The 120362-nt window shown below is 39.2% G+C and overlaps 11 protein-coding genes across 17 annotated transcripts; 4 read left to right on the top strand and 7 right to left on the bottom strand.

Moving 5' to 3' along the window:
* Positions 1-4611: 4611 nt before the first annotated feature.
* LOC112434800 (protein-glutamine gamma-glutamyltransferase 5-like) lies at positions 4612-9790 on the bottom strand. Of its 2 annotated transcripts, none has more exons than XM_076884298.1 (14): positions 9710-9790; positions 9309-9491; positions 8970-9203; positions 8548-8666; positions 8061-8189; positions 7526-7703; positions 7189-7324; positions 6985-7088; positions 6652-6891; positions 6449-6511; positions 6145-6357; positions 5854-6011; positions 5305-5441; positions 4612-4948 (listed from the first exon to the last, which is right to left on the bottom strand). In XM_076884298.1, exons 1-14 carry the CDS (start codon positions 9714-9716, stop codon positions 4795-4797), a joined length of 2055 nt encoding a protein of 684 aa, XP_076740413.1. In that variant the 5' UTR covers positions 9717-9790; the 3' UTR covers positions 4612-4794. The 2 variants fall into 2 exon arrangements, with proteins under 2 accessions (XP_076740413.1, XP_076740414.1); XM_076884299.1 differs by having other exon boundaries at positions 6145-6354.
* A 7426-nt stretch (positions 9791-17216) lies between these two features.
* Positions 17217-22599, bottom strand: LOC143418670 (protein-glutamine gamma-glutamyltransferase 5-like). Of its 2 annotated transcripts, none has more exons than XM_076884296.1 (14): positions 22519-22599; positions 22118-22300; positions 21779-22012; positions 21357-21475; positions 20870-20998; positions 20335-20512; positions 19998-20133; positions 19794-19897; positions 19461-19700; positions 19258-19320; positions 18954-19166; positions 18663-18820; positions 18114-18250; positions 17217-17553 (listed from the first exon to the last, which is right to left on the bottom strand). In XM_076884296.1, exons 1-14 carry the CDS (start codon positions 22523-22525, stop codon positions 17400-17402), a joined length of 2055 nt encoding a protein of 684 aa, XP_076740411.1. In that variant the 5' UTR covers positions 22526-22599; the 3' UTR covers positions 17217-17399. The 2 variants fall into 2 exon arrangements, with proteins under 2 accessions (XP_076740411.1, XP_076740412.1); XM_076884297.1 differs by having other exon boundaries at positions 18954-19163.
* Positions 22600-30025: 7426 nt separating this feature from the next.
* On the bottom strand, positions 30026-35421 carry LOC143412423 (protein-glutamine gamma-glutamyltransferase 5-like). 2 transcript variants are annotated; one of them, XM_076884294.1, is made up of 14 exons: positions 35327-35421; positions 34926-35108; positions 34587-34820; positions 34165-34283; positions 33680-33808; positions 33145-33322; positions 32807-32942; positions 32603-32706; positions 32270-32509; positions 32067-32129; positions 31763-31975; positions 31472-31629; positions 30923-31059; positions 30026-30362 (listed from the first exon to the last, which is right to left on the bottom strand). In XM_076884294.1, the coding sequence occupies exons 1-14, from the start codon at positions 35331-35333 to the stop codon at positions 30209-30211; spliced, it is 2055 nt and encodes a 684-aa protein (XP_076740409.1). In that variant the 5' UTR covers positions 35334-35421; the 3' UTR covers positions 30026-30208. The 2 variants fall into 2 exon arrangements, with proteins under 2 accessions (XP_076740409.1, XP_076740410.1); XM_076884295.1 differs by having other exon boundaries at positions 31763-31972.
* Positions 35422-39911: 4490 nt separating this feature from the next.
* Positions 39912-41411, bottom strand: pxmp4 (peroxisomal membrane protein 4). The gene is made up of 4 exons (XM_004547630.3): positions 41222-41411; positions 40928-40990; positions 40610-40808; positions 39912-40514 (listed from the first exon to the last, which is right to left on the bottom strand). Exons 1-4 carry the CDS (start codon positions 41332-41334, stop codon positions 40245-40247), a joined length of 645 nt encoding a protein of 214 aa, XP_004547687.1. The 5' UTR covers positions 41335-41411; the 3' UTR covers positions 39912-40244.
* A 3859-nt stretch (positions 41412-45270) lies between these two features.
* Positions 45271-57084, bottom strand: itcha (itchy E3 ubiquitin protein ligase a). The gene is made up of 24 exons (XM_004547629.3): positions 56959-57084; positions 55948-55994; positions 55533-55674; positions 55125-55249; positions 54518-54649; positions 54080-54128; positions 53762-53940; positions 53296-53518; positions 53109-53204; positions 52724-52898; positions 52019-52088; positions 51846-51930; positions 51101-51229; positions 50414-50486; positions 50181-50252; positions 49993-50081; positions 49693-49852; positions 48678-48811; positions 48131-48271; positions 47785-47905; positions 47510-47614; positions 47221-47317; positions 47044-47116; positions 45271-46638 (listed from the first exon to the last, which is right to left on the bottom strand). The coding sequence occupies exons 2-24, from the start codon at positions 55970-55972 to the stop codon at positions 46539-46541; spliced, it is 2595 nt and encodes an 864-aa protein (XP_004547686.2). The 5' UTR covers positions 55973-55994; positions 56959-57084; the 3' UTR covers positions 45271-46538.
* Positions 57085-57488: 404 nt separating this feature from the next.
* Positions 57489-62564, top strand: bloc1s1 (biogenesis of lysosomal organelles complex-1, subunit 1). The gene is made up of 4 exons (XM_004547628.5): positions 57489-57771; positions 57920-57992; positions 59822-59954; positions 61541-62564. Exons 1-4 carry the CDS (start codon positions 57711-57713, stop codon positions 61649-61651), a joined length of 378 nt encoding a protein of 125 aa, XP_004547685.1. The 5' UTR covers positions 57489-57710; the 3' UTR covers positions 61652-62564.
* A 985-nt stretch (positions 62565-63549) lies between these two features.
* On the top strand, positions 63550-67727 carry rdh5 (retinol dehydrogenase 5 (11-cis/9-cis)). 2 transcript variants are annotated; one of them, XM_023155083.2, is made up of 6 exons: positions 63550-63661; positions 64874-64956; positions 65092-65414; positions 65539-65797; positions 66626-66789; positions 67165-67727. In XM_023155083.2, exons 2-6 carry the CDS (start codon positions 64925-64927, stop codon positions 67383-67385), a joined length of 999 nt encoding a protein of 332 aa, XP_023010851.1. In that variant the 5' UTR covers positions 63550-63661; positions 64874-64924; the 3' UTR covers positions 67386-67727. The 2 variants fall into 2 exon arrangements, with proteins under 2 accessions (XP_023010851.1, XP_004547683.1); XM_004547626.3 differs by having other exon boundaries at positions 64871-64956.
* A 2585-nt stretch (positions 67728-70312) lies between these two features.
* On the top strand, positions 70313-83828 carry gls2b (glutaminase 2b (liver, mitochondrial)). 2 transcript variants are annotated; one of them, XM_076884293.1, is made up of 18 exons: positions 70313-70628; positions 70974-71073; positions 71193-71314; positions 73956-74085; positions 74310-74389; positions 74921-75084; positions 76576-76634; positions 77125-77157; positions 77272-77330; positions 77786-77852; positions 78484-78534; positions 78625-78801; positions 78917-79048; positions 79534-79626; positions 79715-79776; positions 80160-80236; positions 81135-81198; positions 81406-83828. In XM_076884293.1, exons 1-18 carry the CDS (start codon positions 70456-70458, stop codon positions 81560-81562), a joined length of 1800 nt encoding a protein of 599 aa, XP_076740408.1. In that variant the 5' UTR covers positions 70313-70455; the 3' UTR covers positions 81563-83828. The 2 variants fall into 2 exon arrangements, with proteins under 2 accessions (XP_076740408.1, XP_012773552.1); XM_012918098.2 differs by having other exon boundaries at positions 70537-70628; positions 70952-71073.
* Positions 83829-90467: 6639 nt separating this feature from the next.
* On the bottom strand, positions 90468-93153 carry LOC101480856 (elastase-1). The gene is made up of 8 exons (XM_004547624.4): positions 93049-93153; positions 92839-92936; positions 92640-92740; positions 92320-92445; positions 91986-92122; positions 91664-91806; positions 90779-90928; positions 90468-90559 (listed from the first exon to the last, which is right to left on the bottom strand). Exons 1-8 carry the CDS (start codon positions 93131-93133, stop codon positions 90548-90550), a joined length of 852 nt encoding a protein of 283 aa, XP_004547681.1. The 5' UTR covers positions 93134-93153; the 3' UTR covers positions 90468-90547.
* A 2395-nt stretch (positions 93154-95548) lies between these two features.
* LOC112435716 (uncharacterized) lies at positions 95549-101778 on the top strand. 2 transcript variants are annotated; one of them, XM_076884291.1, is made up of 10 exons: positions 95549-95785; positions 97722-97821; positions 98121-98267; positions 98500-98681; positions 98925-99061; positions 99183-99276; positions 99541-99873; positions 100062-100236; positions 100326-100450; positions 100649-101778. In XM_076884291.1, exons 2-10 carry the CDS (start codon positions 97737-97739, stop codon positions 100973-100975), a joined length of 1605 nt encoding a protein of 534 aa, XP_076740406.1. In that variant the 5' UTR covers positions 95549-95785; positions 97722-97736; the 3' UTR covers positions 100976-101778. The 2 variants fall into 2 exon arrangements, with proteins under 2 accessions (XP_076740406.1, XP_076740407.1); XM_076884292.1 differs by having other exon boundaries at positions 95549-97821; positions 99186-99276.
* A 7180-nt stretch (positions 101779-108958) lies between these two features.
* LOC101480566 (elastase-1) lies at positions 108959-111930 on the bottom strand. Its single transcript, XM_004547623.3, has 8 exons — positions 111827-111930; positions 111521-111606; positions 111278-111378; positions 110083-110208; positions 109696-109832; positions 109460-109602; positions 109210-109359; positions 108959-109075 (listed from the first exon to the last, which is right to left on the bottom strand). Exons 1-8 carry the CDS (start codon positions 111864-111866, stop codon positions 109067-109069), a joined length of 792 nt encoding a protein of 263 aa, XP_004547680.3. The 5' UTR covers positions 111867-111930; the 3' UTR covers positions 108959-109066.
* Between the last annotated feature and the right edge of the window lie 8432 nt (positions 111931-120362).

The following is a 120362-nucleotide window of genomic DNA, read 5'->3' as shown; positions in this document are numbered from 1 at the left end:
CAATACTCGGATAGGTCGTGCATTTAAACAATGCTAAACTGGTACTAAGGAGTCTAAAATGTGCCAAGAAAATGTCCCCCAGAGCTGCGACAGCCTGAAACTTTGATACAAGGCAGGATCATTTCTTGCTCTTATTGTGTTTAACCCAAATACTGGCCCTGCCATCCAAATGACCAGGCAACATTTTTCCAGTTGTCTGTTGTCCAGTTTTTGATGAGCTCATGTGAACTGTATATTCAGTTTCCTGATTTAGGTGACAGGGATGGCTGTTGTGGTATTCTGCTGCTGTAGCCCATCTGCATTAACATGTTCAATATACTGTGCAATCAGTGATGTTCTTTTGCATACTTTGGTTGGAACAAGTGTTTAACCTTTCAGTATGAAGCAGTCTGGCCATTTTCCTCTGACTTTTGACATCAACAAGTGATTTTCACCCTGAGAGCTGCAGCTCACTAGATATTTTCTCTTTGTAGATGATTCTCTGTAATCCCAGAGATAGTTGTCCATCAGTTCAAGCACCAGTTTCTGAAAGACCAGTCTATTCACGCCCTCTGGATTAATAGTATTTATACATTTAGATTTTTTTATGCTTATATTTATAATACACATAGCATAATAGGAAAAGCTAAAAATAAAATTATGGCACAGTATTTTATTTTGAATTTATCATAATTATCACTTTAACACATTTTCTAATGGTTTTCGTAGTCTTCTTTTACATGGGCAGCCTCACTGCTTTGGGGTTGAGATAATAAAATATGAAAGATTTTATATCAAATGATTCCACTGAAAAAAATGTTCATCTAATTTAAAAAAAACTTTATGAATGAAACTCCCACACATGCTTTCATGCTTTGAATGAAAACACACACACACACCCCACTGTTTGCACATCATGTCCCAAAGATGACAAAACAGGTTTTAGCATTCCATAGATAATCACAGTGTTGCTGCATGTGACATTTTGTGATCAGAACTTTGAAGGAGGTGTCTCTTCGTCTTTTCAAACTGCAGAACACAGTGTCCCAATTCAAGAACATTTGAGCACATTCTGTTAAATGGGTGCTTTGAATTCAGATTCAAGGTCAAGATTTTAGTACGTGCACAGATTCTTTTAGATGTTTTATCTCTAATAAATAACATTTATCCTACAGAATTTGCTCATTTATTTATAAATTAACTCATTGAGATAAAGTGGGGATGAGGGGAATGACCCGCCAATTTCGGGGTCACCGGGGGCGAGGTCACTGAGGCAGTTAAACAACTCCTTGGTGGCAGAGCCCCTGGTGTTGATGAGGTCCGCCCCGAGTTCCTGAAGGCTCTGGACGTTGTAGGGCTGTCCTGGTTGACACGCCTCTGCAATGTTGCGTGGAGATCAGGGGCAGTACCTGTGGACTGGCAGACCGGGGTGGTGGTCCCCATCTTTAAGAAGGGGGACCGGAGGGTGTGTTCCAACTACAGGGGGATCACACTCCTCAGCCTCCCTGGGAAAGTCTATGCCAGGGTGTTGGAAAGGAGAGTTCGTCCGCTAGTCGAACCTCAGATACAGGAGGAACAATGCGGTTTTCGTCCTGGTCGTGGAACACTGGACCAGCTCTTTATCCTCTCGAGGATACTTGAGGGTGCATGGGAGTTTGCCCAACCAGTCTACATGTGTTTTGTGGACTTGGAGAAGGCATTCGACCGTGTCCCTCGGGGTGTCCTGTGGGAGGTGTTGCGGGAGTATGGGGTGTCTGGCCCATTGCTACGGGCCATTCGATCCCTATACAACCGTTGCAAGAGCTTGGTTCGCATTGCCGGCAATAAGTCGGACTCGTTCCCGGTGGGTGATGGGCTCCGCCAGGGCTGCCCTTTGTCTCCGGTTCTGTTCATAATTTTTATGGACAGGATTTCTAGGCGCAGCCAAGTGGCGGAGGGCTTTCGCTTTGGTGGCCTCAGAATCTCATCTCTGATTTTTGCGGATGATGTGGTTCTGTTGGCTTCATCGGGTGGGGGCCTCCAGCTCGCACTGGAACGGTTCGCAGCCGAGTGTGAAGCAGCGGGAATGAGGATCAGCACCTCCAAATCTGAGGCCATGGTTCTCAGCCGGAAAAGGGTGGAGTGCCCACTTCGGGTCGGGGATGAGTTCCTGCCCCAAGTGGAGGAGTTCAAGTATCTCGGGGTCTTGTTCGCGAGTGATGGGAGAAGGGAGCCGGAGATCGACAGACGGATTGGGGCTGCAGCTGCAGTGATGCGGATGCTGCTCCGGTCCGTCGTGGTGAAGAGGGAGCTGAGTGTAAAAGCGAAGCTCTCAATTTACCGGTCGATCTACGTCCCCTTTCTTTCTTTTTTTTTTTTTTTTTTTTTTTTTTTTTTGCCTGTCCCGTTTGGCTCTTTTGCCATCAGAATTGTTGTCTAAAGGCAAAGAAAGATGCCCAACGGATTTACTTTACCAAATTGACCATCCCAGCCTTGCCGTAATGGTCCATTTGATTCCCTTTTATTGTTCATTTTATTTTCACTTACTGAATACGGGACAGACTTGACTGGGGGAAAGAAGGGGAGAAAGAAAGAGGGAAAGAGAAACAGCTGAGAAGAGGGACGGGGGAGAAGGGCAAAAACCAACAGAATGAGCAGGAAAAAAAATAAGAAAAAAAATGCATATATCGATCACCTGGGTCACCTGCTGAGAAAGAAAAAAGAAAACAAGCAGAAGAGAACAAGAGTAATAGAATAAACAACATCACAATGATATATGGGAATATGACAGTAAATACTAAATATTAAACATTATTGTGCAGCACATAAGATCAACAGAACACAGTGTGCTTTGAGGTAGGAGCCAAAAAGGGTGTAGTTTGTGGGTGTGATCACCCGTGTGTACACCTGTGAGCATGGACGCGCTTGTTTGTTGTTGTTTTTTTAAAAGGTTCCTTCATGTAATGATCTGCTAGAGGGTGTGGGGGGGCCACAGCCCCGTCCTCCAGGGCATGAAGGAGGTATGGAGGAGATCAAAACTCCAGACATCCAGAGGCCCCCAGAACACAACAGACCAAGGAAGACCAACAGAGGGGCAGCCGCGCCACTGTCCCAGAAAGAGCTGAGGAGAGTCCCAGATGAGGGCTCACTCAGCAGCCGCGGAGCAGAAGCCAGGGGGAGTTGCAGTGACGCGCCCGTGAGCTCCGCCGGCAGCCAGCCGTGCCTGAGTGACCGAGCCCCAGGCCAAGAGGCCGGGGGCACCCCACCTCCGAAGTGGCCTCGCTCGGGACGATCTACGTCCCTACCCTCACCTATGGCCACGAGCTGTGGGTAGTGACCGAAAGAACGAGATCGCGGATACAAGCGGCAGAAATGAGCTTCCTCCGAAGGGTGGCTGGCCTCTCCCTTAGAGATAGGGTGAGAAGTTCGGTCATCCGGGAGGGGCTCAGAGTAGAGCCGCTGCTCCTCCACATCGAAAGGAGCCAGCTGAGGTGGTTCGGGCATCTGACAAGGATGCCACCTGGGCGCCTCCTGGGTGAGGTGTTCCAGGCATGTCCCACCGGGAGGAGGCCCCGGGGCAGACCCAGGACACGCTGGAGAGATTATATCTCTCGGTTGGCCTGGGAACGCCTTGGTATTCCCCTGGATAAGCTGGAGGAGGTGGCTGGGAAGAGGGAGGTCTGGGCCTCTTTGCTTAGGCTGCTGCCCCCGCGACCCGGCCTCGGATAAAGCGGATGACGATGGATGGATGGATGGATGGAGATAAAGTGGGGAGACCGTGGCTTAGGCGGTTGGGAAGCGTATCTGTAACCGGAAGGTCGCCAGTTCGATCCCCGGGCTCTCTATCCTGGTCATTGTGTCCTTGGGCACGACACTTTACCCTACCACCTACTGGTGTTGGCCAGAGGGGCCAATGGCGCAATATGGAAGCCTCGCTTCTGTCAGTGTGCCCCAGGGCAACTGTGGCTACAACCGTAGCTTGCCTCCACCAGTGTGTAAATGCGAGAGTGAATGAATAGTGGCATTGTAAAGCGCTTTGGGTGCCTTGAAAAGCGCTATATAAATCCAATCCATTATTATTAAGTGAAAGAATGTCTTTTAATGTATCCAGGATGACTTTGGCCCTCGGACTATCGGTCTTAGCGTTGAAGGGTCGCCCTTTCAGGTAAACACTGACTCTGAATGGGGCATGACAGATTTGATGTTTCTGATGCCATTTGTCCTATGACTCATTTACTGGTTTAGTTTTACAATACAGTACGGTAATAGTTTGGGAGCTCTGCATAAAACAATAATCACAGTTAAAGACCAAAAATCTGCTCAAAATGTTTTGATGAGTTGGCTTGAAGATTCTGTATTATAGGCTGGTGCTTGAATGAATCTTTACCTTTAATTATGGGTTGTATATTGTTTTCTTTACTGTCATTAAGTTCCTAATAACCTGTTTGTAATATAGTTGGACTGGTATGATTGTGCATGTGCCGATTACACTGAAAAACTTTAAAATTTTAAAGTTTTCCATGCACAAAATCACTCGAGGGACTTTTCTTTCTTTATGGGGAAAGATCACCATCTTCAGGCCAAGAAAAGTAGTAACATAAAGACACTGATAGACTCATACACTGTGTGGCTTTTAGAAGAAATGGGACAGAATTGAACATTTTATGATTTTATTTCTCAAATAAAGGTAAAAGTACAACAATAAATTAAAAAATATATATCTTTGGGTATCAATGTTAATTTTTATGACACATATACACAAATAAAAACAATAAATAGCTAAATAAATAATATTTACATTCTTCATTTACAGCATAGGAAACATGGCTGCAGGTGCTAAACACTGTTGACAGAGACCATCTTAAAGCCTCTGATGGTGACATTCATATTTGTGAGCCACAGGCTGGCTTGCAGCATCTTTTCTCCCACCATGTTGGGCATGAACGGGATTGGCTGATCCACTCTTCCTCCTGGAGGCAGTGGGGGCATCCTGCAGGAAAATGTAGAAAGCTTATTTTAAAAAAATGTTTGCAAAACGTAGAAATTTATTCCAGTAACTTAGAGTGGCTGACTACAATAAACGTCCTGTCACTTTGCATCACGCCTCTAAGCAAACATTCAGTGATTATCCTGCTATGCAGCCATGAACATATACATGCATAAAACAATGCAAACATACCACAGTGACAAGTCAACATTCTCTCAAGAAAGACAGTGTTCCTTTCTGCACTGCACAGTGACACTCCTCTATTTTAGAATTCCTGTCATTAGCAGGCATTTATGGCGTTCTAAAGTCCCTGTGGTGTCTATTAATTATTGCCCATGAGACAAAAAAATCATTCTTACCTGAACTGAACTTTGCCTTGGAGCAGCCCAGCCCCAGCTACAGTCAGTACTCCACTGACTGGGTGAGAATATGGGTTGATGAAGGTCACTAGGGCAGTCTGTTCGCTGTGTTGCTTGATGGACTTTTCATCTGCAACCTGAAGGACAAACACATTAGTAAACCCAGAACATTTCCTCAAGTTCTCCATTATATAACTTTAAGCTAATAAATATGACATAACATCTGCTGTCTGCAACTCATACTTGTAACTATATGATTACATTTTTATTCAAAAAGGAGAAATATTATAGAAATTTTCAAAACCACCGATGCATTTTTTTCACAGCTGGTGCATCATCAAATCAGATATGAAAATCCTGAATGCCCTTTAAATACTTTCTTATAATATTACATAGCAACCTGTACTTGGTATCAAAGCATTGGAATTTGTGCTCAAAGACATAAAGTTTAATTAATTAATTTGTTTAAAGAAGTTTAAGTTGATGGATGCAATAAGTCTGTATGTGAGAAACTTTAAGGAGGAAATATTGAGAATTTTTGTAAAGTACCTGTATGATGAGCTGTGGACTGGTGATGTTGAACTCCTCTGAGCTCAGGACTCTCTCCTGACTGGCAGTATCCTCCACAACAACTGCAAGGTTGATCAGGTTATCCCCCACCACGTCTTCATACTGTGCTAGGGGGATCTTCTGCCTCACTACCTTGACTGGATAGAGGAAGTGACACAGAAATTAGGTTGTGTTAAATAAATAGTCAAATCCAAATAGATTAAGTTCTGAAAACAACAACAGTCCTTCAAAGGTGAATATTTTAGTTGTAGATGAGAAAAGTAAATGTACCTTCCATAGGTGCAAGTTGTAAGACACCGTGGTTTTCCCAGAAGGTGTCCGAGGGACTGTGGTTGTATTCTTTTGCCTGGGCATTGAGGTGAATCTTCAACATCTTGGCTACATTCTGCTTGTTCATGATTTTCACGCTGAAGCTGACAGGCTCCCCAACAATGGGGGATTTGTCCAGGGTCAGGAAGACTAGCACTCCCTGGGATGAACCTGCTGAATAAACATGAAAAAGTCCTCATGAAGAGATATGTTTATAAAGAAATCGGTATAAACTCTGATGAATACATTCAAAACTACAAATTACCTCTTCTTAGTGTTGAGTCACCTGAACTTGAAGAGCTTCTTGATGAAAGTGTTGAAGTTGGGCCTGTGTTATAAAGACAGAAAGACAAATGTGAGTATGTGAGAGTGCTATTATTTCACTTTATCACTTTAGTTCAATATATCACTTCATTAAATTGCATAATGTGCAAATCAATGAGCAGAATTCTAGTTTTATGGTCATACTTTTGATGTATTTGTAATCTCCTGTGATCTTTTGCAATCTGGGGAACCCAACAGCCTTAGTGCAGATGAGGGAGCCAACTCTCTCAGTGTCTTTGCTGAACCCGAGCACCTGACCCTGGCCCAAGATGATTGTATGGATATCAGCATTCACACTGGCGTAGACAAATGGGACATCATAGAACAGGTCCACACGCTTGTTCTTTATTGCTTTGACTGGTGCGGGGCCACAGCAGTACACTCCTGTGATGATGGCAGAAACAAGACCGTTTTGAAGAAGTTCACAAAGAATTAAAGAGTGGAAGAAAAAGTTTAAGAACTTTTTTTAGCACACACCTCCACTTCTCTGCTGAGGAGTCGGGTCAAGAACTTGCCAGCCATCCATTCCAGATTCAAGATCCCGACGAGTCATCCAGCACTCCACCCAGACATGGAAGTTCCTGTTAAAGTCCAACAAAAGATAAAGTTAAGCATTAAAATGTCATTAAAGTCTTTAAAGTAGTTAAATAATACAGTTTATAAGCAAAATATAAAACTGACCAGATGCTGTCTTTGGTGCGGTTTAACTTCTGCCCTGTTGCGCTGTAGTATTCCTCAATCACCAGGTTGCCATCAGTGTCATGGGCAGAGTTGAAGTTTGTGATCACACGGCAAGGAATGCCAAGAACTCTCATAACTGAAGCACAATTGATTTAAAAAAAACACTGTTAAAATATTTGAACACTGTCATGGAAAAAATGACTCGGTGTTAAAAAAAAAGGAATGAAAACACTTTATTATGATAGCATCATTTAGAACAACTGATTATCAAAGACCAGAATTACATGATCTAAGTTACTTGCTTTTATAAGGTTTTAAAAGATGAAGATATAAGCACCTGTGCACATGACAGCTGCAAAAACCCAGCACTGTCCATACTTGACTGGGCTGTTACCAGACTGGTTCCACTTTCTCAAAATGTCCCCACTCCCAGTCCACATGGAGGGACTGACACCTTGTTTGAAGTCGCCTGTCCAGTTCCCCTTCAGCACCCCACGGTCATCCTCACTGTTGATCTAAACACAAAGCACAACTTAAGTATAGTTTTTACTGTTTGCACAGCACGTGCCAAAGATGCCAAAACAGGTTTGGGCATCCCATAATTTTCCATGTTGCCTTGGCAGTTTTACAGTAATAATTACAGTGTTGCTGCATGTGACATTTAGTGTTCAGAACATTGAAGGCTGTGTCTCTTCATCGTGTCAATGTGCAGAACATAGTGTCCCAGGTTAAGCCCAAGCTTGTTTAACAAGTAGAAATGATGCTCATGTAATAGATTGTAAACAAGATCCAAAAACTAATGTGATTCATACAATTTGTAAAGCTAGTTAATGTTGAATTTGTGTTGCTAGACAGAATCTGTTGACACTCACCATGGCAGACACAACCCGGCTGAGGTACACGGGGTTGTTTCGGTTCAGGTAGTCCATCTTTCTGTTCTTTTTGTGCTGAGGGCTGACTTGGAGCAAATTCAAGCATGCCTCCAGAACACCAGACTCATACTTTACAAGCAGAAAAAAGAAAAGAGAAAATTTGAGTACATCCTGTTAAGCAGGTGGTTTGAAGTCAGATTTAAGGTCAAGATTTTACTATGTGCACACATACTTTAAGATGTTTTATCTCATTGATCCTCCAAAATTTGCACATTTATTCATTTTCAACTATTGTTTTGAAGAATTATTAAAGTGAACTGAAAGTGAACACTGGGAATCTTTCAAAACAGTGTTACAGAGAATACGATCTTTATGCACTTTGATAAAGCATAATACACTCATACATAATACCTCATTTAAAAGGCACATCTTCTGGTAATACTTTTTTTTTTTGAGTTGCTTAGTGTTCAGTTTGCGACTTTCTTACCTGATCAAAAGACCACGGTCTTTCAACAATGTTTGTCCCTGATCCCATAAACAGCAACCCAAAGTCACTCTGGATATATTCTTCTCTCTGATCCTCAAATGGGATGTATACTGTATCCTCTGCAAGAAATACATCCTGCATTTAGAACCACACAGTGTACTAACATTTTCAAGTCATGCTCAATTCAACATTTTCAAAGAGATTTACAGATCATCCAGTCCACGGACCTATATAGTACTGTAGCAGATACTTAAAAATAAGTAATTAATAATTTATTATGTATTCTACAATAATGTAATTTTCAATATGGTTTGTGTGTTAGGCCACACAAACCATATATGTATTCTGATACATATATGGTTGCTGCAACAAGCTACCAAAATAAATCTGATTCTCCAGCACTGATACTTTGCTTCACTTACCAGAACACCAGGGGTTGCAGAGCAGGATGAAATTGCCATATGCAGAGCTTTTCTTGCCATCCTGAGTAAGCACACACAGCTGAAATCTGTAGGAGCCGACTGAGGCAGAGGCAGGAGAGTAGATGTAGATAGAAGGTTTCAGAGGGTTCCACTCCTCAGGGTCAATATAGGCATTCCAGCTGGACTTGGAAGAGCTCTTGGAGAAGGTTACAGGCATTACTGCGTACAGGTTACCTGATGGGAAAATTGAGGAATGTTAGAAACACAAGCAAAAGCCTTAAATTGTGGGTTAGACCACTTGTATACAAAAGCATCCATGCAATATACTCAGGAAAGTACCTAGCATGATTTTCACCCTCAGAGTATTGATCTTAGGGTTGAAGGGTCGCCCTTCCAGCTGAACGCTGACTTTAAATGGGGCTCCTCTCCGCACCACCAGAGATTTGGTGTTCCTGAAGCCATTCGTCCTATGACTCTCAAGGTTTTCTGATTGTTCCAGGTCAACATATTTTATCCTCAAGTCTGCAAGTTGAGAAAAAGAAACATTAAAGACTGTCAACATCATACATTGTCTGTAACAGTAAAAGGCAATCACGCACAGCAGTAATCATGGTAATAATCAAATCATAATCAAAGTCTTTATCAAGAGTGAATTTGCTCTGTATAACAAATGAATAGTAATGAATAGTAAGGAACAGAAAAGAGTGAAAGAGTTTGCATTTCTGAAGATGAAATCTCACCTTCCATCTCTTAGTCTCTCTTTCTCACAGCAACGTTGTATGACTCCACTATCGCCCACTAAAGCTATATAAGCATTTTGCCCAACCCTTCTTAAGCATTTCAGAAGGCAGGGAGAACGCAGTGTGACTTTCTTGAATTGTTACCAAGGCCCGAGGCCTTGGGCAAGAACAGTACCTTTCAGTGTTAACAGATGCTAGCAAACCTGATTTTCAATGATTAATATCTGTCGCATAGACCACAAACTTTGATATTCCACACAATAGAATCTGCATTCAGACGTCATGTTATGACACAGGATTCAACTGAAGGATGATTCTATTACGTAAGTCCTAGATTTTGTTTCACATACAGGTCTGTTATCCAAATATTATTGTTTACATTGTGTTCTAAGTTTATTTGCAGAGAGGCTTTTTTCTGACGATTTTGAATGAATGACACTTGTTAACGGCTAGTTTGATGCACCCACTATTTGAATATGTGACTAATACGATATTACAAAGTTCTGCATATACAGTATGAGGTGGTACTAACTATTTATTTTGTTGACTATAAGGTTGAGTTGGATGTTCAAAAACTTGTGTGAAATTATTTCAGTTTTGTGACATGGCACGTTATCCTGCTGGAAGCAGCCAGCTGAAAATGGGCACAATATTGTCATAAAGATAAGGACATGGTTAGCAACAATACTCGGATAGGTCGTGCATTTAAACAATGCTAAACTGGTACTAAGGAGTCTAAAATGTGCCAAGAAAATGTCCCCCAGAGCTGCGACAGCCTGAAACTTTGATACAAGGCAGGATCATTTCTTGCTCTTATTGTGTTTAACCCAAATACTGTCCCTGCCACCCAAATGACCAGGCAACATTTTTCCAGTTGTCTGTTGTCCAGTTTTTGATGAGCTCATGTGAACTGTATATTCAGTTTCCTGATTTAGGTGACAGGGATGGCTGTTGTGGTATTCTGCTGCTGTAGCCCATCTGCATTAACATGTTCAATATACTGTGCAATCAGTGATGTTCTTTTGCATACTTTGGTTGGAACAAGTGTTTAACCTTTCAGTATGAAGCAGTCTGGCCATTTTCCTCTGACTTTTGACATCAACAAGTGATTTTCACCCTGAGAGCTGCAGCTCACTAGCTATTTTCTCTTTTTAGATGATTCTCTGTAATCCCAGAGATAGTTGTCCATCAGTTCAAGCACCAGTTTCTGAAAGACCAGTCTATTCACGCCCTAATAGTATTTAGCTTTTTTTATGCTTATATTTATAATCAGAGGTGGGACCAAGTCATTGTTTTGCAAGTCTCAAGTAAGTCTCAAGTCTTTATCCTCAAGTCTCAAGTCAAGTCTCAAGTAATGTCAGGCAAGTCAGAGTCGAGTCTCAAGTCACTGGTGTAAAAGTCCGAGTAAAGTCACAAGTCTGAAATTTTGAATTTCAAGTCTTTTCGAGTCTTTAAAAAAAAACGAAAAAAGAAGGTTGCAGTTATGCTAAATGTAAATATTGGACCATGTAATTTTTAAATCTGTGTTTTTCTCAACACATGACAAAATAGTGAACTTGCAGCTCAATTAAACTTAGCTCCAAGAATAATTTTCACCGACAGTTCTGAGATAAGCTGCATGTTATTCTTGGATGCGGTTGTAGGACCGGTGTTGTGCCAAAAAGTGATTGTCTGCCAAAAACTGATTTCCGGTATTTGCCAAAATTGATTGCTTGTATTTAAACTGCTATAAGTAACTTGTTGGGCTATAATATATGAAACAGATGTCAATTGCATCCCTCATGGATGACATATAGTCATCTTGAGCCACAAACAACATCCGTGTAACAAGGTAGAAGCCACAATCAGTTTTTGGCAGTGACTTTTATATAACCTTTATTTTTGCAGTTAAAAACAATCTCATTAACATTAAAAATGTCTTTTGTAAGAGTAAGTTGGCCAAGAGGACAGCAGAAATGGCAGCAAATATTCCAATAGTTCTTTAAAAATATTTTAAGTAGGGATAAGGGACCGGATTGGTTATAATGTAAGTACAATAACACAGAGTTGTGAAGATACTTGAAAAACTGATAATTTTTTAATTCTATATATAACCCCTTTGTAAACCCTGTTCACCGAAGTCTATTTACGAACATACATAAAGATATTACACGGAAAAAAATACACGGAAACATTGGAAATCAGTTTTTGGCAGACAATCACTTTTTGGCACAACACCGGCTTTAAAATCGCATGACAAAAATATCATACACATTAAAAAAAACTGCATCACCAACGTAGCCTGGACAACATTTGCTAGTTAGATGAAGTCAGCTATCTCATCGTAGCATGTTTATTTGCATATTTATAATCATACGGTTCTTGGAGTGAGCGCATACACTCATGAAGTTTAGTAACTTCAGGTCACTGCAACAAGCCCAGGTACAGTTTACCGACGGATGGGTACAGGACCTTGAAATGCACCGTGTAGAACGAAAGACCATCGTACGTATCATAAGTTTACCAGTCTCACAAATCGTCTTCATAAATACACATTCGTTAACCGTTTATTAATAGGACCTTTGAGCTCAACGGTAATTAATTAGTAGTAGAAATAATTTCTGGTACGCGTTACAGAAATGTAGCAGTGACAATAATACTGTATGCTGTAATCGTACTGGGCAATTAGTGATACATAAAAACTGTTTTATCCTGTGAATAAAAGTATATGTTTTTGTCAATGTACCATGGTAATAACAGAAGCGAAACGCAACATTGTGTCAGGACAATTCACTATTTATGCACATTAAACAAAGGAGCATAGCGCGACAATTTCTGTTCAGCGCCAGACTTGCTTGTAACCTATATCACCAATTATGTTAAGAAAAATGACGCATTAACTACAACAGCAAACTGACCTTCGTGTAAATGCTTGGAGCAGACTAACCTGGGAGCTGGAGTGTTCTGGGACGTTATATTTGGTCTTGAATGGCTGCAATCCAGTCGCGTCTTTGTTACTTCGGAAACATGGCTCAAACAATTTCTCTTCAACGACGTAATCCGATAACAACCGATCTCTTTACCCGTCGGCTTTCCGTGGCTGTCATGTGACCGGCTATTGCAGTTAATAGTACAACGGCTTCTTGACATTTTTGTGTTTCTTTTTATCGCTGTATAACTGATTTTAATTGAAAGCCTGCGTGCGCTAGTACCTCTTGCCACGAGTTCCCAGAATCCTTTGCGGTTCTACCCCTGAATGACGTCACATTTTCAATCTACATGTACATCTAATATACATGTTAAATTTTATATTTGGGGTGAAATATCAAGTCTTTTCAAGTAAACCGGTTCAAGTCCAATTCAAGTCCCAGGTCATTGGTGTAAAAGTCCAAGTCAAGTCACAAGTCTTAGAACATTTTTTCAAGTCAAATCTAAAGTCATAAAATTAATGACTCGAGTCTGACTCGAGTCCAAGTCATGTGACTCGAGTCCACACCTCTGTTTATAATACACATAGCATAATAGGAAAAGCTAAAAATAAAATTATGGCACAGTATTTTATTTTGAATTTATCATAATTATCACTTTAACACATTTTCTAATGGTTTTCGTAGTCTTCTTTTACATGGGCAGCCTCACTGCTTTGGGGTTGAGATAATAAAATATGAAAGATTTTATATCAAATGATTCCACTGAAAAAAATGTTCATCTAATTTAAAAAAAACTTTATGAATGAAACTCCCACACATGCTTTCATGCTTTGAATGAAAACACACACACACACCCCACTGTTTGCACATCATGTCCCAAAGATGACAAAACAGGTTTTAGCATTCCATAGATAATCACAGTGTTGCTGCATGTGACATTTTGTGATCAGAACTTTGAAGGAGGTGTCTCTTCGTCTTTTCAAACTGCAGAACACAGTGTCCCAATTCAAGAACATTTGAGCACATTCTGTTAAATGGGTGCTTTGAATTCAGATTCAAGGTCAAGATTTTAGTACGTGCACAGATTCTTTTAGATGTTTTATCTCTAATAAATAACATTTATCCTACAGAATTTGCTCATTTATTTATAAATTAACTCATTGAGATAAAGTGGGGATGAGGGGAATGACCCGCCAATTTCGGGGTCACCGGGGGCGAGGTCACTGAGGCAGTTAAACAACTCCTTGGTGGCAGAGCCCCTGGTGTTGATGAGGTCCGCCCCGAGTTCCTGAAGGCTCTGGACGTTGTAGGGCTGTCCTGGTTGACACGCCTCTGCAATGTTGCGTGGAGATCAGGGGCAGTACCTGTGGACTGGCAGACCGGGGTGGTGGTCCCCATCTTTAAGAAGGGGGACCGGAGGGTGTGTTCCAACTACAGGGGGATCACACTCCTCAGCCTCCCTGGGAAAGTCTATGCCAGGGTGTTGGAAAGGAGAGTTCGTCCGCTAGTCGAACCTCGGATACAGGAGGAACAATGCGGTTTTCGTCCTGGTCGTGGAACACTGGACCAGCTCTTTATCCTCTCGAGGATACTTGAGGGTGCATGGGAGTTTGCCCAACCAGTCTACATGTGTTTTGTGGACTTGGAGAAGGCATTCGACCGTGTCCCTCGGGGTGTCCTGTGGGAGGTGTTGCGGGAGTATGGGGTGTCTGGCCCATTGCTACGGGCCATTCGATCCCTATACAACCGTTGCAAGAGCTTGGTTCGCATTGCCGGCAATAAGTCGGACTCGTTCCCAGTGGGTGATGGGCTCCGCCAGGGCTGCCCTTTGTCTCCGGTTCTGTTCATAATTTTTATGGACAGGATTTCTAGGCGCAGCCAAGTGGCGGAGGGCTTTCGCTTTGGTGGCCTCAGAATCTCATCTCTGATTTTTGCGGATGATGTGGTTCTGTTGGCTTCATCGGGTGAGGGCCTCCAGCTCGCACTGGAACGGTTCGCAGCCGAGTGTGAAGCAGCGGGAATGAGGATCAGCACCTCCAAATCTGAGGCCATGGTTCTCAGCCGGAAAAGGGTGGAGTGCCCACTCCGGGTCGGGGATGAGTTCCTGCCACAAGTGGAGGAGTTCAAGTATCTCGGGGTCTTGTTCGCGAGTGATGGGAGAAGGGAGCCGGAGATCGACAGACGGATTGGGGCTGCAGCTGCAGTAATGCGGACACTGCACCGGTCCGTCGTGGTGAAGAGGGAGCTGAGTGTAAAAGCGAAGCTCTCAATTTACCGGTCGATCTACGTCCCCTTTCTTTTTTTTTTTTCTTTTTTTTTTTCTTTTTTTTTGGCCTGTCCCGTTTGGCTCTTTTGCCATCAGAATTGTTGTCTAAAGGCAAAGAAAGATGCCCAACGGATTTACTTTACCAAATTGACCATCCCAGCCTTGCCGTAATGGTCCATTTGATTCCCTTTTATTGTTCATTTTATTTTCACTTACTGAATACGGGACAGACTTGACTGGGGGAAAGAAGGGGAGAAAGAAAGAGGGAAAGAGAAACAGCTGAGAAGAGGGATGGGGGAGAAGGGCAAAAGACAAAAACCAACAGAATGAGCAGGAAAAAAAAGAAGAAAAAAAATGCATATATCGATCACCTGGGTCACCTGCTGAGAAAGAAAAAAGAAAACAAGCAGAAGAGAACAAGAGTAATAGAATAAACAACATCACAATGATATATGGGAATATGACAGTAAATACTAAATATTAAACATTATTGTGCAGCACATAAGATCAACAGAACACAGTGTGCTTTGAGGTAGGAGCCAAAAAGGGTGTAGTTTGTGGGTGTGATCACCCGTGTGTACACCTGTGAGCATGGACGCGCTTGTTTGTTGTTTTTTTTTAAAAGGTTCCTTCATGTAATGATCTGCTAGAGGGTGTGGGGGGGCCACAGCCCCGTCCTCCAGGGCATGAAGGAGGTATGGAGGAGATCAAAACTCCAGACATCCAGAGGCCCCCAGAACACAACAGACCAAGGAAGACCAACAGAGGGGCAGCCGCGCCACTGTCCCAGAAAGAGCTGAGGAGAGTCCCAGATGAGGGCTCACTCAGCAGCCGCGGAGCAGAAGCCAGGGGGAGTTGCAGTGACGCGCCCGTGAGCTCCGCCGGCAGCCAGCCGTGCCTGAGTGACCGAGCCCCAGGCCAAGAGGCCGGGGGCACCCCACCTCCGAAGTGGCCTCGCTCGGGACGATCTACGTCCCTACCCTCACCTATGGCCACGAGCTGTGGGTAGTGACCGAAAGAACGAGATCGCGGATACAAGCGGCAGAAATGAGCTTCCTCCGAAGGGTGGCTGGCCTCTCCCTTAGAGATAGGGTGAGAAGTTCGGTCATCCGGGAGGGGCTCAGAGTAGAGCCGCTGCTCCTCCACATCGAAAGGAGCCAGCTGAGGTGGTTCGGGCATCTGACAAGGATGCCCCCTGGGCACCTCCTGGGTGAGGTGTTCCAGGCATGTCCCACCGGGAGGAGGCCCCGGGGCAGACCCAGGACACGCTGGAGAGATTATATCTCTCGGTTGGCCTGGGAACGCCTTGGTATTCCCCTGGATAAGCTGGAGGAGGTGGCTGGGGAGAGGGAGGTCTGGGCCTCTTTGCTTAGGCTGCTGCCCCCGCGACCCGGCCTCGGATAAAGCGGATGACGATGGATGGATGGATGGATGGATGGAGATAAAGTGGGGAGACCGTGGCTTAGGCGGTTGGGAAGCGTATCTGTAACCGGAAGGTCGCCAGTTCGATCCCCGGGCTCTCTATCCTGGTCATTGTGTCCTTGGGCACGACACTTTACCCTACCACCTACTGGTGTTGGCCAGAGGGGCCAATGGCGCAATATGGAAGCCTCACTTCTGTCAGTGTGCCCCAGGGCAACTGTGGCTACAACCGTAGCTTGCCTCCACCAATGTGTAAATGCGAGAGTGAATGAATAGTGGCATTGTAAAGCGCTTTGGGTGCCTTGAAAAGCGCTATATAAATCCAATCCATTATTATTAAGTGAAAGAATGTCTTTTAATGTATCCAGGATGACTTTGGCCCTCGGACTATCGGTCTTAGCGTTGAAGGGTCGCCCTTTCAGGTAAACACTGACTCTGAATGGGGCATGACAGATTTGATGTTTCTGATGCCATTTGTCCTATGACTCATTTACTGGTTTAGTTTTACAATACAGTACGGTAATAGTTTGGGAGCTCTGCATAAAACAATAATCACAGTTAAAGACCAAAAATCTGCTCAAAATGTTTTGATGAGTTGGCTTGAAGATGCTGTATTATAGGCTGGTGCTTGAATGAATCTTTACCTTTAATTATGGGTTGTATATTGTTTTCTTTACTGTCATTAAGTTCCTAATAACCTGTTTGTAATATAGTTGGACTGGTATGATTGTGCATGTGCCGATTACACTGAAAAACTTTAAAATTTTAAAGTTTTCCATGCACAAAATCACTCGAGGGACTTTTCTTTCTTTATGGGGAAAGATCACCATCTTCAGGCCAAGAAAAGTAGTAACATAAAGACACTGATAGACTCATACACTGTGTGGCTTTTAGAAGAAATGAGACAGAATTGAACATTTTATGATTTTATTTCTCAAATAAAGGTAAAAGTACAACAATAAATTAAAAAATATATATCTTTGGGTATCAATGTTAATTTTTATGACACATATACACAAATAAAAACAATAAATAGCTAAATAAATAATATTTACATTCTTCATTTACAGCATAGGAAACATGGCTGCAGGTGCTAAACACTGTTGACAGAGACCATCTTAAAGCCTCTGATGGTGACATTCATATTTGTGAGCCACAGGCTGGCTTGCAGCATCTTTTCTCCCACCATGTTGGGCATGAACGGGATTGGCTGATCCACTCTTCCTCCTGGAGGCAGTGGGGGCATCCTGCAGGAAAATGTAGAAAGCTTATTTTTAAAAAATGTTTGCAAAACGTAGAAATTTATTCCAGTAACTTAGAGTGGCTGACTACAATAAACGTCCTGTCACTTTGCATCACGCCTCTAAGCAAACATTCAGTGATTATCCTGCTATGCAGCCATGAACATATACATGCATAAAACAATGTAGATTAAACATTGGAGGGAAAAAAAAAAAAAAGGGAACAGGAAACAGGAAGCTGAGACGATATATGATCTGTATCAGAAGCTGTGACCGCGCTGCAGGACTACAGATGATACTGCTCCGTGTCACATCAACAAACATCCACAGGAAATGTAGTGAAGCACTCAGTGGTGAGATCATTATCCCCTCCTGTGTCCAGGGTCAGGAAGACTAGCACTCCCTGACAAGTCAACATTCTCTCAAGAAAGACAGTGTTCCTTTCTGCACTGCACAGTGACACTCCTCTATTTTAGAATTCCTGTCATTAGCAGGCATTTATGGCGTTCTAAAGTCCCTGTGGTGTCTATTAATTATTGCCCATGAGACAAAAAAATCATTCTTACCTGAACTGAACTTTGCCTTGGAGCAGCCCAGCCCCAGCTACAGTCAGTACTCCACTGACTGGGTGAGAATATGGGTTGATGAAGGTCACTAGGGCAGTCTGTTCGCTGTGTTGCTTGATGGACTTTTCATCTGCAACCTGAAGGACAAACACATTAGTAAACCCAGAACATTTCCTCAAGTTCTCCATTATATAACTTTAAGCTAATAAATATGACATAACATCTGCTGTCTGCAACTCATACTTGTAACTATATGATTACATTTTTATTCAAAAAGGAGAAATATTATAGAAATTTTCAAAACCACCGATGCATTTTTTTCACAGCTGGTGCATCATCAAATCAGATATGAAAATCCTGAATGCCCTTTAAATACTTTCTTATAATATTACATAGCAACCTGTACTTGGTATCAAAGCATTGGAATTTGTGCTCAAAGACATAAAGTTTAATTAATTAATTTGTTTAAAGAAGTTTAAGTTGATGGATGCAATAAGTCTGTATGTGAGAAACTTTAAGGAGGAAATATTGAGAATTTTTGTAAAGTACCTGTATGATGAGCTGTGGACTGGTGATGTTGAACTCCTCTGAGCTCAGGACTCTCTCCTGACTGGCAGTATCCTCCACAACAACTGCAAGGTTGATCAGGTTATCCCCTACCACGTCTTCATACTGTGCTAGGGGGATCTTCTGCCTCACTACCTTGACTGGATAGAGGAAGTGACACAGAAATTAGGTTGTGTTAAATAAATAGTCAAATCCAAATAGATTAAGATCTGAAAACAACAACAGTCCTTCAAAGGTGACTATTTTAGTTGTAGATGAGAAAAGTAAATGTACCTTCCATAGGTGCAAGTTGTAAGACACCGTGGTTTTCCCAGAAGGTGTCCGAGGGGCTGTGGTTGTATTCTTTTGCCTGGGCATTGAGGTGAACCTCCAACATCTTGGCTACATTCTGCTTGTTCATGATTTTCACGCTGAAGCTGACAGGCTCCCCAACAATGGGGAATTTGTCCAGGGTCAGGAAGACTAGCACTCCCTGGGATGAACCTGCTGAATAAACATGAAAAAGTCCTCATGAAGAGATATGTTTATAAAGAAATCGGTATAAACTCTGATGAATACATTCAAAACTACAAATTACCTCTTCTTAGTGTTGAGTCACCTGAACTTGAAGAGCTTCTTGATGAAAGTGTTGAAGTTGGGCCTGTGTTATAAAGACAGAAAGACAAATGTGAGTATGTGAGAGTGCTATTATTTCACTTTATCACTTTAGTTCAATATATCACTTCATTAAATTGCATAATGTGCAAATCAATGAGCAGAATTCTAGTTTTATGGTCATACTTTTGATGTATTTGTAATCTCCTGTGATCTTTTGCAATCTGGGGAACCCAACAGCCTTAGTGCAGATGAGGGAGCCAACTCTCTCAGTGTCTTTGCTGAACCCGAGCACCTGACCCTGGCCCAAGATGATTGTATGGATATCAGCATTCACACTGGCGTAGACAAATGGGACATCATAGAACAGGTCCACACGCTTGTTCTTTATTGCTTTGACTGGTGCGGGGCCACAGCAGTACACTCCTGTGATGATGGCAGAAACAAGACCGTTTTGAAGAAGTTCACAAAGAATTAAAGAGTGGAAGAAAAAGTTTAAGAACTTTTTTTAGCACACACCTCCACTTCTCTGCTGAGGAGTCGGGTCAAGAACTTGCCAGCCATCCATTCCAGATTCAAGATCCCGACGAGTCATCCAGCACTCCACCCAGACATGGAAGTTCCTGTTAAAGTCCAACAAAAGATAAAGTTAAGCATTAAAATGTCATTAAAGTCTTTAAAGTAGTTAAATAATACAGTTTATAAGCAAAATATAAAACTGACCAGATGCTGTCTTTGGTGCGGTTTAACTTCTGCCCTGTTGCGCTGTAGTATTCCTCAATCACCAGGTTGCCATCAGTGTCATGGGCAGAGTTGAAGTTTGTGATCACACGGCAAGGAATGCCAAGAACTCTCATAACTGAAGCACAATTGATTTAAAAAAAACACTGTTAAAATATTTGAACACTGTCATGGAAAAAATGACTCGGTGTTAAAAAAAAAGGAATGAAAACACTTTATTATGATAGCATCATTTAGAACAACTGATTATCAAAGACCAGAATTACATGATCTAAGTTACTTGCTTTTATAAGGTTTTAAAAGATGAAGATATAAGCACCTGTGCACATGACAGCTGCAAAAACCCAGCACTGTCCATACTTGACTGGGCTGTTACCAGACTGGTTCCACTTTCTCAAAATGTCCCCACTCCCAGTCCACATGGAGGGACTGACACCTTGTTTGAAGTCGCCTGTCCAGTTCCCCTTCAGCACCCCACGGTCATCCTCACTGTTGATCTAAACACAAAGCACAACTTAAGTATAGTTTTTACTGTTTGCACAGCACGTGCCAAAGATGCCAAAACAGGTTTGGGCATCCCATAATTTTCCATGTTGCCTTGGCAGTTTTACAGTAATAATTACAGTGTTGCTGCATGTGACATTTAGTGTTCAGAACATTGAAGGCTGTGTCTCTTCATCGTGTCAATGTGCAGAACATAGTGTCCCAGGTTAAGCCCAAGCTTGTTTAACAAGTAGAAATGATGCTCATGTAATAGATTGTAAACAAGATCCAAAAACTAATGTGATTCATACAATTTGTAAAGCTAGTTAATGTTGAATTTGTGTTGCTAGACAGAATCTGTTGACACTCACCATGGCAGACACAACCCGGCTGAGGTACACGGGGTTGTTTCGGTTCAGGTAGTCCATCTTTCTGTTCTTTTTGTGCTGAGGGCTGACTTGGAGCAAATTCAAGCATGCCTCCAGAACACCAGACTCATACTTTACAAGCAGAAAAAAGAAAAGAGAAAATTTGAGTACATCCTGTTAAGCAGGTGGTTTGAAGTCAGATTTAAGGTCAAGATTTTACTATGTGCACACATACTTTAAGATGTTTTATCTCATTGATCCTCCAAAATTTGCACATTTATTCATTTTCAACTATTGTTTTGAAGAATTATTAAAGTGAACTGAAAGTGAACACTGGGAATCTTTCAAAACAGTGTTACAGAGAATACGATCTTTATGCACTTTGATAAAGCATAATACACTCATACATAATACCTCATTTAAAAGGCACATCTTCTGGTAATACTTTTTTTTTTTGAGTTGCTTAGTGTTCAGTTTGCGACTTTCTTACCTGATCAAAAGACCACGGTCTTTCAACAATGTTTGTCCCTGATCCCATAAACAGCAACCCAAAGTCACTCTGGATATATTCTTCTCTCTGATCCTCAAATGGGATGTATACTGTATCCTCTGCAAGAAATACATCCTGCATTTAGAACCACACAGTGTACTAACATTTTCAAGTCATGCTCAATTCAACATTTTCAAAGAGATTTACAGATCATCCAGTCCACGGACCTATATAGTACTGTAGCAGATACTTAAAAATAAGTAATTAATAATTTATTATGTATTCTACAATAATGTAATTTTCAATATGGTTTGTGTGTTAGGCCACACAAACCATATATGTATTCTGATACATATATGGTTGCTGCAACAAGCTACCAAAATAAATCTGATTCTCCAGCACTGATACTTTGCTTCACTTACCAGAACACCAGGGGTTGCAGAGCAGGATGAAATTGCCATATGCAGAGCTTTTCTTGCCATCCTGAGTAAGCACACACAGCTGAAATCTGTAGGAGCCGACTGAGGCAGAGGCAGGAGAGTAGATGTAGATAGAAGGTTTCAGAGGGTTCCACTCCTCAGGGTCAATATAGGCATTCCAGCTGGACTTGGAAGAGCTCTTGGAGAAGGTTACAGGCATTACTGCGTACAGGTTACCTGATGGGAAAATTGAGGAATGTTAGAAACACAAGCAAAAGCCTTAAATTGTGGGTTAGACCACTTGTATACAAAAGCATCCATGCAATATACTCAGGAAAGTACCTAGCATGATTTTCACCCTCAGAGTATTGATCTTAGGGTTGAAGGGTCGCCCTTCCAGCTGAACGCTGACTTTAAATGGGGCTCCTCTCCGCACCACCAGAGATTTGGTGTTCCTGAAGCCATTCGTCCTATGACTCTCAAGGTTTTCTGATTGTTCCAGGTCAACATATTTTATCCTCAAGTCTGCAAGTTGAGAAAAAGAAACATTAAAGACTGTCAACATCATACATTGTCTGTAACAGTAAAAGGCAATCACGCACAGCAGTAATCATGGTAATAATCAAATCATAATCAAAGTCTTTATCAAGAGTGAATTTGCTCTGTATAACAAATGAATAGTAATGAATAGTAAGGAACAGAAAAGAGTGAAAGAGTTTGCATTTCTGAAGATGAAATCTCACCTTCCATCTCTTAGTCTCTCTTTCTCACAGCAACGTTGTATGACTCCACTATCGCCCACTAAAGCTATATAAGCATTTTGCCCAACCCTTCTTAAGCATTTCAGAAGGCAGGGAGAACGCAGTGTGACTTTCTTGAATTGTTACCAAGGCCCGAGGCCTTGGGCAAGAACAGTACCTTTCAGTGTTAACAGATGCTAGCAAACCTGATTTTCAATGATTAATATCTGTCGCATAGACCACAAACTTTGATATTCCACACAATAGAATCTGCATTCAGACGTCATGTTATGACACAGGATTCAACTGAAGGATGATTCTATTACGTAAGTCCTAGATTTTGTTTCACATACAGGTCTGTTATCCAAATATTATTGTTTACATTGTGTTCTAAGTTTATTTGCAGAGAGGCTTTTTTCTGACGATTTTGAATGAATGACACTTGTTAACGGCTAGTTTGATGCACCCACTATTTGAATATGTGACTAATACGATATTACAAAGTTCTGCATATACAGTATGAGGTGGTACTAACTATTTATTTTGTTGACTATAAGGTTGAGTTGGATGTTCAAAAACTTGTGTGAAATTATTTCAGTTTTGTGACATGGCACGTTATCCTGCTGGAAGCAGCCAGCTGAAAATGGGCACAATATTGTCATAAAGATAAGGACATGGTTAGCAACAATACTCGGATAGGTCGTGCATTTAAACAATGCTAAACTGGTACTAAGGAGTCTAAAATGTGCCAAGAAAATGTCCCCCAGAGCTGCGACAGCCTGAAACTTTGATACAAGGCAGGATCATTTCTTGCTCTTATTGTGTTTAACCCAAATACTGTCCCTGCCACCCAAATGACCAGGCAACATTTTTCCAGTTGTCTGTTGTCCAGTTTTTGATGAGCTCATGTGAACTGTATATTCAGTTTCCTGATTTAGGTGACAGGGATGGCTGTTGTGGTATTCTGCTGCTGTAGCCCATCTGCATTAACATGTTCAATATACTGTGCAATCAGTGATGTTCTTTTGCATACTTTGGTTGGAACAAGTGTTTAACCTTTCAGTATGAAGCAGTCTGGCCATTTTCCTCTGACTTTTGACATCAACAAGTGATTTTCACCCTGAGAGCTGCAGCTCACTAGCTATTTTCTCTTTTTAGATGATTCTCTGTAATCCCAGAGATAGTTGTCCATCAGTTCAAGCACCAGTTTCTGAAAGACCAGTCTATTCACGCCCTAATAGTATTTAGCTTTTTTTATGCTTATATTTATAATCAGAGGTGGGACCAAGTCATTGTTTTGCAAGTCTCAAGTAAGTCTCAAGTCTTTATCCTCAAGTCTCAAGTCAAGTCTCAAGTAATGTCAGGCAAGTCAGAGTCGAGTCTCAAGTCACTGGTGTAAAAGTCCGAGTAAAGTCACAAGTCTGAAATTTTGAATTTCAAGTCTTTTCGAGTCTTTAAAAAAAAACGAAAAAAGAAGGTTGCAGTTATGCTAAATGTAAATATTGGACCATGTAATTTTTAAATCTGTGTTTTTCTCAACACATGACAAAATAGTGAACTTGCAGCTCAATTAAACTTAGCTCCAAGAATAATTTTCACCGACAGTTCTGAGATAAGCTGCATGTTATTCTTGGATGCGGTTGTAGGACCGGTGTTGTGCCAAAAAGTGATTGTCTGCCAAAAACTGATTTCCGGTATTTGCCAAAATTGATTGCTTGTATTTAAACTGCTATAAGTAACTTGTTGGGCTATAATATATGAAACAGATGTCAATTGCATCCCTCATGGATGACATATAGTCATCTTGAGCCACAAACAACATCCGTGTAACAAGGTAGAAGCCACAATCAGTTTTTGGCAGTGACTTTTATATAACCTTTATTTTTGCAGTTAAAAACAATCTCATTAACATTAAAAATGTCTTTTGTAAGAGTAAGTTGGCCAAGAGGACAGCAGAAATGGCAGCAAATATTCCAATAGTTCTTTAAAAATATTTTAAGTAGGGATAAGGGACCGGATTGGTTATAATGTAAGTACAATAACACAGAGTTGTGAAGATACTTGAAAAACTGATAATTTTTTAATTCTATATATAACCCCTTTGTAAACCCTGTTCACCGAAGTCTATTTACGAACATACATAAAGATATTACACGGAAAAAAATACACGGAAACATTGGAAATCAGTTTTTGGCAGACAATCACTTTTTGGCACAACACCGGCTTTAAAATCGCATGACAAAAATATCATACACATTAAAAAAAACTGCATCACCAACGTAGCCTGGACAACATTTGCTAGTTAGATGAAGTCAGCTATCTCATCGTAGCATGTTTATTTGCATATTTATAATCATACGGTTCTTGGAGTGAGCGCATACACTCATGAAGTTTAGTAACTTCAGGTCACTGCAACAAGCCCAGGTACAGTTTACCGACGGATGGGTACAGGACCTTGAAATGCACCGTGTAGAACGAAAGACCATCGTACGTATCATAAGTTTACCAGTCTCACAAATCGTCTTCATAAATACACATTCGTTAACCGTTTATTAATAGGACCTTTGAGCTCAACGGTAATTAATTAGTAGTAGAAATAATTTCTGGTACGCGTTACAGAAATGTAGCAGTGACAATAATACTGTATGCTGTAATCGTACTGGGCAATTAGTGATACATAAAAACTGTTTTATCCTGTGAATAAAAGTATATGTTTTTGTCAATGTACCATGGTAATAACAGAAGCGAAACGCAACATTGTGTCAGGACAATTCACTATTTATGCACATTAAACAAAGGAGCATAGCGCGACAATTTCTGTTCAGCGCCAGACTTGCTTGTAACCTATATCACCAATTATGTTAAGAAAAATGACGCATTAACTACAACAGCAAACTGACCTTCGTGTAAATGCTTGGAGCAGACTAACCTGGGAGCTGGAGTGTTCTGGGACGTTATATTTGGTCTTGAATGGCTGCAATCCAGTCGCGTCTTTGTTACTTCGGAAACATGGCTCAAACAATTTCTCTTCAACGACGTAATCCGATAACAACCGATCTCTTTACCCGTCGGCTTTCCGTGGCTGTCATGTGACCGGCTATTGCAGTTAATAGTACAACGGCTTCTTGACATTTTTGTGTTTCTTTTTATCGCTGTATAACTGATTTTAATTGAAAGCCTGCGTGCGCTAGTACCTCTTGCCACGAGTTCCCAGAATCCTTTGCGGTTCTACCCCTGAATGACGTCACATTTTCAATCTACATGTACATCTAATATACATGTTAAATTTTATATTTGGGGTGAAATATCAAGTCTTTTCAAGTAAACCGGTTCAAGTCCAATTCAAGTCCCAGGTCATTGGTGTAAAAGTCCAAGTCAAGTCACAAGTCTTAGAACATTTTTTCAAGTCAAATCTAAAGTCATAAAATTAATGACTCGAGTCTGACTCGAGTCCAAGTCATGTGACTCGAGTCCACACCTCTGTTTATAATACACATAGCATAATAGGAAAAGCTAAAAATAAAATTATGGCACAGTATTTTATTTTGAATTTATCATAATTATCACTTTAACACATTTTCTAATGGTTTTCGTAGTCTTCTTTTACATGGGCAGCCTCACTGCTTTGGGGTTGAGATAATAAAATATGAAAGATTTTATATCAAATGATTCCACTGAAAAAAATGTTCATCTAATTTAAAAAAAACTTTATGAATGAAACTCCCACACATGCTTTCATGCTTTGAATGAAAACACACACACACACCCCACTGTTTGCACATCATGTCCCAAAGATGACAAAACAGGTTTTAGCATTCCATAGATAATCACAGTGTTGCTGCATGTGACATTTTGTGATCAGAACTTTGAAGGAGGTGTCTCTTCGTCTTTTCAAACTGCAGAACACAGTGTCCCAATTCAAGAACATTTGAGCACATTCTGTTAAATGGGTGCTTTGAATTCAGATTCAAGGTCAAGATTTTAGTACGTGCACAGATTCTTTTAGATGTTTTATCTCTAATAAATAACATTTATCCTACAGAATTTGCTCATTTATTTATAAATTAACTCATTGAGATAAAGTGGGGATGAGGGGAATGACCCGCCAATTTCGGGGTCACCGGGGGCGAGGTCACTGAGGCAGTTAAACAACTCCTTGGTGGCAGAGCCCCTGGTGTTGATGAGGTCCGCCCCGAGTTCCTGAAGGCTCTGGACGTTGTAGGGCTGTCCTGGTTGACACGCCTCTGCAATGTTGCGTGGAGATCAGGGGCAGTACCTGTGGACTGGCAGACCGGGGTGGTGGTCCCCATCTTTAAGAAGGGGGACCGGAGGGTGTGTTCCAACTACAGGGGGATCACACTCCTCAGCCTCCCTGGGAAAGTCTATGCCAGGGTGTTGGAAAGGAGAGTTCGTCCGCTAGTCGAACCTCGGATACAGGAGGAACAATGCGGTTTTCGTCCTGGTCGTGGAACACTGGACCAGCTCTTTATCCTCTCGAGGATACTTGAGGGTGCATGGGAGTTTGCCCAACCAGTCTACATGTGTTTTGTGGACTTGGAGAAGGCATTCGACCGTGTCCCTCGGGGTGTCCTGTGGGAGGTGTTGCGGGAGTATGGGGTGTCTGGCCCATTGCTACGGGCCATTCGATCCCTATACAACCGTTGCAAGAGCTTGGTTCGCATTGCCGGCAATAAGTCGGACTCGTTCCCAGTGGGTGATGGGCTCCGCCAGGGCTGCCCTTTGTCTCCGGTTCTGTTCATAATTTTTATGGACAGGATTTCTAGGCGCAGCCAAGTGGCGGAGGGCTTTCGCTTTGGTGGCCTCAGAATCTCATCTCTGATTTTTGCGGATGATGTGGTTCTGTTGGCTTCATCGGGTGAGGGCCTCCAGCTCGCACTGGAACGGTTCGCAGCCGAGTGTGAAGCAGCGGGAATGAGGATCAGCACCTCCAAATCTGAGGCCATGGTTCTCAGCCGGAAAAGGGTGGAGTGCCCACTCCGGGTCGGGGATGAGTTCCTGCCACAAGTGGAGGAGTTCAAGTATCTCGGGGTCTTGTTCGCGAGTGATGGGAGAAGGGAGCCGGAGATCGACAGACGGATTGGGGCTGCAGCTGCAGTAATGCGGACACTGCACCGGTCCGTCGTGGTGAAGAGGGAGCTGAGTGTAAAAGCGAAGCTCTCAATTTACCGGTCGATCTACGTCCCCTTTCTTTTTTTTTTTTCTTTTTTTTTTTCTTTTTTTTTGGCCTGTCCCGTTTGGCTCTTTTGCCATCAGAATTGTTGTCTAAAGGCAAAGAAAGATGCCCAACGGATTTACTTTACCAAATTGACCATCCCAGCCTTGCCGTAATGGTCCATTTGATTCCCTTTTATTGTTCATTTTATTTTCACTTACTGAATACGGGACAGACTTGACTGGGGGAAAGAAGGGGAGAAAGAAAGAGGGAAAGAGAAACAGCTGAGAAGAGGGATGGGGGAGAAGGGCAAAAGACAAAAACCAACAGAATGAGCAGGAAAAAAAAGAAGAAAAAAAATGCATATATCGATCACCTGGGTCACCTGCTGAGAAAGAAAAAAGAAAACAAGCAGAAGAGAACAAGAGTAATAGAATAAACAACATCACAATGATATATGGGAATATGACAGTAAATACTAAATATTAAACATTATTGTGCAGCACATAAGATCAACAGAACACAGTGTGCTTTGAGGTAGGAGCCAAAAAGGGTGTAGTTTGTGGGTGTGATCACCCGTGTGTACACCTGTGAGCATGGACGCGCTTGTTTGTTGTTTTTTTTTAAAAGGTTCCTTCATGTAATGATCTGCTAGAGGGTGTGGGGGGGCCACAGCCCCGTCCTCCAGGGCATGAAGGAGGTATGGAGGAGATCAAAACTCCAGACATCCAGAGGCCCCCAGAACACAACAGACCAAGGAAGACCAACAGAGGGGCAGCCGCGCCACTGTCCCAGAAAGAGCTGAGGAGAGTCCCAGATGAGGGCTCACTCAGCAGCCGCGGAGCAGAAGCCAGGGGGAGTTGCAGTGACGCGCCCGTGAGCTCCGCCGGCAGCCAGCCGTGCCTGAGTGACCGAGCCCCAGGCCAAGAGGCCGGGGGCACCCCACCTCCGAAGTGGCCTCGCTCGGGACGATCTACGTCCCTACCCTCACCTATGGCCACGAGCTGTGGGTAGTGACCGAAAGAACGAGATCGCGGATACAAGCGGCAGAAATGAGCTTCCTCCGAAGGGTGGCTGGCCTCTCCCTTAGAGATAGGGTGAGAAGTTCGGTCATCCGGGAGGGGCTCAGAGTAGAGCCGCTGCTCCTCCACATCGAAAGGAGCCAGCTGAGGTGGTTCGGGCATCTGACAAGGATGCCCCCTGGGCACCTCCTGGGTGAGGTGTTCCAGGCATGTCCCACCGGGAGGAGGCCCCGGGGCAGACCCAGGACACGCTGGAGAGATTATATCTCTCGGTTGGCCTGGGAACGCCTTGGTATTCCCCTGGATAAGCTGGAGGAGGTGGCTGGGGAGAGGGAGGTCTGGGCCTCTTTGCTTAGGCTGCTGCCCCCGCGACCCGGCCTCGGATAAAGCGGATGACGATGGATGGATGGATGGATGGATGGAGATAAAGTGGGGAGACCGTGGCTTAGGCGGTTGGGAAGCGTATCTGTAACCGGAAGGTCGCCAGTTCGATCCCCGGGCTCTCTATCCTGGTCATTGTGTCCTTGGGCACGACACTTTACCCTACCACCTACTGGTGTTGGCCAGAGGGGCCAATGGCGCAATATGGAAGCCTCACTTCTGTCAGTGTGCCCCAGGGCAACTGTGGCTACAACCGTAGCTTGCCTCCACCAATGTGTAAATGCGAGAGTGAATGAATAGTGGCATTGTAAAGCGCTTTGGGTGCCTTGAAAAGCGCTATATAAATCCAATCCATTATTATTAAGTGAAAGAATGTCTTTTAATGTATCCAGGATGACTTTGGCCCTCGGACTATCGGTCTTAGCGTTGAAGGGTCGCCCTTTCAGGTAAACACTGACTCTGAATGGGGCATGACAGATTTGATGTTTCTGATGCCATTTGTCCTATGACTCATTTACTGGTTTAGTTTTACAATACAGTACGGTAATAGTTTGGGAGCTCTGCATAAAACAATAATCACAGTTAAAGACCAAAAATCTGCTCAAAATGTTTTGATGAGTTGGCTTGAAGATGCTGTATTATAGGCTGGTGCTTGAATGAATCTTTACCTTTAATTATGGGTTGTATATTGTTTTCTTTACTGTCATTAAGTTCCTAATAACCTGTTTGTAATATAGTTGGACTGGTATGATTGTGCATGTGCCGATTACACTGAAAAACTTTAAAATTTTAAAGTTTTCCATGCACAAAATCACTCGAGGGACTTTTCTTTCTTTATGGGGAAAGATCACCATCTTCAGGCCAAGAAAAGTAGTAACATAAAGACACTGATAGACTCATACACTGTGTGGCTTTTAGAAGAAATGAGACAGAATTGAACATTTTATGATTTTATTTCTCAAATAAAGGTAAAAGTACAACAATAAATTAAAAAATATATATCTTTGGGTATCAATGTTAATTTTTATGACACATATACACAAATAAAAACAATAAATAGCTAAATAAATAATATTTACATTCTTCATTTACAGCATAGGAAACATGGCTGCAGGTGCTAAACACTGTTGACAGAGACCATCTTAAAGCCTCTGATGGTGACATTCATATTTGTGAGCCACAGGCTGGCTTGCAGCATCTTTTCTCCCACCATGTTGGGCATGAACGGGATTGGCTGATCCACTCTTCCTCCTGGAGGCAGTGGGGGCATCCTGCAGGAAAATGTAGAAAGCTTATTTTTAAAAAATGTTTGCAAAACGTAGAAATTTATTCCAGTAACTTAGAGTGGCTGACTACAATAAACGTCCTGTCACTTTGCATCACGCCTCTAAGCAAACATTCAGTGATTATCCTGCTATGCAGCCATGAACATATACATGCATAAAACAATGTAGATTAAACATTGGAGGGAAAAAAAAAAAAAAGGGAACAGGAAACAGGAAGCTGAGACGATATATGATCTGTATCAGAAGCTGTGACCGCGCTGCAGGACTACAGATGATACTGCTCCGTGTCACATCAACAAACATCCACAGGAAATGTAGTGAAGCACTCAGTGGTGAGATCATTATCCCCTCCTGTGTCCAGGGTCAGGAAGACTAGCACTCCCTGACAAGTCAACATTCTCTCAAGAAAGACAGTGTTCCTTTCTGCACTGCACAGTGACACTCCTCTATTTTAGAATTCCTGTCATTAGCAGGCATTTATGGCGTTCTAAAGTCCCTGTGGTGTCTATTAATTATTGCCCATGAGACAAAAAAATCATTCTTACCTGAACTGAACTTTGCCTTGGAGCAGCCCAGCCCCAGCTACAGTCAGTACTCCACTGACTGGGTGAGAATATGGGTTGATGAAGGTCACTAGGGCAGTCTGTTCGCTGTGTTGCTTGATGGACTTTTCATCTGCAACCTGAAGGACAAACACATTAGTAAACCCAGAACATTTCCTCAAGTTCTCCATTATATAACTTTAAGCTAATAAATATGACATAACATCTGCTGTCTGCAACTCATACTTGTAACTATATGATTACATTTTTATTCAAAAAGGAGAAATATTATAGAAATTTTCAAAACCACCGATGCATTTTTTTCACAGCTGGTGCATCATCAAATCAGATATGAAAATCCTGAATGCCCTTTAAATACTTTCTTATAATATTACATAGCAACCTGTACTTGGTATCAAAGCATTGGAATTTGTGCTCAAAGACATAAAGTTTAATTAATTAATTTGTTTAAAGAAGTTTAAGTTGATGGATGCAATAAGTCTGTATGTGAGAAACTTTAAGGAGGAAATATTGAGAATTTTTGTAAAGTACCTGTATGATGAGCTGTGGACTGGTGATGTTGAACTCCTCTGAGCTCAGGACTCTCTCCTGACTGGCAGTATCCTCCACAACAACTGCAAGGTTGATCAGGTTATCCCCTACCACGTCTTCATACTGTGCTAGGGGGATCTTCTGCCTCACTACCTTGACTGGATAGAGGAAGTGACACAGAAATTAGGTTGTGTTAAATAAATAGTCAAATCCAAATAGATTAAGATCTGAAAACAACAACAGTCCTTCAAAGGTGACTATTTTAGTTGTAGATGAGAAAAGTAAATGTACCTTCCATAGGTGCAAGTTGTAAGACACCGTGGTTTTCCCAGAAGGTGTCCGAGGGGCTGTGGTTGTATTCTTTTGCCTGGGCATTGAGGTGAACCTCCAACATCTTGGCTACATTCTGCTTGTTCATGATTTTCACGCTGAAGCTGACAGGCTCCCCAACAATGGGGAATTTGTCCAGGGTCAGGAAGACTAGCACTCCCTGGGATGAACCTGCTGAATAAACATGAAAAAGTCCTCATGAAGAGATATGTTTATAAAGAAATCGGTATAAACTCTGATGAATACATTCAAAACTACAAATTACCTCTTCTTAGTGTTGAGTCACCTGAACTTGAAGAGCTTCTTGATGAAAGTGTTGAAGTTGGGCCTGTGTTATAAAGACAGAAAGACAAATGTGAGTATGTGAGAGTGCTATTATTTCACTTTATCACTTTAGTTCAATATATCACTTCATTAAATTGCATAATGTGCAAATCAATGAGCAGAATTCTAGTTTTATGGTCATACTTTTGATGTATTTGTAATCTCCTGTGATCTTTTGCAATCTGGGGAACCCAACAGCCTTAGTGCAGATGAGGGAGCCAACTCTCTCAGTGTCTTTGCTGAACCCGAGCACCTGACCCTGGCCCAAGATGATTGTATGGATATCAGCATTCACACTGGCGTAGACAAATGGGACATCATAGAACAGGTCCACACGCTTGTTCTTTATTGCTTTGACTGGTGCGGGGCCACAGCAGTACACTCCTGTGATGATGGCAGAAACAAGACCGTTTTGAAGAAGTTCACAAAGAATTAAAGAGTGGAAGAAAAAGTTTAAGAACTTTTTTTAGCACACACCTCCACTTCTCTGCTGAGGAGTCGGGTCAAGAACTTGCCAGCCATCCATTCCAGATTCAAGATCCCGACGAGTCATCCAGCACTCCACCCAGACATGGAAGTTCCTGTTAAAGTCCAACAAAAGATAAAGTTAAGCATTAAAATGTCATTAAAGTCTTTAAAGTAGTTAAATAATACAGTTTATAAGCAAAATATAAAACTGACCAGATGCTGTCTTTGGTGCGGTTTAACTTCTGCCCTGTTGCGCTGTAGTATTCCTCAATCACCAGGTTGCCATCAGTGTCATGGGCAGAGTTGAAGTTTGTGATCACACGGCAAGGAATGCCAAGAACTCTCATAACTGAAGCACAATTGATTAAAAAAAAACACTGTTAAAATATTTGAACACTGTCATGGAAAAAATGACTCGGTGTTAAAAAAAAAAGGAATGAAAACACTTTATTATGATAGCATCATTTAGAACAACTGATTATCAAAGACCAGAATTACATGATCTAAGTTACTTGCTTTTATAAGGTTTTAAAAGATGAAGATATAAGCACCTGTGCACATGACAGCTGCAAAAACCCAGCACTGTCCATACTTGACTGGGCTGTTACCAGACTGGTTCCACTTTCTCAAAATGTCCCCACTCCCAGTCCACATGGAGGGACTGACACCTTGTTTGAAGTCGCCTGTCCAGTTCCCCTTCAGCACCCCACGGTCATCCTCACTGTTGATCTAAACACAAAGCACAACTTAAGTATAGTTTTTACTGTTTGCACAGCACGTGCCAAAGATGCCAAAACAGGTTTGGGCATCCCATAATTTTCCATGTTGCCTTGGCAGTTTTACAGTAATAATTACAGTGTTGCTGCATGTGACATTTAGTGTTCAGAACATTGAAGGCTGTGTCTCTTCATCGTGTCAATGTGCAGAACATAGTGTCCCAGGTTAAGCCCAAGCTTGTTTAACAAGTAGAAATGATGCTCATGTAATAGATTGTAAACAAGATCCAAAAACTAATGTGATTCATACAATTTGTAAAGCTAGTTAATGTTGAATTTGTGTTGCTAGACAGAATCTGTTGACACTCACCATGGCAGACACAACCCGGCTGAGGTACACGGGGTTGTTTCGGTTCAGGTAGTCCATCTTTCTGTTCTTTTTGTGCTGAGGGCTGACTTGGAGCAAATTCAAGCATGCCTCCAGAACACCAGACTCATACTTTACAAGCAGAAAAAAGAAAAGAGAAAATTTGAGTACATCCTGTTAAGCAGGTGGTTTGAAGTCAGATTTAAGGTCAAGATTTTACTATGTGCACACATACTTTAAGATGTTTTATCTCATTGATCCTCCAAAATTTGCACATTTATTCATTTTCAAATATTGTTTTGAAGAATTATTAAAGTGAACTGAAAGTGAACACTGGGAATCTTTCAAAACAGTGTTACAGAGAATACGATCTTTATGCACTTTGATAAAACATAATACACTCATACATAATACCTCATTTAAAAGGCACATCTTCTGGTAATACTTTTTTTTTGAGTTGCTTAGTGTTCAGTTTGCGACTTTCTTACCTGATCAAAAGACCACGGTCTTTCAACAATGTTTGTCCCTGATCCCATAAACAGCAACCCAAAGTCACTCTGGATATATTCTTCTCTCTGATCCTCAAATGGGATGTATACTGTATCCTCTGCAAGAAATACATCCTGCATTTAGAACCACACAGTGTACTAACATTTTCAAGTCATGCTCAATTCAACATTTTCAAAGAGATTTACAGATCATTCAGTCCACGGACCTATATAGTACTGTAGCAGATACTTAAAAATAAGTAATTAATAATTTATTATGTATTCTACAATAATGTAATTTTCAATATGGTTTGTGTGTTAGGCCACACAAACCATATATGTATTCTGATACATATATGGTTGCTGCAACAAGCTACCAAAATAAATCTGATTCTCCAGCACTGATACTTTGCTTCACTTACCAGAACACCAGGGGTTGCAGAGCAGGATGAAATTGCCATATGCAGAGCTTTTCTTGCCATCCTGAGTAAGCACACACAGCTGAAATCTGTAGGAGCCGACTGAGGCAGAGGCAGGAGAGTAGATGTAGATAGAAGGTTTCAGAGGGTTCCACTCCTCAGGGTCAATATAGGCATTCCAGCTGGACTTGGAAGAGCTCTTGGAGAAGGTTACAGGCATTACTGCGTACAGGTTACCTGATGGGAAAATTGAGGAATGTTAGAAACACAAGCAAAAGCCTTAAATTGTGGGTTAGACCACTTGTATACAAAAGCATCCATGCAATATACTCAGGAAAGTACCTAGCATGATTTTCACCCTCAGAGTATTGATCTTAGGGTTGAAGGGTCGCCCTTCCAGCTGAACGCTGACTTTAAATGGGGCTCCTCTCCGCACCACCAGAGATTTGGTGTTCCTGAAGCCATTCGTCCTATGACTCTCAAGGTTTTCTGATTGTTCCAGGTCAACATATTTTATCCTCAAGTCTGCAAGTTGAGAAAAAGAAACATTAAAGACTGTCAACATCATACATTGTCTGTAACAGTAAAAGGCAATCACGCACAGCAGTAATCATGGTAATAATCAAATCATAATCATAGTCTTTATCAAGAGTGAATTTGCTCTGTATAACAAATGAATAGTAATGAATAGTAAGGAACAGAAAAGAGTGAAAGAGTTTGCATTTCTGAAGATGAAATCTCACCTTCCATCTCTTAGTCTCTCTTTCTCACAGCAACGTTGTATGACTCCACTATCGCCCACTAAAGCTATATAAGCATTTTGCCCAACCCTTCTTAAGCATTTCAGAAGGCGGGGAGAACGCAGTGTGACTTTCTTGAATAGAATCTGCATTCAGACGTCATGTTATGACACAGGATTCAACTGAAGGATGATTCTATTACGTAAGTCCTAGATTTTGTTTCACATACAGGTCTGTTATCCAAATATTATTGTTTACATTGTGTTCTAAGTTTATTTGCAGAGAGGCTTTTTTCTGACGATTTTGAATGAATGACACTTGTTAACGGCTAGTTTGATGCACCCACTATTTGAATATGTGACTAATACGATATTACAAAGTTCTGCATATACAGTATGAGGTGGTACTAACTATTTATTTTGTTGACTATAAGGTTGAGTTGGATGTTCAAAAACTTGTGTGAAATTATTTCAGTTTTGTGACATGGCACGTTATCCTGCTGGAAGCAGCCAGCTGAAAATGGGCACAATATTGTCATAAAGATAAGGACATGGTTAGCAACAATACTCGGATAGGTCGTGCATTTAAACAATGCTAAACTGGTACTAAGGAGTCTAAAATGTGCCAAGAAAATGTCCCCCAGAGCTGCGACAGCCTGAAACTTTGATACAAGGCAGGATCATTTCTTGCTCTTATTGTGTTTAACCCAAATACTGTCCCTGCCATCCAAATGACCAGGCAACATTTTTCCAGTTGTCTGTTGTCCAGTTTTTGATGAGCTCATGTGAACTGTATATTCAGTTTCCTGATTTAGGTGACAGGGATGGCTGTTGTGGTATTCTGCTGCTGTAGCCCATCTGCATTAACATGTTCAATATACTGTGCAATCAGTGATGTTCTTTTGCATACTTTGGTTGGAACAAGTGTTTAACCTTTCAGTATGAAGCAGTCTGGCCATTTTCCTCTGACTTTTGACATCAACAAGTGATTTTCACCCTGAGAGCTGCAGCTCACTAGATATTTTCTCTTTTTAGATGATTCTCTGTAATCCCAGAGATAGTTGTCCATCAGTTCAAGCATCAGTTTCTGAAAGACCAGTCTATTCACGCCCTCTGGATGACGTATTATCCTTTTCACTATTACCACCTTTATATTTCAAAGTAAAATATCAATATCAATATTAACAGTTTGTTGCAAAACACTTGCCTATTTTGATAATCTCCACAGCTTTAAAATTTCAGGTATCTGGTGGTTTTCATAGTTGTCTTTTACATGGGCAGCCTCCCTGCCTGACATTGGAGATGAGATACTAAACTATGAAAGATTTTATCTTGTTTGAATCCACTGGAAAAAATGTCCATCTATTCTAAAAAATAAATTAGACTCCCACATGCTTTCACGCTTTGATTACATTAAAAAGAGTCACAAAAATATGCATACCAACCCACCTAGTCCACCCTGTTACTGTGGAAAACAGTAACTGGGTGGACAATAAGAAAGAGCATGTTTTATGCTTAAGTCAACTATTATTATTCGTATGATGCACAACAGGGTTGCGTGTGAATAGAAATTCTTTTTTAACATTTTTATAAGCCATATGATCAAATTTACAAAAATACTGGTTTATGTTGTAAATAAATGTAACCTGGTGGACATGTGATGATAAACCATCAGTGAACCACTGTGAAACATGAAAAAATGGCTGATGAAAGAGTATTTTCTCTTTGTCTAGTAGATGATTTTCCTTCAAAAATATATAACGAACTATAAGCAATAAAACTAGAGGACCAATGAAGAGTGTGTTTCTTTTTATACAATTTTAAAAGAAAATGTTAGCAGATAAACTGGAAACAATTTTTTTTCATGTTTCTTGTTTGACTTTATGAATTGTTGGGTTTCTTAGCAGGATAACACATGAGACCAGAGTTGGAGTCTATTTTCAGACAAATAGACCACTTTCACAGACTTCCCTCTGGGTTTTGCTTTATCTCTATGATTGTTTATTCTGTATACCTACTGCTGTAAAAACAACTTTTTCCCAGCAGACATTTTATCACGCACACAGATGACACTGCTTTAGTAAGCCCCTACATGATTTGTTAAGGTAAATCATCATGGTAACAATAACCAATAAGTTGTTAGGAACTGCGTTTCCTATTTTAGAAAGTGGCATCTTCTTTTTTGCCTCCTCTTTTCAACTCTTGCCATCCGCATGGCACTATTGCCCCCACTTGCTCACAAAAGAAAAGATCTTTAGCTCCATATTGGTGTATAGAAATATCATGATTTTCCCAGAGGGACAAATAAATATAGATGAGTGACAAAGGCCTTTTCTTCTTTTCTTTTCTTGTCTACATTTCTTAATGCAAAATGAAGACATTTAAAATGATGTCAAATGCAATGAGGCTACATGAATATTAAAATCACCCTCTGCAATTATTTTATCTGAGCTGAATACTAAAAAAAAAGCTGAGCACTTAAAAAAGAGAGATTAGACTTAAGGGGCAGGAGGAAAAATGGACAACAACAAATAACAACAACGCTTTCCAGTTAGGGTGGCTAAGAGTAAGGTTTTCAAATGAAAGACATGTGGTTTTTATTAATTATACATCTCCCTCAACTCTGTAAGGCAAAAGGTTAGAGCAGCTATCCATAAATGAGTAACAAAGCTAAACTATGAAGACAAAATTGGCCATTACATACATTCATACACACTCATGTGCAGCTTTCCCCCCTCTGTCACTTTATCTCTTTACACGAACATTCCTTAGGTTTTGTAATTCATTGATTAATCCACCTCAAATAAGTTGCTGCACAAGGATATGGAGTTTTGCCCCAGAATAGAAGCGTGGGAGGTTAGCTATTTGAAACTCATCATTGTTCACTCTGGTTTGCCTTTTAATGAAACTAGCATCATCATCATCATTGCGCAAATGTTTTTGTAGTGAAGGAGCGCTCACCCACTTATAATTACAAGCACGCACAATATCTTGGGTGGGAAGCATTTTTGGAGAATGAGTACTGACTCGCTCTCATGAATTTTAACTGTTGCTTTCTATGTTTCATATCTGCCTGGATTATACTTTTCTTGCTCAAATCGTAACATAAGCCATTTGTTGAAAAGTGTTAGTGTAAGAGTGAACAGTACTGTGTTGCATTATTTTACATCAACAGTGTTTTTAGTTGAAGTTGTTTGATATTTTATTTTTTAACATTTGACATTTAACAAGTAACACCAGTGCCTTTTAGTCGCAGCACATATATAATCTTTTTTTGTCTACACAGAACTGTTCATGAAGTACGGTGTAAGTGCACTTAGTCTATATTTACTTTTAACAGAGAGTATTATCTAAATTATAGAAATAAGCACTTTCGTTCAGAACAGCCCTTTTATGGTGTTATAATAATATGTACAGTATTATTACCACCAATGGGTAAGTAAAATTCTGATGCTCTAAAGCATGGATTGTCGTGGCCAAATTAAAGGTGTTTTTTATTTTTTATTTTATATATCGTTAGTGTTATTTACCAATGGAGAGCATAAAGTAACATTAAATTGAAACATTGAAAGTCATCATCCATGTCACTGTCACTTCTCATTTGAATTTTGCATCAAAAGTGATTCTGTAAGTTTGACACTAGGATGTAATTTCATAAGGAATGCATAAGCACAAGTACTATTATCATCAGTGAGCTGACAGTTCTAGCTGAAATACCTGGCCACCTGGGGGTGTTCTGTGTGGGGTTTGCATGTTCTCCCAGCGCATGCATGTACAACATGCCCAAAAGTCTGCATGTGAATGACTGTCTCTGTGTGATAGGCCTGTTATAGACTGCCCTGGGTGCAGGTCTCTCTCTGTGTAACAGTTGGGTTAGGCTCCAACACCGCTGTGACCCTGAATTGTCCAAGCAGTTAAAAATGGATGGATTCTTCTAGTAAATGTATACATTACCATTAATAGCATTTTTAAAGTAATTAATATTTCAATTCAAATAACAGACTGTAGAACATTTTTAACAAGTATACAGTAGAGAATGCACCTGCTTAATTCAACCAACTAAACTTGTTTTTTCTTGAAACTGGCCACGTTGGACCAATTTTGTGAATAAAACTAGAAAACCTATGCAACGTTGTTGAACAATATGCTATTGTTCAACAAAATGATGCAATCAAAAAGTGATGATTAACCCTTTGAAGATTTCACTCTACATTAAATATTATATAACAATGGCACACCTTGAGTCACTAAGACAACCTAACAAAATCTGCAACATGCAAATCCAGTATTTCTTCTGCATGCATTGCTGGGAGGAGTTCAGGCGTAAGCAGTATGAAGAAATCATTATTTCATAAAAAAAAAAACGCAAAGAAATACGTGTCATTATGCTTCATCATTCAAACTTGCAGAATGCATTGCAGAAAGAACATTAACAGTTCATATATAAGTTAAAAATAACAGCTGCCATTGCTTTGTTACTGAATGAATGTTAAAGAATGTTTTAATTTTTTTTAAATAAATCAGCTGACAACTTGAGGTGACACAAATATGTCAATGTGTAGCTACAGGTTTACAAGAGATAACAGAAATTTAATTTAGTTGTTTATTAATTCTTCAATTATACAGCAACTACATTTAGTGACATAGCTCTGGAAAATCAGAATCTCCAACAATCTGTACAATCAGATAAAATATGAACACAAAATCATAGGAAGTACTGCAACCATTGCCTTTCAGCAATGGTACTTAAATATGATGGTTGAGCACTTTAGCGAGAAACTTGGTTGATACTGACAAACAGAAAAGAATTAGGACATTCAAATACAAACTTCAGTGTCAAACATTTAAAAAGGCAAAATTCAATCATATTTAGAATAGTGATTAAAAAAAGATTATTTTACAAAAAATAAAACAATAAACCTTCAGTTTTGGGCAGCAGTCCTTGGCTTATTGTAAACTAGGAAGTCTGAGATGTCATGCCACACGTTGCTGTCATGATAGAGGTAGTTCATGGAGGACTGCAGTGATGGCTGGAGTGTATGTGGGTAATACTCAAACAACCACAAGACGATACCCCAAACTAGCGTGGCAAAGAGTGGGAAAGGGTCATGCTTAGGCTGTGGGATGAATCCTTTCTCTACAGCCAGCCGAGACAGGGCGAACAGGATTCTGGACAGCAGGTACATGTTGATCTAGAGTAGAAAGTAAAGAGTTGTATAATCGGAACACAGACAGATGCAACAGGCAAGTTTGAAGTTTGACACCCACAGGCTGCAGTTTGTCCTACCTGACTGTTAATGTTGTTGTTATCGCCAAACACTAACCATCCACCAACACAGGCAGCCAGAAATGAGTGAGACTGTAAACTCTTTCCTTGAAGTTTCTGCTGCAAAGCTTGCAGTCCTTTGTACGTGAACACAAAGCACGCCAGGTTTCTGGAGTGGGTGTATGTGGCCTTCAAAATGGCTTTGAACTTGTCGTTTAAACTAGAACACAGGAGGAAAACGGGATGTTTTAACACTTCAGAGGCACGCGAAGTGTAGCACAGGGTTTGTTTGGGTTTGTTTTTTTTAATATATATATAAGCTTGAGATTTATGCCTTACCTGCCACTTCTAAATAGAAATGTCATAACCAGGGCATGTGGTGCTCTGATTTTAGCCCCATATCTGAGAAATAAACAGAGTGTTATATAAGTGCTTCGCTACCGGCTAAAAATCTCCACTTATTGTTATTATCCTCAGCTGCTGCTAAATCCACCGCCAAGTTACCAGTCTGGCTCTCTGCCATGACAGAGAACAACAGCTAAAGGAACAAGTGCAATAGTCCAGCTGATAGCAGTGTAAGTGTAAATAAGTAAATAGCGTAGTTAAGCTCGCAGGGTGCTCCACTGAACTCACACAGCGCCGTTCCTGAATCCCTTCAAAACTGCCAACGCCGCTTTGTATTTCTCCTGCTGTAGAAGATTATTGACGGTATACAGAAGAGTTCTTATCAGATCAGGACCTGCCATGACTTTCAACGGAGCCGAGGGGAAACAGATACAGGTGGGACACAACAGTGCAGAATGCTGTGCCACATTAAAAACGCACCCTGTAGCCGAGTTCTATTAAAGGTTCCTATGCGTGCAGAAGCGCAGCTCAGTGAGATGAAACTAACACTGAAGGGGAAAGCTCTAAAACACCACAAAACAGTACAAGTATTGTGTGGTTACTGAAAGTAAATAAAATCGTACAGGACGTGTCTTTACTCTTAGTTTTTTTTTTTTCAACACAGTCAGGATATCTGCTTAAATCCAACAAAATCTGAAGTAAACTTTAACTCGATGAAAACTACACAAAAAACGAACAAACAAAAAAAATGGAAAAAAGAAAATAAGTAAATAATCAAAAAATACCGAAGTGTAGTAAAACTCTAATGTTATTTGAAACCGCTCCACCTGTTGAAAAACACACTTTAAAAAAGAAAAACAGAAAAATATATTTACAGGTAATTTAGCTGAAAACTCTTCAGTATTTTGCACAATGCCACAAATGACATGAGGAAAAGAGCCTACTGCACCTCATTATTATTGCACTGCAATTTATTGCTGACTGTAAATTAAATGCCTAATTTTTGATACATTACTGCACTAGTTATTCATCTTCTGCTTATTACATAATGCAAATGTGAATATCTCATATGAAAACTGACGTGTTTTTATGTCAACCTTCACTTTAAATGCAAGCCTAAGACCAAAGACCAGTTTTTGACTTTATCCTGCAAGAACGGTTACAAATTTTAGGATGTTAAAATAACAACAAGGAGAGGGCATAATTTGTTTAGAGGTATCAGCATGTACACATGCAGTATTCTAGCACATTTGCCAAGACACCACCCATGAAATTCAGGCAGACACTTTACTTATGTAATAGATTCATACAGTTCCCCATCATTTCTTGTTCTTATCTTTAGAAATGTCACCTTGATAACTATTAATAACTTATAGTAGATAACTCTAGTAGAAATAAAAAGTACCATATGCTTATAATTCAGAAGTCAAGTTTTAAAGAAACAATAATTAATATTATGTAACAGAACAATTAGCAGACAGCAGTTTCTGAGTCACAATGTTAAGTAATGGCTTATGACATGCACATACAGTGGTGTGGTGAGTACTATTAACGTTGTTCTTTGGGGTGGAAGAAAACCTATTCTAAAAACATGCTCATTTCTTATTTTAGTAGAATTTGTTCTGTCTATTAAACAAAACAACTAAATATGAAACTTTAAGGAAACTGTGTTAGTCATTTAATTATTGCATATTACATAATGTAAGAGTGGATGCTTCATACAAGTACTAATGTAAAATTATGCAATGAATTCTAATTGTTATTTTTGTGCTCTCCACTGTATATTTTGTGATTCTTATGTTTTTTGAAAGGCATCACCCTTTTAACCAGGATTTCAAGTAATACTTACATCCACACTATAAATGCTGTCTAGAAAATCATTCTGTACAATACAATTATACAACTGTTTATGACTTGTATAGTTCATATTTCATAATTCTGTATAGTTTCATATTTATATCCTGTTCATAGCTTGTACACTCACTACAGCCTGTACATACTTATAGTTATAACATATTCATAACATACCTTCATACCATGTACATTGTAACATACCCATAATAGACCCATGGTTTGTACCCTCTCTACAATAGACCCATTTTTGTAATATATCTATATAACTATATTATTGCTAATATATATATGTATTGCTAAAGCACTTTCTGGGTGGATGCAAACTGCATTTCGTTGCCTTGTACCTGTGACATGTGCAATGACAATAAAGTTGAATTCTAATTCTATTCTACAACATACAGTTGAAAGAAAGCAACACAACATTCTCAAAAGTACAAACAGCATAGTGAAACAGTGCTAGAACTTGGTAGTTCACTCACTGTTTCAGCTGTTACATAATGGAGTAAGCATCCTCCTGTTAAATGATGTTGCCAAGAGCCATCTTACATACCATCTGGTGTATTCTGGTACATTCTCTGTGTCAACACCCATCAACATACCCAGCATATGTAGTTTTGTAACAAAGAGAGTTCTCGTTTTCTTTCATGTATCTTCTGTGTGTTTTCAAAGACAGCAGTTCTTACATAATTTAGGTCACTTTGCTAAAAGTAAATGAAGACAGCACTCTGACAAAACTGTTGGAGACAGAGATAGATTTGTTTGGGAAATTTCAGCTCACAAAGGGCAACAATAAACCCAGCAAGATGAAGAGATCAATTCAAGTGGAAGACAACATAAAAAAAAAATTATTCAATTAGACTCGGAAGAAATATACTTACAAAATGAATGAGTTGTGTGTTGTAAGTTATTGTAATGTACGTGTACAAAGTACCCATCACACTTTCAGTGTTTTAATTGTTTTATTGCTCTTTTTTAAATCTACTAAATCCATTGATACAAGAAATTCATCTTCCTAATATTTATCCACAAACTTCCACTTGTGTATAAAAAATGTTAGTCTACTATTCGAATGACTGTGCAATCAGAACAAGTCAAACACCATTTTGCATATTTTTTTTAAATATATTCATCTGCCCCATGACCTGGACCACAGTGGTGGTTAAACACAGAAGTGGTTAATTCAACCACTCCGAGTGTCAATGTGCTGTAATATTGTTACCTGTTAAATATTCAACAGTCAACATACTTAAAAAAAAAAAAAAAAAAAAAGAAAAGAAAAAAGTTTTATGCATTTTTTTTACATTAATCTGCACAGGAGTAGCTACACTGCAAGTGTATGGGTGTACAACCAGTAAGGGAATAGAGGTGAAGTCAAGTGAAACATCCTACACAATTAAATGAAGAAAAACTGGTATGTGGCGGTGGAGGTGTGGCCTGAATGAATGTACTCATCAGGGCGACGAGGGATCACTTACATCAGACAAGTCTTTTTTTTTTTTCCTACCTGCGGTGCTGACGACATGAAATGGGAAAAACAGCCACATGGTTCACACATGAGTACATTAAAAATGACAGTATTTTGTCTGTTTACATTTCAATCTGTATCTTAAAGACACCATGTATAAAATCATTTTCTGGGCCACACACTGGAATTACTGCAGATAATTTACACCACGCTGCCAACATACACACTACCACAGGTTGAAGGCTGGACAGTGGGAAGAAAAATAAATAAATTAAAAAAAGAAATCATAATATGAGTTTTGGGTCTGTTTATTCAATCCTGTTTATAAAAAAATATTAAGACCTACTGACCTAATGATCTTTTAAAATGTGCTTACTTTCACTGGCTACGTCTTTGTTTCTGGTGTCATTCACTTGTAGAACTACATTCTAAGTAAAAGGGGGAAAAAGTAAAGTCTTTTTATAATGGCAACAAAATTATTAAAACGTGAATGTGAATATAATTCCTCAGCAAAGTAAATTTGTTTTAAATACAAAATATATTTTTAGTTTTCTTTTCTTTTTAGCAGAACAGAGCAGTTTTAATTTCTATACCTTACCACAAGTAAAATAAATAACAAACTCTTAGTACTGACCATTGATATCACGTGTGTAATTACTTTGGGACTGTTCGGAATTGATTACCTCTGTTAAGGGTTCTTTAATTAATTTAACTCATTTGTTAGACTGGTTCCAAAGATTTTATTTAAGTGATACTTTACCTAAAATAAACTATATCTGTCAGCAGACAACATTTTGAAAAGTCATGAAATACAATACAACTGTACAAATCTGAAAGCCATACGCCCTATAAAACTAGGGGCACTTGCTATCATAATTCAGATCTTATTTCACATCTTGCCAGCAACTTAAGAAGTTCTATTGCTAGAATAAGTCACTTTTCTTTTGATTAAACTTCGGAGTATATTTACATAAACTGCCTTAGCCACAGATAAATTTGTTAAGAATCAGAATAGTCATTAATCCTTTTTGTTGTATTGTGGTATCATAACATCAACACACACACAAAAATATACAATTTTTTAAAAACCTTTTTGTTTCCTAATAAATGTGCCACATTTTATCTATTTTGTGGGAGAGAAAACAAAAGGTGGTTGCCTCAGAAACCCAGCATCAGCACATGTAATACTTTGCTCTGGGCAATTAGCAGAGATCAGTTACCATCTCATGGAAATTGTTCATTGACATTCCACGTCATCAGTAACAAGTTAATTATCAGGAAAAGCCCGTCATGTTCCCTGACTGACAAAAGTGCTGAGCGTCCACACTTAAATCTGATTTCATACAGCACAGTATGGGAAGGTAATCTTTTCTCAAATCACAACCACATTAATTTCACCAAATATGTCACCAACTTCATATTGGAATTGAAATCAACACTAAATGGTAAATATTATCAAAGTGTTATAAAAATGATCAAACAGCTTTGACTCTTATCTGGAAAAATGTTTCCTACAAAACAATTGCACATAAAAATACCACATCTTTCAAGAACAATCAAAGCATCTTACTGCTCACACAACAATGTGCAAAGGTACTCAGCATCTTAACTCATTAAATTTTTAAGAAATAAACCTGTCAAAATAAGATAAAGCTATCATTATGTTTTGCAAAAAGTGTTAAAGAAACTGTATAAGTGCTACGGGAGTCTTTACAGTCTGTCAGTCAGCGATTTGGGGGGGGGATCCATTTCATTCATAAAAAATAGGAAAGATTCAAAGCCATGTGTGAACCTCTGATGTTGTTTTTAACATATCAACTTCCATCCTTTAAGACAAAATGCACAAATATGGTTCTTCATGCTCATGCATAGAACCAGAAAGTGTCTCATAAGTTTCTACTGCATATTCACACATGTAGATGTAGAAACTGCAGTCGGTCTTCATACAAGTGCAAACACGACAATGCAAGAAAGGCCCCGCCTCCATCGCCTGACAGTGGATTAGGAATGAACTGATCACCTCTTACTACAGGAAAGAGGTGAAACCAGGTTAAGAGGATTTTTAAGGTCTCGTTTGAAGCAAACTAATTTTTAACAATACAGCTTTTTCTTTATGAATATGCAATTGTGACAAACTATAAGAAGGAATAATAAGTTCTTCCACCAGATCATAAGCAGCTTCTGACTACAAAGACAATCTGCTGGAAAGTGCTCTTGTCTGAAATGGATATGGCTCCTCCAAGTCCACCGCCATCACCACCATCCTATACGTTTGCACTTATAGTTTTACTCCTGCCCGAATCCTTCTGTTTCCTCTATGGCAAACATGAGTTTCTCCTTCAGCTGTTCGTAGCTCTTATAAGGAGGGAGGTCCAGACGATTAAAGCTACATAAAACAAGAAGACAGAAACAGAGGGTGGCCAGAAGTGCTCTATTAGTATTAAGTTAACATTTTCTTTCTAGGTCATTCATAATGATGACAAGTGTGTTGTGTTTGCATTTATAAATGATAACATTTGTTCAGCTGCAGTAATGTCCCACGGTACTGCGCACAGCGAAGACATCTGCTAAATAAACACTTAACGAGCAACAATGTATTCTCACATAGCATTATATAACAACAAACACCAACATCTCAGGCTAAAAATAAAGGAACGCTTGCAACGGTTGAATCAGAAATGACTAATAGGGTTTGGTCATGAAAGTTTAATCCCACATTAAGCCGGATATGACACGAGGTTTAACACATGAACTGAAGAAACCTGTACAAATGTAGAATTACTGGTCTTACCATGTGTGGCTTCGTGGAAGCCAGTTTTCTTTTCCAACTTTCTCAATGCAAAACTTCTGTGGACCATTGCTTCCTATATTGATCAAAAATAAGGATAAAGAGATTAAATATGATTTTGATATCACATACTGGTTTATACTACTGTACAAATGTCATGTGTCTGTTCGCTGTTAATACCCATTAGATCAGCGAAGCCGCCCACGGGAAGACGACAGGTTCCTGTGACAAACTGCAGAAGTCTCATCCTTTTTTCGTTGTCCATCTCCTTCACAAACTGTTAACAGACAGTTTTGTGTTAACACCAGTATCAGGCTGATATCCGTACATTACAGTGATACTAATTTTCCATTTGTTGTTTTTCAGTTGGAAAAAGAAATATTCACACTGAATTAAGCAGCTACAGCTGATTCAAAAACATATATATATATATATATATATATATATATTTTTTTTTTAAAGTACCAACCTGCCAGAACCACATTATCTGCTTGCTAGTTCGGGCATAATGTCTATAGATTGCGTTTCTCTGCCAGTCCACCAAGTCTATCTCCTGCATACCGCACAGCATCACCTACAGACAAGAAGGGGACATTTTATAAATAAGCCCAACATTCATGTTAGTATTTATTTTCTCTAATTTTTTAAATCCATATTGTTACAGAATCCCTGTAGTATTTAAAGGACCAGTGCTACCTCAAACACTTGTAAAGGTTATAGAGAATCATCTATTGACTTCAGTACCTCTAATTCTCTAGCATCAAAGTACTGAAGGTATTGCTGTGGAAGAACTTCATTGAAGCCCTCAAAGAAAGCCTGTGTCTGCTCCTCCACACCTCTGGATAGCCTCCACTCTGCCACTAACCTGCATAGAGATGACATAATGAAATATTAATAAATTAATATTAACACACTTTAGAGATGTCAAGTGCTTCTTAAAAATGAATGTTTTCAAGGAAAACAGAATTATTTAGTTTAAACATGACATGTCCGAATTCAGTGTATTTAAATGTTACGCTTGTTTACCACATTATGTTATGGAGCATGTAAAAGTAGCAAATGAATATGGACGGTAGGTAAGAAGTTGTACCTGATGTATTCCTCTTTATTTTCTTCAGTTACTAGAATGTTCCCTCCATCTGGTTTAAGCTCATGTGTGGTGACCTCCCCAAGTATCTCCTTGTCAACGGAGAAGAACATTTCCAGACCGCACTCCTCTATATTATTGTCCCTACAAGCAAGACAATGACAGTTACCGTCATTACTGACAATGTTTAAAAAACAAAAGAAGTTAGCTATTATGTCTGCTCTAAAGGTCACTATAGAATCCTATACATTTCCACAGTGAGTGACAAATTACGGGAACATAAATCATTTACTCAAATAATGCACATGACCCAATTTGTCCTCTCAAACTCTTCATTTGTGTGCATAGGTTATCAAAACCTAGTATCTAACAATATGCAAACATATTTAGGAAATGAAAATATTTTTTTTTAAAGCAGCCAGAAGTCTATGTATATATCCACAAATTTTGGTCCACTTATAACAACCCAACAAATGTAAAATACATCAAAGTCTTCGACACCATCCACCACAAGTATAACTCAATTATCACATGTACATCAGAAACTTACTTGATCCAGATGAGTGAATTATAGAATTCTGGATCTATGGACTCCAGGTCTTTCAGACCCAGAGGTTTGTTCAGAATACGTTTGTAAAAGGGCAGCGAGAAACCTGTGTCGATAAATTTGCCATGGAACAAGGCCTGGAGAGACATAAAATGGAAAGGTTTTGTATGCAAATTAAAAAACAACAACAGATAAACAGAAGACATTTATCTCATATTTGAGATTTGTAATTTTATGGGAGAAAGTCAAACATATTATTCTGTAAGGCACTTCTATCTCTTTTTGAAATTTAATTCAATAATTAGATTTGAGATCTAATCATTGTGATTAAATTGCAATAAAAGACAAAAGCATAAAATATTGCATGATTCACATAAAGTAATTAATGTGTTACACAATGTAATAATATACAGGGTGGGCCATTTATATGGATACACCGTAATAACATGGGAATGGTTGGTGATATTAAAGTCCTGTTTGTGGCACATTAGTATATGTGAGGGGGCAAACTCCTCAAGATGGGTGGTGACCATGGTAGCCATGTAGAAGTCGGCCATCTTGGATACAACTTTTGCTTTTTCAATAGGAAGAGGGCCAAAACAATGGTGTGCTTGGTTTCAACGTAACTCACGAAATAATAAAGTTACGTTGAAACCAAGCACACCATTGTTTTTCTTGTGACATTACCAATAAGTCTGATGTGTCACATGGCCCTCTTCCTATTGGAAAAACAAAAGTTGTATCCAAGATGACCGACTTCTACATAGCCACCATGGTCACCACCCATCTTGAGGAGTTTGCCCCCTCACATATACTAATGTGCCACAAACAGGACTTTAATATCACCAACCATTCCCATTTTATTACGGCGTATCCATATAAATGGCCCACCCTGTAGTATGGCATAATAATATGGTAGGATATAGCAATGGCAGACCAGATTAATCATGCACATACATTTAGTTTCAAAACTAATGATTTAAACTTATTAGTAACAACTGAGAGATGGTGCGCATACCATAGCAATAAATCGCCCAATGAACTTGAAGTACTTAAGGTGATCCGGGTTGATGTAAGAGGCAGGGTTGATCTGAAGACAGTAGTTGTCCTTGCCAGCATACTCAAACAAACAGTACATTGGATTCAGCACCTCATGAGACAGCAAGAAGAACCATTCCCTGAAAATAAGCACAAGTGGTCAAACTAGTTGAGTGGGGTAGTTCTTTTTAAACTAGATTTTAATGACAAAATCACGAGTTTTTACTGTTTGTGTTGTTATTTTAGCAACAGGGTGGTGCAGCTTTTACTTTGAGATTACCTGGCCACACCTCCATAGTCCAAGCCTTCCTCACCAGGGAAAATTATCCAAAGTCTACGCCTAAGATCTTGTGGGTGGAAACTCATGATCTAAGAATGAATTAATTACACATCTCAAGCACTGAAAAGACAATGTTATTAAATATAGAAATGTGGTGAGAAGACAGTACAACCAATTAAAACAATTACCTGTTGAAATGAATCCTCAAACAAAGTTTTGCGTGAAACTGTAATTTTAATGTGCTGAGGCATCGACAGTTGCTAAGAGGAAACAAAAAATGTAAACGATGTAAATAATTGATTTTAAAAACTCTGTCCACTAGCAAAATCATTTACACTTTACTTTGCATTTACGTAATTAAAAACAAGAAGAACATAACAGCATATGTAGTAAAACAGTATGATATGCTGAAAGCACGTACCTGACACCAGAATCTGAAGTATTGCACTTTGGCTTTGAAGTCCCTGACATAAGTTATCTGTGGCCCATTCTCACTACAAAAAAGACCACATTAAATTATTGTCAAATAAAAGTATCAAAATACATTTTGATAACAAGTGCTTATATTCATCTCTGGACATTCTGAGCATCCTGTTTGTTTTCTTTAGCAACACCCAGGCTTTGTGGTCATGATCACTTGAGATTATAAGGCTCATTTGATTTTACACCAATCGCTGATTTAAATATATTCAGGCGTGCACTAATCAATATTCTCGACATTTGCAATTTAGTGTGGAAAGAGTTAGATAAGCAAACATATACAAATTTTGTAAAAATTAATGAGACACACCTGTCCCATTTAAATTGAACTCTGTTCATCCCCCCCTCCCCCCTTTCATGATGCTTGTTCATGCAAATGTAAGCACTGTAACACACCCAGGTACGGACCAGAACACAGAACAGAGACCATTGGAGTAGGTCTCAGTCAAACTCCCGAGTTGTTTGCTTATGTTGAGAATGACCTCAATTATAATTATAAATACGTATATAAAAACAACCAAAGACTTTTTTGATTCACAGGCTACAGAAGCTTTTAACGTGCAGTTGTGTCTGTCTCCATTAAATGAATCTGATCCCCCTCGTGTTAGCACAAGATACCAAAACTTACAGTGAGGATTTCCCTGTGCGAGGGTCAATGTAGGTTGTTGTTCGCCTATTGTGATCTACAAAGTAGGGAATACCATCCACAGTGAACCTCATCTCCCAACCCTCAGGCAGAGGCTTGTCATTCAGCAGCCTGGATAAAGTTAAGTAAGCACAGAGAAATGCAACCATTAAAAGAAATCATTTTAAAAGAAACATAAAATGTATATTTTAAGTTAAATGAATAAAAAATAATAAATGGAATCAAAGATTTAAAAACTCGTCCTTAAAAGCAGGGTTTCCTCCGTACTACTTAACTGTGATTAGCTGGTTACAAAAAAAGCATTTAGACAGAAACCCTTCCCTTTGTGTATCCATAAACCATAAATTTAAGAGCAGTTAGTGGTCAACAGCAAAGATTTTCTGAAGGAACTATCCAATTCCAAATCTGTCAAAGATGTCAGAATCCAGTCATTATGTTCTACACATTTAATCCAGTTTCACAGTTGCCAGATCATCTGCATGCAATTTCTGTGCCACTGTTGACCTGTTCCAAACTCCAAGCTCCTAAGAGGTTAGGACAGTTTTTCAGGGAGTCCTGCAATGGAAAGAATTAACCTTCTACATCAAATTGATGGCTGAAACACAGACCTAAAATGTGTCACTCAGAAATTTGGGCCTGCCAAAAACAAAGTGACATTCCTTTCACTTGTCATTTTATTCTAGACATATCAGCGCTCCCTACTGTCAAGAACACAAAATACACTCACCCTTGGGTCCTTGGGTCTTCCCACTGTGTCCTGCGAGTTGGGTGATGGACAAAATACACTCTACCATTGGTGTCAGTTCTCTTTTCTTGTGAAGGAGAAAATCAACACATTTCATTTATTTATCATGTCAGTAACATCAGCTAAAACATTTTTGTAATCTCACTGATACTTACCCCATCCGTGAGGCAGAGGTCCTAGTGGGTCAAACTCTTTACTGGCTGTGGCTGCAAACTGGTCTTGCAGCTGAGCCAGAAAGAAAACGTTACAAATGTCAAGTCTGCAAAAACATCTGTAAAAACTATTTTTGTCACGGTCTGTTTAAACACAGTTTAGACTTAAAATCAGAGAAGAAACTGACCCAAGAGCATTTGTATGTTTATTTCCATCGGGTGCTTAAAGCTTTTTAGTCACGAGACTTAAAACATGCTATCTGGACTTTACAAACTCATGCAACCTTACTTGAGCTCCTTTCACACTCGAGAGCTACATCAGACCTCAAAGTCTGCACTGTCACTTCATTTTAAAGAGAAAGATGTTCCAAAATGTTTCCAAGACACAATTATTGCAATATATTGTTCAGCATGAAATATGCAAATTACACAGTAGAAGTGGAAAGCTGAAACCTTAAGTGCTTATTCATTAGACTGCAGGTGTTTAGTACTTAAAAGTTAAAGTTTTTTTTTTATTTATAAATTTGAATTTAAGACGTAGAAGGACTGTGCAGTATAATTTTTGTATGTGGTAAAAGTACACCATATACAAATGATTTTATAGATCAAAAACCATGCGTAGATGGGCTCTTTAAGCAAATCAAAAGAAATACATCTTCAAACTGTTCTTCATGTGTAGTCTGAAGCACATTCAGTGACTGCTCTCACCCCATATATGAATCTCTGGTTAAATTGCTGCATGGCTCCCTGAAGCTGGCTACGCTGGTGCTGCCATTCCTCGTAGTTACGCACTGACTCCTGTGTGGGTCTTTGCCATGTAGTAGTTCGGGTTATGTGGTCAACATAATAAACTCTACCCATTGGATCCACTCTGCGCTCCCATCTGCATAAAAGGAGAGCAAAAAAAAAAAAAAAAGTTGTTTATTTTGCCAAGGATTTCTTTCTAGATATTAAAAACTCCCACAGAGAACACATTACCACATAGTAAAAGTGATTATAAACAGTGTGACATAGATAATTATATGCCACTGAATACACAATATTCAAACTACATATATATCTGTAGTATAAAAAAAATAAAGATGTTTGGCACCCTGAAGGCAAAGGCTCAGGCCTATCCCAGGTTGTTCTTTTCTCAATGTGATCCACATAGTATACCCGTCCATTCTGGTCAACTCTTTGCTCCCACCTGCAGAAGAAATACAAATTAAATAAACAGATTGAAAATAAGCTTAAATGAGGGGCCTATAAAACAAAATGCAGAAAGCATTGCTCTTTACCCTGGGGGCAAGGGACCATTGTTTATGGGAGCCACCCTGGGAATTGTTGCTGAGGCACTGGCCCCTTGTTTAGGAACACTTGCTGTCTGTGAGGAACTTGATGTTGCCGCCCTTGCATTTGATTCATTCTGCTGATCTGAACACCCACTAGCTGATGCCTGAGAGGAACCATCGGAAGCTGGGCCTTCGCTGAGTTCACTAGGAGAAGAACTGCTAGAAGAGGCTATGAAATGAGCAAGAACAAGAGCAGGGAACCTTTAAGTCTGTGAAAAAAAATGTTCTTTCTATTTTCAAAGGTGTATTTGTTTTCAAAAGCGTAGTGACTTTAATACTGACTGAAGTCAGTATTCAGTGCTTTAGCTAGTATATAAAAGAATAATGGTATATTAGACATGAGGGAGATTGAAATCACTCATGTGATGTATATGTAAGCCATTTAATCTTTGATGTCTTATAGTTTTCCTACATGGTGAAGCTGCTGGTTTCTGTCGCATAGGAGGGGGCGGTTGAGTAGGTCCAGAAGGAAGTGATGCAGTGGAGCCCCCTGGAGACCGTGAGGGAGAACTTGTACCATTGACAGCATGCACATTTGGTACAATGACCCATTCATCCAAGTCACTTGAAGGTGATGAGCCTCCGCTTGACCTACAAGTACAAAATACTTAATATTTGAGTAGTTTTCCAAGACCAAAGATTTAAAATGTTTATTTAATCTTACAAAACCAATGTCCAAATATTTTAATGCAATAGTATCTTAAGATCATTAATTAAAGATTTACTAGACCTGTCACCAGTATCTCCATTTTGCCGCGTATTTCCATTTGGAAGAGCAGCTAGCAAGCCATAAAAACAAAAATAAAAAATAAAAATCAAAGTAAAAGACAAATGTTTAATGTGACATTCAAAAATGTATGTGTAACTCCCAAGTTCTCAAATGCTTGGGTGCAAATGTAGTCACTAATGCAGGTAGATATAAAGGTTACAAGTAATGCCAAGGTCTTGTCAGGGCACAGAACACTGATAAGCATTTACAACCTGGCAGCAGTTTCCACCTTGTTACCTCATTGCTATCAAATTCATTAATAATGACCAACATGGTAACAAGCTAAATTTATTCTGCAATTCTATTCATTTTCAAATTACAGATTATGAACATTCCTGTTCTAAAATTGCAAATGTGTCCCACATAGTATACTGGGTTTGTGTGAGCGTGGTCTCTCACCTTGTTCTCTCTCTGCCAAGCCAAAGGTTTCTGGGTCTACCTGCATGCCATCCAGACAGACTGACAAGTCACCTACAAGATCCTGGGGGTCTCTGTCAGAGCACAGCTGCAGTGTCTGCACGACCTCACATACTTAAGGGGGACAGAATACATGTCAAGTTTTAAGCAGGCACTGTAATTACAAGACAAGAGAACACATACGATACCATAACACAAAAGAATAAAAGCAATTATTAACGATGTCCTGGTTTAATTAAAAACTGCTCCTACAAGCACATTGTTCTCCTAGTAACATTTATTACTAAAATAAACAAATACTGAAGAACAATTTCCTAAGGGGTCTCTGATTGTTATTAATCACCTGATTTTTAAAGCAACGTTTACTTTTTTAGCCCAAACTGTGACAGTGTGAAAAGAGCAGAGCTGAAAAACTCCAGTCACATGGAATGCCTCAAAAACCATGTGCAACAAGAATCTCATTCAGTGCTTTAAAAATCACAGACAAGTAGCTCTTACAGGGAATGTAGACCAGACTGTAATGTCACTGTAATGCTATGCACACTGACCAGGTCTGAGGTCCAATCACCACTTAGGAAAATGAACTTACATTTCATGTCATTGGCCTTAAGGGTCTTGCTGATTTCCAATGTAGCTAGACCCAATAGAATGTCTGACTTGAGTGTCTGATGGCTCCAAACACGAAATATCAGTTTGCTGAACGGCGTCACAATTCTGTAGAAAGGTGAGAAATTTTCAGCATACAGCACCAACCAATACGATACAACAGCAGAGAAATAACTGAGGTAATCTGTACAGCTTCTTAGCTTTTGTTTGAAACTCATCAAGCATTGATACTTTTTGTTTTGTTTTTCCCGCCTCCAAGTACAGAGGAAATCCAATTAATAAGTCTATGATGATTTTAATCCTCCATTATATCTTACATTACATTTACTGTCTACAATTGCAACATTCTGCTAAAATATGGACCTAAACAAATTTTCACAGTTGTACTCACACTGTGAGAGCCTGCTTCCATTTAGGGCTGTGTGTGTTGTTGCATTTCTCAGTCCTCTTTGACTGGCCATCCACTGCTATTTCAACATATGGACTTGGACCAAACCAGGTCTTTTTGTTTTCCTTCAGCTTAGCTGAAAGCACTGGAAAAATAAAAATTCTAGTCATGGAAAACCAAGATTTTAAAACCACTTCCTGTAGCCCCATGCATCCTGAGCTCAACAGCAGTCAGTTTATTTACAACCAGCTTTAAGGTATTTTTTAAGATCAAGGGATTCATCAAAATCTAGGTTTCCATGACAGATGTTAAGCATATTAATAATGATAAAAGAAAACCCCGTTAAGAATTTATCACAGTCCTCTACTGGTTTTTGTTAAATGATGAGCATACAAATTTTGCAAAAACAATAACTTACCAGTAACTTGCAACTGGGCCTTCATGGTTCATCCATAACATTAGAGCCTAAGTGGCAACAACAAATGAACCTCCAATCAATGTTATCACATATAACTTAATACTTAAAGAGTGAAAAATATAACCTGATTTATAGTCAACTGTGAGTAAGCAATCTAAATAAAACAAAGAGATACTTGAGACAGATTCTGGTATCTGGGATCATTTTTTGTTGACTCAAAGATAACATGTTATCTCAATTATCACTCTGGTTAAATATTTAAATTGACTGTGGTTTACAATACACAAATAAACAAATTGAGCTATACCCTCACTAGCTTCTTAGCACACAGGCCCAGGGAAATCATTCATAACTGCTGTCCAAATCTGTCACTCATCTGGTAGAGCTTGTAAATCAGCAAACCGCATTGCTATGTGTGCTAGACAGTCAATTTTAGTAATCGACAGTCAATTTTAGTAATCAAAACAGAGCCTGAACTAAATAATGGTTGGTCAGTATAAAAAAAAAATCTATTGGCATACATATTGTTCAATGTTGAGGTTTGAGATATTGGTACTGAGAAACTGAGGTTGTATGGAGTAAAATGATTTCTGCTTGTTAGTTTGTGAGGTTTTATATATATAAACAGAAGGGAAACGAGACGGAGGATATCAGTCAGTAAACTGATATCTGATCTCGTTGCGCATTAGGCTCAATTTTCTCACAGGTTAGCAGTAATGTTAGCCAACAGAAGATTAGTTATTAAGACAGCGTTAAACACTAGACTCTAGTAGAGTTTCCGTTTAAGCTGTCACATCACCATCACTAGCCAGCTTGTAAACTGTTTCATAACTGTAACGAAGGCGGACAAGTTCAAGAACCTGGAACTTTGCACACCGATATCCCGATCAAGGCTTTAGCTAACCATGCATTAAACCCACGCTCGAAATGCTAACACCACTTTCACTCATTCGACTATTTAGAGGAGGAATAATCAAAGCTGTTCCTTGGAAGAACTCTAAGTGACCATACCTGATTAAAGAAGAAGATAAAGAGTGACAAAAACTTTAGTTTCAGCTATGTCTGAATGATGACAGGTAAGATAACAACATCAGCTCAGACCAGTGATCCGCTAGCTTGAACAAGTCCAGGTTTTCCGGTACAAGTTTTTCATAATAAAGCATTGGAGAAAAAGGCTTATTATCTATATAATCTGATTATCTATATAAGTTATAAGCAACATTAGGCGTCAGACCATGTTAATTTTTATTATAACGTTATACACATTAAAAACAAAAAGACAAAAATAAAACAGCACGATGCACCAGACTATATTTGTCTTGGTATTTTTGTCCCCCAGCTTTCTGCTATTATAAGTCTGGACTAGAGTAGTTTTGTCATTTGATTTCTGTCTGCAGTATTAGTAGATGTAGCCTATAGGCAAGCTTTTATTTTGAAGGGATGTTGAAGCTGCTGACATCGCGATAAAAAAAGATAAAACAATCGTATAATTTAACAAGATACAAGATACGTTTATGTTCCTTTAAATTTTACATTGTTTGGCAGTACATACTAAAATATATGGTTTTATTTATGAAATTATTCAGACATTTACTCGATGGCCAAAGTGTGGACACGCCCACGTGTGACATCCGTCTTTTTAGTCCCGTGACACGGCTGTAATTGTTAGCAGTCAGCAAGAAACGCCGCGGTGTGGTAAATGATATGTTATTTGTTCTATGAGCAGTCACTTTCGCCATTAATATAACGTCTGCTGAAGCACGATGTTATCTCGTCTATTGAAGGAGCACCAGGCGAAGCAAAATGAGCGGAAGGAGCTGCAGGGTGTGTGATAACAAAAATCGATAGTGATAGCCGCCAGTGCTAACCATTGCTAAAAAACAAAGCTCTCTTTGACTTAGGATGTCCCAGCACCACACAGTGCTACAGTCCGGTGTTGATTGATTGTAGTAATGTCTTTTTTCTCTCACAGAGAAACGCAGACGTGAAGCAATTGCTGCAGCCACTTGTTTGACAGAAGCCCTGGTAGACCACCTCAACGTTGGGTATGACGGTGATTCCTTTCTTTTTTCTTTTTGCTTATTTCTTGCTGTTCATTTTGGTTTGGTAGTATTTAAGGAATGCTCAGTCATCCAGGTAAGTAAATCTCCAAAAGTTGATTCTGTTGATCTGGACGTAGCGTTTTTAGTGGGAGTAACGTTTCGCCACTCTTCCAAGTGACTTCTTCAGTCTCAGTTTACTGCAGGTTTCCCCAATCGTATAAACAGTACATTTGCATAATGATCGAAACTAACACCACTGAAGGAACAATGCGCTGGGAGGTCAGTTCCATTGATCAACAACCACTGATCAAAGCCCATTGATCAATGGCCATGAGTACCATTCACATAGAGTTGGGGAATGGCTGCAATCACAGCACTGTAAGATGCCAAGAGATGTACCCTTAGACCCCCTTCTCGATTCAGAGATGGTCTTTGCCTTTTCACGTAAATGGCCTCCTTGACTACGCGCTCAAACCAGCGTTCCTCCCTGTCCAGGATGTGTACATCCTCATCATTGACACTACAGGCCACTAGACTGTAGTGTCTAGTAAATAGACTGCGGAGGTAGCTTTTCTGTGTTGTGCCATCTGCTTCGCCTGAGGTTGTTTGGTTTCCCCGATGTATAAGTCCTGGCAATCCTCCTGGCACTTAACAGCGTACACTATGTTACTCTTGTTTGCGTCGGGCGACCTGATCCTTGGGGTGGACCAATTTTTGTCACATCGTGTTTTGGGGTTTAAAAGCCACAGGAGACACGGTGTTTAGCAAAAATGTGTCTTGATACTCCTGAAACATACAGAATCCCTACAGGTTTTTGCTTAGGCCAAAACGCGCTGCGCCAAAAATTGGTCCACCCCCAGGATCGGGTCCAAAACTCATCCAGGTTTCGTCACTTGGATGAGTGACAAAACGTTTCTCCCCCTGAAAATGCTATGTTCAGATGAACAGAATCAACCTTTGGAGGTCCCACAGAAAGGTACATTTCACGCAATCTCTCTGGAATATTGGACATCTGTGTCCTGCACCAATTGTATTATTTACTTTTAAGTGTTGCTCTGAAAGCTGTACTTGTTTCAGCACCAGTAATTATTGATTTTCTTTTTTACATTGCAAATTTAGTCAATGGAAAGTAAGCAAGTTGTGAAAAATCTCTGAGCCCAATATTAACTTTCCACATGTTGTGTTGTTTACAACCAGTATTCAAAATCTAAAGATATTTAATGTAAAATGACAATAAAGTTAGAGAATATGTTACATTAAATATTTTTTTGCTTATTTAAAGTCAAGTGTAAACAATTTTAAAAGTATCTTGATTTTAGTGTGATGTTAATAGCTAGTAATTATTTATTATTTGTATCCCACTAATTAATAATAATTTTTCGACTGATTACTTCGTATATGGTATGTCAGTGCCAGGCTGACAAAAGGCTTTCACACACATCAGATTTTAGTCATACTGTTTCTCCAGGCTTTCACATTACTGACACCTTCTTCGGACCAAATTAATCAAACAGTTTATTCTTAACAGGATGGACATCGCCTAATATTTAACACAGCCAAAAACAGTATGCTGAAATTATTAACAATGTATTGTGAAAGATGTGATGAAACCAGGACAATCAGCTTAAGAGACTCAGAGTGGGATGCAAAGACCATTATTGTTGTGCTGCTCCTGCATGAAAAAGATTAGCCACCAGACCAAAATCCTTCTGGGACAAAGAGAGATTTTTACTATATTGAGTAACAGTGTATGGTTTCAGTGTATTGAAATTGAAGCGGCTATATGTATTATAATGCCCTAAACCTCATTATTTTGTTCTGTTTCATTTTAGAGTTGCACAGGCATATGTAAACCAGCGAAAGCTTGACCATGAGGTTAAGACTCTCCAAGTGCAGGCAAGCCAGTTCTCCAAACAAACTGCTCAGTGGATCAGTATGGTGGAGGGTTTCAATCAAGCATTAAAGGTAGGTTAAAAGGAAATGGCTGTCGTCTGTCATCATCTCAAATCTACCATATCAGTCTTGAACACAGTCATGTTGCAAAGTGATTTTGCAGCAAACATCAGCATTTTTTCAAGGTCAGTTAGGATGAAAATGTTAAAAGAACGTTATGATATTTAATAATATTGTACTTGTAATGATAATTTGTTTGACATGTTTTTTTGTCAGTATAATTTTTATCCAAAAATTCCCTAAAAGACATCCCCTTAAGTGTGTCAGCAGGCTAACTTCTAGCTGCAGTTCTTTGTGCAAGTGTGAGGAGTAAAACACATTAAAACTGTAACACTAGACGCTGGAGCAAATAAAGTACTATTGTAACCTTGTGTTAAATAACGTCAGGAGTACATACAAACAAAACTGTTTATGCCCAGAAGACAGTGGAGATTATTGTGGACTTCAGGAAGCACACAGCCCCACTCCCCCCCATCATCCTGACTGACACCCCCATCACCTCTGTGGACTCATTCCGCTTCCTGGGTACCACCATCACCCAGGACCTGAAGTGGGAGCCCACCATCACCTCCGTCATCAAGAAAGCCCAGCAGAGGATGTACTTCCTGAGGCAGCTGAAGAAATTCAACCTGCCAACACGGACGATGATGCAGTTCTACACCGCAATCATCGAGTCCATCCTCACCTCCTCCATCACCGTGTGGTACACTGGAGCCACTATCAGGGACAAACAGAGACTGCAGCGTGTTGTGCGCTCTGCTGAGAAGGTGATTGGCTGCAGACTCCCATCTCTGCAGGACCTGTACACCTCCAGGACATTGCGGCGTGCAGCTCGGATCTCAGCTGACCCTTCTCACCCTGGACACAGTCTGTTTGACCTGCTCCCCTCAGGCAGGAGGCTCCGGTCCATTCGCACCAGAACCTCTCGCCATAAGAACAGTTTCTTCCCCTCTGCTGTTGGACACATGAACAATAACCATATGACTGTTCCCACCACTAACACATGACCCTACGCTGTGTTCACTGCATCATTCCATGTTTGGCACTGATCACCACCTGCACTCATGTATATATCTTTCAACGTAGCACTCTTAATTCTTATTCTCATGTATATATCTCATGTATAGCTCATGCACATATCTTTCTACGTAGCACTTTTAATTCTTATCCCTACTTTTATTTTTTCATGTCTATTTAAGTGCTATTTATGACACTGTTTGCACTGAAGCACCGCAGCAATTTCCTAATGTTGTAAACCTGCTCAACATTTGGCAATAAACCCCTTTCTGATTCTGATTCTGATCTTCCAAAGATCTGCGCTCTCTGTTGTGCACTGGCAGTTCCAGGTCAACACATCGCACTTGTGTAAAATACAAACTGGATCATGATTGGCTTAGGAGTTATTTGTGACATCACCAAGGAATTGCTTGTACAAACACATTTTAATTAGGGACTTAATCTGAGCTCAACACACTTTTCCCCTTTTGAAAAAGAATCCAAAAAACACATTTTGGGAATTAAAGACGGCTGATAGTGGGTTATATTTGTACATTAACAAGGTTGTGAATACTAATTTTTTCATGCTCTCATTTAAACAGGAAATTGGAGATGTAGAAAACTGGGCACGCAGTATTGAGATGGACATGAGGACAATAGCAACAGCGCTGGAGTATGTACACAAGGGTCAGCTTCAGTCTGCTTGCTCATAAACCATGAACATGTACGTGCTGGACATTTGCAAGTGAAACTGAATACACTGGAATAACATTTAAATCTACTTGAGTTGACCCCTATCAGCGAATATGTGTTTTGCCTTTGTCAGCAGTTTATTTGCATGTCTGCACTCCCCTCTAAGTTTGCCAGGGCAGCTCAGATGAACATCAGAATTCTGCTGCTTTAACAATTAAATGCACATGTGCAGAAATTGTTATGTTGTTGTGTTAGCAGCAGTGTTGGAGGTGCTTACAGATCAAGGTTGCAACAACCTAAATAACAGTAGATAAATATTTAGAATAGAATAGTTCATGTACAAATGGGGAGGGGGGGGTGCAAAGAGTCACCTGTGGCCCTACTTTTTCTGAAACAGGAGAATCTGGCGATGGCCTCCAGGGGTGGAAGAGGAATCATTTTTGGGGCAGTGTTAATTACCCTTTGCATAGCCTTCCTATTCTCAGTTGTGGTCCTTGCGTACCTGATGAGTGGTAGAAGGCCAGCAGCAGCTCCCGGTCCTGGTTATTCTTCCTCAGGACATAGTCGTGTGCACACGCCATACATACAGTAGGGGGCTAAGAACACAGCCCTGCAGGGATCCTGTCACTCCATGTGGTGAGTGACAGTAGGCGATAGAGGTGGGGGCCGAGTCAGACAAATTGGTTCACTACATTGCCTGATTTGTTGAATAAAAGAGGAAAAAGTAACATTGTTGTAAAGATTCAGTTTACCCCTTTGCAATAGGTTAAAGAAGCCACAGACATAATAAACACCGGTTACCTTTATTTAGTATATCCAAAAAAAGCATTTTGTTTTATGGCTTTCTTTTCTGTGGCTGATACCTGAACGATGGATGGATTTCAGATGTTGTTAATGATGGAAAAATATTTTAATAAAGTTTAAAAATCTTCACTTGTGTTTTCTTCTTATAAAAAATGTGTTAATTGAACAGTTGTTACATATAAAGAAATTGGGAACAAGGAAATGTGAATATTTGTATAAAGTACCTCATTTAAGAAAGAAAAGCCTGTAGGCTGCTTTTTAAGGAGATACGTTGTCAGGAGGTTCATATGCACAGCAGATGTCAGTGTTGGGTAAGCACAGATTAAATCTTTACAACACAACTGGAGAACAAGTGAGAGTTAAAGGCTGTGAGGGTTGCAAGTGGGCAGTTTCCTTCAAAATTACTTCAGGATCAAGAATTGTTTTTTTTTTTTTTTTGTTTTTTTGGCTTCCCAAAGAGACCTTAGCATTTATGGACTTGCAACTATTGCAACAAGTTTTGATATAAATATAGTAAGTGGATAAATACCTGCCTGGCTAAGGTGCTTGGACAGTTTGTGGAATGTGTGACGTGTCAGTGAGTGTGGCTTGTGAGTTCCCTAATCGTATTACAGGCAAGAAATTTACCACACGAGACTGCTCTTAATCTAATTTTAATGTAAAAAAAAAAAAAGGTTGGATGTATTTGTTCTTTTTCCACCGGCCCAAAAATTACGCAGGTCATAGAGACTGTTAAAAGAATACTGTATGAGCTTTATTACTGATATAACTGTCAGGTGAACTGAGGCAGTCACAGATTGTACTCATGCTTGGTCCTACAGGATTATCACAATTTGTATAAATACTCTTAAAACACAAAGTATTCATGCCGCTATAAACTAGGAACCTTCAGGCTTTGAAAATATATACTGTATACACTTTGTGGTGCACCATTTGAAAGGACCTGACGTAACATGTTAAAATGTCTTTAAGAAGATCTTGAAATCCAAGTGCACGTCACAGAAAAGGGTTTTTGTTTGTTTCGTTCCCACCACCTTTTTTTTAAACACACCAACCAAATGGTTACGCGTTGCTGGATTACCAGTAGCGGGCTAGTCTAAAGGGATAAACAACAGGGATAAAGCTTCTGTCCAACCAGCTGAACTAAGACAGGAGAATAACCAGAAAGGGAACGGGAAGAGGAGCGACAACGTGTGGAGCGCCATCACTTCCCAAAAGATAAAAAGGTAGGACAACACAGTTTTGTGTTTTACTCACCACTTCAGTTTAATCAAAGAAAGTAATTAGTTTAAATGTGAATATTAAAAACTCAAGATATGCAGAAATGGACTTTTGAGTTTTATCTGATTATAAATTTACACTGATTGAGATTTAAACAGTTATTAGCAAATTTAGTAAACCACATGTCATAAAAAACAAGAAAACATTTTAGAAATCTGTCAAAAACCAGTTAAAAACAAAAAAGATATGTTGTCATTTGCTATTAGGCTAATAGCAAACTGATTTCATGGTTTTGTACCCAAATTTGAAATGGAACACTAGAGAAGTCCCTGAGAAGTCACAAAATTAATCAAGCATTTAGTATTCAGTTGGAAAATTACTGTAATTTGGCATCAAAAATAATAATGTGGTTTATTTTTTTTTTCTGCTTTTTTTGTAAAACAGCAAATTTGAACATTTGTGGTTAACCAAAATAATTATATTCTAGCATTAAAAATATTACGGTGAAAGAGCTTGTACACACTGGTGGAATAACGATTACAGAAACATAAGAAATCAATTTGGTAATTACCAATATTGTTAATTTAGGGCAGCTGTAGCATAAACCTTGCACTGACATCTCTCTCTTTCTGAGAGAGTGTTCTGGTTCAGAAAATGTAATTATAACTCTACTTGCTAACTTAATTTATCCCAAATGTAACAAGATTTTAACAAGTATTAGTTTTTCCACACAATAAATATTTTGGATACCTTAAGCCACAGAAGTTTTTTTGTTACAATAATAAGCCTGCAGACTAATTAGTTTTCAGCAATCCCAAGCAGATCCGTTACGGGTATTAAAATTATGCTTCAAAAACATGTCTTCGTCCCCCCCACTCACTGGGTTTTACTCCATCACAAATGCCTTTTCTTTCTTCCTTAAGAGTATTATCCAAAGATTTATCACATGCCCAGAGCAGCCAAAGCAGTTTTGCATTAGGGGCACCCTTCAATTATGGCTCTCACTGAACAAATTCATTGTGTCAAATAGCTGTCAAAAAGATGAAATAAAACAATATAAAGCTTCAATAAAAACCTAATTATTGTGGAATTGAGACAAAATCGGTTTTGCAACATTCCTGAAACGTATCAATGTATTTCTGATTTACATTCTCTTCTCTGAAAACTGTATTTGAGAGCTTCCCATGTCAGTACATACTAACATGTTATTTCAGCAGGCATCAAGTTCTCACAGTGACTGAAAAACTACTTCTAGTCCTGAAGACATCATGGATACACAGTTTGTGTATGACCTTTTAGGGTAAGAAATACCAAAACTAAACTTTGACTTCTTGATTTCTTTGCTACCTGTAGTCATACCTTACCATACTCACGGATGCAGATGTGACAGTCAAATACTTAACATTCTTATTACATATTATTTGATCTCTTTTAGGGAAAATGCTTGGTTATACATTTCTGCTACCTTCATTGTGTTGTGGATTGTCGGGTGGCTCTACAGAGACAGCTTGGAGATTGAGGATTTCAAAAATAAGTATGTCTTTGTTACTGGCTGTGACACGGGGTTTGGAAACCTGCTGTGTAAGAAACTGGATCGTAAAGGTTTCCGTGTACTAGCTGGCTGTCTCACAGAAAAGGGAGCTGATGATCTGAAAAGAGTGGCAGGGCCTTATCTGAAGACTGTCCTGCTGGATGTGACCAGTCAGGATAGCATTGAAAAAGCAATGGAGTGGACCAAGCAAGAGGTTGGCGATAAGGGTGAGAGATGATTTCCTACAGTTACATATACGATTGTAGGACATTATTAGATCACACAAGGCACGCCTGTAAACAAAACACAGCATCATGTTTTCCTTGTTTTGTCTTTTTATTTGCTTTGTAGGACTTTGGGGTCTTGTGAACAATGCTGGACGTTCATTACCCATGGGTCCATCCGAGTGGATGAAAGTGGAGGATTTCCACAGCACACTGAAAGTAAACATGAATGGAGTGATTGCCATGACAATGACCTTCCTGCCCCTCATCAAACAGGCTCGTGGTCGTATTGTAAATGTAGCATCAGTGCTTGGTAGAGTGGCAGCAAATGGTGGTGGATACTGCATTTCCAAGTTTGCAGTAGAATCTTTCTCTGACTGCCTCAGGTAAGACTCATTTAAAGGGCTGCTGCAACCATATATATTAGCTTAAGGACCCAGTTGGTACTCGTTTCTTATTTAGAAAGACAGACAGTGTATCATAATTAGAAAGTTAGCATGGGTGATACAGTTTTATTACATTTTCAGTGATAAAAAAGACCATCAGTAAATTACAGAGTGCACTAAAAATGCACACCATCTAACCAATTGTACAAATAGACCTAATTTGGCCACAGCGTGCCTCAGAGAAGGATTTTTGGTTCTGAGGCCAAACGGGGGGAAATGTTTGTTGCCCTCACTGACTCACATAGCTACATTAACTCTCTTTTTCTGCCAGGTAGTTGATTATGTTTTCATTAATGACAATGAAAAGCTTGCAGCCTGTGTTATAGAGCTAGCACTGAAACCATCTAAATCTATAAACCTGAATATTAGTTGGTAAGTGGAAACTCAAGACTTTACTAATGTTCAGTAGGTCATTCAACAGTATTTGATAGTAATAGAATACAATGTATCAGTTATAAACAATTGATAAGAACTCATTTGCACTCTCAGAAAATCAAGAAAGCCCGCACTGTAAGGGAATACTAATGACAAGTAGAGATTTTTAGACTCATTTTTTGGCTTAAATGCAGATGGCCAATCCATTTGGCCATTTGATTGGCCTTTCTACCAATCCAAATATTTTTATTAATATCTCACAAATAAATTGTAAAGCAGATATAAAGCAGGACATGTGTGAATGGTGACCTGTTAGAAAGTGGTGCTCAAAATTAGATGAGGTTTTGTTATTGCTATGAAAAAGCAACACACAGAGCATATCTGTGTTTCCAGGAGAGACATCCACTACTTTGGAATTAAGGTATGTATCGTTGAGCCCGGGTTTTTCAAGACTGCAGTAACGAGCCTCGAACCCATTGAGAGGGAGCTCCATCGCCTGTGGAACCAACTCAGCCCTGAAGTAAAGGCCAGCTATGGAGACAAATACCTTGATAAATGTAAGTACAATGGGCCGTGGACCATCTGAAGCATTTTATTGATGCAGAATAGGTCAATTGTGTCACATTCTTACTGATTTTTTTTGACTCGTTTTTGTTTGTTTGTTTGTTTGTTTTTTGCTTTGATACACTAGGAATGAAATGTAACTGTTAATTTTAGATATAAAAAGTCACCTATTGAGAAGTGACTTCCAAGATTCATACATAACATGTTAATCCAAAAATATCTTTGCGTGCTTTTAAAAAAAATGAAGTATAAAAATAAATCATTGAACATCAGATAAGAATGAAGGATTCTTGGAAATTGCAAGTTTACTGTGGCTTAAAAAAATCACAAATTACTCTCTGGTCACGATACATAATTCTCTTTTTAAGATGTCAATATACAGCGTTTGATCATGAATGCCGTCTGCGACTCTGACCTCACTAAAGTGACCAACTGCATGGAGCACGCTCTCTCTGCTGCCTACCCTCGCACCAGATACAGTGCTGGCTGGGATGCCAAGCTTGTCTGGATCCCCCTCTCTTACATGCCTTCCTTTGTAGTTGATATTGCACTGAAGCTCGTGCTTCCACGTCCTTCAAAGAGCGTCTGATTTGGGATGACCTACTTTATGTCATTTTGACGCAATAAGGAGGCTGACATTAAAAAAGTTTTTTTTTCTTGATCTATTTTCCTTATCAGAGTTGGCCATGCGATGATAATACGACAACTTTAGAAATTACTGTTATTATATTTATAAGTGTATACCATAGAAAAGTCTTTTTCCTCTGTAATGTCTCTTTGACACTTCTAGACAACACAAAAATACTCATACAGTTTACCGTATGCATATTATTCTGTTTGTTGGGTGTTTTAACGCTATTATTTAATGTGCTTGTTATGGATGTTGTTCACCATGGAAGCCTAAATAAAGAACATTTTAATATTAAGAAACTGTGTTTGTCAGAATGCAAGGATGGGCATGCTGCTGAAACGGGAGTGAGAACGGGCTGCATACAGAAAGAAAATAAATAAAGCTTTGCTCTGAAACAATGTCTACAGGCTGAGCTACAGTTATGGGCAACATGAACACGGCAGTTAAATGAGAAGAAATATGCATATATGAAGACTCATGCACTGTACAGTGGGGCAAAAAAGTATTTAGTCAGCCACCGATTGTGCAAGTTCCCCCACTTAAAATGATGACAGAGGTCAGTAATTTGCACCAGAGGTACACTTCAACTGTGAGAGACAGAATGTGAAAAAAAATCCATGAATTCACATGGTAGGATTTGTAAAGAATTTATTCATAAATTAGGGTGGAAAATAAGTATTTGGTCACCTCAAACAAGGAAAATCTCTGGCTCTCACAGACCTGTAACATCTTCTGTAAGAAGCTTTTCTGTCCCCCACTCGTTACCTGTATGAATGGCACCTGTTTGAACTCATCATCTGTATAAAAGACACCTGTCCACAGCCTCAAACAGTCAGACTCCAAACTCCGCCAAGACCAAAGAGCTTTCGAAGGACACCAGGAAAAGTATTGTAGACCTGAACCAGACTGGGAAGAGTGAATCTACAATAGGCAAGCAGCTTGGTGTGAAAAAATCAACTGTGGGAGCAATCATCAGAAAATGGAAGACATACAAGACCACTGATAATCTCCCTCGATCTGGGGCTCCACGCAAGATCTCATCCCGTGGGGTCAAAATGATCATGAGAACGGTGAGCAAAGATCCCAGAACCACACGGGGGGGACCTGGTGAATGACCTGCAGAGAGCTGGGACCAAAGTAACAAAGGTCACCATCAGTAACACACTACAACGGCAGGGAATCAAATCCCGCAGTGCCAGACGTGTTCGCTGCTGAAGCCAGTGCATGTCCAGGCCCGTCTGAAGTTTGCCAGAGAGCACATGGATGATACAGCAGAGGATTGGGAGAATGTCATGTGGTCAGATGAAACCAAAGTAGAACTTTTTGGTATAAACTCAACTCGTCGTGTTTGGAGGAAGAAGAATACTGAGTTGCATCCCAAGAACACCATACCTACTGTGAAGCATGGGGGTGGAAACATCATGCTATGGGGCTGTTTTTCTGCCAAGGGGACAGGACGACTGATCCGTGTTAAGGACAGAATGAATGGGGCCATGTATCGTGAGATTTTGAGCCAAAACCTCCTTCCATCAGTGAGAACTTTGAAGATGAAACGAGGCTGGGTCTTCCAACATGACAATGATCCAAAACACACCGCCCGGGCAACAAAGGAGTGGCTCCGTAAGAAGCATTTGAAAGTCCTGGAGTGGCCTAGCCAGTCTCCAGACCTCAACCCCATAGAAAATCTGTGGCGGGAGTTGAAAGTCCGTGTTGCTCGGCGACAGCCCCAAAACATTACTGCTCTCGAGAAGATCTGCATGGAGGAATGGGCCAAAATACCAGCTACTGTGTGTGCAAACCTGGTAAAGACCTATAGTAAACTGTTATTGCCAACAAAGGTTATGTTACAAAGTATTGAGTTGTATTTTTGTTATTGACCAAATACTTATTTTCCACCCTAATTTACGAATAAATTCTTTACAAATCCTACCATGTGGATTCATGGATTTTTTTTTCACATTCTGTCTCTCACAGTTGAAGTGTACCTCTGGTGCAAATTGCTGACCTCTGTCATCATTTTAAGTGGGGGAACTTGCACAATCGGTGGCTGACTAAATACTTTTTTGCCCCACTGTATGTGTGTGATTGTCGTGTTTTTAAGTTGTGTATGACTGTATTATTGTTGGCTCTTTAAACATTATTTTATATTATTTTGTATACTTTCTAAATGCAGTTCAGTAGCTCCGGGACATTTTCAACTGACAGAGATGGAATTAATTACCATGATGGAGGGACATTATTACTGTTTTATGTTTTTTAATGCAAAGAAGCAGATAGAGTGAGTCATCTGAACCACTAGAAGAAACAAGAAAAAAAAAATGTTTCGTCAGAACTGGGTTCAGTATTCTGGCACATTGCTAGCCAACTATAAATGTACACCACATTACATTCAAACCTACTGACTGGAAAATCCACCAGGTGGTGCTAAAACATCGCATGAAAGTTTCAGAACTAAAGTGCTTAAAATTGCCGTACTATAAAGATTAGATTTTTTTCCCCATAATGTTGCAAAAGCAGTTAAGTAATGCGTAAAATATTAATATTTCTTTCTTATGCGCGTTTTAATACTCCAACAGCTTTGGAGTTTCAGATTGGGAAATTTATTTCTAGCTTCTGACCGGCTCCTGTGCAGACTCTGCTGCTTTCAAATGCTCCTTGTAAAACTTTAACCACGCTTCAAACGAGTATTTGTGGAGTTGTGGGTTGTGACACATTCTAGGCTGTTTTAATAATATAAACCTGTTTCTTGTTGTGCTGTTTAAGTAGTCGAGATCTCTATATATTTTAAGTTAAATGTTTTTTTCCAAGTAAATGAACTGTACTTGTAAAGGGCTTGTAAAAAAACAGTCCCACCTTTCCGATGACACATGAAGGTAACAAAACTTCAACTTCAGCCTGAAGCTGGTGAGTCAACGACCTCGCACGATCAGCTGGCGTCCAGCTCAGAAAATAACAGCAAGGTTATCTGTGTTGATTTCATCCTGAACGAACTATCGCGAAGGCTTTATTTGTGCCGTTTGTCGCAGCCATGCATTTCCTGAACGCGCTGCGCCTGTCAAACTCTGCTCAACTGGTGGTCAAAAGTACAGATGTGGCGAAGAAGGTTTTCATCGTGCAACCAGCATGCTGTTTGGGCACGAAATCAATAACTCAGTTTCAGAGACGATCCCCTGCACTACGAGATCGTTTGCATCTGAAAATGTAAGTATGTGTGTGCTAAACTGGTGAGAATCAGCACCTTCTTACTGGTGTGAATTCGTTTAAACAGAACGCCTCCACACTAACTATTATCTGCCATATGCTGGTATATAATTATTTGTGCATAAGCAGTTGTTTTCTGTGTTATGGGCACAGAGAAACTATAGGAGGAAGAGAACAGTCACCATATGGACCTCCATATAGGTGGTTATGTCTGTGTGTGCAGCATGTGTAGGCTATAAAAGCAATCTTGTCTTTTATTTGTTGTTGTTGTGTTTTTTTTAAGGGAATCCAACACTTCTTTTGATTGTTTTCCTCTTTTCAAGAGTGTGCTCTTCACTTCACCAGGAATATGCATTCAAAGCCATCTGGTTCCGGAGTGGAAAACATGCTTTTCTACACCATCACAGAGGGAAAAGAGCAAGTGCCCATCTCATACTTTACAGCAGTAAGCAGACATCATCTGTACATTACTTTATATGCACTGTTGCTACTGAATATATACTATCCTATTAATTGTACATACTGTGTGCAATGACATTAATGCTGACAACTTCTTATTTGCAGGCACTGAAAAAAAATGGCCTTCACCCATCCGATCCTCGCCTTAAAGACTGCATGGAGAAGCTCCGAGAGGCCGTGAAGGAATCTGTTGGCGAGGTGATGATGGACAAAGACCTTTTCCACAGGTGACAAGCGGTTTCTCAAGGCTAAGAAAATTTATGTCAATAGCACCTCTAAAGCACACAGGCAGTTCAAAATGATTGGGAAATGAGTCAGTTAATCATTCTTTAATTAAACTAAAAAGAATCCAGTCTGACCAAAACTTAATTTAATTAAAGAATTTCTTTTGTATTTTCCTGCAATTTGGTTCTGGAGCAATTTGGGGGCCATGGTCTTGTATATACAGGTTTACTGCCAGGGCGTTATGAATATAACTATATACTGTGATTAGAAAGCCTGTGCCTTTCCCACTGACAAGTGAACAGTCAACTCCACTGTAGTAGACCATGATAACCCCCATATCTTGTAAATTTTACAAATGCAAACTGTTTAAAAGACAACCTCTATCTTCTACTGAAGTCCAACCAGTAGAAGATAGAGGAAAGTCTGGATAATTATTTTATATCACTTTGATTTTAAGTAGGCCTAACCATTGAAATTCTCTTTTCTAACAATGTAAAAAAAAAGTTTAACTACACATTTAATCTCTGAGAATAATGTCAGAAAAAAGTGGAATTACACAGTAAGTCCTAGATTTTCCACATGACATAGTAATGGTGGTGTAGTAGATGAAATAATTGAAAGAAATCTTTCACAAGACAGGAAACAAGAATTTCTGGTAGCTAATTGCTCAGACTGTCCTGCAATAACAAAACAGAAAGTTTCTCTTAATTCACAGAGAATGCTCTTTTCTTGTGGATTCAATGTAAAGTCAGTATTAAAAAACAGGAACTTTTCTCTTATTTAAATATTCATATATTTTTTTAATTACTGTGGTGTAATATAAATTGTGACGGGGGAGGTCTTTAAAAGCATAAAATGCTGCAAAACCTATTAAAATACAGTTAAAAATACAAACATTTATAACCCCTTCACGTTTTCCAAAGCTGTCCATTATGCCGATTCTGGCCCCTGGGCCTTAAGTTTTATACCCATGGTCTAGCTGGAAATGTGTGCACTTTTTAACTTAATAAACAAAGCATTTTACAATTAGGACACAGAGATCAGATCAGTAACCCTGTGGTTATTGGACAGAGAGCCTGAGCCACAGCTGCCTCTGTCTACAGAGTGTGATTCAATTTGGAAAAATGGTTTACATTGCTGGTAAACGCTTTATGTCTTTGATCACTACAAATCAAATGAGGCTAAGTTTCATTGCATTAGGGTTATTTACACTCAGTACGTCGACCCTCGCGGTGAACTTCCTGTAAGTGCTGACATTTAACTGTTAGTCCTGCGGCTGCTGGAGATATAGTTTTGCTCCCTTTTTTTAGTTTTTTTTGTTGTTTTGGTTATTTCATTGTGTTTTGTTTTTTATTATTAGTATTATTTCTTATGCCACTCTGTGAAACCAATGCAGTCTGTGGATAAGCCCATGATTTGTCATTTGTGTGTCAGTTTAGCAAGTCAGAAATCAAGTTAAGAAAATGGCACACAGAATAACTTTTAGCAAACTCTAAAGGGCAACAGTGGCCAAGAAAAATGGATCTAATGCGGCAGTTGACAGGAAATTTAACTTTACATTTCTCCCACAATTATTGTTGTTTTTTTGTGGGACTTAATCTTCGTTACACTATCCCTCAGAGAGGGCTATCTTAGCTGTGACAGTCCATGGTGTTTTGTTTTCCATGCATGAGGAAGCAGGTGCAGGCATGAGACCAAACTATTTTTAGCCTGACCTTCCACTAACAATCCATTTTAGTACAGGATTTGTTGTATGTGATGTTATGCGTAATTGTTTCTCTCTTCTTTTGTCTTCCACGTACTTTATGTTCAGTCATTCAGACAGGTTTAAGAATGATAAGGTGGAACTATAGAATGTAGAAGAAGTCGGAACTAAATGGACAACATTTTATGCAATTTTTAAGGCTTCTGGTGTCACAAATTGTGCGCATACAGATTTTTTCTTTATAAATAATAAATTGAAAAACTGATACACTGTATAATGTAATGCAAATACGTACAGGTATAGCTTAAGAATGTTAGATTTATCATACAGTAATAAATTCACACACATTGTAATGTCATAATTAAATACATGCATTTCATCAAGATCCATCCCAAACATGGATGTGTGAAAGTCGGTGTCAGGACATGTCAGTTTTATTTACTGTCGTTTTGATCAAAGGAACAGCTTCTCACACTTAATGAAAACTGACAGCTGCTGGCTTCCACTTACTCTAGAGGCTACACACACACACACACTCGTGTGTGTACTCCTATCCTTGTGGGGACATCTACTTGACATAATGCTTTTCTTTCCCTAGCCCCGTACCCTAACACTAGCCATCAAAAATAAATGCCTAACCCTAACCCTTAACCGGACCGTGCACCAGAGCTTTATGAAAAGAAAACTAAACAAAACTCTCTTAATACCTAACCATAACCCAATTGTATCTCTTTAACTAAAACCGCATTTTGAATCTGAAATGCCTTCAGACTTGTGGGGACCGGGCTATTGGTCCCCACAAGTATAGTAAACTTCCATTCTTTGGTCCCCACAAAGATGTCTAAACAGGTACACAAACAACACACACACGCAATGAAAGTATTTTCTTTTTATTTAGGGCTCTTGAGTAATTCTGCATTATGCTGTTTTTGTCTTAGATGTGTAGGAGGAAACATTGTTCTGCTAATCCAGGCCTTCAGGAAGAAGTTTATCATCCCTGAGTTTGACCTGTTTGTACAGAAAATAAATGAAATCTACGAAAAAGTGCAGAAGCAAAGTGATGGGAAGGTAAACTTTTCCTAATTTAGTTTTCCATGCTATGATGGTTTATTTGCTGCGTAAAGCTTTCTCCTAATTCATCCTGCTGCCCCAATATCTGCACACATTAAACATAATACTTGATGAGTAAATAAGGAATCTCTTCTACTACATTAACATTAGTTCTAACAATTACTTCTGAATGAGCATTACTTCTGTCTTAACTTTAACTGTGTTTCTCATTGTGACTGCAGGTTGCAGACTACATTCCCCAACTGGCTAAATTCAGCCCAGAGCTATGGGGTGTGTCTTTGTGTACAGTTGACGGACAGAGGTAGGAACTAAACATTTGAATAAATGAAATGAGAGTCTTTTATGAGATTTGTAGAGATTTATAGAGCTATTTTATTCATATATTATGAGATTCCTCATTAGATTGTGATTTCCCAGCTATCACTGAATGACAGCTGGAAACAAAGATTCTTCTTGTCTAGTGTGTAACTAGATTTATTTGATTTGACATATTCTTTGTAAGACAATTTCATGTGAAAAAATTTTGCAGAACATCAGCCTAATGTTTTGCTGTACCTTTGTTTTATTTTTGTCCAATTTTGAGTCACAGACTTACTGATACACATTTCTGTAATCAAAATATAATTTTTAGTTCCAGTCTTATAATCTTCATACACAGTGCATTTGCTACAGATTTCAGAAGGTGAATCAAATATAAATGAGCGTTCTCTCAGTCTCTACTTAAACATAGTTCATACTTTTTTTTAAAGTGATACTGCACATTCAGTATGACTGTCACTTTATTTTCAAGATTGTGTAGGCTCTAAAGGTCTATTCTGTTTTCTTTTTGCAGGCACTCAGTAGGCCACACCAAACAGCCGTTTTGCCTGCAGTCCTGCGTGAAGCCCCTGCAGTATGCCATTGCCGTACATGAGTCAGAAACTGAGAAGGTTCACCGCTATGTTGGCATGGAGCCCAGTGGACTCAAGTTCAATGTGCTTTCACTTGATGATGAAGGTATGTAAAGCCTCATTACCTCCTATTGGATTATAAAAATCTATCAATGCAATCAGTGCGCGGAAATGACACCTGAAGTTCAAAGAAATCTAGTTATGAGGCATCTAGCACAGCACATAACATGTATCTTAGTTTCCTTTTACTCCTGCATAAGTGCTAAACTGACTGGATGAACAATGTCTTCGTCCAGATGAAACCCGAATTTATATTCTCATAATAATTTTATCATAATGTTTCTTTATTCTTCTGCTTAATATCAAGGAAGAAATCTAGCTGTGTTACTCTGACACAGAATTTAGGTCCTTCACAACTGTCACTGACACTGGTTTCCTTCTCTGAGAAATACTGTGAAATTCAGGCCATTTCCGTTCCACCGAGTCAAATTTTACACCAGTAATAATTAATGAAATGTAATAAACTGATTAGTTGCTATTTTGGTAACAAGGTAGTGTTTGTAATTGTTTTTCAGTTAAAAAAAAAGAACAAATATTTATTGGTTGCCCTTTTCAAAAAAAAAAAAATTGGTAACACAATATACATTTAAAGACATTTTGTAAATTTGTTTTTGCAGTACTTTTTTGGTACAAATATTATTCTGTTATTCAGATTATATTTCATGCACATTAGGAATTTTGTCAGGACCCTTTTTTTAAAATATGCACTCGTGGTCAGAAATTTACATATACCCATCATGAGCATGTATGTTTGGTGGTAATTTCAGGAATTTTAATGATTTCTTTGACCTCTTCTTTTGGAAGAGGTGGAATGATTGTACAGCTTTATTTTGGAAAATATGAAAATATTTTATTAAAAAAAGAATTCGGTGCACAAATTTGAATATACTTTGTAATTTCTCTAATCTAAAAAGGTTAAAAAGTATACATACAGGCCCAAATTAAATTTTTTAAATAACTGTTGTTGAAGCTTCTACAGTGCCTTTTAACCTGACAACGCCAAGCCCTATTAGCTTTGTTAGTAAGCTACAAGTGGTATTGTAGTCTCTTTTTGCCAGCATAAAAAGAATTTGTTTGACACTCATTGGGTTGAACATTAGCATTGAACTCTGCTAAGAATAGTGGTCAAAAATCCAGTCCTCCCAGTAGCATGTTGATGGTGACCAAAAGCATCTGGTTGAGGTGCAATTTGTTAAGAGTGGGGGCAGCATGCATGTTTGAACCTGCATATATATTTTTGATGTTGTTTGAATTAGAGAAAATCCACAATAATTGCAATCTTGTGTACCCAATTCTTGTTTTTTTTTACATAATTGAAGATGTTTGCTGTACAATCATTCTACCCTGGAAAAACAGCAGTGCAAAGAAATCATTAAAATCCCCAAATTACTATAACAAGTGTATATAAACTTCAGACCACAACTCTTATGTTGATTCACATATTATAGAGATTGATTTCAGTCCTTTGTACAAAATCATTATTTCATAAAGAATTTGTCTTCAACCCTGTGTCTTATCTTACTGTCCCGTCTCATAGATAAGCCCCATAATCCCATGGTGAATGCTGGAGCCATTTTGATCAGCTCTCTTATCAAGGTAGACAGATAAACACTTATCACTCTCTTTTTAGTGAAAGACTGTGGCAGCAAAAGGTTAGTTGCAGATTTTATATATTTTTGAAGCTCAAATCTCTTAAATAAAGAAATTAATATTAAAATATGCACTAACTAACTGTGTTTACCCTGCTGTTGAGTAAGACTCTTGCAGCAATGGTACTTTGCAGTAGAAAGTTATGCACTCAATTTAAAAACAACTTAATGCATCAGATGTTTTACTGCATGAAAATTTGTGATGTTCTATAGCATATTTAATGTTTGCCTTAAAGTTGGACCACTTGGTTTATGATCATTACCTGCTCTTCTCTTACTGCTGATAATAGGATACTAAATCATGCAATCAGTAACACATTCGTGTTTTTATACTGTGCAATTGGTACCAGCTTCTGAATGCAGGAGCTGAGTGAATGTGGCAATTATACTCAGTACTGTTTGTTTTTACACAAGCAAGCGACTCTCCTTGTTTTCAGCCTCACTCAAATAAGGCAGAAAAGTTTGACTATGTAAGTAATGTAACCTCCAGTTTTCTACTCTGTTTAGACCATGAATATAAAAATGTAGGCTTATTATTTTGGTGCTCAGAGGTATGCTGAAAAAGCACAGATGTTTTTTTCCAGGTTATGGAGTTTGTGAAAAAGATGGCTGGCCAAGAATATGTAGGATTCAGCAATGCCACGTGAGTGCATTTCAAAATAGAGTTGGAGTATTTTGTATTTATTTGCCTCCATTTAGCACAAGCATGAGTGAAAACCCATATGGAAAAGATATATATATAAATCTTATAAAGTTTGTATCTGTCTTGTGTGAAACTTGTATGAAAAGCATACAAGAGTGAAAACACATATAAGATCCCTTGGAAAATTATATAATGAAACTTGTATGTTTTGTATACTTACTAAAAAAATATATGAAAGTAATGAGAAAGTGGCCACTTTCATGAGTAAATCATGTAAGCCTTATATGATTTATATATGATTTACTCATGAAAGTGGCCACTTTCATGAGTAAATCATATATGTTTTTACTATTTCTTTTCCATATGGAAAGACTTACTGTGTTATGGGTTTAGTCCACTACCTATTGCATTATTGATTTTTTTTTATATTGATTTCTGCTCTTTCTTTGTCTCAGGTTCCAGTCAGAAAAAGAAACAGGTGACAGGAATTTTGCCATTGGATACTACATGAAAGAGAAGAAGGTCAGTTTCAGAAAAAACATTTCCTAAAGCTCACATATATGAATTTAAAAGTTTCAACTTGATAGTACTTATCTTTTAGTAATTAAAAACAATCAAAATTAATCATCCATGATTTAATTATGAAAGTAATGACTAATTGATCAACTGAGTGTCTCATTGAGGTTTGCAGACAAGTTAGCACTAACCAAATGACATTAACTTGTTTGCCATTTTATGATGTGTGACAATCATGGTGACAATGAAGGATCAAATGAATAAGGCCTGTAGGACACAAATCAGAAGCCAGCCAGAAACCTCCAAGAACTACTGATTTTTCCTTAGCAATGGTCGTATTACTTTTAATATGTTGGACAACTCAAGCAATGTCCGCATGAGGTCATGTTAGAAACTCAATAGATGACACACATGACAAGGAAAAGCTAACATTTAAAACCTAAATACTGTATTTTTATCCATTTTAACCTATTATAAAATGTATATTTTGATTAGGTACTCAGCAGTCATATTCCACATTTATAATAAGGTTTTTATATTATTTAATTTTCATGAAACCAAATTGCCAAGTTTCAGATAAATATTCTGCTTACTTTGGTCAATCAGATACTCATGATGATAATATTTCACTCACCAGTGTTTTCCTCTGGGAGCAGATATGATCGATGCCCTTGACTTCTACTTCCAGGTAAAATGTCAATAAAAAGAGTCTTTTGCAGCCTTTTATTTATGAAAAATGATTCAGTAGTTTCAATAATAAACTGACTATTCCTCTCAGCTTTGCTCCATTGAGGTAACCTGTGAGTCAGGAAGCATCATGGCTGCCACTCTGGCCAATGGGGGAATTTGCCCAATTACAGGCGAGCGTGTCCTGAGTACTGAGGCTGTGCGAAACACCCTGAGCCTCATGCACTCCTGTGGCATGTATGACTTCTCCGGCCAGATGGCTTTTCATGTGAGTAACAGCAGGATGTGATGGAAAAAGCACTTCACTGTGTCACAACAAAAATAGGAATAATCTCATTACCTAGAACAAATGGCACATTCAGCCTCTCGTTCTCATCTCACAGGTGGGCTTGCCTGCAAAATCAGGAGTATCCGGTGCAATTCTGTTGGTGATCCCCAATGTGATGGGAGTGATGTGCTGGTCTCCTCCACTGGACAGGGTTGGAAACAGTGTCCGAGGAATACACTTCTGTCAGGCAAGAAAATAGTTTCTGTTTTATTATATTTAGACCACTTATGTTTTGTTTTTTCACGTTAATGTTTTAATTTGAATTTTTAATGCAAGTAGAACATCCTGGCCTTTCTAATATTTTTCTCGTGTTTAAATTGGCTCTGAAGTCGTCAATACTTCAGGCCTTACGGTAGAAGCTTTAATTTTTTAAAAGATGATGATGATTACAGTAATAACCAGTTTAGTTTGATAAATAATTTGCAGTCATTACACTATCGACATCGTCTTAAAGCCAGAAGCCTGGCTTCGACTAATACCATAAATATTCCCCCAGAATGTGTCTGTAGTTGCTTTACAGAGTGCAAAATGTCTAATAAACCTGACTTATTCTGTGGCTGTTATATTCTGTTTTTTAATATTTAATTATTTTTTTTTGACAGAACAAAACAGAATAAATAATTTTTTTGTTCCCCCCCTAAAGATTAAATCATACTGTTTTTGTTTTCTTAGGAACTTGTGTCAGTGTTCAATTTTCACAATTACGACAACTTGAGGCACTTTGTAAAGAAACAGGACCCTCGCAGACAGGATGGAGATGACAGGGTGAGTTGCTCGTATTTTGTTTGGTACTGTATGTAATATGCGCTGTGCTCTAAGCCTCCATGTTTATGGCTCTGTGGTGTTTTTGCAGAACAAGTCTGTTTTCAACTTGTTGTTTGCTGCCTACAGTGGAGATGTATCGGCACTGAGAAGGTAGATAATCGAGACTCCTGATTTTGTCTGTCCTCTATAAAACATTTCCCTCACAATGTCTAAAACAGGCCCTGGATCAAATTACCTCAACAATGTTTATTACTAGTAAGGTGTAGTGAACAAAATGACCTTTTATACCTAGTACAGAATCAGAGCATAGAGTATAAGACCAATAAGAGTTCTCTTTTTCTTTTTCTTTTTTAATAAGACAAGTGTGGAATCCACAATTTGTTTCAGGGAGGAGATACAAATCTCTTTGGGGTTGCATCAGTAAAGGCAGCTAGTGAAAAAATCTGCCAAATCAAACATGCAGGGCTACCCGCTGCGGCGACCCCTTGTGAATAATGGAGCACTTGAAAGTAGCTGACTGATTTGTTTTGCAGATTTGCACTTTCTTCCATGGACATGGACCTCAAAGACTATGATTTTCGAACAGCGCTTCATGTTGCTGCAGCTGAGGGTAAGCGTCATAAGTTCAGGCTAATTTTACACTTATTCGGTCATTTTTTTATTTACTTATTTATTTTTAAATTAATGACTTCAAAACAAGTGCAGTTAGCTTAAGTCATCATCTGAGATCAAACTAATCATGACTTTGATCCAAACAACATACATTTAAAGTTTTGCTACAACACAAAAGTTTGTCATAGATGTTTAAGAAAACTTGGTGTAATTGTAAGATAACAGATGCAGAAAGTTGCAGATTTCAGTTTTAATGATGATTGGTTGGTATAGCAGATAAAAACAACCTTTATTACCTATCCACTGTCTTCTCTCAGTTAAAAGAATGGTGTCTGTTCACTCTGTCATTTCTTTTCATTGCTGACTGATACAAAAATACTTAAACTTGTTAAATCGTTTGTTTTGATGCTCACAGCAGTAATTAGCGCAAAGTTTTCACTTTGTTTATTCTCATGATTAACAGTAGAGGTTCAGTACCTCTGGCTCACATTATATAAGCCACTAATGAACCAGCTCATAAACCCTTACAGAGCACCATATGGTAGATTATTTGTCTTCTGTTGCAATGTTAGTTTATTCACAGCACAGATTTAATACTCCGCTGCCACGACTACAGCAGTAACGTTTTTCTTGAAAAGAGCCTCGTAAGCAAACTATTTGTTTCGAGGATTAACATGGAAGTAACAGCAGTTTTCTTCCAAAAGGGAAAAGGCAAAGATTCCTAAATGCCATTCTGAGCTGGATTCCAATAGAAGGAATTAGTAATTACATATTTATTGTTTTTTGTTTTTACTTTAGCAGATTTTCTTCTCCATTTCTAATTCTGTGGTGCTACTAGATTAATTTGTCAATGGTGACAATTTGGTTTTTTTGCTTTTTAAAAATTATATTCTTAGGTCACATGGATGTAGTAAAATTCCTCACTGAAACCTGCAAAGTTGATCCATTTGTAGAAGACAGGTGAGATAAATACCTTGTATATAATTCTAATTATAATCAATTGATTACATTAACCCTGTACTGTCATACTACTTCATTGTAAAGAGCCTTTTTCCATCAACTAAACTTTTCCAATTATTTATCAGCACACGATGTTAATACCACAGTTTGTATACTCTTGGATTTTGTCATCCATAGTTTTATGAATTGCCTCTCCATCACTTGCAGGTGGGGGAATCTACCGGTCGATGATGCCATGCAATTTGGGCATGACGAGCTAGTGACGGTGCTCAAAGATTACCAGCAAGAGTGCAAGCAGCAGGAAAAGAAGCAGAGTGAAGCTGTGCATCCCCAGAAGCTTGACACCATTGACGGCATGGTGTGATAGCTAAAATGAAGTTCTGAAATTGTAATACATCAGGGCATTTGTGCAATTTTCCAAGTTTAGAAATATGGGTGTCCATTTGTAGCACGAAACATGAGTGACGCACAAACAACAGAATATAACTGTCATGGAAAAATCTTTATGAAAGATTTTCTTCAAATTCGAGTCAGGTGAAAATTTTATTGTTTAGCATTTCCTTTTTGTGATTTTGAGTCTTTTTGTTAGAAACACTAGGTAAGTAGGTTGGTGCCACCCATGTAATTTTGAGCTTGTTTTGAGTTGAGGTTTAGGGTCTTTCCCTCTTGTTTTTGCTTTTCTAGGATAATAGCTCAGCTAAGTTTTGGTTTTGTCTTTTTGGTGGGTTTTTTTTGGCACAACCTAACTGTCCCTTTCTCCCCCACATTTGTTGTTTGAGTCTGGGTTATTTATTTTGTGAGAGCGCTGCCATTAAACCTTTTTCATAACACCTGTACCGAGTTTCCGGAGTTGTTGTGTTATCCCCTCCTGCCCTCGAGGAGACGCAACAATTGCATTTTTAGAACACTACAGTCCGTATAGCATTTCTATTCTATAATGTATATATGTGTGAGGTTCACTTGATTGATATCTCTGTCAAAGTGCAACCGAGTACAATGTAGTGCCACACAAAGGGAAATTGATGCCACCTGACTCAAAGTTACATGGATTTCAGCAGCAGGTGACAGGGTGTAAAAGATTTTTGATGACAGGAAGGTGCTTGTTGTTTTTGTTCTATAAAGGATTTTCCCTCCTTTGCCTTGTCTGAATGTTGTGTGACACTCGTCTTTTTTACTCCCAGTCAAACCAACTATCAAACTCAGCGTATTTAAATTATTTGAAATCCATACCATAAACACAATGACATAATATCACAGTTATAACACATAGTGGCCAACTTAATGTTAATTTATTATGTATATGTTTATACCTTGACTTGGGAAAACTGCATGTTTTTTACTGTAAAAAAAAGAGACAATGAGTGTCTCAGTGTGGTACTTTATGATCTCCAGCCTCATAATAAATTAGGTTCCAAAAACTAAATGATGTGAAAGGTTTGGCATTAAAGCCATGTATGCCACCCATAGCTTGATTTTATTTTGATTTTATTAAGCTAGTCAGTGCTTCATAGTGTGACAAATTTGATATTAAATATTTTGCAGCACCGAGTAAATCAACTGAATACATGATGAAAAAGCAGCAGGAGTGTGTGTTTTCCATAATCAAGATATTTCAATGAAAACAAATGGAACAAGTAATGTAATAAGAACTATTTAGCGAGATATAACAAATGTGCACCACATTATTTTAACCATATAAAGACTGTACCATGAAATAATTGCCAAAAAAATCACATTTTCTGAAACAGGATTGTGTATTTAACCTTCTGAAAAATGTAATAAATAAATAAATACAAATGTGCATATATGAGCTTATATTGCATATATGAGCTTTAATTTACACTATTTTTGTTAAATCCAGTATTTTTGTGCAATTTCTTGCTTAGAAGTCACACTTTTAAGTCTTTAAGAGTCTTTAAGACTCACAAAAACTCATAACAAATATGATACCCTTGACATTACAGGGTTGACTTCCCTCTCCTTACCAATGCTTTATTTATAAATGTAGAGTTAATAATTTTTGACAGATTGTACCTTTAATTTCATGCATATGATACAATAGACTGTAGCCACAGAGCACAAATGCTTCATTTTTACTTTAATCCATCAGATGGCACTATGTGCCTGTCCAACATGTGTCCGTGTTGCCTGCAAACTGGTCAACCTACAGTATCAGTTGTTATCAGGTGGAACAGTGTGCCTTAGATTTGTGGAGAGAACGAGCACTGCTGAGCAATAAAGAGCTTATATAAGATTAAACTGACGTTCAGAGAGACTAGTGCCGCCTGAAGAGACTATGGTGGTCCTGACAGGATCTTGAACCCATTCCACTAAAGAAATAAACAGAAACAGACATTTAGACAACAAATATGCAGTGCAATATTTTCTACACATTTTACTTGCTCTTTAAATGGATTTATTTTAGTCTCTTAGACCAATATTTCTCTTTTTTATTTTGGAAAGTGAGCAAATATGTCACAACTGTATCCAGCACTTTGAATGATTTACAAAGAAAATCTACACCACCCAGTCGATTAGGTGCAGCTCTTGATTTGAACGCTTTACTGTGTGTAGACTGGTGCTCTTCATTTTCTCAAAAGCATTCAATAAAATCGATTGTTGGCAATTGCTACCTTGTCGAAGCCTGTGGTTTTTTCTACCTTAAGAAGACAACTGGTGAGGTATCAATGTGTGTCTTCTGAAAAGACAAACACATTTGTATTGCTTTCCACAATGATTAAAATTTTGGACTCTGGACAGTTCGTGACTCAGATAAATTGGACCTGCTTATTAATGTCGTAGACAAGTGTTCATTTTTTTAATGATTTGAACTTTTTGGCATGAAGGAGGTTTAATGAAGCCAGAAATATAAAAGCTGACTTTAATGAGTTGGCACAGGGATGTGTGTGAATCCCACAAGGATGTTAGGATTTTCTCAAGTTGACAAGGTTGTTCTGCCATTCAGCCATTGCCTTCTGGAGATTAGGTTTCAGAGAATGCATTTGCAGCAGTGAGATTAAGGGTGGTAATAGCAAAATACCTGAATCAGATCAGTTGCTATTACATTTAATTTTAATACTTATAGTTCCAGTAGAATGATTCCTACTAGCATTCGTGTTTGACTTAATTTTCTTCTATTGTAACTTCAAGTTGTAATTTACATTCCCTTTTTGGTTTCTAATAAAATCATAGTGAATCTATCAATATTTCAGCATCAGTAGCATATATATAAATATATATATATAAGTTTCTGTAGCATATGAGTGGGTCACACATGTGGGTCAAACAGACTTTACCAACAACTGTGTTTGTACTGTCATGGTTCATCAGTGGCTGCCCTGGCATGCTGTTCTTACTATGTTCACCAGGGAGGCGTCTGTTCTTCTGTGTTCTTCTGATTCTCACACCTGCGCACACACACCTGCGGCTCATCATTGCTGATGGATCCTGACAGTATTTAAGGCCGTGTTGGAGTAGTGTTCCTCACTGGATTGTTGTACTTACTTCTGTTAGTGTAGCCTGGCTCGCGTTTGTACTTCCCTGTGGTCCCTGGTGCTTCTTCTGACCTCTGTGTCCATCTACCTGTATAGATTGCCCTGGACCTGACCAGAATGAGAGTGGGTCACGGTGTTGGATTGGACGGTGTGTGTATCATGTTCTGGACTCTACGAAGAGGTGCTTGACGTGTGTTTCCCTGACCCTCTCTTGGAATCCCCGGAACACTGTCGCTCTGTATATGTAAATATTTCACTGGTGTTGTATATAAATCCCCTTTTGACTGCACAGTTCAGAGTCCTGCCATTGAGCCCTGCTTCAGTAACAGTGACATGTAGCAACAGTCAGTGAGATGACTCATGAGAACATAACACAAAGTTTGTATTCACAGTAGCTTACCCCTGACAGTGTGTTAAATTGAGAGGTGAACATTCTTCATCACAAGAATGTGATTAATCAAGCGCAAAAAATGATGAATATGTGTAATTAGCGAACTGTTTTTCATTAACATGAGGAACGTAACCCTCTTGCAGAGATATTACAGATACGCTGACCTTTGGAATTAGTTCCACCAACTGAGAAAATGGTTAAAAAATGTTATGCATTAATTCTGTGTTGATTAACTTGTGTATTAATTTCTAATATGTTTGCTAATCTTGTCCACATATCACAAAGAGATGTGCACAGATTTTTAAATATTCACAGAGGCATGAAAGCATTTCTGTTAAAGAATTGGGGATTTATGAAACATTAGACAACACAAATCTAAATAGACTTTAAAAAGTGCATTAAGCTAAAACTTAATCACCAATTTACCTTTAGTATTATATATAATATAATGCAATTATAGAAAGAAACCCATACAAAAACCACAGGATAACCTTTTGAGCTTGTAACAACAGAAACAGACAGTCTTGTTCTGGTCTTCTGAAGTTTTCAACCACATCACACAGGCAGCACATTAAAATCATCCATGTGTCAGCTCACGTCACTCGTTCAGTTCGGGCTTGCACACCAGCAGTTCTTCCACAGTTGCACAACTATTAGGTTCATGGTTGGTGATACATCTGGATTGTCAAACTCTTCTACTGGGACATCTGGACATCTACACTTTTAGTGGTAGTTGTCATGAAGCCATTGCCATTATGATGCAATACTTACAGCTTATAGCTTTTCACATTTAAGCTGCAGTTTGCTGCAGTCTCCCTCACTCATTCTTTCTCCACAGACAAGTTGATATATTCTGTACACAAGCAGTGTTTACTGAATCCATGAGCGGTCAAAGATGAAAAAATTACATTTTAAATGAAATCACGACACAGGGTGTCCTTTTGCCATGATTGCTGTGTAGTAAAGATTGTAGGTCTTTTGATTTCAGTATGTGTGTTAACAAACTTTAAAATATCAGAAAACAGTAGTCTGCTATAGTAAAATCAATACCCAACTTCTCCACTTCTCCATTCCAACTTACATGTTAGATGGAGTGCATACTGTACATGATGAGGTTGTCAGGGTCCCTGCGCAATTATGGACATGTGTGTTTTTGGTGTGCTGTCCCTCATTCTCCCTGCTTGCAGATTTATGTGTGTGTGTGTGTGTGTGTGTGTGTGTGTGTGTGTGTGTGTGTGTGTGTGTGTGTGTGTGTGTGGATGCCGGTGTTTCTGAGAGCACCTGTTTATAGGCACCTTCAGGCCTGGTGGGTGTGGCCCTGCCAGGCGGTTGGCCACACCTGAAGACCATCACACAGCTGATCAAGCTTTGTAGGAGGAGCTACTTAAGAATGCGTTGGAGATCTCTCCGACGGATCATTGCGTGGTAAATAGTGAATAACTATAAGTGAGCTGAAGAAAGGAATAAACAGCTGGAACAGGAAAACAAAGTCATGACAGTAGTTTGAAGTAGAAAGAAAAATGAAGGACTGCAAAAAAAAAAAGCAACTGGAGGAGAAATTTAAAGCCTTGGAGCAGAAGTATAAATTACTGGAGGAAAACCAAAAAATGGTAGAGGAGAAAGAGAGAAAAAAGAGAAACACAAAGAGTTGAAGATGAGAAATGTATTATGAATTGATGCAGATGTCAGGAGGACAGAAACACAAAAATACTGCATGAGAGGATAATCAGCTGACCTTTCAACTGCAAGTTAGGTTTGTTGACTGACATGGATTTTTAATTTTTCACATTAAAGAATAGAGTTGCGAACACACTCTGTACATGCTAGACGAAAAAGAGTTTGTCTTTATCTCAGTGAGTCTGTCTATACAAATAATCTTCTTTTCCTTGTAATTAACTGAGTATCATAGAGATGGAGGTGAAGCTCTTTGGATTTAAATCTGTTGAAGCTGCATTTGGAACATGAAGAACACTTATCGTTTGCAGTATGTCAGAAAGGGACAACTTGATTATCCAAATGCAGAGCTCAAAGAAGGATTGTCAGTTAGACAAAAATTGTATTATTTTAAAAGGAAGTTTAAAGAGGGTGCTCATGAGGCTTTGGCACATTGGATGAGCTGAGCTGAGCTGATTGCTGGAGTATGGAGATAAGAATGTAGCTCCAGGCTGAACAGGTTTAACTGAAGTACAGTATAGCATGTAGTGTGTAGCTGATAATGCTGGCACAGTGCCATAAGAATACTCTGAGACACATAAAGAAAAGACTGTGAAGTAAAAAGTAAAAAATATTCAAGAAGTGAATGATGGTTTTATTTAAATTATAACTGGAGCTTGAATCTTAATCAAGCAGTCATTCAATTTATTTATAAGCACATTTTAAAAAAACACACAGGTTGACCAAAGTGCTGTACATAGTAAAAAAAAAAAAAAATAGAGAGTAAAAATGTGTTTTCAGATGGGTTTTAAAAATGTGAAGTGTTGGAGAGATCCTCAGGCATGTAAATGGATTGCCCACAGATGCATAATCAGAGCACCAAGTCAATACACACCTATAACAGAAATAAACCAAATAAGGCCAGTGTTGGGAAGGTTACTTTTAAAATGTATTCCACTACAGATTACAGAATACATGCCCCAAAATGTATTTTGTAACGTATTCCGTTACGTTACTTAGTGAGAGTAACGTATTCTGAATACTTTGGATTACTTAATATATTATCATGCTTTTTACAACTACATGAATGTACTATTGCTGTGTGATTTATTAGTATTACTGAAGGTTATTGGCCATAGCAATACTGACTACATTTTTAAATCTTAATATAAAATGTGTAACAGTAGGGTGAACATTACGTAAGGCTGCACTTTTGCAGCGATCTCTTATAGAAAACTATTCCGCGTGTATATAAAACAGGTCCACAGCTCCGAACCGTAAAGGCGTGAAACCGTAAAGGGTCCTCTGGCTACATCACTGTCAGAGGCCATAGGTATTTCTGTATTCTGTATTCTGATGAGCTATGAAACCTGACTGAAACCTCTCAAGTCTTGCAGACTCCCATCTCTGCAGGACCTGTACACCTCCAGGACACTGGGGCGTGCAGCTCGGATCTCAGCTGACCCTTCTCACCCTGGACACAGTCTGTTTGACCTGCTCCCCTCAGGCAGGAGGCTCCGGTCCATTCGCACCAGAACCTCTCGCCATAAGAACAGTTTCTTCCCCTCTGCTGTTGGACTCATGAACAATAACTGTATGACTGTTCCCACCACTAACACATGACCCTACGCTACGTTCACTGCATCATTCCATGTTTGGCACTGATCACAACCTGCACTCATGTATATATCTATCTACTTAGCACTTTTAACTCTTATTCTTATTTTTATTTTCATGTCTATTTAAGCATAATTTATGACAGTATGTTTGCACTGAAGCACCGCAGCAATTTCCTAATGTTCTAAACCTGCTCAACATTTGGCAATAAAACCGATTCTGATTGTGATTCAGATTCTTAGCTGTTTCACAATTACTCTTTCAAAAAAAGAAAACCAAATCTCTAAAGAAATCTCTAGACAGTAGATTTTCCACTTTCATCATATACCTGCTCAACAGAACAATATGACAGCTATTTACTGTAAGACTTGGAGCTATCATCACCACCATATGGCCACACCACTGAAAAGACAAAGCTTTTTTTCACAAGCAGACATAATGATATAAAGGCAATATGGCAGTGTTTTTCTTAGAATATACTTCCCGAGGATCATAATACAGGCTTCTTGACATACCTTGTAAGCTATGTAATATCTGGCAAAAGCGAGTGTTACCATTTGAAACTGTGAATACACTCGCTAGCCTTTAAATATATATATCAATATTATTTACAATTTAACATTTAAATGTTACATAGCAAAAGTACCACTTGAAAAATTGGTATACATTAACACGTGTGTTTTCCTTAGAAAAGGAGAGTCCTTTAAGAAGGACTTAAATGTCATGGTGTATTATTTTGTCCTTATAAATGTATCGTTATGACAAATATTTTTAAGAGGCTGTCAGAACTGGTATCAAAATCTATTTTGATATTCAAGTCTGCATATCCTTCTCTTCTAGGCATGAAGAGACACATCATATTAGTCATATTCAAAACTTCAACTAACCCTGAAAATATCTGACTGCAGGTTGAGTTTTCCAACATCTCCTTATTCTATTCTGCTTCTATATAACCCATCTGACCCTGCCAAGCAAAACCTGTAGGTACACTAATGAGGAATGACATTTTCTTTCTTCCTCAAAGATAGAAGAGCTACCAGCATTCAACAGCAAGTTTTGTAGATTGTTTTTTCAGTTTTGGTCTGATTGTTGAACACATTTAGTTTATATCACAAAAGCATTCTGCATGTCCCCTGAGTGGTTGTGTGGGTTCACTGAAGGACTCTAATCTGCTTGTGAGTGGATGACAGAAGAATGAGTTCAGCCCTGGATCTGAATTGAAGCACTGAAGGTAATAGAGCCTAAAAGAAAGAATGATTAAAAATAAACTTTGAAAGAGAGACTAATTGTATATGAATGTGTATCACTGCATTAGTGTCACTTAGAGATGCATCTGTTTAGTTTATTGCACATCAAGCTCTGGGTCACAGGTGGGCTCGAGATTATCCCAGCATATCCCAGAGAGGTGATATAGCCTGAACACCCTAGTAAGCAATATAAGGCTAGCACTGAGACATGCATCCACACCAATGGGCAATTTAAAATCACAATCAGTTAATCTAACAAAAATATGAAGGGAAAGTGAAACACCCAGGAGATACAGATAAATGCACACAAATCATTCATGCGGAAAACCCTAGGTGACCAGGAGGTTCAAAAATCAGAGCTGTATCTTTGCTCCGATTGGAATAACATCTATGGTATGCCGCAGGTGAAGCCTATCTTTAAAATATATTACTGTGTTTCTTCGTCATATTATGACAAAGACACACAATAAAAACAATAAACATAATAATAGACAAAGAGAATTTGGGCAGCCATTAGCAGTTTTCTTCCTAAAACAAATTTGTTTTATTTTTCCAAATATTTGAATCGCTAATGTTATACTACTTCCTCGCTAACAGTAACGATCCCTGCTGGTGGTGATAGTGTAATTGTTGAAGTGTTGTTAAAATCAGTTTAGCAGAAGCAGCAAATGGCCATGACACAAAAGAAAAACTTGTGTGAATTTTCTTAGAACTGCTGCCTCAATAGTCAATAGATTATGTGTTTCAGATATTTTACTTTACCTCAAATTACTAATGCTTTTAAATACTTTAATGGCCAAATCTTTTATATGCAACACTAAAAAAAAGCACAAAAAAGCAAAAACAAAAAACATAGTGAGGCACATGTGCATTGAAGGACATTTTATTCTGATGGAGTAAGAAACTGAGGTGAATCCAGAGTGTTTCCATGGAGATGATCACTCTTCTCAACCCATGATCTGGCAAAGCAAGGACAAATGAATCATTACATGATTACCACAACAATCAACCTGCACAAAATGCTGCAAAAATATTTGTAAGAATTGAATGGATTAAATTAACTATGAAATCTTCTATTTACTGCATTAGTAAGACTAATAAAACATTACCACACACAGTAACTCAAACACAGTGTTTTAAAATGCTGTGATCTATATTAATGGTTATAAAATACTAACACTGTTCATCCAGCTGATGTAAGCAGAGACGCGGGTGAAGACAGTAGGCTTCCGGTAGGCATTGCAGCCCGAGGAGGACACAAAGCTGGTCACACCATGGACAACATACTGGCCACCAACACTGCAGTTCAGGGGGCCACCAGAGTCACCCTGCATTCGAAAGGTTACATCACAGACAAGCAAAAAAAAATCATTTATGCATTTTGGGTAAAGTCAAGAGCAAATTTGCCAGTGCACTTAACTACTTCCCAACTTCCAATGTCCAGCTAACATCTCACTCAGCCTAAAGCAAGTTTGTGCAGAACACAAGTTTACAACATGCACTTTGTGCAGCTTAAGCACTTGCTTGAATTATTGTAAGTGACTTATGCCCTGCTGAAGCAGCAAGTAATCCCACATGTGCCCCCCAAAATATCTTCCTTGACAGGAAGGGGTCAGCTTCCAACTCAGTGGGAGACATTAAATGTCACTCTGTTACAGTGACATGGGACTGAAATAGAACAACTTCTTTCCAGCGTTTCTTCCTGTCTGTTTATACCCAAACATTTTTTAGGGCTGACACACCTGTTTGCTAAAGAGCTTAAAAAAACAAGGTTCAACGTTTGTTAAATATTACAATGAATGAAGACAGTGTTCATCTTTGTTTGTAGCTAATAATGAAGTTCTAGATTTTAACTCATCTCAACCCTAAAAGGTTATTAACCACATAGCAAACCTATTTTTCTTGCTGATGGTTTATTACAGATTCAAAAGACTTAATAAATTATTTACGCATTACCAACTTAACACTCCTGGATATTACACTTTAAACAACAAAGCGTTGCTAAGTAAAAAGCATGAAACAATCGCTCTGGCCTAAAATACTTCATAATGCTCTTGGCTCACCTGACAGCCAGAATTGCTGCCGCCACCAGCACAAACCATGGTGGTCTTCACTGTGCTCCCCCACCATCCGCTGCTGGAGCAGGTATTGTGGTCAACAACAGGCAGAGAGGCCTGCTTCAGCTGGGCGGAGATCTGACCTCCAGCTGTGTACAGCAGTACAGAAAAAAGACTCACAATACAACTGTGTCTTGAAAAAAATCTGGGTGAAAAAACCCTCTCTTGACTTTATGGTTCTTACAGATTGCTTTCCCATGTATGCTAGCACTGCACCGAATAATTTACTGTATAGTGTAAATGCATGATATCCTTATGTCAGACTCACTCTGGGTGCGACCCCATCCACTGATATAGCAGGGGTTGTTGTTAGGCAAAACCTGGTTAGCAGGAGGCAGAGCGGCGAGCTGGACGTAGTTATTGAGAGTAGCATCAGATGTCAGACGCAGGAGGGCAATGTCATACCTGAGAGACCAGCACACAGTCACTTCAATGAATAACACGTTTTGTTCATCTTCTAAAATATCATTAAGTCTTTAAGGATACAGAATAAATATGCCCCAATTTGCCAATTTTAAAGATTTTACTTGAAAAATATATGCACACCATATATATATAAAATTTGTGCATGCAAATGTGTGTCAGATCATGATATCACTAACCCGCCTGCAACATTGTTGGAGTTCCAACTGGGGTGGACGTAGACCTGACTCACGGTCATGTACTGCTCTGTGCCCTCATGGGTATAGATGTCGTGATCCCCAAGAACAACACGCCAGGTTCTGGGGCTGTGGGAAGATGAAATTTACATCTCTTTAATTATATTATAATAAATCAATAATAATAATAAATCAGTTCACAAAAAAACTATGTAGTTTTTTTGCTAGTTTATTAAATAGAAGACTGATATGCAATAAGAAAAATGTAAAGCCAAGATTTTTTGATGAAGTTAAGTCATAAGAATATCCTGTGTAACACGCACGTGTCCACACAGTGAGCAGCAGTCATGACCCATCCTCTCCTGATCAGGGTCCCTCCACAGGTGTGGTAGTAGGAGCCTCCAGATAGGTACTGAAGACCTATCTGGAATAAAATATGGGTTTACGAAATCTGAAAATCCCTGCATTCTGTTTTGATTTGCATTTTTGGACTTTTTAAAGCATTTGTAAAGTATCAAGTACCTGCCAGGGCCAGGAGTGGGGTCTGGCCACCTCACCACCCACCACTCTCTCCTGTGTACGATCATCCTCCAGAAACCTGGGCTGGGGCTCAGCCAGCACTAGACAAGGTAGAGACATGGAAAGTACAACAGTATGCCATCAAGCGTTCAAGTGATCGAAAAGATTTTTGTCTTTTGCAATAATGTCAAAGGAGAAGAAGACAGTTCTTACCAAGGGCTGCAAGAGAGGTCAGCACAAGAAACCTAAACATGTCTGCAGTTTCCTGAAATCTTCTGCAATGAAGGCTTCCGTCCATGACTCTTTTATACCCTCTAGGCCGTGTGTGTGTGTGTGTGTGTGTGTGTGTGTGTGTGTGTGTGTGTGTGTGTGTGTGTTTGAGAGAGAGCGAGAGAGAGATTGTGTGTAGTGCTCAGCACCAGGCCTTGTCCACCTGTGTCTGTCTCACAGTTATCACTGAAGTGAAGGCCTGCGGATTCATTCATGGAATAGCTGACTCAGCCGCTGAATTCATTATGTTTTTCCATTTACATTAGCAGTTGCTGCTCAGGATTATTTAGTTGGATTCTCTGTGTAAACTAAACTTTAACATTAATGTAATAGTCAGGGAATTTTGGGGTTCTTTGTCTGTGCTGAGGGTAAAACTTGTATAAATTTTAATAGATTGTATGCTTCTCAGAAGTCAACTAACAGTATGCTCTGTTGAGCTGAGTTCAAGTGATTGCATTGGTGATTGAAGAATATCCCATTTTATTCCCTGAAAAAAAGGTTGGGTTGCTTTTGGAGAATGCTATAGGCTATTGTTCAAAACCTGTCAGATCAATTTTAGAGTGTTTAAATTAATCTGAACAGATTATAATCCTGTACACTTCAGAAGTCATCCTGTTTCTTTTATCACCAGACATAGGATCAATAAACATTAGCGGTCCCGTCCCACTGGCAGCCATACATGCCCATAATATTACTTCATCATGTTTGACAGATAATGTGGTGTGCTTTGGTGTGCTCATGAAGTACTCATTTGCTTCTCAGTTTTCTCTTCCCATTATTCGGTAGAAGTAAATTTGGATTTCATCTGCCCAAATAATATTTTCCAGAATTGGGCAGACCCTTTAAGTTATTTTGTGGCTAAATCTAATTTGATATTCCCTTTTTTTGTGTGTGTAAAACAGTGGCTTGCACCTTATTGTAAATCCTCTGCAGAAAGTGATGTAACAATGATTTTGTGGTGGTCCAATGACCCAGTGTTTTGAGTTTTGTGGGTTCATGATTTATTTGTTTTTTAAAAGTGATGTTCTAGTTCTTTACTGTTTCATCCTTTGAGTACAGTTTTGTTTCCTAGCACTTCTGAGTTTTTTGCTATATGTTTCTGGTTCTATTGTCACAGTTCACACTGGCCAACTGTGGGTGTGTGGGGAAGGAAGACCCAAAATGCAGGACTCTGTGCGATGAATGCAGTGCGTTTATTTGCAGTGAAGTAAATAGTACACAACAATAAATCCAACTCCCGTGCTGTGTTTCTTTCAAGTGCTCGTGCTCCGTGTCCCCGCTCCCGTGAAACATTTGCTTGCTGCTCTCCTGTTCCCGCACTCCTGCTGGAAAATCCACAGAGGCAGCTGTTAACATACAACTAAACAGCAACAGACTAGCACTCACTGATTTTGCTGGAATCCCTGACGGGTAGTCACTCAACGATCCAGCGTTGGAGAGAGCTCCACCACACTTTAAAGCGGCTCCTCCAACGAAGCTTGATCAGCTGTGTGATGGTCTTCAGGTGTGGCCAACCACCTGGCAGGGCCACACCCACCAGGCCTGAAGGTGCTCTCAGAAACACCGGCATCCACACACACCTGCCTATACACACGCACACCCACAAGCATGGAACACGAGAACACAGCACAGTGCAGCAAACAAACACCATATACTATAATAATAATAATGAGGATAATAATGGTCCACACTGCTCATGGACCCCGAGTCCCTATAGAACCGGGTCCGTGACAGTTATTCCTTGTTTGATGTTAGTTCCCTTTGGTGTTACTTGCCTGTTCCCCCAGTCATGTCCACACGTCTGTCTGATCTCTTTGAATTCGATCTTTGTGGTTGACTGGTCTGATCGTTTAGTTGTTTCAAGTTTCTTACCTTCTTTGTGGATAAGGTTGCCAGTTTGAAACCTTCTACATTATCTCCCGTTGATCCATTTGTGCATGTTTCCTGTTCAAGTTTGCTTATTTCTTTCCAACCAATTGCTCTACCTGAACTAGGGAAACTCGTGTTAAATGCTAAACTGTGTGGTTCTCCAAATGATATCACTCCTCCCTGTTTTTACTTCTACTGTTGGACCACATATTCTGAACATAATCAATACCATCAATACCAGGCTCTTGTCAGGTCAATCACCAAGTGAGTTTAAGCATGCAGTTATCCATCCCTTACTTAAGAAACCAAGCTCAGACATTTCAGTTATGTTTTATTTATACTTATACTTATTTATACTTATATATACATATATATATAAGTATATATATATATATATATGTATATATAAGTGAGAGAGAGAGAGAGAGAGCTCAGCAGGTCCATATGTATGTAAGTCATATGTCCTAAACAGTTAATGCAATACTACTACTGCAAAGCTACTGTCCAAATACTTTGGTCCTAACTGTAACTCCTGAAAATGCATACATCTCATATTTAGATCATACACAGCAAAATCCGAAGTGTTGATGTGAGTTAAAATTACTGGTGTTAAAAATTTCGAGTTGAAAAGTGTTGGTTTGAGAGTTACAGTAACACTAACGGTGCTGAAAAAGCTCTGTAGCCGGAGTTATTTCAAAGAGTCAATACTATAACACTCATTTGGAGTTGATTTCCACATCCGGGTTTTTCGCGCTCATGGGCATGAGGAGTCCGCCAGAAGTTTGCTGTCAAGATCGAGGAGGTTGTTCAGGTAAGAACTATACAACAAGACCTATGTTATTTTATCATTATTAAATATTGTAACTAACTAGCCTATAACATTATTTATCAGAAGCATGCAATATTTTCCTAATGTGGAGTGTATTCATCTGCGGTAAGAGATGGGATTCGTTAGCTTAGGTAGCTAAACTATCCTCTATAACAAGTTAATATTGCAGCGAAAATAAATGCGTGCTTAATATAATTCTCAATTCTAGTTAGTTCTAATGTCATAAGAGAAATGCTTTCCAGTGTTCAATGCTTATTAAATGAAACGAGGGAGGAGTTAGCTATCCTCTGGATATGTTAAATGTAATGTTAAAATTTGAATTTGTGGTAGCCTAGCTGGCAGCTAAGACAAATGCGTTTAGCCCACTGCTTTTAAGGGAAGGAACATTCGCCTCAGAAATATCCTATTTAAAAGTGAACTAAACAATCACATGGAGACGTTCAAGTCAAGTTTTGGAAAGCGTCAAGATAGGCTAATTACACGTGCTACCAGCGAGTTTAGCAGTAGCCTAGCCTACAAATCTTTGAAGTGGCAGGGGGTTATGGAATTCTGTTAGATGTTAGTGACCAAGCAAGGCGCGCTGCGTTTGTGCATGGATTGCTTGCTAACGGTTAGGATATATCATACATGTTGTAGTAGGGCTGCTCAATTAATCGAATTTTAATCACGATTACGATCTGGGCTTTCAACGATCATTAAAAATGACTGAGCCGATTATTAGCCCCTCCCTCGTGCTTTACTCTCGCGCTGCTCCGTGTGGCAAATCGAGCGCACCTCTCTGCATTTCGAACACGTGTCACAACAATTAAGAGGACGCGAGGGAAGCTCGGAAAGCTAAGCAGAAGTTATTTGGAGAGGAGAGTGACTGCCGTTGGTTGAAAAGAGAGGTAAAAAAAACTTCAGTGGTGTGGAAACATTATGGGTTCGCGGAGTCAGACGTGGATCAAGTAGACATAGTGTGTAAACTTTGCTACAGTGTTGTAGCTGCACCACAGAGCAACACTGCAACGTTCACTAAACATAGATGTTTACATTTTTCATTTATTTTTTATATTGCAAACATTTGCACTGTTATCAGTATTTGCACACTATTTTATATTATTTTTTGACAATCTTTAAAGTCATTATTCAATACATTGTTATTGTTAAATAAATATCGTCAAATAATCGAGATCTCAATTTCAGTGAAAATAATCGTGATTATCATTTTTGCCATAATCGAGCAGCCCTATGTTGTAGTAGGCCTAATCTAAGGGAACATTTTCCCCTTTTCTACAGTTTTAGTGAAATAGGCTACCATCCAGTGTTTAAGACAAAGCGGTATAACGACTGAGGGTCGTTGACGTCGCCTCCACTGATAATCCTAGCATGTCGTGTCACAAAACAACCACCACAAAGTAGCAACTAGCCAGACGGCTGTGCATGTGTCAGAAACTCCCGATATAAATGTAAGACTTGCACTCATTAATTTACAGTATAAGGGATATTTGTTGTCATAAGTGAAAGCGTGATGAAGGCAGGTGTGCGTTCAACAGGAAATTTTATGTGGATTATCATCCTGACATGGTTTAAACAGAGATGCTTTTCCCCAAGTAGGCTACAGCGATTTACTCGCAACATAGCAGAACTAAGTATCTAGCCTGCGTGCAGACGAGAAGATCGCCGTTGTCGTCTTATAAACATGTGGATGGGTGGATAATTCATTGGATGCTATTTCTGTGTACCCAAGTTCAGCTATTTTAGTGCGCAGGGGGAAGCCAAATTATGTTCCTGAGGTTGAAGTGGTCTGTCACCCCTTCACAGATCATCACACAATGTATAGCCTAATATTTTCTTAAAGTTGTCCGGATTTGTTGCCACTTAAGCTATGGTTTAAATATATGGTAAAAAATATTCTGTGCCCCCTTCTCTCCACCAGGTGCTGTTGTAAGACATGTTGCTGAAAGTGAAATACCTCAATGTAAAGAAGTACATTAAATTGCACGCAGGATTCACTTATCTAGAATTCATCAGTGAAGGTAAGATAACCTGGCAGAACAAAATTTGTTGCACATGTATCAGTTCATCATGTTTGCATCTCATCTATTTAAAAAACGAATTAAATGTTAACACATTGTATTTTAATGTGTGACATTAAAAACAGTACAGAGCAGTAGGCCTAGGCCTATATTGTTGCTGCAGACTTGTCTAATTTAACCATTTTAAAGACAGGTAAAACAGCTGTTAATAAATATTAGCTAAATAAAAAAGTCAAAATTAGTTTTTAAAAAAGTTTTTCAGGCATTTTAGGTGACATTATGCTTATCTTTTTGTAAAGCCAAAACCAAGTTTGGACTTCCGGATGCTGCTGACCTTGATATTTTCGATGAAACTGACACAGCTGTCGAAGAAGACATTTTTCTGGAGTTACTGGAGGCCCAACCAGACCTATGCCTGACAATACGTGAAAAGATTTCAGATGAAGGTAAATGTTATCATAACTTAAATTTTCAGAGTATAGCCCACTCAATGTAGAGCCAAGTTCTTTTGCTCTTGATGCAGATGACATTGACCTGTCTTCATGCAATATACATGACAGTGGACAGGGCTGGGTCATATTTGTATAGAATGTTGTCTGAACATGAACATTGAAATTGTGTTATTAATGGCATTGTGGAGTAGCCTAAAGAAAGTTAACCAAATCATCTCTCCCAAAGATTTTTGTCCTTTAGCTCATTCCACACCATCCTCCTCGGATACATTATCTTCCCTCACGGACACTATATCACTTTCATCAAGTGACAGTGACCTCAGGGAAAAGGGCATTCCTGCAGGCCGCAGTAGATCCAGCAAAGACAGTTCTGCACCAAATGTTTCTGTGTCAGAGGCTGCAAAAGAGGTAATTGAGAACAGAAAATGTCTTTTGTATTTTTGAGTTGACACCATTTATACTGTAGATTGTTATACAAATTGAAATTCAAAACATGGTGGTTCCCAACTTGCCCTGTATGAAAAAATGTTAGTAGAAGTTAGTGCTTCTTGCTAGATATGTCTTTCACAGGTTTGTTGACATTCCTCTAAACTTTCACCTTTACTGACAAACAAGTTTTTATTGTTATTATTTTCCCTTTTATATGAGCAGATGGTTAAAAATGCCTTGACTAGGAAACCTGGTGGAGAGGAAATTCTTGAAGAATACAATGCCGAAAATTCACTGAGCCACCGCACCCGGCGGCAGCTTGTTAACATATTGGCAAGTGATATGACTGAGAGACATGGGTAAGAGTAATAGTACCTAATAAAAAAGTAAAGATGGGCCATATGGAATATTCTTGTAATGTATACTGCAGTAAAGACACATACTTCTGATTTAACATTGTCAATTGTATTTCCTCTATAGCAGAATTCCCTCCCGTAAGCAAAAGGAGAAATATGCCCTTGGAATAATTACACTCTTTCCCTCATTGAAGGATCCATTTTCTCCAAACGGCTATGTAAGTCATGCAGTGATTGTAAAACAGCACATTATTTAGTTTTCATCATGGAATAATTACATCAGCTAAATGATTTAAAAGAAAAATCTTAATTCCTCTTTCGTAATAACTATTGTCATAAAACTGTATTGAAATTGTGGATGTTGTTTAACATGTATTGCACCTGTTACATGATAATAGTCCTTGGGTTTCTTTTTGCTGAATCTGCAAAGTCTGTAAGATCGCATTTGATGTTTATTTTTCATCTATGTTTAAATGTGACAGGAGCATTTCTACGACGGAGTGAAAGGCACTGGATATATAGCGTGGCGCCTCAAAACCATGTCCAGGTCTACAACCAAACGGCCAGTGAAGGAAGTCCCAGTGCATCAAGAACAAGGGCCTAAGCGCAGAAGATTAGCAACCACATTGCCTCAGCAACTTGATGGAGATGCCTGCAAGGAGGCCATCTCATTTCTTGTTCACTCTCCTGATGAAGCAAGTGTATTTCAGAAGATGAAAATGACGTTCCAACATCGCCAGGATCTGGTGCATGATCCACAAAGAACTGCAGATGTCTTCAAAACATTTCCACGCTTTTTGGATGTCAAAGGACTAGTAAGTCAAATCACTTGATATTTTCAACTGTTAATCCTTTTTTTTTTGTTTTGCTGATGTGGATGGCAACAGTAAAAGATGTGATCATTGGTCATCCCAGTCAGGCTATATCCCATATTGGTCAAAATCACATTGCAATGTAAACAATGTTGAGCACTGTCTTTATGTCCTGTGTGTATGATGAACAGGTCAATCAAGACTTCCTGCTGCTGTTTGGTGCTGAAACAGCCACCAAGTTGCTTGAGAAGTGGGACATGTCATTCAAGCCAAAGGTTATTAAAGAAGCCAAACAGCTGACTCAGTCAACTGACCTGTGTCGTTTGATAAAAGCTGCTGAGAAACCAACAGAGAGTGATGTAAATGGTAGGCGTCGCACCATGCTTGTTTGATTTTAATAATATTTATTTTTACCTGTCATTTTGAAATTGTTTTATAAATTCAACCATACACAGACTGGGACAGTGACATGGCCTCTCTGCTGCTACTCCTTCAACTTTTGCCACCCACAGCTGGACGAAAGAGGAGAACCAAAATAAGTCCAACTGATGCAGCACACAAAATGGTGCACTTTCACAAGGTAAATATGTTGTCTCACTTTTTAAAATCCTACAAAACACTTTTTCAGTTTTTGCACTTTTTAGTTTTCCTCTCCATGAAGTATGTGTCTTAGTATTTTGTAATAAGTTAGCAAGGCACATAATGTCAAACTGAATGAATGGTTCATACTCAGCAAGTATAAGCTAGGCCTATATGTCAATATCTCATTTGTTTTTAGTCATGCTGCAGCATTGATGAACACTTGCAAGCAAGAGATGGTAAACAACCATACATCCTCGCTGTTGGTCGAACCCAGAACAGCATTGACACCTTCTACATCGCAGTGGACAAACAGCTCATCCCCTGCCAAGCCACCAGCTCACTCAGTGCTTTTGATGAACTTTTCAAATCCCACTACGTGTTCAACTTATCTTACGACGAGTCACTGGTTCATCTCTACAGTTTTGTGCAGACCACCATATTCAACATTGATGCCACCTCAACAGATGAGTCACCACGTGTTCGTGAGTTGCGTGCCAAAATGTTGAATGAGAACCATGTTTAAATGTTTTATCTGTCAAACTCTGCATAGCACCAGTCAGGCTTTGATAAGTCATTTGCGACTAGGTCACAGTTTTTATCCAAGCACCAAATTTAATGACTTGTTCAAATTGTTGTATCCAGGTAGGAACATGATTCCCAAACACCACTTTATGTTGCACTACCCAACTTGCATCAGAAAAATTGGGCCATTATTGCATGTATGGAGCATGAGAGGTGAGGCTAAACATAGGGTGTTCAAAGACACCCTTAAGAACTTTAAGAACATCACAGTGTCACTTGCCAAAAAACATCAAACATCCATAGCATACAAGTGGGAGACATGTCCTTTAAGCCATGTTGAGTATGGGCCCTTGAAATCATTTGATGTTGATAGTGAGGAAAATAGTGAAATGATCTCCCTAGGCTTGCCTGCTGTTGCAGAAGAGGCTTTCGCTGCTAATTGGGTTAACATTAATGGGACTGAGTACAGAACAGGATTGGTCATTTGTTGTGGTTCTGAACATGAGATGCCGGTGTTTTGCAGAATAAAAACAATAGTTTTGGTCAATAGTCACACCTACTTCATAGTTCAGAAGCTTGTGGTTGAAAATTTCAGTGAACATTGCCATGCTTATAAAGTGTTTGAAACGGATGAAAAAGATGTTGTTAAAGCAGACTGTATTGAAATATACAAGCCCTTTGATTTGCAAAGTGCTTATGGTGATGATGATGGTCTGTACATTGTGCCATTATTTTTGTTGTGAACGTATGCTGTATGGTGCTTGGAATTTAATATTTATTAAAATGCTTATGTGACCAATTTTATGTTTTCTCCTTTTATCCTGTAAAGGGACTTAACAAGGACTTTCACTGAATGTAACACAGTAGTCATACAGTAATTGCACTTTAATGCATTTTTGTATTCAGACAATTAATACAGACTAGTATTTAAAAGCTCATATATGTCACTTTAAAGTGCCAAAATAACACTGTAAAAGTTACAGAATAACACTCTAAGTGAAAACAGTCAACACAATCCAGTGTGAAAATAAACACTTAAAAGTGTCATAAATAACACCATAGTTGTTGTGTAGTAACACCCTCAGTGAAAAGAGTTAACCCAAGCCAGTGTAAAAGTGAACACTTATCAGTGTCCTAAAACAACACTATAAATGTTAGGTAGTTACACTCTGAGTGAAGACACTTCACACCATACAGAGTGAAATTTTAACACTATGGGTGTTATATTTTTAACACTACAATGGAGTTAAAATAATAACACTTTGCAAAGTGTTACTTTAACTCTAAACCAGTGAGAATTATATAAACACTGGAAAAGTGTTAACTTTAACACTATAGGAGTTGAATTAACACTGGAGATTTTGCTGTGTACTTAGTCCCTGCTGTTAAAACAGTCTCTATGTAGGTCTTTGTTCCTGTTATTAGTAAGAATGTTTTTGTCACGGTCTGGCTGGCAGACCGTGGGTATGTAGGGAATGAGGACCCAGGCGCGGAGCTCTGAATAACAACAGTGCGTTTATTTACAGTGTGGTAAATATTGATGCACAATTGATCCCCGTGCTCCCCAAGACTCCTGTGTGTGTCTTCCAGTGGCGTCCGTGTTCGTGCTCCCCGCTGTCGTGACTCTGCACACCCTGTGCGTGCTGTCCTTCCTCTCCACGTTCCTCCTGTAGGAAAACAATAGAGGCAGCCGTTAAACACTGACCCCCGCGGGCACACACGATCTGCACCTCCTAAACGCACACTGACATGGGAGACTAACGCAATGATCCCGCGTCGGTGGGAGCTCCAAGACTCTCCTAAGTAGCTCCCCCGATGAGCCCTGATCAGCAGCAGGTGTGTGGCTTCAGGTGTGGCCAGTCCCCTAGCAGGGCCACACCCACCAGGCCTGAAGGTGCCTGTAAACAAGAGTTCAGACACACCTGCACCCATACACACACTCATATCTACAAACATGGAGAAGAGGGGCAGCAACACCAAAAATACATATAATATAACAAGTCCATAACTGCTCAGGGATCGGACCCTGACAGTTTTCTTTTTTTCAACATTAAGATTTAGCACTTGACTTACTGAGTCATTTAATATCTTTACGTTTAGACATTAATATGTTTACATATTTTCTCACTTAACCTAGAAACAATCAGTCACTCTTACTAAATATTATGGATGTCAGATTTTTGTAAATGTGTCATTTTAAATAAGTAGAAAAACTGAGTTGTTGCAATTTATCTTTACATAAATTGTAGTTCACTGTTGATGACTGTGGTGAAAATGCGGTCAGCTTTTAATCTATTGTTGTTTTGACAGGTTCACAGACCTGTGAGCCATTAGGAAAGACAGCTGAGCTCAAGCTACGACAATGCAGGTGAACATCTAGAGAAAAGGGAACAGAAAAGGGATCCTGTACGTCGCAGGTTACAGGATATTTATTGCTATAGATGAGGATCACTGTTAAAAGCTACAATATCAACCCCGAAGCCACACACCAGAATTATACATTAACCCTTTGATAAATATTCATGACGCCCTGCAGAGGTGCTATTACAACTCTCTATCTTTAGTGCAGGTATTGCACGTTAAGTGTTGCCTCAGAAAAGGATGTGGTTTAATGGAGATGAACGATAGTGTGGGGTACGATTTTTAAGGCATCAAAATAAATTCCACTTGTCATGTTGATTTTAACACTACAACACAACATATGTTTATTTTACTTTTGGGATTCTCACAGTCTTACCTTTAGCCAGAAATAAACTACAGAACTTCATTCAGCTGCTGTGTTTGAGTATTGTGCCTGTTATCTACAGCACCACTTTTGCGTTCCATATACTAACTTCACATGCTGGACATGCTGAGCTCGATTATTTACTTTTCTCAAAGAGAACACTGCAGGTCTGATATGAGCTTGTTCTGCACACGTGGCTCACAGACAGCATTCACACAGTGAACAATATCTCCATTTAATATACCAGTAATTAAAATGTAAATTCTGTAAACCTATATTCAAAGCTTGTACTTGAAGTGAGGCAAGTTACATTTTTTATGAGATTTATTGTGTGAGATTTTTGTTTATAAACAAAATAAATGTCTTTACTTTAAATGAATTTAACAAAAAGTAAAACACGAGATGAATAAAACACTTTTCATTTAGTGTGTGCAAGAAATTCCTTTTAACTTTAAAGATCACTGCTGGAATCATACACAGCAGCTATCCTGTAATAATAAAAGCATAGCTAGGAGCATATAACTAATATCCAAGTAAATCCAGGTTCATTTAGGTTCATTTAACCTCCCCACAGGCCCTGCTTTAAAATATATTCATGGACAGTACTTTGGTGTTTCAAGGTTGAGTTAAAGATACAGTAAAAAAAAAAAAAGCTGTAACATTTCTCAGATTTTACATAAAAAGGCATAACAAAAAGGTTCAGCTGTACTTCTAAAAACATGATACAGATAATGTGAAAACATTTAAGACATATGAAATGTAATCAATATCTCCTGTTACTGTCACTTTGACTCTTAAGTGCTATTTGAATTTTGACTACACCCTAGCTGCAATAGGTGTGCTGTTCCCACTATAGGCACACAGTTATCGTGCATCTACTGTGCAAGTTTGTTAAGCCCCAGCCTTTTACTTCTAAAATGTCACTGAACCACCAGAGAGACAACAGAAAAGGGCAACACAATATTTATGTTTATTAAACAGAACAATTTTGGCAACCAAGGAAAAACAAAAGAAACAAAGACAAGAGAAACTGAACTGGCTGCCAGAATCAGAACATTATGCTTTATATTTAAAAAATAAAATAAAATAAAATAAAATGAATGAATGAATAATAACACATAAATAAAATAACATAAAAATGCCTTTTGGTGTGCTTGGTAAAGCCCCTCTGTTTCTGCATTTGCTCTATCATAAAGCTTTTGGATGTGAAGTTTTAGGAGGTCTAATAAAACCTTTAGGTATCAGGAATTTTATTAGAAATGTGGATGTTCATTCATCAGAAATATAAATGTTGCAAGATCCACAAAATCCAACTATACATCTGTGTTATAAAAGACATCATTCAGATGCCACGTTGGTTTTTATCAATTATTGGTTGAAGATTTGACCAGGGAAATTGCAACAAGAGAAACTTATCAAGCTTAGCTCTGAGGAAATTCTGTTCACGAAAGAAGAAAACACTTTAGTATATCAATCAATCAATCAATCAAAGCAGAGATAGATTAGATAGATTATTATATTCTATTCAAATCCAATCTGGCAGCTGAATCAGCACTAACATCAGGACTTAAAAAAAACTCCACCATCATATAAAAAAAACAACAAAAACGAAGAGACATACACTGTAATATGAAGAAACTTATATGTATATGTAAGTTAATTTATATAGTTAATATATTTAAGCTGAGCAGTGGCTCCAACTGCTCAATGTATCTTTCTCACTTAAACCCCTCTTACAAATTCTGGTGCAGACTCTGGGCCTACCTACATGTCTGTGTTCTGAAAACCTCCGGTGGGTTTTGTTTTTATCTAGCAATAAATATTTGTATGTTCTGTATCTCTTTTGTTTCATCTGTGTCATTCTTCTGTTGTGAAGCTAACTGAGACCTGTTTGAATCTTTAGGTCCTCTTAATTACTGATTTCATATATTGAATTACTTTCTGTATACTAATGCTAAGGCATTACTCATTAGTAAGGAATTGCTGATACACTTACTAATACACTTATTAATGCTTAATGCCTTACTAATGTTTAATGGTGCAACATTATAAAGTGTTACGCAATATAATAATAATATTAGAAAAGATTCTATTTTATTGAATGTGCTGTCAAAAAACAAAGTGAAGCTGTTTAACAGCCTTTATTAGTTTCTCTTTATTTTTCATTACATTTCCATTAGTTACCCAGTTCATTCATGTCATGTAGTAGGCAGAAAATTCTTCTGAGGCATACTAAATCCCATAAAAGACACAAAGCTGTCTATCCCATTGGCATGCCAAATGCTTTTAGCTCTGCAGCTTGGAGGCCCACCAGTCTCCTTGTGATGAAATGAACGGAACTTTTTGATCAATACCATAGACCATACATATGTATGAGTATGCGCAGAGGAGCAACCTATAAAAGCACATACCATCATTTCTCAAAGTGTTAGTACTGTTGGCAGCAAATAAACAATTCAATTCAAATTTATTTATATAGCGCCAAATCACAACAATAGTCACCTCAAGGCACTTTATATTGTAAGCTAGATCCTATAATAACACATACAGAGAAAAACCCAACAATCAAATGACCCTATGAGCAAGCACTTTGGTGACAGTGGGAAGGAAAAACTCCCTTTTAATAGGAAGAGACCTTCAGGGGAACCAGGCTCAGGGAGGGGCGGGGCCATCTGTTGCAACCGGTTGGGGTGAGAGAAGGAAAACAGGATAGAAGACGTGTTGTGGAAGAAAGACAGAGATTAATAACAAGTATGATTCAATGCAGAGAGGTCTATTAACACATGGTGAGTGAAAAAGGTGACTGAAAAGGAAAAACTCAATGCATCTTGGGAATCCTCCAGCAGCCTACGTGTATTGCAGCATAACTAAGGGAGGATTCAGGGTCACCTGATCCAGCCCTTAGCAAAAAGGAAAGTTTGTGTCATGATCCTGGGTCTTATGACCCAGCGTTTTGAGTTTTAGTTCATTTTGATGTTTATAGTGTATGTTTAAGCTCATTAGATTTTCTATGTTCATTTGCTTATTATATTCCCCTTGTGTTTTCAACCCTTGTGTTAAGTCTCCCTTATCCTTCATGTGTTTTATGTCTGTTTCTTGTCAAGGTCATGTAGTCATGTCAGTGTTTCATTGTTTCCTATTTTATTTTTAAAGAGGTCCTGTGCTTCTGTGTTCTGTTTTGCTCTTTCCCTGTGGGCGTTGTTATGTTCATGTTGTGTCTACTTTGCCTTTCTGTCCCATGTTTCAGGTCCCTATGTTCTGTCTCAGTTGCTGTTAAGTTTACATGTTTTGAGTTCAGTCAGTGTGTTTCCTGTTTTACTTTCACAGTCTGTCCTATGTTAATGTTTCTAGTTTTGCTTCCCTTGTCTCGTCCTGCGTTATTACTCTCCTCCTGTGGCTCATTCCCCCTCGTTATCCCTCTGTGTATTTAAGCCCCGTGTTTCTCTTTGTCAGCGTTGTGTCCTCCCTCATAGCTGTGTGATTTTCCCTGTGGCTCCTTGTGCTTTAGTTTTCCCAGTTTAGTTTCGTATTGTTTGTATTGTCCTCCTACACCAGCAATAAAGCTGTGTTTTTTGAGTTTACCTTTGTCTCTGTGAGTTTGCGTTTGGGTCCTTCCCTTGCCTGCACACAGCCGTACTGTGACAGTTTGAAGCCTAAGTAGAGATAGTGTCTGTCTCCCGAATCCAAACTGAAAGCTGGTTCCACAGAAGAGGGGCATGAAAACTGAAGGCTCTGCCTCCCATTCTACTTTTAAACACTAGGAACAACAAGTAAGCCTGCAGTGCGAGAGCGAAGTGTTCTAATGGGGTGATATGGTACTACAAGGTCCTTAAGATAAGATGGGGCCTGATTATTTAAGACATTAATACATTAAATTAATTATTTAATTAATTGAATTACAGCATTTGTTTGCTTACCAAGAGTTAGTATGCAAGTATAAGTGTACACTAGCCTCTTTAAAAAAAAATTATGACAGTGGGTTCATATATATATATATATATATATATATATATATATACACCTTAGCTCTAGAACCTTCTAACATTTGGAAAGCAGTGAAAGCAGCTATCTCAAATTCCTGATGGTAAAACAAATGTGTACACGAACGCAAAGAATGTGTGTCATAGAAATACAAAGCAATACAGGCTGAGAGTTGTGTAAGTATCATAAAACAGATTTAAGACAAGCATCTTAGATTCTTTCCACCTGTAGATTCATCTGCAACCAATACTGAAGGGCAAAACTAGCACTGCATTTACACAACCTTTCACAGTCCCGATTCAGCTAGTGTGTGAAACTTAACTTGCCAAGGCCATTAGGCAACATAAGCCACTACTTCCGCACCCACAGCTCCTCTTGCGATACTACTTTCTGTATAGACAGTTCAGCCAGCACTGAAGTCTAAAGGACATGCATCAGTTATAATATTAAATATATCTTAAATATCACCATGTCATTTGTTACATGTTGCAGACTGGACTCTCTGTTTAAAGGGAGGGTCCAAATTCCCTGCTAGCGACTCATTTTTAAAAAATGTTTGTAGAGGCAGTCCATATTGATTTTTTTTCTGTTTTTTTTTTTTTACACCTGTGGCAATTTAAGCATTTTAGGTGTGCAATGTAAAAAAAAAAAATCAAATACCAAGAATAACTTAATCAAATCACCTGATTTTTATCCTAATCTAACTAATAAACTTGAAATGAATAGATGAAAAGAGCTACATCCAGGCCTTGTCCCGTGCCTGATAATGTCCAGCAGTGACTCAGTATGTCCTCCAATCCCTTTGAAACCTTAATCCAACTTGGCAAAAAAAAAAAAATGAGTAAAGACAAAGCTAAAAATTATAATTACAATTTGTAATTCCTGTGGCATCTCAGAATTTCTAAATCTCTAAATCTCTTTTTTTTCTTTTTCATAGTAAAAGATGACCTTTGTCCTCCTCCGCTGTGCTTGGCAGAGGTTAGACATACACCTGTTGTCTAGCTCAGACTTTTTTGCTGTTTCAAATAGTTTTTGCAATCACAGAGGTGACAAAAAAAGTGCCTCTATACTTTCCATCAGTACCCAAGTGTTCAGCATTTACTGTCAACACTATAATTTACGTACTTTCATAAATGATAGTTAATTCTTTTCCCCCCCAATGTCCTTGATTCACATCTTGTTGCAGGGTAGAATAGACTGATGTCTAAGCCTAAGTAAATTACCTTTTTAATGGCATTTCCATTGCATAAACTTTCTGATGATAAATGAGTCATCACACAAAGTTAATTACATTTATTTTTGCAGAATTGCACCAGACAAGTGAGTCTGTACAGATGAAAATATGATGGAATGCGGTCTCTGCAGCGTCAACGATTCTTGTGCTTACTAGACGATCTATAAAACATAAAACATTCAAATTGGTTAAGCATTGCAACCTTAGAGATATAACGATAAATGAATTCTATAAAACATTTTTAGTTGTAATAATTTCATGAATATCTCTGATAATAAAATCCTTTTATACTAACAGTGTTTATCCAGTTAATGAAAGCGGAGACACGGGTGAAGACAGTAGGCTTCTGATAAGTATTGCATCCCAGACCAGACACGAAGCTGGCAATACCGTGCACGTAGTATTTTCCACCATTCAAGCAGTTAAGAGGGCCACCAGAGTCACCCTGGGAAAAAAAAAAGATTTATTATTTTAATTATGTAAAATGATCCTGTATTTCTTTCTGGCAGCATAGTTTTCTTCTTTTTTTGTAGGATGAAACTCACATTGCATCCAGCCTCTTTTCCATCACCACCGCACACCATGTTGTTATTCACAGTGCTGCCCCACCAGCTAGGGCTGGAGCAGGTCTGATAGTCCACCACAGGAAGGTAGGCCTGCTTAAGCACAGGAGACAGGCTACCACCGGCTGGACAAAATAAAATGGTAAGGTACATTAGTCTTTACAGAAGACACCCAGTTATGACAGTGATATTGATAGGAGATCATACAAACAACTCACTGGCAGTGCGCCCCCATCCTGTGATGTAGCAGGGGTTGTTGTTGGGCAGAATCTGGCCAGAGGGAGGCAGAGAGCCCAGCTGGACATAAGTGTTCAGGGTGGCGTCTGAGGCCAGTTTCAGCAGAGCGATATCATTCCTAAGGTAGAGAGTTAACAAAATCTGTTTTGTAAAGCCTCTAAAATTGTCTAAATTGTCTAACTCTAACCAAAATAGTTCTGGGAGGCGAATTATGTTCATATCCTTGACCCACCACATCCATAATGTAACATTCAGACCCCAAATCAACACATTTGCCAAACATAATATTACTTAAAAAGGTTATAAATAGCTACAAACAAACAATTTAAAAAATGCTTAGGAATACAAGACATAAAGGTACTTCTCACCCCTGAGACAGTTTGTTAGCATCCCATTGGGGGTGGACATAAATGGCACTGACAGCTATGATCTGCTCTCTGTTACTGATGCTGTTGAGGTCATGTGCACCAAGAATGACACGAAAGGTCCGGGGGCTGCAATGTTTCAGAAACATCCAAAAACAAACACAACATTGTTAGCAATCAATAAGTTGGATTTCACTGCATTATACTCTTGTTTATGTTTGATTCATGTTGTTTGTTTTTCTTTTAAATCAATAAGCAAATTTTCTTTCAATGTGGCAGTTACAAATGAGGCTGTAAGATTTTTCCTCATGCTGGTGGCTTTATGAAACACGGAAATAAATCATAACTAAGTATTCGGTTAGAAGTAACCCATTAACTTTCAAGTCAGGGGTTGAATTTCATTTTACCCTCTACTGTAGAGGAGTTTATATTGGTTTTGAGGACCCTTGTTGGTTTTCCTTAGTTTTACTATGTCCATTGTTAAACCAGTTTTTTATGTTTGTTTGTTTAAATTTTCTGCCTTAATATTCTGTGAAATTTTTTTTCTGTTTTTGTATTTAGGGTGTGGATACTGTTTTTATTTCTACAATCTAGTCTGACCCTGCTTCTTTTTAGGTCGCTGGTTTCTGTTTCCTTTACGCTTTCGTAGGGATTAGTTTAGTTCTTTGTGTTTCCAGACTTCTAAGATTTCTGTCATCATCCTCTCTCTCTTGAGTTTATATGTCAGTCTCTTTTTATTTTCCTATCCTGTAGTTGTTGTCAGGTCTTTGCATTTAGGTTAGGATTAGTCCCCTTTGGTTATGTCTTGTTTTATCCTTTGTAGGTTTATTTTCTTTCCTATTTCAGTTTTACTTCCTGTCTGTATCCCTTTAACCCCCTTAATTGTGTTCAGTTTTTATCGTGTTCAACTGCCTCCCATTCCCCCCCAATGTGTCTTTTCACCAGTCACCCCTCTGTATACTTATAGCCTATCATCCCTACTCATTCCTACCAGCTGCTGGATTTATGATTGTTCTCTTTTCTGGAGTTCATCAGCCAAAATAAACCCCTTGCCTTTTGTTTTTCAAGCCTACCTCCAGCGCCTTGCATTTGGGTCCTCTTCAGCACTTCGTGATAAATGACATAATAAGCCCAAATAAAACTAAAACTCCTACAGCCAAAGAATACTGCGTGAGCCTGTAGTTCATCATTTTGTTACCTGTCCACACAGTGAGCAGCAGTCATAACCCAGCCTCTCTGGATCAGAGTTCCTCCACATGTGTGGTAGTAGGAGCCGCCAGATAGGTACTGAAGAGAGATCTAAGGGAGAAACAGAAATCTCTGTGTAAAAACATTCAAGCTTAATTAAAGTTTAATTTAACAATCTGATATTTTGGCTCTGAACGACCACATGCTTTCATTTTTATTGTGAAAATCAATTGAATGTGTCATACTGGGTTACCTGCCAGGGCCAGGAGTTGGGTGCAGCCACCTCACCTCCTACAACCCTTTGATCAATGTTCATCAGATACTTGGGCTCGGCCAGCACTAGTTAAAAAAATAATGATCAGTTTATACACATTAACAGAAATCTGAAAATGTTATTTGCTTTCATCTTTCGGGAAAAGGAAAAATGATCGTCGCTAAAAGAGTGACTGAGTGAATGTACGGACGGTACAGGGCACGACAGAGAGTATGAGAATAAAACGAGACAGACGGATCAATAATGAATGGTTATATAGCACAATGTCTGCTGTCATTTTCTTACCCAAGGCTGCAAGACTTGTCAACACCAAAAACCTGAGCATGTTTGCAGTCTCAAAACGTCTGTGCAGGAACCAGTGCTGCTTTCCTTCTTTTATACCTGAACTTGACCTTCAGCTGATGTGGAAAAATGTGACTGGTCTTTCCCCTGTGACAAAACCCAGGTGTGTACCTGTGGTCTGTGTCACACAGTGCTATCACAGCCAGTTAAAAAAAACATCCCCTGCTTTGGTCAGTTGAATGTGGTCCAAAATGAACAATGTCACATGGATTGACAGTTTTATTGCTGGATAAAATGAGTCACAGTGGTTCAGAGCAGTTAAAAGGAATACATTTATAAATGTATTCTTGCTAATAGTGCGCACCACACTTATTTTGGGCAACAGCTTACAGAAAAGATATTTTCTCAAAATACTTTTGTCAGAAAAGGAGTGTAAGAATGATTCATTCTGTAAATAATGACAATAAATCATATCATAATGTCATCATATCAGATATGTATGACAGATACGTATGAAAACCTACACTGTTACCTCTCACCCAATGTCCTCAATGATTTATTAAATACAGATCATTCCCATTACAGTGCAGCATGAAATCTTAAAATAAAGTGCCTGATGTAAGAGAGGGCAAGATCTTGTGAAGACTTACATCACAGCATAATCACATGTCCATTTGAACCAGCATGAATTATCAAGTGAGCATGGGAAAGCAAACGGCTGTGGCATCAATGGTGTAATGGCATATTCCAAAAGTACACATTAAAATGGAAAACAGGTTCACTTTTTATCTTCTAGTGTCTAGAATCACCTAGACAGTATGACTGACCATGTTAGTCTCTGGAAAGTAAATCTTTTGTTATATTTTACAATATGTTTTACAACTGTCCCATCTGGTCTGTATATTAATTAAAGAGAATATTTCTAAAGTTAGAAATATAAAGAAATGAAGGATAAAGAAGACAATAATTCGTATTGTTGTTATTCATGCCTAATTTAGTTTTTTGGGGGTTTTTTTTTGTTGAAGCTGTTTCAAAAAAACTGAACTGAAACGAAGCTAAAGGAATACTTGAGTGTGATGTCTAGATGGTACCAATTATTTACTAATGTCAAACTAAATGTAATATTAAAAAGGTAATTTAATTTTGTTTGTAGTATAAAGAGTCATTCATGATTCAGAGCAAGGTAAGATACAGTATAGATACAGTAGAAATATGAACTGTAAAGCTAATTGAAAACAGGACAATATTATGGGCTAACACTAGAGGGGACTAAAGACTAACAAACACTTGGCATCTCTACAAAGGGACACACACATTCCTGGTCATACAGACAGATGACAGATGTGGTCCTGACTTTGCTTTGAAAACCTCAAATATTCATGCAGGTCGATTTTAAATTCAGTCTGTAGTGTAGTGCTACTACTGAGATTTTTTAAGAGTTCTCTCCATTCCTAACTCTGTGTTTAAATCCAGTGTGAGAACTGAGGTAAAAGTGATTTCTCTCCCTCAGTTCATCATAACCCCTCTGACATTGAACATTAGAATCACAGATGGATTACTTGATGATTTATGCACAGTAAGTCTCTAAGTAAAATACATATAATTATACGTTTAAAAGCCTTTTACTTGTTCTGAACTAGTCACGCTGATAGCACCAACAGTAGCTTACTGAACAATAGGAAGGCCTCTGATGTGTCCATATTTTATAAAACAGTCCTTAATTAGACAGAAAGTCATTAAAACTGTATGGATTTTGGATTATTGTCTTATCAGGCTATTAAAGAGATAGCTGTGCTGCCTAGTAATTGAGCTGCCCCCCTGACACACAGGGGAAAGGTCCTAATGCTGTAGGACTTCCTGACCAACAGAGGCTCCACAGTTTCATTATTTTCTCCTCGTCCTTTTCAAACTTCTTGTGTACTCCTCCACCACCCCAACCTTTTCTTGCAGAGGCATAAATCAAACGAGGAGATCAAAGACAGGAAGTACTGGGGATGTGTTAATTAAAGATGTTTGTTCTTGATACAGCTTCCCTCATTAATGAACAGTCGATTTGGTTCCCATAAAGATGTCTCACATACACGAGCAGGAAATTGAGGTTTGGAAAAAAAGATGGATGAGATGCACTGATTGTGCGTTGGGTGTGTGATAGAAAGTTGGGGAGGGCTATCACGCAGTGTAAATGTTGATTATGCCAATGTGACACTATTTAAAAAACTCTTGCCAGACTGGAGCTGACAGATTTAAACATCATTTAAATAGGAAACCACTAGCGTTACTACAACCAAATACAGTTACTCATTCCATGATATTCTGATATTCGGTTATTACTTACCATTGGATAATGAATTTCTGTGAGGAAAGTGAGGCAATACAGTGTGTGACACAGACAACTCAGACATTTTAAGAGCTATATAAAGTAGTTTAAGGTAAATCCAAATAAGCATGAGTACAAAAGTTGCCATTAAAGGCACTTATGACAGTCTGGTGCTCAAATATTTGATTTGTATTCCATCTTTTTGTTTCCTACGGTCCATCATTTTCCTGTGAATTTAAAGCTGTATTTTTGTTTCTTTTTTTATTTAATCAATTTGCACTAGTAGAGCACATGGCAAACACAGCACTGAACATATAAAAAAAGAATAAAACAAAAAAATGTGAATTTCTTGTAAATGAAGTTCTTGAAAGTACAATTACAAAAAAAACCCCCAAAACTTATGAAGAGTGGCTTGTAAGGGGTGAAAACCTTTCTCTCTAAAAAGAACACGGCAGCCTGGCTTAGGTTTGCATGTCCTTTCAGTATAGTGGAGACTGAGAATAAGAATAAAAATAAAAATAAGAGTAAGACTAGAGTGTGGATGTTTGCCCATCATGCACAACACCACTTCTGACAAAAACAAAGCATGTTCATACAAACACCTCTTACCAACTGTCAAGCACGATGGTGGCGAGATGATGATGATTTGGGCTTGTTTTTCAGTAACAGTATAACAAAGTATCCTAGAGCCAGGAGTGAGGCTGTAATCCAACAGCTAAAGCTTTACCAATATTGTATTATGTAACAAAACAGCAATCCCAAGCAGCAACAAATGTATAGCTGAATGACTGAAAAACAATCAAGATGCTGCAAAGACCCCATCAGTAAATACCTTAAAATGGTCCTGAAGAGAGCTGTGGATTAATGCCTGCAAACCTTAATGAAGTGAAACAACATTGTGAAGAAGACTGGGCCTAAATTCATATTCGTAATCATAGGGAAAAAGATTATTTCAAGTTATTGCTGCTAAAGATGGTTTTACAAGTTACTGATTCATTAGGTGTGTGTAGTGGGGTTTTTTTTTACAGAACTGTACACAATCCTGTGAAAACTGCAGGAGCAGACAGACAGAGCAGACATTTTTGCATCATTGCTTCTTGTACGTGAGCATAGCATTAACTTGCTCTACTAATATTAAATATATTCCCTGAAGTCTTATTGGACAAAGTTTAACAGAGTTATAGTTTCCATTGTTATTTAGTCACTGGCAATGCAGTCCTGTCTTTTATTTTTGTTTTCCTGATGGGCACAAGATTCCTGGGTTGTCTAAGATAACACTGAATTCCTTGAAACACAAAGATTTTACAGAAGGCTCTCTGTGATTACCTACATAACACTCTTGCACTTGATGAACATCTGTCAAGCCCACAAATAAAAACAGAACAGCACCATTTGCACCATCTCACAGCACCTAAGAGTATTAACACTGGTTTGTCTTTCAACTCTTTGTTGTAGTGGTGTAACTTGTTTATATGTAAGGTTTAAGGAGTTGCAGCACTAGATTACTGCAAGGCATAGCACTAATCTATACAGTCTACTAGAGCTGACAGTGTATTAGCACTTCTCCCTGCTGGCCAGGGAAATGTGGAGGGATACATCAATGCTTCCATGTGTCCTGCTGGGTGACAGCAGTGAAACTGATCCACTGGGCTGTTTGCAACCTTTAATTGCAATTACACCAAAGTGAAAACAATCAATACAGCCTCCCACTACCCCATGCACCCCCCCCCCTCTCTCTCTCTCAGTCGAGCTTCCTCAGGAGCTCATTTTTCTTCTCATGTTTCCGTCCTCATTCTTCCCAGTCTGCTCATTTCTATAGATCTGGCAAAAAAATGTGCCTCATAGGCGGTGGAGTAATGCGGTTTATGGGGGCAGGGACAAAGTGGTGCAGCAGTAATGCTGCTTAAGAAAGATGATCTGCTGTGGTTACGAGTACTTGATTGATCCTTTGGAGTATTGTTCATCTATCTCTGTCCTACAGCGGCTGCTGCTACTTTAACCTTTAGCTTCCTGTTCCCTCTTCCGTCTGCTTTGGCCTCAGGTGCTGCCAGAGCGCCAGGTCCCAGGCCTTGGTTGAAGCAGTGATGGGGTCTACTGGAGTGGAAAAGGAGGCTGCTGCTCCAAGCTTCCTTCACAGAGTGATAGAGGGGAAAGGAGATTAAAAACTGACCTACCATATTGCTTCACACTGTGTGTTCTAACAATAGGGTCATTACACAGCCTTCAAAAGCTGAAACCAAAAACCATTAACTGAAGAATAAAGGTTCAACAATATCAAAATTAGAAGACACAGAGGATATCTCACGAAGAAATTACCAAACGCAGTTAGCATTAGCACACAAACTGATTAGCATATTTAAAAAGTGATGCAGTAAGTAAAAAACATTTATGGTTATTTATAGCCGTCAACTGTTTTTTTTTATTATTATTATTTTTAACAAGGAAATCTAATTATAATAACAAACAGTGAACAGGGCTTGTAAAGCTCTTTTGTAATGCATAGTTTTATTGAACTGCATGTTTATACCTGACACTGGTTGACGATATAATTACTCCCAGAGGGAAAGGAGAGGAAAAATATGTCAATTAGTGCATTTTCTAGACTGTCAGCTAGCTTGAATAAGTGTGCTGTGATAAGAGTAACTTTCGTTCGTTTCCAGACTAACATGTCACTACACAAATTGTCAAATTCTTTTGTGTCATTACCATTTTCTTTTGTTCTGTGTTTTGCTTTTAACAATACAAAGGAAGAGATATTTATTTGAATACCTGCTTAATTCGTAAGTTTAGTTACTTACAAAGAAACAAACAGTCTCTAATTTGTATAATAGTTTTGTTTTAAATAGAGAGTGCACGTGGCACCAGGACGCTCTAGGCCGTAGGTCGATGATCGATTTTGTAATCGTATCAGCAGACCTGCGACCATATGTTCTGGACACTCGGGTAAAGAGAGGGGCTGAGCTGTCAACTGATCACCACCTGGTGGTGAGTTGGATCAGGTGGCGGGGGAGGACGCTGGACAGACCTGGTGCACCTAAACGCGTACTGAGGGTGTGCTGGGAACGTCTAGCAGAGGCCCCAGTCCGCGAGATCTTCAACGCACACCTCTGGCAGAGCTTCGACAGCATTCCGAGGGAGACTGGGGACATTGAGTCCGAATGGACCATGTTCAGAGTCTCCATTGCCGAAGCTGCTGCATTGAGCTGCGGCCGCAAGGTGGTGGGTGCCTGCCGTGATGGTAATCCCCGAACCAAATGGTGGACACCAGAGGTGAAGGGAGCCACCAGGCTGAAGAAGGAGTCCTATCGGGCTTGGTTAGCCTGTGGGACTCCGGAGGCAGCCGACAGGTATCGACAGGCCAAGCGGAATGCGGCTTGGGCAGTGGCTGAAGCAAAAACTCGGGTGTGGGAGGAGTTCGGAGAGGCCATGGAAAAAGACTTTCGGACTGCCTCGAAGAGATTCTGGCAAACCGTCAGACGTCTCAGGAGGGGAAAGCGGTGCTCTACCTGCACTGTGTATAGTGCTGGCGGAGCGCTGCTGACGTCGACTGAGAAAATTGTCAGGCGGTGGAAGGAATACTTCGAGGACCTCCTTAATCCCACTGACACGTCTTCCGAGGAGGAAGCAGAGTCTGGGGATGAGGGGAATGACCCGCCAATTTCCGGGGGCGAGGTCACTGAGGCAGTTAAACAACTCCTTGGTGGCAGAGCCCCTGGTGTTGATGAGGTCCGCCCCGAGTTCCTGAAGGCTCTGGACGTTGTAGGGCTGTCCTGGTTGACACGCCTCTGCAATGTTGCGTGGAGATCAGGGGCAGTACCTGTGGACTGGCAGACCGGGGTGGTGGTCCCCATCTTTAAGAAAGGGGACCGGAGGGTGTGTTCCAACTACAGGGGGATCACACTCCTCAGCCTCCCTGGGAAAGTCTATGCCAGGGTGCTGGAAAGGAGAGTTCGTCCGTTAGTCGAACCTCGGATACAGGAGGAACAATGCGGTTTTCGTCCTGGTCGCGGAACACTGGACCAGCTCTTTATCCTCTCCAGGATACTTGAGGGTGCATGGGAGTTTGCCCAACCAGTCTACATGTGTTTTGTGGACTTGGAGAAGGCATTCGACCGTGTCCCTCGGGGTGTCCTGTGGGAGGTGTTGCGGGAATATGGGGTGTCTGGCCCATTGCTACGGGCCATTCGATCCCTATACAACCGTTGCAAGAGCTTGGTTCGCATTGCCGGCAATAAGTCGGACTCGTTCCCGGTGGGTGATGGGCTCTGCCAGGGCTGCCCTTTGTCTCCGGTTCTGTTCATAATTTTTATGGACAGGATTTCTAGGCGCAGCCAAGTGGCGGAGGGCTTTCGCTTTGGTGGCCTCAGAATCTCATCTCTGATTTTTGCAGATGATGTGGTTCTGTTGGCTTCATCGGGTGGGGGCCTCCAGCTCGCACTGGAACGGTTCGCAGCCGAGTGTGAAGCAGCAGGAATGAGGATCAGCACCTCCAAATCTGAGGCCATGGTTCTCAGCCGGAAAAGGGTGGAGTGCCCACTCCGGGTCGGGGATGAGTTCCTGCCACAAGTGGAGGAGTTCAAGTATCTCGGGGTCTTGTTCGCGAGTGATGGGAGAAGGGAGCCGGAGATCGACAGACGGATTGGGGCTGCAGCTGCAGTAATGCGGACGCTGCACCGGTCCGTCGTGGTGAAGAGGGAGCTGAGTGTAAAAGCGAAGCTCTCAATTTACCGGTCGATCTACGTCCCTACCCTCATCTATGGCCACGAGCTGTGGGTAGTGACCAAAAGAACGAGATCGCGGATACAAGCGGCAGAAATGAGCTTCCTCCGAAGGGTGGCTGGCCTCTCCCTTAGAGATAGGGTGAGAAGTTCGGCCATCCGGGAGGGGCTCAGAGTAGAGCAGCTGCTGCTCCACATCGAAAGGAGCCAGCTGAGGTGGTTCGGGCATCTGACAAGGATGCCCCCTGGGCGCCTCCTGGGTGGGGTGTTCCAGGCATGTCCCACCGAGAGGAGGCCCCGGGGCAGACCCAGGACACGCTGGAGAGATTATATCTCTCGGTTGGCCTGGGAACGCCTTGGTATTCCCCCGGACAAGCTGGAGGAGGTGGCTGGGGAGAGGGAGGTCTGGGCCTCTTTGCTTAGGCTGCTGCCCCCGCGACCCGGCCCCGGATAAAGCGGATGAAGATGGATGGATGGATGGATAAATAGAGAGACGGAATACCAATAAAAAAATCCAGGGAAAAAGCCACATTACAAAGGTTATAAATTGATTGATCCCATATAATTCTGGCTCCCACAGATTGGCTGTGTGCCCATGTGTGCCCACAGATTATAATAAGTCAATTACAGATACTCTTGATCTCAACTTGTAATGCATACAAAGCGCGCTTGTCCATAGAATTCTTCCACTCTAACATCTCCACCATTATGGGTAAAAGCTGTCAAAGGACATCAGGGACCTGTAGACCTATAGACCTGCACAAGGCTGGAATTGAGTGTAAGACGACTAGCAAGAAGCTTGGTGAGAAGGTGACAACTGTTGCAATTATTTGGAAATAGGTGAAAATGACCATCAGTCTAGAGCACCATGCAAAGCTTGCCTCAGGGGGTGTGGATAAAGGTACTTGGGACCACAGTTACCAACAATACTATTGGTAATGCACTACACCATAATAGATCGAAATGTTGCAGTGCCTGTAAGGTCTCTCTGATCAAGAAGCCAAATATACAGGCCCATATTATGTTTTCCAGGGAGGAGCCAATTCATTGGGTAAAATATTGGATGAGCATCTCCTTCCCTCCCTAGGACAGTAAGGATGGATCATGAATGGATCTTCTGGCATGACAATGACCCAAACCATAAAATCAAGGCAACAAAGAAATGGCTATAGAAGAAGCACATTAGGGTAACTGAATGCCTAGCAAGACTCCAGATCTCAATCTGATAGAAAATCCGTAGACCCAGCTGAAACTTCAAGACACCAAGAGACAGCCAAGAAACCTAAAGAATTTAGAGAGCCGTTGGTAACACATTTTATCATAATGGATTGAAAGAGGAGTGGACCAGAATCCCTCCAGAGATTAGTGCAAACCTATTGTCCAACTACAAGAAACCTCTTACAGCTGTGCGTGCCAACACGTTTCCACACCAAGTACTCGTCTTTTGCTGGAGGCTCAAATACCTTTTTCACTTAATGACATGCAAATCAGTTTACATTTATGT

The sequence above is a fragment of the Maylandia zebra genome, linkage group LG5 (genome assembly GCF_041146795.1).
Source record: "Maylandia zebra isolate NMK-2024a linkage group LG5, Mzebra_GT3a, whole genome shotgun sequence".
Taxonomy (NCBI): domain Eukaryota; kingdom Metazoa; phylum Chordata; class Actinopteri; order Cichliformes; family Cichlidae; genus Maylandia; species Maylandia zebra.
This window is presented reverse-complemented; position numbering and strand designations above follow the sequence as displayed.

Bases quoted from the DNA above. Each gene is read 5' to 3' on its own strand.
- LOC112434800 (XM_076884298.1), bottom strand. The intron at 6,512-6,651 runs GTATGACCATAA...TTTATAACACAG, and splicing joins AGATTACAAATACATCAAAA to GCCCAACTTCAACACTTTCA. The intron at 4,949-5,304 runs GTAAGAATGATT...ATTTTCCTGCAG, and splicing joins CAAGGCAAAGTTCAGTTCAG to GATGCCCCCACTGCCTCCAG.
- LOC143418670 (XM_076884296.1), bottom strand. The intron at 20,513-20,869 runs GTGAGTGTCAAC...CTTTGTGTTTAG, and splicing joins GCCGGGTTGTGTCTGCCATG to ATCAACAGTGAGGATGACCG. The intron at 19,898-19,997 runs GTCAGTTTTATA...GGACTTTAACAG, and splicing joins CGCACCAAAGACAGCATCTG to GAACTTCCATGTCTGGGTGG.
- LOC143412423 (XM_076884294.1), bottom strand. The intron at 34,821-34,925 runs GTACTTTCCTGA...TTTTCCCATCAG, and splicing joins GAGGGTGAAAATCATGCTAG to GTAACCTGTACGCAGTAATG. The intron at 32,707-32,806 runs GTCAGTTTTATA...GGACTTTAACAG, and splicing joins CGCACCAAAGACAGCATCTG to GAACTTCCATGTCTGGGTGG.
- pxmp4 (XM_004547630.3), bottom strand. From the start codon at position 41,334: ATGGCAGGTCCTGATCTGATAAGAACTCTTCTGTATACCGTCAATAAT. The intron at 40,991-41,221 runs GTGAGTTCAGTG...TTTATTTCTCAG, and splicing joins GGATTCAGGAACGGCGCTGT to ATATGGGGCTAAAATCAGAG. The intron at 40,809-40,927 runs GTAAGGCATAAA...CCTGTGTTCTAG, and splicing joins TTTCTATTTAGAAGTGGCAG to TTTAAACGACAAGTTCAAAG.
- itcha (XM_004547629.3), bottom strand. From the start codon at position 55,972: ATGAAGGCCCAGTTGCAAGTTACTG. The intron at 55,675-55,947 runs GTAAGTTATTGT...TTATTTTTCCAG, and splicing joins GGCCCAGTTGCAAGTTACTG to TGCTTTCAGCTAAGCTGAAG. The intron at 51,230-51,845 runs GTGAGTGTATTT...AACTTTATCCAG, and splicing joins GAAGACCCAAGGACCCAAGG to GCTGCTGAATGACAAGCCTC.
- bloc1s1 (XM_004547628.5), top strand. From the start codon at position 57,711: ATGTTATCTCGTCTATTGAAGGAGCACCAGGCGAAGCAAAATGAGCGG. The intron at 57,772-57,919 runs GTGTGTGATAAC...TTTCTCTCACAG, and splicing joins TGAGCGGAAGGAGCTGCAGG to AGAAACGCAGACGTGAAGCA. The intron at 59,955-61,540 runs GTAGGTTAAAAG...TCATTTAAACAG, and splicing joins GTTTCAATCAAGCATTAAAG to GAAATTGGAGATGTAGAAAA.
- rdh5 (XM_023155083.2), top strand. From the start codon at position 64,925: ATGGATACACAGTTTGTGTATGACCTTTTAGG. The intron at 64,957-65,091 runs GTAAGAAATACC...GATCTCTTTTAG, and splicing joins TTTGTGTATGACCTTTTAGG to GGAAAATGCTTGGTTATACA. The intron at 65,798-66,625 runs GTAAGACTCATT...CTGTGTTTCCAG, and splicing joins TCTTTCTCTGACTGCCTCAG to GAGAGACATCCACTACTTTG.
- gls2b (XM_076884293.1), top strand. From the start codon at position 70,456: ATGCATTTCCTGAACGCGCTGCGCCTGTCAAACTCTGCTCAACTGGTG. The intron at 71,074-71,192 runs GTAAGCAGACAT...TCTTATTTGCAG, and splicing joins CCATCTCATACTTTACAGCA to GCACTGAAAAAAAATGGCCT. The intron at 80,237-81,134 runs GTAAGCGTCATA...TTATATTCTTAG, and splicing joins TCATGTTGCTGCAGCTGAGG to GTCACATGGATGTAGTAAAA.
- LOC101480856 (XM_004547624.4), bottom strand. From the start codon at position 93,133: ATGGACGGAAGCCTTCATTGCAGAAGATTTCAGGAAACTGCAGACATG. The intron at 92,741-92,838 runs GTACTTGATACT...ATTTTATTCCAG, and splicing joins CCCACTCCTGGCCCTGGCAG to ATAGGTCTTCAGTACCTATC. The intron at 90,929-91,663 runs GTGAGCCAAGAG...TTTCGAATGCAG, and splicing joins GCAGCAATTCTGGCTGTCAG to GGTGACTCTGGTGGCCCCCT.
- LOC112435716 (XM_076884291.1), top strand. From the start codon at position 97,737: ATGTTGCTGAAAGTGAAATACCTCAATGTAAAGAAGTACATTAAATTG. The intron at 100,237-100,325 runs GTAGGCGTCGCA...AACCATACACAG, and splicing joins AACAGAGAGTGATGTAAATG to ACTGGGACAGTGACATGGCC. The intron at 100,451-100,648 runs GTAAATATGTTG...ATTTGTTTTTAG, and splicing joins AAATGGTGCACTTTCACAAG to TCATGCTGCAGCATTGATGA.
- LOC101480566 (XM_004547623.3), bottom strand. From the start codon at position 111,866: ATGCTCAGGTTTTTGGTGTTGACAAGTCTTGCAGCCTTGG. The intron at 111,607-111,826 runs GTAAGAAAATGA...TTTTTTAACTAG, and splicing joins GACAAGTCTTGCAGCCTTGG to TGCTGGCCGAGCCCAAGTAT. The intron at 109,360-109,459 runs GTGAGTTTCATC...TTTTTTTCCCAG, and splicing joins GAAAAGAGGCTGGATGCAAT to GGTGACTCTGGTGGCCCTCT.